General features: G+C 33.7%; 8 protein-coding genes across 10 annotated transcripts; 3 read left to right on the top strand and 5 right to left on the bottom strand.

Annotated features, from left to right (window-relative positions):
• Positions 1-6652: 6652 nt before the first annotated feature.
• Positions 6653-23944, bottom strand: LOC108204602 (5'-3' exoribonuclease 4). The gene is made up of 22 exons (XM_017374125.2): positions 23571-23944; positions 23303-23405; positions 23145-23221; positions 22859-23050; positions 22595-22714; positions 21971-22033; positions 21755-21886; positions 21467-21631; positions 20477-20554; positions 17097-17183; positions 16523-16603; positions 15692-15787; positions 13747-13817; positions 13151-13279; positions 12939-13015; positions 12775-12815; positions 12586-12660; positions 8547-8698; positions 8340-8444; positions 8188-8263; positions 7973-8055; positions 6653-7902 (listed from the first exon to the last, which is right to left on the bottom strand). The coding sequence occupies exons 1-22, from the start codon at positions 23775-23777 to the stop codon at positions 7290-7292; spliced, it is 2823 nt and encodes a 940-aa protein (XP_017229614.1). The 5' UTR covers positions 23778-23944; the 3' UTR covers positions 6653-7289.
• Positions 23945-28707: 4763 nt separating this feature from the next.
• LOC108204438 (serine/threonine-protein kinase EDR1) lies at positions 28708-45557 on the top strand. 2 transcript variants are annotated; one of them, XM_017373867.2, is made up of 13 exons: positions 28708-29214; positions 29467-29886; positions 33005-33108; positions 34424-35520; positions 35983-36023; positions 36619-36687; positions 39978-40078; positions 41241-41319; positions 41403-41501; positions 42617-42685; positions 42896-42945; positions 44843-45019; positions 45109-45557. In XM_017373867.2, exons 1-13 carry the CDS (start codon positions 28831-28833, stop codon positions 45242-45244), a joined length of 2826 nt encoding a protein of 941 aa, XP_017229356.1. In that variant the 5' UTR covers positions 28708-28830; the 3' UTR covers positions 45245-45557. The 2 variants fall into 2 exon arrangements, with proteins under 2 accessions (XP_017229356.1, XP_017229357.1); XM_017373868.2 differs by having other exon boundaries at positions 34427-35520.
• A 7944-nt stretch (positions 45558-53501) lies between these two features.
• On the top strand, positions 53502-58359 carry LOC108204511 (DEAD-box ATP-dependent RNA helicase 21). Of its 2 annotated transcripts, none has more exons than XM_017373994.2 (2): positions 53502-55758; positions 58084-58359. In XM_017373994.2, the coding sequence occupies exon 1, from the start codon at positions 53604-53606 to the stop codon at positions 55677-55679; it is 2076 nt and encodes a 691-aa protein (XP_017229483.1). In that variant the 5' UTR covers positions 53502-53603; the 3' UTR covers positions 55680-55758; positions 58084-58359. The 2 variants fall into 2 exon arrangements, with proteins under 2 accessions (XP_017229483.1, XP_017229482.1); XM_017373993.2 differs by having other exon boundaries at positions 53502-55736.
• Positions 58360-59116: 757 nt separating this feature from the next.
• On the top strand, positions 59117-67103 carry LOC108198733 (coiled-coil domain-containing protein SCD2). The gene is made up of 16 exons (XM_017366515.2): positions 59117-59484; positions 60006-60655; positions 60895-60973; positions 61047-61088; positions 61307-61369; positions 61712-61761; positions 61835-61862; positions 62226-62306; positions 62398-62508; positions 62637-62697; positions 63542-63879; positions 64728-64797; positions 65404-65445; positions 66242-66282; positions 66602-66731; positions 66819-67103. The coding sequence occupies exons 1-16, from the start codon at positions 59227-59229 to the stop codon at positions 66935-66937; spliced, it is 2163 nt and encodes a 720-aa protein (XP_017222004.1). The 5' UTR covers positions 59117-59226; the 3' UTR covers positions 66938-67103.
• Positions 67104-67428: 325 nt separating this feature from the next.
• Positions 67429-73023, bottom strand: LOC108206235 (probable protein S-acyltransferase 17). The gene is made up of 10 exons (XM_017376468.2): positions 72751-73023; positions 72514-72607; positions 72189-72283; positions 71931-72098; positions 71771-71843; positions 71566-71618; positions 71032-71123; positions 70676-70728; positions 69218-69343; positions 67429-67856 (listed from the first exon to the last, which is right to left on the bottom strand). The coding sequence occupies exons 1-10, from the start codon at positions 72897-72899 to the stop codon at positions 67584-67586; spliced, it is 1176 nt and encodes a 391-aa protein (XP_017231957.1). The 5' UTR covers positions 72900-73023; the 3' UTR covers positions 67429-67583.
• Positions 73024-77984: 4961 nt separating this feature from the next.
• On the bottom strand, positions 77985-82501 carry LOC108207121 (origin of replication complex subunit 4). The gene is made up of 17 exons (XM_017377584.2): positions 82253-82501; positions 82076-82166; positions 81935-81991; positions 81574-81621; positions 81266-81316; positions 81133-81176; positions 80960-81023; positions 80678-80764; positions 80364-80455; positions 80184-80265; positions 79777-79862; positions 79561-79670; positions 79261-79353; positions 79107-79171; positions 78866-79009; positions 78526-78571; positions 77985-78346 (listed from the first exon to the last, which is right to left on the bottom strand). The coding sequence occupies exons 1-16, from the start codon at positions 82360-82362 to the stop codon at positions 78539-78541; spliced, it is 1257 nt and encodes a 418-aa protein (XP_017233073.1). The 5' UTR covers positions 82363-82501; the 3' UTR covers positions 77985-78346; positions 78526-78538.
• Positions 82502-85458: 2957 nt separating this feature from the next.
• On the bottom strand, positions 85459-92087 carry LOC108206321 (bifunctional 3-dehydroquinate dehydratase/shikimate dehydrogenase, chloroplastic). Its single transcript, XM_017376581.2, has 10 exons — positions 91744-92087; positions 90086-90191; positions 89357-89575; positions 88712-89052; positions 88177-88240; positions 87907-88015; positions 87327-87476; positions 86909-87057; positions 86672-86834; positions 85459-85710 (listed from the first exon to the last, which is right to left on the bottom strand). The coding sequence occupies exons 1-10, from the start codon at positions 91956-91958 to the stop codon at positions 85667-85669; spliced, it is 1560 nt and encodes a 519-aa protein (XP_017232070.1). The 5' UTR covers positions 91959-92087; the 3' UTR covers positions 85459-85666.
• Positions 92088-94639: 2552 nt separating this feature from the next.
• On the bottom strand, positions 94640-106180 carry LOC108205106 (autophagy-related protein 18h). The gene is made up of 9 exons (XM_017374902.2): positions 105808-106180; positions 103065-103520; positions 101336-101779; positions 100822-101067; positions 99937-100725; positions 99662-99840; positions 98629-98738; positions 97995-98540; positions 94640-95171 (listed from the first exon to the last, which is right to left on the bottom strand). Exons 1-9 carry the CDS (start codon positions 105964-105966, stop codon positions 95167-95169), a joined length of 2934 nt encoding a protein of 977 aa, XP_017230391.1. The 5' UTR covers positions 105967-106180; the 3' UTR covers positions 94640-95166.
• Between the last annotated feature and the right edge of the window lie 3464 nt (positions 106181-109644).

Here is a 109644-nt window from a genome sequence, read left to right on the forward strand (position 1 = left end):
CATCATGTTTCAACCTACCTAGGATTTTCTCTTTTTAGTAGCCTCTCTTTTTGTAGTCTAGATCTAGTTTTAATTTGTAATGCTCTCTTCTCATTTTGTAAACACTTTAATATATTAATGCAAGATTTTATCTTCTTACATTCTTGTTCTTTACTTTTCATTTGGCTATGAAATCTTCCTCTAACCACCATGAAATTCAAGATTAGTTGTGGATTGGAAGGAGCCTTTAGTTTAATTAATTAAGCTCTTGTTTTAGATTTAGTTTCTTTAGATTTGAATTAAGTTCTCGCACATAAATAATTTGTGTTGGGGGCTTAGTTTCTCCTTACTCCGATTAAGTTTTATTAACAAAAATACAACTCCCCTGTTTCGTTTGTTAAACATAAAACCCAGTTGCCCTTTTCTTTAGTCTGTTTATACTTTTCGGATAAGACCTGCAGATTCATTTTGCTTTCTGTTTTACTGAGTTTGTCTTCTTGTTTCTGATTTCCGAGTCAAGCTCTGTTTTCTTATATCATTGAGTCGCCATTTCCCTGAGTATTGTGCTTTCTTTAGTTCGAATTCTTTTTTTTGTGCTGGGTTTTGTCGAGATTGTAACTACAGAATCGAGTTATTGTCTTGAGCGTTGGCTATGTTTGGTTCTTCAGTATATGTTGCCGATTCTGGGTTTTGTTTTGATAGTTTAGGATTGATTAGTTTTGAGTTTGAGTTCTTTGCTGAATCTTGTTCTGTTGCTTCGAGTTGCTGCATCTGTATTTAAAGTTTCTGATTCGTTTTTGGTACTAAGTTGTGTATGTTTGAGTTCGTTTCTGCTGAGTAGTTAGTTCTGGGTTTGTTTAGTCTGATGGGGTTTGTCTCTGTTTTCTTTTCCGAGTTTTGACGAGTCATGTATCGAGGCACTAGTCGAGTAAATGAGTCTGTTTGTCTGAGTTCGTATTTTCCGAGTTCAAAGTCTGTGTTTATGGCTGAGTCAAGTGTTTAAGTTTCGCTGGTTACTGGGTTTTCCTGCTGTTTTCAATCAAGTATTTTAGTCGTGTTGTAGCTTCGTTTTTGCTTCAATCTTCACTGAGTTGTTTTGTCGAGTCAGTATTCTGAGTTCTCGTTCGCTGGTTTCCGAGTCGTCATCTGAGCCACGCTCGAGTTCTGCAGATGTGTTCTGAGTTTCAGTCCTGTTTCTGCCGAGTTCAGGGTTTTAGTTTTTGTCCGATTTGGTGAGTCAGCAGAGGTGTTAGTTTCTTTAGATGTTAAATTAATTTGCTGGGTAGCCGATATATAGTCCAATTGATTTTCTTGTCTTCTTTTCGGTTGTTTTCTTTTGTAAAGTCGAGTGGTTGTTTTTTCTGGAATTTAAGTTTCTTTTCTTTTTGTCATTTTGTTCGTGTGGTGCAAGCTATTGTTTTAGGTTGTATATACACTTTGGTTTCCTTTACCTGGGGTGATATATTATTTAGTCGAATGGACTTGATTCTGCTTAACAAATCAGTTAGAGTTATTAGTTATGTTTAAATTGATTAAGGGACGCTTAATTTAGTTTAAATTAATTTGAGTTTTATTAGAAATTTTAGACTTAATTTTAAAAACCCCACTCCACTAATTAATTGTTCTAATTCGCCTAAGTTAAGAATTAAGGTTTTGCGAAAAATAATTTTAATCTCTGTGGACGAATCATAAATATTAAAACAGTGATCGTGCGCTTGCGATTTAAATGTATTATTTCTAGCACATCAGTATATGTTGTAAATATGTGAATCACAGTTAGCAGATAGGGGCTACTAGGGGTGAGCATCGGGCGGTTTGGAGGGTCTAAACCAAACCAAACCGAAATAATTGGTTTTTCAAAATCTCAATCCAAAACCAAACCATTATGTTTAAAATTCAAACCAAACCAATCCGTTTAAAACGGTTCGGTTCGGTTTGGTTTCGGTTTAAACCGTTTTTTATATGTAAAACAAAGTTAGCAACAAAATTAAATTTTAACATGAAAAATAAGGAATGAAAAATTCAATTATATTTTCTATTTAATCATATTTAAAGAGGATACAAGAATATATTAGCTTGACAAATAAAAAGAGACGGAAGAAAATAAAAAAAATATGATTCGTATACTTTTATATAAAATATAAATAAAAATAATGGAAACATAATACATACATCAAAATTAATATCATAAAATAGAATAAATAATATTTTTAAAAAAAATCTTTACTAGGATACCTTTTATATGTTTAAGATTTTACATTTTTCTGTAGATTATAATTTTATTTTTAATAATACATTATTTGTACATGTATATTAATGTTTAAATCTACACATTCGGTTCGGTTCGGATTTATCGGTTGGTTTGGAGGTAAAAACCGAAACCAAACCGAAATAATTCAGTTTTTATAATTTGAAACCATAACCAAACCAAACCGTTAAATTCGGTTTGAACGGATTGGATCGGCCGGTTTCGGTCGGTTTGGAGAATTTTTGCTCACCCTTAGGGGCTACCGTCACTGGAAAATATAGTAAAACGACTGTGTTTATGGACTGAACTTGCAAGCCGAGATAACACCTTGCCTCGCTAGTGCTCAGAAAATAATTACAGAAGTTACGCGTGCCTCTCTTTAGAGTGTCGAAATAGTGAATCTGAATCCTTTTGCAAGGTGCTTACATACCCTATTCAAGGCCAATATAGTTCTTGAAATAAGTATTGCCATGTGATAAGCTTTTATCCCATCTGATTAGGGATAAGCCAGCCACTGATTGAGATAAATCAGTCTTCCTCCATGATTATCCAAGGAATCCCACTCCAAGTAGACCACTTGAAGCCTCCCAATTTAATATACATTCGATTATATACATGAGATATGTATATATATATATGAATTATCTTCAAAATGAAGATATTTATCCTCCAATTCGTGGATAAAAGATAGCTAGAATACTCCAAGTCCATCTCCAATTCGTCCACCTGAAAAAAAGGGAGAAAAGTCTCAGTAGGATTCCGTCAGGCTTCTGACCAGGCGGAGGAAGCCCTACCAGCTGCAGCCCCGTCTGCCATCCCTAACAGTTGAAGCCCTGGATGAAGCCATGTCAAGTGTAACCCTGGATCGACACCATGGAATCCTGAGCTGGGGGTAACCCCTAACAGGCATCCTCATGCAACCCCTTTTACATAGCAGCCCATTTTCTACTCCCTTCGTCCCGTCCATTTCTTTACAAATGTGTTGTGCGCGGAGGTTAAGAAATGTGTGTAAAGTAGTGGGAAAAAAGGAAGAAAGTGGGTAAAGTGATGGGACCCATTAATTTCTAATGTATAAAATGGAGATAGTAGAGGAAAGTAGTGGGTTCCTTCCATTTTCTAACCACTCCGACCTTTTTTTAGACCAAATTGAGTGCCCTAAATGTTTTTGGACAATTCAGGGCACCCAAAATAGGGAGTCGGGTGAAGACAACTAGTTGGCAATTGTGAAAAACATGGGGGGTCATCGCCCTAGTAAAGAACGAAGACAGAAGAAAATTAAAAATCGCCCCGTGCGAGGGCGATGAGTGTTGTTAACAACTCAATCCATAACAGTCCGTTTTCTACAACTCACGTGGTAAACTTTGTAAAATTTTAAAAGAGGCGAAAAAACTAAGCACAAGAAAAATAATTCAACTCATATAGTGTTAGCCCTTGTGAGGGGCGAAAACCATTGCTAGGAAAAATAATTCATAGTTTCATTTGGACAAACTCACACATTTGCTGTTAGCCCTTGTGATGAGCGAAAAGCCATTACTTAAAAAAATAATTCAACTAATTTCACTTGTACAAACCCGCACTTAAAAAAGAAAACTAGTATAATAAATGAATATATAGTATAGTTAATAACATAAATTATAATCAATAATATAATACCATATTATATTTATGTGACGAAATATTTTATATAAATATTTTAATTTGAACTAATTAAATATATTATTTTCATTATTTTAATTTATATAAATATATTATTTTATATATTTATGTTGGATGGTGTGAGTCACAAGACCAACACTGTTTCTGTGTGAGGCATCTTGCTACAGATTTTGCTTCTAAACACAAGAAAGCTTGTTGAGTTGGATTTGTAGGTGCATCCCAAGAAACTCTATCTATTATGGGAGGAGTTTTTGACACGAGAGCCGAGGGCAACTAAACTGTTTGAGAATAAGCCTCTACTGAAGTGGTCATTAGTATATGATGAGTATAGACGTTTTGCTATCATGATTACAAACCATGCAGAAAGTTGGAACAAAGCAATTTTTCATCCTAAGAAGCTTCTGGTTACTTCTCCAACTAAAGTGCTTTTTCATAAGACGGTTGAATATTTTGATGCGTGTTGAGATTGCATCACAAACTTTCAAAGGTCAAATCTTCACCACATATGCCAACAATATTTTGAGCTGGGTTATAAAACAAGCAAGTGGACATAGTGTGATGTTGTTTGATCGAGGCACTCGGTTGTGTCAAGCAGTTACAAGAAAGGTTGGACTAAAAGGAGATAATACACAGACTATCGATCTTTAAGAGTCCACTTGTATATGTTGAAAGTTGCAAAACTTTCACATCCTTTTGCTTCTATTTGATTAAATGTTGTTCTCATGTCAAAATGAAGTATGATTTGTCTGTTGGCGAGAGTTATAAGTTGAAAAATGTGTCCAAGGTTTATGATTAGATATTCGAGCTCATAGAAACAAAGAACGTGGGACGTCGCCCCGTTTTGTGATCCGGATACTTCGTGTCATATTGGTGTCATATTGTCGTTTAGAAGAATTGTTATGATTTTTATTATTTGACGAATATTCTATAAAGACTTGTGATATTTTGGCAACTGTAATATAAGACGATTATTATTTTGAGATTCATTTATTTACTAGGTTTTTATATTTTATGACTTTTTAGTTGTTGATATTTTAATTTTTGTTATTGATATTGGTCATTTTTGTTTGTACCTTTTTGTTTGTTAGTTTGTTGGTACTTAGTTTTTTTAATTGTAGATATCTTTAGATAGCTACTATGTTTGGGGCGGGGTTGTGGAACATCATGCGAAACATGACTTCGTGTCACATGTAGAGCCAAATGGTGGATAAAGCATCATTTGGTGTAATAGATGAAACTTAGAGTGTGTTTAAAGGATAAAATGCTATATTATGGAGCATTTTGATTTCGAATGCTAAATCATTTTATATTAAAGAAATTTTGGGCCAGCTAATGTTTCTAACGTCACGTGACGTTGCGTTTTGAGTCCAAAACGGAACACAATATACGTTCCAAGCCTTAAACGTGTCATGATGTTGTATTTTGCTTGATTTTTAAAAATAAAATGTGTCATATGAGGAACGATGTAATGTTTTGGCTAAACTATTAAAACATTTGCCGATGTGGAGTTAATGATTGATATTTTGAACTTTTGTTTTTAAGATATGATATTCGAGACATTCAATTTCGTAAAAGTGGTATATTAGACCAACACCCTAATTTCATGGTCTAAACGGGTGATTGGTAGTTCACGGTGACGACTTATTTCAAAAATTAGATATAATATGTGCCGGTAACAAATGATCATTTCTTAATTGTTGACACTTGAGAGTTAAAACTAACGCGTAACTATTCTTTTTCAGACATCGACATTTGTTGTTAAACTATAGCTACTAACCTTTAATTTCTTGTAAGTTAATATATTCAACTATGATATTCTCTAACCACCGCTGGAGATTTCATCGATTTTCAACGATGAAAAGCTCTGAATTAGTTGATTTCTTTTGATTTGTTCTTATTTTTTCAATAATACTCCCGACCCGAATCTGTTCACAGATGTTAGACCTACTCGATTTTCAAGATTTTGATTCGGTGACAAAATTATTTGGGATGAGTCAATGACGAGTTAGGCGACTGCGATTCAATTTTAGACATACCCGGTGTGTACATATATTTATATTGTAAGGATCGTATAAATTGACCCCACAATGGTATGAGTTCGAAACCTTTTGTCTTAGTGCTTTTAAATGTATTTGTCATATATTTCCTTCGTTATTGGTTATATATTTCATAATCGAATTTTGTGATTCGTTTATAACTAGATATATGTAAGACTTTATATTGCTAGTTGTGTTTTAGACTTGTTAAATCTGTAGTTTTGGTTGTTGTGTTCCTTTCGAGGGAGTGCTATAGTTGATGATTTTTTAATCGTATATCGCGATTTTGTTTTGTCGTTTATTGACAATTGTTTCATTTTGATGACTTTATTTCGGTGCCGGACATAATCTTTTGTGTCTAATTATTTTTTTTCTTTCCTCTTTTTTTCTCTCCTTTATTTTCTTCTTTCCTGCCGATTTTCTGAGTTTATCTAAGTTTTCTTATCAGTTATTAAAGTTTTATTCACTACATTTCCAGAGATGGCATGACCTTTGATTAGTCGATAGACTTTTTTGATTAAAAGTTTTCTTTCTTCTTAGTTCCGTAAATTTTGTTTTTCTTTCAAGTGTTTTTTTTCAGGACATCAAAATTTTTATCTAATTTATTGTGGGCATTTCGACATATGCCCTCCAGTTAGATTAGATTAAAGATTTTCATGTATGAAAGAATCTCTTCCGATACTTTCGATATTGTATTTCACTAGAATACACTAACGTGAAAGTCTTATGACAATAAAAATAAAAATATTGCCATGCTCATTTCATGCAGTAATAGGATACACATTTGATAACTGTATATTCAATTTTTCTAAAAAGAAACGCATATAAAGTAACACACTCATGCTAGATATGACACAGAGCTTATCAAAAGGAAACCCTAAACACGATAATTAAAAAGCCATCAAAATCTCAGTACACCAGCCATCTCTTATACGCAATCTGCCAAGGGATGCTGACTGGAAAGGCTCAGATTTGACAGTCTGTTGGATATGTTATTATGTAAGATGGCCTGTTCGGAGATCATGTTTCTCATTGTACTTCATTGATCATCAATAAAATTATAATCTTTGGGATGACAGCGAGATACAGGGAAGAAGACTAGTACCACATTTGCATCATCACTTTCAGAAGCTTTTAAAATGAATAAATCTACTGAAAGGTAGAGAAAAAACCTTACCCATATATTCCTACAAATTTCTGAAACTAAATGTACAACAGGTACTCTAAGGGGTGTCTACTCAACAGAGGACCACTCTCTCACTAGTATTGACTTGGCACCAGATGACAATTGTTGGCACCATCAGGAAGACATCACAACTTACAAATTAGGAGGGGGTACCAAGGATCAAACACCCTTCCAAATCCGAATATTACTGCTGCAATCCTGAATCTGACATGTTCTGAGATGTCCGACTCTTTATCTGATAGACCTGCTTTATCTGCTTATCTTGTTTCATACTAGTAGTTCCAACTGTTGATCGAGCAATCCACCTACTTGGTGGGGATGGAGGTGGTCCAACATTTTGCATAAATTGTTGTCGCACATTTGGTGATTGACCTGGATTAGGCATTCGCATTGGCATCACTGCATTTTGTTGACTTCTAGCACCACCATCTATCGTCAAATTAGACATTCCATTTCCGATGTTCAAGTACTGTTCTTGATATGAGAACCTCTCTTGTGCCTTGAAATTCTGCTTGTTCCCTTGGTACCCATTTGAGGCATAGCTGGGCTTGGGGCTTCTAACTATTCCTTCAGGTGTATGATAGTAGACAGGATCCTTTGAAAATCTTGGGTCATATCCCAATGGACCAACTGCTCTTGGTCTGTATGTTGCATTATTATTTGGGTGATTTCTATGCAACATTTGTCCAGAATATCCAGATGATGTTGGACTAGATTTGATATTCAGTGAATTTTTTAGCAGGCGATGGGCTGCTTCTCCCAGCTGAGGGCCAGATATGGACCCCGGCACTTGTGGCCTGTAATAAGATGGCTACATGTAAGGAAGTTATGTATAGAGAGAGTTCAAAAGCCACTGTCGGTAATTACCTATCTCGATTTTGTTGGCGCCGACCACTATTATCATCATGCCATAGCACAGGCAACGGCTTTATGTCGAATGATTTCAGAATCTGCAGAAAATAATTTATAGGATAATCATGAACTCATGAGAAGTTCCCACATAAAAGTACAAATTATCGAATACGTCACTTAATTTACAAAGATCACCAAATATAAATCTTGGAAAGATGTGTTTCACATACCCTTCCAGGCATAGCTACCCCTTTAGGAGGAAATGGAAGGTGTTGATGAGGTACTGGGTTCAAAAACGACACATTTCTGCCAAGGAAAAATATAATAGTCAGAAACAAGAAAACTTAGTCTTTGTTCCAGTAACCACAATCCTGGAACTTACAGAACATGGTTATCATTAATGTCCGGCAGTCCACGAACAGGAGAAGTAACTACAATTCTAAATCCATTCCTCTCACACAAAAACATAAATCCATTCATTCCGCCACTACAATATTGCCACAAATAAAAGTTCAGTTAATTTATAAGTATAACAAATTTTCAAGTTTTTTCGCCAGGAAAACCATCACACAAAAAGTAGGACACTAACCTTGCATTTGGATCAATTGGCCAGGGAACTCTTTGGTTAACGGGCATCTGGTTAACGAAGTTATAGTATGAGACTATATAGGGAGACAATGCATGATAAGGATTAACGTACAGCAGATCATACATAACCCTGTTTCGCATATGCTCCTCCTCCTGCATTAAAATTTTAAGTTAAGCAGTTTAGAGTAACCACAGCAGTTAACTGACTCGGGATGATCAGTAATGATTTATAATTAACAAAATGCAACTCAAACAGTTAAAGCACTGGAGTACAAACTTGAAGAGGACAGTATTTTTTCTCTTTTGCTTTATTGCTATCATTAAAATGGCATATAATTAAAAAATTTGCAATACTTTCATCAAACAATACATCGCAGAACATTGATCCAAATCTAATTTCAAAGAACGGAGATGTGTACTCCTTGGAAATTTTATATTCACAAATTGACAAGAAACTATCTAGGCAAAGTCAAAAACAAAGAATTTCAATATGACAAACTATATAAAATCTGAAAACAGTATAAGGTCTACTACATTTAAAATTCAAACTAATCCATCAATTTCATATTACAAGATCTCTGGAATCACTGTTAAGTGTTAACAGTCCACAGAAATTGGTTTAACATATCAGTCTTGAGTGATTAGTAATCAAGAAAGATATTCGAAACAGGAAGAAAAGTTTAACTGTTAGCATCGTGCATTTCAGTATGTGATAGAGTATATATTTATATATTTTAGATGATATTTATTCTCATATTAGTTATGATTTGCACTTAATTGGATATTCATTAATTAGATTTTAATGTTTTATTTTAGGAGGCGAGGAATTCTAAATTGGAAATGATTTGATGCAAATTGGAAGAAAATTCGGATTTATTGGCCACCCTCGCAAGAATTATTGTTTGGGCCATATCTGGAGACTGGAGTTCTAGAAGTCAAATTTGGAAGATTTAATATCCCACGCGAAGATAATTAAATTTTCTCTTATTCTAGATGGGTCTGGATATAAAAAGCCAACTGAAACAGCCCACGAACAGGGGATAAAGTCAACTGCGAATTTTGACTTTTTGAAAACCTGTTCATTTTTGGAATTTCCTTGTATATTCCTATCAGAAATAATATACTCTTGTATTAGGTAATGCTAGAAAGAGAATATTAGATATGTATTATTGGGGAGAGAGCCACCACGAAGAGAAGCCAAGCAGAGGAGAAGGAACTTGTGCTTGGAGATTGCAAGATCAACAACATAGGGTAACTTTTCTACCTCTACACTTTGTATTGTATCTTCATCTCTTGATGATTCTTATTTGTTCTTTTATAACTATGGTGCGCTAAACCTCTATTGTTGGAGGGTTGTTTTAAAGCCCTAAACCTTATGACAACTATACAATTTTGAGTTACGAGGATGTGTTTTGATTGTGCTTATATATAAGTCAATGCTTGAATTAACTAAGGTATGAGGTCATCCCAATATGTCATGTGATTGTTATCTCGGCAAAGTCGATTAATCTTTCTATGCAGTCGATGAGATTAATACTATTAGCGTGTAATTCGTGTTAACCTTTATATGCGGTCCTTGGGGTTATGCGAATAGCAGAGCTTGTTTTTTCTATGATGTCCATGAAAAGTTCTCTATAAGTATCCTTCTTGACATCAAAAAAATTCAGAGTTGTGTCATAGATTTAGTGGTGGATCTTCATGCTTTCCAACACATGTAATCCATTGTTTTGAAAATAATCTATTAGATTAGTATATAAATTAGTTATAATATAGAAAAAAAAATCAAAATCAAACCACTTTCTTATCTTCTTATATCAGCTAAATTAAAGAAAAGTGAGCCCTTGATCCTCGGCGTAGAACGATATCCTACTTACTTTAGATTACAAACAACACAAAAGGGTTTAAATTGAGTCACACCAGTATGCGGCTAGATAACATACAAGAGGATGACTATCTGCGTGACATATGAAAAGTTCAAGAGTCAACTATTTCATAGACGCCACTTCAGATTAGAAGCATAAATCTCTCTTACATGACTATGCATCTATGTGCAAAAGAAAAAAAAAAGTTGGTACCATTTTATGCCTGGCTAACTTAAAAATCAGACGCAAATCATAGTAAGACTGAATAACATGAAGCAGAAAAGCTTGGTCACTATACGTAAATGGATGGTTTAAATAATGAAAACGCTTTTCAACGTAAATAAATCTTACCGCCAAGTGAATTATTTAAACCACATAGTTGGCCAGTGTCTAGCTGGTAATGATCAGATATCTCTCATCCTCGCTCTCATAACAGTAACTAGAAAAACAATTTATCTAGAATTTATTCAACTACATAACAGTTAAGAAATATTATTTATCTCCTTACTCTAGCAAGTGCAGAATGTGAGTCCTACACATTGCAATATTCTAAAATGTGCACCGCTGGAATGCTATTTTATCAAAAATTATAGCCAGGTTATAATAAGAACAGGAGAATTCTTATCCAAAAAAAATAGCATGTTTTCCATACTAGCAAAGATTCAAGGGATACATTAACAAAATAATGATAGGTGCATAATTTATATATATATATAAATACCTATTATTTGTTTGTTTCGTAATGTTTATTTGTTTTCTAAAATATTAGCAGGGATCCGAAGAAGTAGGAAACAGAAAGAAACAAGTCAAAGGAAGTGCAAAGTCAAGGAGTTGGAGAATACTTAAAGGTAAAGAGATAAAATCCTAGATCTAAGAAAACAAATCCTTTTACTATTCTAGTACTGTACTTGTATATTCCTAAGCCCTAAAACTCGAAAATCAGAAAATTCCTAGATAAGAGAAAATAAATAAATTTATTATTACTACTAGAATGTTAACATATTCCTAATAATCTTATTAAAACATTTAACTATATAACTAAAATATATGATCAATCACAGTTAATTAAACCTTCCAAAAATATAGCATATATTAATCATTTTATCAATGAGGACACCAGTTAGTTGTTTAAGTTTGATTGCCTTTATAAGCGCATAAAATAAAACCAATACACATCGGCCTCTGCCCACTGGTAGTTGTTGAACAGTTTAACACACATTGGATTTTTAGCTTGGGCTAAGGGTATTTTAAAAACTTCACAAGGAATGTGAAAAGAACCGAGATAGATGGTCGGTTCTGCTTAGGGTTATTTTACTTATCAACTCATCCAGCTTCACTCGAGGTTCAATTGTTGAAAAAATCAAATAACAAACAAAAAACAAAAAACCAACAAGCATACTTGAACCAAAACCATACTTAAACTACGAGTGAAGGTTTTTATTTTGGGTTTTTACACATATATATCATATGTTTTTCCTAAATCTCAAGATCTGACAATGCAGTGGCTAATTTAACTGTTAAAAGTTACTTTAAGTGTGCCAGATTAACTACATAACCATCATATGAAACATCCTGTGCATAAAGAAATCAGATGAGTAGGAAAAAAAAGAATACAAATTTACCTGATAAAAAAATAGAAGAACACGCATTATAGGTAGAATAGATAATTACTCTTTGAATATTACCTTTATGAGATAAATGAATAAACATAAAGCTATCTAAAAATGATACCCTTGAACTTAAAAATATCCTTGAGATATAAATCCAGCAGAAAGTAGAAACAATGTAAACATATTCTGGTAGGGTCATGTTCAAGAGAGAACCATTAGAGAGAGAACCATAGAATCCTTACCTTATAAGGCCAGGGTTCTGCAGCAGAACTTAAGTATTAGTTAGGGTTCTGCAGCAGAACTTCACATGCAAAAAATGTCAATATCTATTATTATATTTTAAAATTATTTTTGAACACACACAACGATGAAAAAATATGAAAAAAACATGTATTTAGATTTAGATCCTAAAAATCTATTTAAAATTTAGGGTTCTGCAGTAGAACTTTAGTGGTTCTATGGTTCTATTTTAAGGACTGGTTCTCTCTTGAGCGCGACCCTATTCTGGTAATGTTCAGAAAATACATATTGCAAAATATATATAAGACAAAAATAAGCTCATCCATACCGTTAAAGTGTCCTCAAGCTTCCTTGTTTCGGCAATCAGTTTCTTCTCATCAATAAATGGCAATTTGGCAATACCCTGAATTCACAGGACAGTTTCAAGGCAACTTCAAATTAAGGAAAGAAATAAATAAATGCATTATACCATCCATGCAAAATAGTATTAGTATGTGTCTGATTATAGAGTAAAAACCTGCCAAGCAAACCGCTTCCCATTCATGTCAATTGCAAAATCTAACAAAAGTAAAAAAACCAGAATACATTTCAGTTGTATATATTAATAGGTTGCCTAGATACAGAATATCAAAAGTTTAGGAGGGGTTAAAAAAAGCTTAAACATTGTAAATGAACTATTACCAGAAGGATAAAACTCGTGAATAGGCGATGATGGATCTGTCATTAAATTCCTGAATTTTTCAGGTAGAGCACCAGAACTGTAGAATAGAAAGCTTAATAGTATAAGTACATATAGCTACGAATATTACAAGGCGACTTTAAAAATATCACCCATATGGAAAAGTATAAATATAATGACTATAATATTTATGTTTCGGGAAAGTATAATTGACCTTGCAGCTGGTAAGGTTCCCATGAGTTGATCGAAAGGTTTAAAAGGCTCTCCAGGAAAGAACAAAATCTCCAAATCAGCTAGATCTTTAAGATCGGAAGCAAAAGGAGCATAATGATACGGATAAAACCTGATCAAACCAGAAGAGAGATCTGAAATCTTCGTTTAAGCAAATATAAAATGAAAAATGTATATGGAAGTACATGAGCAATATAGTATCCCCCCCCCCTCCCCCCCTTTCTTTCCACTTACCAACAGGCCTTCTCTATTAAATTAGAACTTGGGTGACTGGGTCTAAAACAAATGTTAGAACCAACGCCAGTCCTTGAATGTTTGTTTAGAAAACCCATATCTAATAATATATCATTTTCCAGCACAACGCAATGTTTGTTCTTACAAGAAAAAAGAAAAAAAATACACACACACCCACATATAATATAGGTATAGGTATATATAGGTATTTTATTAGATACGAATCTTGTTTATGAGCAACATAATTTTATTAAATTAATATTTCTTATAAGGCGGCAAAACATAGACACTATGTATTTTGCTAAAACGAACAATTAAAATTTCAAGCTAGTAAACAATACCTACCATTGCCACGAGCAGACACCCTGGTAGTAATACCGGCAAACCCAGCACAAACCTTCCACATAATGCAAAACCTGCATCAACATTACACATAATTTGAGCAGTCACCTCAATATTCATTAAGTTTGTGCACCCACTACACAATTGATGGTCCATTCGCAAAGATGATTGCAAAGAACTAAAAAAATCAAAAAAAAGATGGTGAACAAGTAAGAAACTAAAGTCAAAAAATCTACCAACAGTTTTGACTAAATGTACTTCATGAAAATCCTAGAGTGAGATGCACATCTGGCAGGACCAGTGTCAAAGAAGGTGTGGCTTACAGTTGCATATCTCCATTGATGAGAAAGCTTAAAGACAACATGCAATGCAAGTAAACCAAGCATACCTTGTAGGGCTAGTTACATAACATACATTGTGTCTAAGAGGTCCCACTGTAGGCCTACTAAGACTGTGTTCACTTGGATAGAATGTAATGAGGGGAGAATGGAATGAAAAACTATATAGAAGTTTCATGGAGAAAGAAGAAAGGATGAGATAATAGTGACTAAATATGAATGAGTTTAAATTTCTTGTGATAAAGATTGTAAGGAAACATGATGTAGAAATGGAATGAGCATTACTTCCAAAACATGTGGGTTATAATTCTTGGTAAAATAGTAGCAATGGAATAATCGAAGGAATGAAAGTTATAGACATTTTCTCTAACCAACACCATGTTAGAGTATAAAATTCATTCCAATCTCCCTCCATTCCATTCCATCCAAGTGAACACAACCTAAGTGCTTTAATACCAGAAATTGGACTTGTAAAAAACACATTCTGAAAGAAAATACATGCAACTCCATGTATATTACAGAACTAGAGAATATATATAATATCAACTCTAAATATTGGATGTTTTACTAGCAAGTCTATAGCATGTAGCAACATTCTCATAGTACTTTTTGACAAAAGTACTGGCTGTAAAATTCTTTAGTGGAAGATAGCTTCGGAAGAAAAAGTCATAATTAACTTGGTGTACCTTTTGCATTGGGAGAAAAAGGAAGCTGTTTGGGTTTATCTTAATAGGTTCACAGTTCACACTGCATGTTCTTTTTGAAGCCAGAGTAGAAAATGTAATTCTGGTAGAGGTAAGATCTCTTTGGGAAGTGCTTTGCCATTCAAAATCTGGATTTAAATCATGTATTTGAGACTCAAAGATGAAAACAGATGGTTGTGGCAGTTTTCTCAAGGCTTTACTAAGGGAATTTTGCAATAGAGAAGATGGCAAACTTGCTGGCAATGTTTGAAGAGTGTGGTTAGCACTTAGCACTGATACTAGATCAAGTGCATAGGAGAAAGAATTACTGTAGCCATCTTTTAATTTGAATAATATTTGCATCCAATTTAATGGGGAAGTTTGGATCAGCCTAAAAAAAATTGAGTTCAGATTCCTTTGGCAATGTCTAGTACACTTTGCAAAACAATGCAGGTCTGAGGGGGGTGAAGTATTAATGAATAAAAGACAAAACAAAATTAGAGCTGCATCTCTTTGGTGGACCTTTTAATCACTTAAAAGAAGATTAATAAAAGATAATCCGAAGGATTTCCAGTCAATGTGTCCATATTTGGTTCCTATTGGACATTATTTTCATCTTGCAATACGAGGCAAACCTAATTCTACATATATGGATTTCGGTAACACGTATCCAGGTCAGAAGCCTAATGCACACAATTCTCTTGAGGCCCAGTAAACAGACTGTCTTCATTTTACACCAAACACAGATGTTCATTCAAATATATATATATAACTAAATTTGCAAATACTTGAGCTCACCCCATTTTGCGATAACAGTGCGTCACTTACATCAAGACAATAGATAAATCAATATCCAAGGCCTCAGAAAAAATATAAAGGCAATCTTAACATGAAATATCATGTAAATCAAGATTTGGCAGGACTTACAACATCTCTTTTGATTTCATCAATTTGGTTCATATCTGATAACTCAAATTTCTCGCAGTAATACCTCTCTTTATAACCAGGTTCCCCTAATTTCACCTGAAAGGCAGATATTAAAAATCAAGACAAAACCACAAATTACATTCATTAATAGAACATTTCGATTGTTGCAAGACTTTTTTGAATATTATGAGTCATTAAGCAATCAACACTCCCAAATATTTTGGGTGGTAGGAGCAGGCTTTATTTTATTCAGATGTTATATTCACACTCCCCCTCACTGGTACGAGTGAACAATCAGAAAATAGACAATAACAGATTAGACGAACAATTTACTTTGAACAGTATGAACCCAAGACCTCTCACCAAACTGAGCTATGATAACATGTCAAGTAACCAACTTCCCCTAACCTTAGAGGTGCCAGGAGGAGGCCTTAAATGGATAATATATTATATTCAGCACAATATACCTTGTAAGAATAATAGAAGATACATTTTCTATTTTAACGACTCATAACAGTATGAACATTGTATACACATAGGGACATAAACCTATATATTCTGCCAATCACAAGGTCACCGCCTCCTAATTTGTTACCTTGGAAGCAGGAACACAAAAACAACAGAAGTGTTTGAAGCCTTCGATCATAAACATAATATACCAAAGGAAACCAAGGCCACAACTGATATCTAGTAGAATAAGAAATTTAGTGGACGAAAAAATCCACATAAAAAACCGGTATCTCAAAATTCTAAGAAAGCTAAAAAATCCACAATAAAACTGTTGTCTCAAAATTCTAACAAAACTTTGAAACAGAATATAAAAAGACAAACCTTGTCAACAGCAACAGCTTGTGTTACATCTTTAACCTCTTTCCTTGCTTTATTTCGCATCTCTTCGTTGTTCTCTTGTGCCTGAATACACAATAACAATATCAGGAGAAAGAAATTCATCTCATGCAACCATATTCACATTCACATCATACATACTATTAAAACTGAAAAAACTACATATATTTAGGCGATTTTGTGATTATGACAAATTTAGTAACAGGAAATATTTCAGTTCCTAATGGACTGTAAAAGCCATAAAAAGTACACAAGCTTTCACAAATTAAGGCACATGCTGATTATTGGTAATGGACTTGCACTCCCGGGCTTTATACAAAGACATCAAAGTGAAGGATTTCAGTTTGTTGAAGTTATCATATGTTCATCATAAAAATGAAGCAGCAGAAACATGTTTAGCAAATTGAACAATAATGATGAAGGTGCAGAAACTTTGTATAGAGCAGTCCAAACATTTAGAATATAGTTTCTTGAATTGTAACAAATGATTGCACATCGTAAGTAACTAGATCAATATAAATATACGAATATATATACTATTGGGTGTTTGCAGAAATACCTTCTGCAGACGAGCCCGCTTTTGAAAGATTTGATCTTCGTAAACGGCAACTGCCTGAATGAAGTGTTCAACTCTATCAAGCAAAACCTGAAATAATTGCTAGATATTAAAGTTGGCTTAAAGCATCTCAGTGAGGACAGGACAACTATGAACCGAACATAGTCTATATCACTAGCTGAACATGTAGAAAAACCTTTTATGATGGTCAAAAAGTTTGAAATGCCAAGCTTTCACTTCTTATTGTATTTGTTATGTAACAAAAACATCAACAAACTATCTCACTTAAGAAAGTTGTGACTAAACTGATGTGAGACTAAAGTTCGACAATATTATCGCAATCAGGAACACCTGGTAATTACCAACACATCTGAGAAACTCAGATATGGAGCTTACAAATATTCATATATTATGCATGATTCCAAAAACAAACAAGTACTTATAAGCTTAAAATAAATGATGAAAATTTTAATGTGAATGTAAGACTAAATATCGAAAACTTTAAAACTAATTACATTACAAATTCTAGAGTTCGGACCCAAAACTCCACGATCAATGATACTCTAGAACATGAGGTCCTACGTCAATTCCTTTTTTAAGTACCTTGCACCAATCCTATATTGCTAACTATGCCAAGCAAAAACAGTGTGCGTTGGATTAATGAACAATCTCCACAAGTTTCTAAAAGCCTTTAAGTTTGAGTCAATTATAATAATCCCAAATATTTTCTTATAGTATATTGCTTCGAGGTAGAGACAAACTTATGTTTTGGCTCTCTCTTAGGAGGTTTGTGATGGGCCCATGACAAAAACATTAGACCGACCTTTGTTGTTCCACATATAGCCATTGTTCCATACAAAGCATTCGTTGTACCACAAGAGATATATTACCAATACAAGTCTTTAAATCAATGGTGGCATCTTTTCCTATCTTTTTTTATACATCCTAATTTCTCATATGTTGTTTTTCAACAAGTGAATGCTCAATTTTCGGTTGATGGATCCATTCAACATTTTTGAGTGTAAGGTTCCTCCCAGCGTAAGGTAGCCAAAACCGATTCCCATGTCTCAAGGTGGATCTCGGATTTTGAGGAAGTTCAGGGACATTTTGTTTGATATTTTTTTCAAGCAACTGAATGTAATATTACAAAAGGTCATCCTACCCAAACCACAAGATTGATCACAGTTCTTACAACATAACTCAATCGGGATTGGGGATCTCAGGTGAACATCGACTTCGATTTTTCTCCCATCAATCTCTTTTAAAAGACTATGATCCCAACATCTTGGTATCAAGCACATATGGATGCTCTAATGAAACCGACTCGTACATTTCTCTTATGGGCACTGGGCTGTACTTGCTTGTCAGCTGATTAAGGGACTTTGGAACAGTTGATTTTACTTCTGTGAAAGGATTTGTGTTGTTGTACTTCATAAGTTTCAAGAAAGTGAATGTATCCATCTACTAGAAAAATGTGAATGATCTAGGGTTCATTAGAAAATGAATGAGTTCACTGAATTGACCACGTTTAGAAGGGAAAAACTTTTTTCAATAATTTCCACAAAAATCTCCCTCTCTCTCTCCCACACACACACACATACACACTGTGTTTTTCAGAATTTTGATTGATACCAATACCATGATGTGATAACTATTTTTTAATCTTTCAACAATACTATTTTTAAGCCTTTTATAACAATTTTACGGTATATCTAGTTACAACCACCACCTAATCTAATCGTGTAAGACAATAATAAGCTAAAATAAACAACAATTTTCATAATCCATTATAGTGCCTCTTGGGCTTACACCTTAAGGTTTTAGATGAACTGGTTCTTAACACCACGCCAATACAAAAGACTCCTTAACATCGACTAGAGTGTAAACTTAACCATCAAAATCAACAAAAGAAACACAAACCCGGGAATGCTTCGTCCTCTAAAAAGTGGTAGTAACAATACTTAAATACATGAAAGCAGACTTTTCTTCTATTCTCGGTTCTCTCTACCCCCAAAGGTAAAACTGCTTTTAATCACTTGCCAGCTAACTTTCGGGCATTTTCACTTTTGTCCAAGAGCACAAAACCTCAACCACCATATTACGAGGAGCCCGTTTGGCAGAGCCTATGACTTATGACTTAATATGAGTATATGACTAACGTGACTCGTGTAATAAGCTCGGAGCATAAGATATCTATTTGGGTAATTTTAACTTATTAATGACTTATGAGTTATTAAAAATATATAATAGAAATAAATGTGATTTATAGGTAATTTATGATTTATGAGTAATTTTATCAAAAAAAATTAATTCGCTGAAAAAAGTACCTCAAACTAACTTTTGGCTTTAAGTCAGTTTCTGGCTTAATCTGACTTTAAGTCGGCTTCTGACTTATTACACAAACAAACATTTTTCAGCTTAAAGTTGGAAACAACTTTAAGTCCCGGCTAGCCGGAACAAACAGGCTCTAAGCATAAACCATAACCCACTTGATAGCAAAAAATTGATAAATCATCAACCATCAAATAAGCAAAATCATTACTCCCTCCGTCCCCCTCAATTGTTTACATTGAAGACGGGGGCTCCGCACGCATTCTAATGCTCTCATAAAATATAGTTTGATAAATTATTTTGAATTTTTTTTTCTTCTGAATAGATATTTACTATCTAAATTTTTATACAAAAAATAAGTTATGAGACTATGTTTTATATGCGTCTTAAAATGCGTGTCGAGCAATGTAAAAAAAGTGTAAAGAAATGAGAGGGACATAAAGAGTATAATTTAAGCTTATATTGCCAGTTGGTTGATCTCCATCTACACAAACATCTAGAGAATACAATCACTAGCAGCTCCTACATTTAAAGAATCAAAAATTCATTATCTGCTTTTTCTTGGAACACAAGACTTTCCGCAAGACATTAATCCCATCCTAGTAACAACTTCTCAAATAAATTTCGGAGCACAAACATTACTACTGCATCTCCCCTGAATTATATTAAACAATAGAAGGGAATATAATGATATTTAATATCTTAATCACGGAACTAATAATCTTGTAATCTTATGTTCATGATTGTAGCCTAAAGAAAATCTCGGGTTTTAAGCGACAACCTGTAAATCTACTTTACAACAATATATTAACATGTCTATGAAGCTTTTTACGGTTAAAAAAAATCCATTAGTGTAACTATTTTAATATTGGAGAACACACATCTGATGGACAGGAATCAGGACATCATGCAATTACAGCTATATTTAAATCATTCACCAGAATACCATCCATCGAGCTTGGTCACTTAACGATGAGAATAGCAAATCATGAAATCAGAATTGGTGCATCAATGGAACAGAAGATAAGAACACTAAAAAATTGGAAATATACCTCACCGGCATCAGTGAGATAACCACCCATTGCTGTAAATTCCCTTCTATAGACAAACATAAGCAGATTTATAGCACCCTGGAATCAATAAAACATTTGTGTATGGACTATGAGCAAAGGTTAAAATGAAAAAATGTTACAGTTAATTAAATAAAATGTCTCAAGGCAATCAGCAGCATTATCACAATCACTATATAAAGAGGTCACTAATTTATATGGTCCTCAATATTAACAATTACTAAATCACAAAAAAAAAAAAAAAAATCATATATACAGGGCATGTGGATGAACAGTGCCAGAACAGATTTAAGAGAGTTTCCAGTTGATTGTTTGTCTCTGGTTCAGGTAATACAGCAGAAATACACTAAGACTGCAATAAGGGCAATATAGGATATCTATTGACTATTGCCCTGCCACAGTTTGTTCATTCACGGAAAGACATCCATATATTTTAAATCACCATTTAGATCTTCATGATTCAAATTTAAATTTACTGCAGAAACCTGATATACCAATTATAAACTCAAAAGTAGTTTTAATTCTGTCACACCTGTCTCCATTCTCTTATTTTGTTTTAATCATCAATATTATCAATGATTAAAAGACTGCATGTACAAAACTATATTTAACACAGAAATAAATATGATATTTTATGCTTACTGCAGTTTCCCACTTAATGAGTTTGCAAGCCAAACCTACTCAAGAGCTTAATTTCAACTAATATCAAAAAATCACCAAGTTATCCGACTACATATGGGTGGTATAGACTTATAGATGGATTAACATATATGCACAAAGAATTGAAGGGAGGCTCTAGACAGATAGCCGGGTATCTCACATTCTCGTAGGAAAAAAAGGGTTTATTGCTCTAACTATGAAATAAAGATATTAATATAATATTACTTGCAGCTTTAAATTTTAATGTCAACAGTGAAAGAGAGAGGGTTGTATTCTTGCTCAGTATCATATATTCTCTAGAAGATCACATACCTCTCGTATTTCAAGTGTAGGCATGTGAGGAAGGAAGTCGTTGCCAACAAAAAAACAAAGAAACACGAAATCATCAATCAATCTTTCAAAATCAATTTCAGATGGATGGTTGGAAATCTGGAGATCATATTGCAAATACTCTCGCAAAGTCCATATGTTCAAGAACTGCAAAGAAAGATTATAAATTGCAATATGGGATCATGCCATGTATATATGAAACAAGATGGATAAGGTATAATCAACAAATAATCTCAAGCATTACGTATCATAATGACAATCATATCCAACCTGATATTTCTTCTTGTGGATAGGAATACTGTCTAGAAGGTACTTATTAGGAGCACCACGGCAGTCAGCAGCAAGATGACCAACTTGACTGCATAAAAAACACTTCTCCTGTTGCCCAGGAAGAGTAATCACCTGTACACACAGAACAAATACTTTATATGTTAAGCTACTTGTCTGTATGTGCATCAATACTATCAGAAATTCTTATTTACTGACCTCCCTTAGAATTGAAAAGTGAACTTCATGTGTGGCTAGAGATAACATGATTAGGTCCGCGTCCTGATCACAACACCAATGAAGTGTGGGTCTCAAAAATCAAAACATTGAGAGTTGGGTTCTATGGAATCCACACTTAAGCTGGAGTCTTGGAGTACCAGTCATAAAATTTTAATTTATTCATAAATAATATCTTTGATTACCAAAATTTATATATAATTTAACACATTTTGTAAGTAATTTTTAACATCATTATCAATTAATCATTAACAGTCTTCAACTTTAACAATCATTAAGATCATTGATATGCCTATTAATTAGAACACAGTGTCCTACGATTTATAAAAGTAATTGTTCTACTTGTTAATTACAACAATTATGTTGGTTGTCGGATATTTAAAAATATTGTAGAATAAAAGAAAATTTTAAATTGAAACCATCAGATTATATTTTATCCAATTCTGAAGAATGGAACTCCAAGACTTCAACTTAAAGACTCCATATAACTTATACACACACACACACACACACAAACACATATATAGACACTAAGACACACACTAACACACATATAGAGAGAGAGATACTAATGAAAAAACTTAATAGTTGACAAAAATTGCATACCAATCCATACAGACAATGGCGAGTGTTGGGATTAAAACCAGGCTGATTCCGCTGTAACCGAATGTAGGACATTATCTTGTGCTCTCCCTCCCCGGGGACATTTGAATCAGAAAGAATAACCTTCAATAATCGGGGCCCGTAAATATATTAAGAGAGACAAAGTTCCTGAAATATATTTATTGACGAGAAAGAAAGACCCAGCAAGAATTACTCCCCAATGAAGGAATGTCAATCCATCAGGAACTATGGCCAAAGAATTTTCACCTTTGTATATTGCCAGCCAGGATTATGGTTTAATCTAGACTGTATATAATACTGAAGTGCTACGGAAAGAACAGCCATGAACTGAGTTCCAGGTGTGATGACATTGGTATCTGATGTTTCAAACTTTTGTTTAGGAGTAAGATTAGCCCCCTCAGCCTCAAATTCGTTTCTCAACCTCTCCTCCTCGGCTTCCTAGAAATTACAAAATGAAACAAAAAAAAGATGCTTCATAGTTTCTCTTATGTGCCGACTGGCCAAACAAGGGAAGGAGAAATGATATACTTACTGCCTCAGCAGCATCTTTAGAAGCTCTGAAACGTCGAGACCTTTGCTGATTCATTTTAGCCCTCGGAGCCACCCCATCTATAATTGTGTGATCATTATACAATTGTGAAAGCTGAGTTGTGCTAACTTACTCTTAGGAATAAAAATACTTAAACTTACCAATTGCCATATAAAGAAGTTGTCTAGGGCGAACCAATGAGAATAAGTGGTCAATATAATCAAATATTGACTTGAATACATCATCATAAGTTGCAGGAGCAGTCTACAAATTTTATATACAACACATCATTATAATGTAGCAGAATTCAATTATAAAGCTAAAACTTACTGAAATTAAATACATCTCTATCATTCCTAGAGAGAGGGGGGAGGGAGTGGGAAAGAGAGGGGTGGAAGGGAGGGGGAGAGAGAGAGAGAGAGATCATACCTTCCCCTCGGGATGAAAGCAAGGATGAATAATCCCGTTCATATCCAAGTAGAGGTTATCAAATTCCATGTTGTTTGGATTAGGTTTACACGAATCAACAGGTATAAGCACGCCATTCTCGTCCTCTCTGGCCTCTTCTTCAACAACATCAACAATTGAAAGTGGATATCGATCCGCAAGCCACCTATAAAACGCTGGAACTCCCATCTAATCCAATCTCCAATTGAAGGCTTGTAAATCAGGCTAGGGTTTACAAATTGAAGATATTTATTCTCGCTCGTATTTGCTATACTTTTTAGGGAAATTCTTCACAACAGAGATTTTCAAGAGCTGACCCAGATTTAAACGCAGTTGAACAAATATACTGTTTGTATATTCAGTTAAAATATAGTCTCTGCAGATACAATTAATACATGCACCTTGCTCCGGTTAATCTGGTTTAAAAAATTGATTAGCTTGCCCTTTTCAACACAGTTTTAAGTTTTACCTAACTTGAGAGAAATCGAGAATCGAATCTAATCGGTTGAGTTATCGATTTATCGATTTAGGGATTAATCAGAAATTGGGAATTTATCGGAAGGATTGATCGGAGTGAAAATCCGATTCATTTTAATATTAAAATATGATCTAATATTTAGTTATTACTATTAGCTATTTAGTAACTAATATATTTACTATATTCATAAACTCTATAATTATTCATATTTAAAGTAATATATTATTTTAATTTTAATAATTTATCATATATATTTCGATTAAGTATATATATATAAGGATTAATCGAATTTCAAGGCCTTGCTCCAGAGTTTTTTTAGGAGAGAAAGCAAGTGAATGCAAGTGAAAGCAAGTGTGCTTTCACTTTCATCCCACTTTTGGAGTGAAAGTTTTGGAGTGAAACTATGCTATATTTGCACTCACTTTCACTCACTTTCATCTCTTTAAAAAACTCGGGAGCACACAAAGGAGTGAAAGTTAGATAACTTTACTTCCTCTTCACTTGCTTTCCTCCCATTTTAAAACTCGGGAGCAGGGTGCAAAAATCGAATCGATGGCCGACCTTGCAGGAGATTAATCGGTTAGATCAGGGATTTTTAGAACACTAGTTTCAACATATAATGCAAAAAACATCAGATTCCGTAAAAATTAACTTCAATATCTTTTAAAAACATAATTTAAATTGTGTTTATTACCTGTTTGTGTGAAAAATAAATTTATTTATTAAAGTTAAAATGTTGCTTAAAGTGAAATTTATGTTTAAAATGTTTTTTTAATTGTATTTTGAATAAAAACACTACTTTATTTTAGATTACGGGTGTTGACTCTTATTATCATTATTTCAAATTTCAATATCCCTAATAACATGACTATATTTCCCCGAATACTATTTATTAATGCTAAACCGTGTAGCGTTTTGTTTTAAAAAACAAAACGTTACACGAATTAGCGTTGGAAAACCCTAATTTCATCTAACGCTACATCATGTAGCGTTCATAAAAGATAAAACTTTACACGAAGTAGTGTTGGGTTGTCAAAGCCCAGTTTCACCTTGTTCATCAAACTTTGCAGGACAAGGTTTGTGCACATAGATTTCTAAGTTCACGAACTAAGAAGTAGTTACTTACTCGCGTTGACAAACACCATCTATTTGAATGATGCTAAGAAGAGCTAGTTGTTGAGATTTAACTGTAGACATCAAGGGGAGTCCAAATTGAATTATCAAAGAACGATTAGTAAGCCAAAGGCCAACCATGGCAAGAAATCAAAGGAGTTGAAAGGGGATAATTGATGGTAAAATTTAGGGAAGGCGTTAAAATATTACCCAAAGTAGCGTTAGGTTGATTTTTAAAAATTACAACGCTACATGATGTAGCGTTCTATATTTTAAAACAAAACGCTACTTCATCTACATTACTAAATAGTATTTGGGGTAATTTCTCTCAACTTTGTTGTTTTGGACATCCCATATAGGTTTTGTGACATCTTGGGCCTTTTGTCATAGAGTATTCTATTTTTTTAAGGTCGAAACACTACTTAAATTGATGTTTTGGGTACAAAAAGCTGTTTTAAGTTGTGTTTTAGGTACATAATGCAACTTTATCATGTTGCTACTGACTTGGTCATATATCCCAAGTTTACAAAATTAACTAGAATACAAGTTTGCGCTCTGAACTAAACTTTGTTGCACCACATTTGTCTTATGCATGACTTCTGAAATTGTCATTATCTTTGACTGATCTTCTTCAAATAATCCAGGTTGCATTGCATAAAACAGATGTGTTTTTGTTTATTCTTTATTGTCCCAAATAGGCTACCATGTCCAAATTAGTGCAATCAACCCATGTGATCTGTCAGAATTGACCTCTAGTCACTTTCAACGGCTGTTTGCTTCATCCGTTGAAAGTTGCTTCATCCATCGATTGATTTACAAGCTTTATCGATCGAACACTGTACTGGCTTTGGCAGTTGAAGACTTGATCTTCATCCATCGAAAGTAGTACAACCTCCATGAATTGAATTACTATGATTCATCCGTTGAACATCCTTCACTTAGACAAAATTACATGACATTGGATATTTACAATTAGCCATCCTATTCTATCTATCCGTTGATGATTCTCAAGATAAACAATATAACAATTACAACTGATGAAATGATAAAGATTCTAATTGAACAAGTTACAAGGTGTTTATGTTATCATCAAACTTATTGATTCCTAACATATACACAAAATGACAAGAATAAAAATATATCATTTTTAGAATCTGTGTAATAATATTTATCTATTTTTATTAATTTTATTTGAAATAGTGAGTTTGATTGCAATCTCAATTTTTGTTCACCACGTCCGATCGATTCTTACCCTAATATTTAACATGATCAATTTGAAAACACATTTTTTACTTTATTTTTGTTTAAATCAAAAATTAAATTGGTCTTCATACGTATACACAATTTGGTGTTGGCCCCATTATCACAATATCAAACATAAATGTCCAAAATATCACAACCTGAAAAAATGAACCTGGATATCATTTATTAACACTGCATCGTGTAGCGTTTTGGATATTGACAAAAAACGCTACATCATCAAACAGTTATAACGCTACATAGTGGTTAAAACATTACATCAAACAAGTTCCCTCACACAATGCAATTATCCATTTTAAACAAACACAATATACAAATACATATTACATACATCTTTTTGATTGAAATGGTTTGCATGCAACGCGTCTACAATCTTCCTCTGAAAACTCTCTCTTCGGTTTTTAAGTGCTTTAAAAATCTAAAACGCTACTTCGTGTAGCGTTCTGCTCATACATATAAGCTATAATATTTTTCTGTCCTAAACAGATATATCTCGTACAGCGTTTTGCTGAGTTTAAAAGAACGAATCACTAGTTCGTTTACTGTTCTTATGATATAACGCTATTCCAGATACATTTATAAATGATATTAGGGCCTTTTTATAAAAAATAATATTTGGACATTTCTTGTGTTATTTGTGATGATGGAAACCATTTCTCTAACGATTTTAAGAACATTGGATTTTAATTTAGTTTAGTTTCGTGAGCATATGAATTATTTTTCTTACAATAAGAAAGTGTGCTATCAGTTCTACCAATTATTCCGAATCAGTCGACTTATATGTAAACTATGACATAGGTGTGTTCGCGGTGCGGGTGGTGCGGTTTTTTCCTAAAACCGCGAACTAACCCATGCACGCGGTTGGAGAAAATTCGTAAACCGCAATCGCACCGCATAATATAAAAACCACGTAAACCGCACCACAAAATTGTGGTGCGGTTCGTGCTGTTTGTGTGGTTTATACTTTTGAATGACATTTTAAATATAATTTTAAACTATATGTATTTATATATATATATATATATAGAGTTGGGCTCAATGAAGACCAAAAATTTTGGAGTCATTAGAGACTACAAGATCTACCGTTAAATAATATGGCAATTAATGGACATGATTAAATATTCTTTGTCCTGCATTTCTTGTCCTGCATTTCTAGTTTTGTAATATTAATAATTTACACTATTCTTGTCCTGCATTTCTAATAATTTATTATTAATATTCTTGTCCTGCATTTCTTGTTTTTAGTTTTAATTCAAAACTATGTTTGTAATTTACACTATTCTTGTCCTGCATTTCTAGTAATGTAATATTAATAATTTGTCCCGCATATTTGTGATATATCTAAGTGTTATTTTGTCTTGCAACAAATTCAATTCGTTGCAGGACAATGACAATGAGTTCAGTGTCAATCATAGCAGTGTCCAACTACATCTTTGTTTTGTATGCAATTATTATTTTTATTTGTTAGGATTTCGGTGATTGAACACCAATATTATTGAATTATTATTTTATGTTATGCAAGATTTAGAAGTACTGCTTGTTGTTCATCGATTTAAAAGTGTAGGACAGGATAGGGAGAGAAAACAAACGTGCAGGACAAAATATATGCAGCCGTTGGATGTTTAATGATTGGATGGCCAGGATTAGGTCTCTACAGTCTCCAAATAATTCAGTCTCCATAGAACTTTCTTCTATATATATATATATATATATATATATATATATATACAAATTTAGAGTTACGAGACTCATCAAAATAAATGTAAACTAAAATATATAAGTATGATAATGTTGAAATGAAAATATTTTAATACTAACAAATTATTTTATAGAAAACAGATAATTATATAAATAATTTGTTGTCTTAGAACTAAACTTAGTTTATATTGTAAATTATTAAAATTTAGTTGAGTAACTTGAACATACACACGATAATCTATCTATATCTATATAATATAAATCTTTGTAATTATATGTGACATTTTTTTTATATATTACAAAATAGCGGTGCAGTGCGATTTGAACCGCGCTTGTATAATGTCAAATCGCAACCCGCACCGCACCGCGCGATTTGTTAAAAGTTCAACCCGCAATCGCATAACGAAAAATAAAACCCACATTTTGCGGTGTGATGCGGAGCGGTTTGATGAACAACCCTGCTATGACCGATAAAAATTACATTTATGACTCGGAAAAATAATAATTTAATATCTTTCGGAAAAAAGACTTTGCTTTTTTTTTTTTTAGGAAAAAAGACTTTGCTGGTAGCATTTCCGTCCATCGATTAAAAAGAAACGCGCAGAAAGGAGAAAATCTAGAGAGAGAAGGGAGAAAGGGGAGAACACATATATACATACGTTTACCGGAGGTGACCGACCGTCGGAGCTGAAGATGAAGAACATATTTAAGAAGCTACATATTGGTGGCAGCAATCACGAACCTTCTAGTACTAATTCTAATCCTAATCGATCGAATGAGACCAATAATACGACTAATATTACTGGTGCTCATCGATCGAATGAGACTAGTAATACTAGTATTAACAATACTAGTATTACTAGTACAACGACGGGTAGTACTCCTACTCCGCCGTCGATCGTTTCGAGTATCTCCGATCATCATCATAATCAGGATTACTATACTTCGGAAGAGGAGTATCAAGTTCAATTAGCCTTGGCGTTGAGTGTTTCCGGTCGGGATTCTCCTGATATTCAACAGATTCATGCTCCTATTCTGCGTGATTCTCCTGCCGATTTGCTCTCTCGCCAGTATTGGGTGGGTTCCTGCGCCTTTTGTTTTCGTGAATTTATTTGTATTTAGGTGTTGTAATTACGTGTGATGTGTTCAATTTGTTTGTTTTGATTGATAATTGAGTACTGTCCTTGGGAGGTAAAACCCTAGAAGGTTCGGAGCCACAATTAAAACAGTAACAACAGTGTTAATGTGTATGTTCAGGTTGCCTATGTCTTATGAGTCGTAATGTTGATTATCTGTGCCAACATAATGTGCTTCTTATTTTTCCTCTAGGATTATGGTGTGCTTGACTATGAGGAGAAAGTGGTGGACGGTTTCTATGTTGTGTATGGACTTGCGACAGATTCAACCAAACATAATAAAATGCCATCCCTTGCAGAACTTCAGACAAGTAATGATAATTCTGGGTTTGAGGTAGTAGTTGTTAACCAAAAGGTCGACCCTGTCCTGGAAGAGTTGATGCAAATAGCACGTTGTATTGCTGACACTACAACTGCCGAGGTCGGCCTTTTAGTACATAGGATTGCTGAACTTGTTACTGAACATATGGGTGGCCCAGTACGGGATGCCAATACTATTTTACAAAAATGGACTGAAAGTAGTACAAAGTTGAGAACATCTCTTCACACCAGTGTGTTGCCTGTGGGATCATTGAAGGTTGGTCTGTCACGTCATCGTGCTTTGCTTTTTAAGGTAAACTCCTAATTTTTTCAGCTATAATTGAAACCATTTGCCACAATATTCTGTCAACCCAGCTGGAGTTATCATTCCTCTCAACTATTTCCTTTAATTCAAATGCACAGAATGATGACTGAAATATAGTGTTTAGACAAATAATAATAAACCCTACTTTATCTCAAACTGCCCCCATGTTTAGCACAGAAGTCTTTCAGCTCCATATCTCTTATTACAATCTCCAACAGTCTTGTCACTGAACGTTATTGATTGATACTTATCTAGTGATATTTTTATTATGTTTCAGACTTTCAGCCATTCTTATTATGTTAAGACTAGTGCAAGTACTATTCTGTTGTATATAGCTCTCATTTTCACAGCAGTGATAAGTTTATAAGTGTCTAATTAAACTGAAAGTAAAAAACAATTCCAAATGACGGACTTGTCTGTATTCATATGTAGTACGTGTGAATATCGGGTCTCAATTTTCATTTATCTTTTAGAATTACATACAGTTTATGAATCTTGTAACTGCTATTTATGCCGTTGCTTGAATCATGCAGAAGCTATGGTTCCACTGTATTTTATCGAAAATTATTTTAAAGTAATAGTAACAGGTTACAGATGTCCAATATGTCATAGTGGTTCCCAGCAACTGTGGTGAAAGGTTTTATTAGTGATAGTACAATCTCAAATTTCCGGTTTGAGATTCGTCAAGCTTTAATGTTAGGTTTTCTTTAATTAAGTTACAGGTTAATATTTTTACATCTAAAACAAGCAGTATCAACTTCTCTTACGATTTGTGAAAGTTGCTTTTACAATAGCTACCAATTTTAGAAGCTTACAAGGAGAGCAATTGGGTTATAACCAAATGCTGCTTTAGGCTAGAAAAGCTGGAAAAACTCTTTTGGGATCTTGGAAAGCAATCCCAAATGGGTGTGCAAGAGTTTTATCATAGTGAAATCTATTTACTTATTATTTAATTATTTTTGAAGTGTGAAATCATGCAATCATCCATGTTTAAGTATTATATACTACACGAGCTGGTTCTTTTAATGTTTACTTCTTGCGTAGTTGAGTAGTATCGCGCACCAAAAATATGTATTGTTCCTTGTCTTATCTGCAACTTGAGTAAAAGGCTAGTATGTTTAGTAGCAGGGTTATATTGCACCATCATGGTGTAATTAGTCACCACACAGTTTTTTGTGTATGTGGATTGTGGAACTCTATGCGAGGTCGTAATTTATATTGATTTTTTAAAGCATTAAAAGCACTGGTATGTATTCATGATCAGAAAATGTCATCCGTTCGTTTAGAATTTTGAGTGGAAGGAGCTCTTATGTTATGCTCTTATTTTGAGTTGAAACTACACAATCACACAAATAAATATATAATAAAGTGAAGAGTGTGTGGCCGTGGACCGTCAGTACTTTCCTTGAACCAAATGACCTCTTATTGTCAATTACTAATAAGTTTTAATTTTAAACTTTTGGTTTTTATTCTCTTAATTTTAAAATTTTTATTTTTATTATTTCTTAAGTCTGTAGACATAGTAAAAGTCTCAAAATGGAAAAAAGCAAAAAAAAAAATTATCGATCGACTCGGTTCCGACTCGACTCGGTAAGAACTCGAACTTGACTCGGTTGTTAATGAACTCTAGTTCGAACCAAGAAAAAAGATTGATAAGGTAATCGAGTTTGGCTCCACTCGGCAAAAAGAAACTCGAACTTGTTAAAAATCGACTCGGTTCGTTTACAGCCCTATATATAGACGAAAAGGCCAGTAACTTGAAAGTAAGAATATTATGATTTATGACATATTACTTAATATTAAGGTGACGGTCTGGAAACCAAATTGGTTACCGAGTTCAAAGGTCTCTAGTTCTAAAATATAAATTTTCAAAATTGACTGGCCTAACACCAACTACACCAAGATTATTGAGATTAGTTACCGACTGCAAAAATTCTCTAGGTTGGCTTAATAGTATAGTATGTTATAGATTTATTTGGTGGTTAAGTTAGGGATTTACTCCTATTAAGAAGATGTTATATTTTAATATCTGAAGACTTTGATTGATTAATTGAAAGACAAATGTTCTTTGCATTGTTATGGGTTGTGTTCCATGCCGATTCTTTTCTTTTGCAGTTGAGAAATTTTAGGGGCAATAAGTTCTTCTGCAGTTTGATTACCTGGATCACTAGTAGATTCTCTGCTTAATTCATTAGTTCTATCTGTTACTTCTTGTTGTAGCTTGTTAACGTCCTTGACTGATGGACTAGCCAAGTGTCAGTTAGTTAAACTGTACTTACTCAGGGATGCAATTTGCCACCATGAATGCCAATGTTGAATCAATTGGGTCCTTTAATAACTTTTGCCAGAAAAAATTATGTTCTAAAATGTCGTTTCTTCAAACTTTTTCCAAATGTGATAATCAGTGGCAACTGGCATGTCTCATCTTTTATCAAATATATCAAACACATATAAGAGTTTTTACAGTAACAAGTCCATTCTTTAATTGCACTCAACATTGGTTCAATGATATTCACCTACTGGCCACTAGTACTAGCAACTTTGATCAAACATATAAGATATTTTAAAGTCTCAAGTCTAGTTTTGATTTTTGTATAAGAAGCAACATCAATAATGTTTTACTTACTAGTACTAGCTCATATCCCACTAAAGTATACTCCCAACGTCCCATTTGTGTTGGCTTTTTTTAAATTTGTTGGTCAAAATGACCAAAATTTGACCTCAAATAAAGACTTATTCTTTGATGTTTTTCTAATTTGAAAATTGAATTTTATAATACATTGAATATAGTTTATCATTATAACTTTTAAAATGATTATTACTACAATATGCAGTAATTTTCATTATAAAATTGGTCAATTTGACCACAATTTGGTCAGAGTGACAAAATAAATGGTACGGAAAGAGTATATCATTATTTACTCTCATTAAAATTTTCCTGCAAGTTGCGTCATACCTCTAGTAAACATTTTTATGACATTCTTATTATTATAACATTGCTCCTGTGATTAGTGTATTTTTATATGTGCAGTTTGCTGCATTAATTTTTGAATCGTCTGCCCATCCACACAGGATTAACCTTATGTTCTAATTTTCCAATTTGCAGGTACTAGCTGATTATGTTGGGATAACTTGTAGACTTGTTAAGGGTAGTCATTACACTGGCGTGGAAGATGATGCTATCAACATTATAAAATTGGAAGATGAAAGGTAAACCAATGATACATAACAGTATTTGCGTTAGTGAAACTCTGATATTATGTTTTTTTCTTATGTTTCTGTGGATAAATAGTTGAGGATATATTTTTTTTCGAGGCACCCTGCTAAGTTTTTACATAGGTTGGTTTTATTATTAAAGTAAACAGATTAAACTGATAATAGTTGTCACCCATGGTTGTCTTGGTGGTAAATGTGACATATACCATGTGGTTGTAACAATTAACAACGTGAACAAGCGAATATATAGGTTCAGTAGTTGAAAATTGAATCTATATTTTGCGAGTGTTATAAAATAAATTAATAAAGTAACAAATAATAGGATTCGAGCTCAGCAAGTCTGTTTGACAATTAAGTAACTAACAAAGTGTGAAGAGATGGGTTAGTTGTTGAAGTCCAATTCTTATGAGTTACATATACACATTTACTATTCTGGAAACTTGGTTCTTTAAGCCCACTACCCCTTATGTGTTGTGCATCATTTACTCTACAGATGTGATTTTTGATTATGTGTTTTTTTAGTTATACTCTCTTTTGACTATGTGTTTTTTTTAGTTTTACTCTCTCTCCCTCCCTCCCCCTCCAGCTCGTTTTCCCCTTCCCCTCCAGCTCGTTCCCTACTCCCCCTCCCCCCTCCCATCCATATATAATTAGAGCAGGTTTTAAAATAATCATATAGATTTTTATAATAAGTAGGACATGAGGCCCGTAATATTGGTCAAGTACTAAAATAGTGTTTCAGACAAGAAGGCAACATGGTAGAGATATACTAAATTAAATATACAATTATTATAATATTATGAAAACAAAAGTCAAATAATGAACAACCGAACTTTTAATGTTTTGGCTTTAATAGCGTACTATAGATGCCACATATGCACATAGACTCCAAAGAATTTTCATATCTAGGAACTACAAAACACTTCATCTACTTAAGTTTACTTTCTAGTTACCAGCTTCTTCTCACTTTTTTATCGAAGTTGTTTAAATGGTTAATGCTTGCAGTTGTTAGGGACTAACATGCATATGTGAAAACTTTTTGTAGATCAATGTTACCGAGACCTTTTTCATTCTTTACCAGGCAATTTTTGTCTATAATATTTGGGTTTTTTGCATCTAACAATTATTTACTGAAAAGCAGTGAGTTCTTGTTTAAATGGTTAATGCTTGCAGTTGTTATAGGGACTAACATGCTTATGTGAAATCTTCCTTTTGATCAATGTTACCGAGACCTTTTTCATTCTTTACCAGGCAATTTTTGTCTATAATATTTGGTTTTTTTGCATCTAACAATTTTTTACTGAAATAGCAGTGAGTTCTTGGTGGATCTTATGGGAGCCCCTGGGACGCTTATACCAATGGATATCTTTAGTACTAAGGATACCTCTCTCAAGCCATACATTCCAAACTTGAGCAAAATTCCCAATCTTCCGATAAAAAATGACTCTAAAGATGTTAGTTCTAGCTCAAGTGCTCAATATAAAACCAGTAGTGAAAGGGTTGCTGGTAACGGTTTACCTGTTGGTGGAAAATCAGGCTTGGATAAAACAGATGTTCCTTCAGTGTCAAGAGCAAATGGAGATGCTGAAGCAGGTTCTTCTGTATATAAAAAGAAAGGGAGTAACAATAATCAGTTGGATCATATCCCATCTTTAGCAATTGGATCGTCTCTGTACAAAGGTGGTCGCGGGCTAAATGCAGTTGGTGATGGCTCGAGAATGAATGTTAATGTAGTTCCATATGCCCAAACTGGCAATGATGAAGCTAAAAATCTCTTTGCAGACTTAAACCCTTTTCAGATTAAAGGACCTGGAAAAATGTCGATGCAAAATAAACCCAATGAAAACAAAGTAAATGACTTTCAAAAGGTTACGAACAATGTTGCTTCAGGTAGACCACCAGTACCACTAAAATGGAAGAACACTTACGCTTACAATGATACCTCAAGGGAAAAGAGATATGGAGGTGCCTTCAGTAAAGAAAACCGTGAAGCTAATAGCTACGAAGCGCCATTTGCTTCAACAAGCTCTTCTGCAAATGCAAATTATACCGACAATACAAAGGTACATGTTGATATGGGTTCTACCCCAACTGGATATGCTGAAAAAGATTCCTCAACTGAAAGTTGCGTGCCCAATCAATTGTTGGAAACATACAATGTTCCAAGAACTAGCTACACGGAACAGGATCAGTGGCGGAGTGATGATTTAGACACAGCGAAAGAGCAATCAGAGATGGTCTATAACCAGAGTGAGAATAGACTTGCGAAATATGATTTGAACTTGAACAACCCTGAAATTCCTAGTAAAGCAATTGATTTCAGTAGAACCAAGGTTGAGATAGATGATGTATGGGAGTGTGAAATTCCATGGGAAGATCTGGTACTTGGTGACAGGATTGGATTAGGTAGGACAGTCTGTCTTTATGTATATTTGGTTTTTATTTAGTTACTTCTTTCTGAATCCAATAATTTTAGTATATAGTTGCAGTTGGACGACTATTTATTCTGATCTATTACTGCACCAGTGAGGAGTGTCTACTGCTCTGTCAGAACTTCAAATTACTTTACCGATTCTATCACAAGCATTACAGACCAGATGCAGACTTTTGATTCAAATAATAAATGAGTTTCGTACACTCCATTTTTCCAAAAGTATTTGTTTATTGAAGTTTTTGTGTCAGAAGAAATTATGACTTTGTGTGGGTACTTGAATCGTGATGTGTGTGTTTTCGAGTTTGTCGTAGTTCATGTGACCCAAGTTTTTTAAGTACTGGAATTGCTACTTTGGAGGTCTTACACTGTCTACTTGTTTAATATGTATTGATGCTAATCAATTTTTTTTTAACATCTACTTTTGGTGCATATAGGTTCATACGGAGAAGTGTACCACGCAGATTGGAAAGGCGTCGTGAGTTTTCCTTATTCCACATACAGAGTCCAATTCTTGTTGAGTATTGATATAATTACCTGAAAAAGATTGTCATGCATTATTTGTTACTTTACATCATCTCAACTAGTGGTTTGCATACAACAAAAGTAACTCTTCTACAATCCAGACATTTATAATTGGAAACTCCTGTAGATGACTAGTCTTACATGTACAACAATATGTTTTCCTCATTAATCCGCAATTTTGCAACTTTAGCACCTGAAATCTGAGCATCATCTCCATGTTTCTACAATTATTCAGTCAAAGAAGGGTACAGGACTGGATACTTAATTTGTAAAATTTATGAATCTGGAGTGAACTTGTATGAATTGTTTTCTGCACAATGATGTAAAATTAAATCAGAGTTCAGAAATTAAGTTATTTTATAGATAGTATCTTTGTTTTCTCAATGACTATGCAAGTGCTGGTGTACTTGTGTTCGTCTTCTTATCTAGTTCTTTAGTAAGTAGATACTAGATCCTGGACTTGAATTCTCGTGCTTATAGCTCTGCTGTAGCAGATCTACTTCTAAATGGAAGTCTAATATTTATAACATGGGATGTGGATTTTTCAGGAAGTTGCTGTGAAGAAGTTCCTTGACCAGGATTTTTCTGGCGCTGCTTTGGCCGAGTTTAAGAGAGAAGTAAGTATTGAAAATTTTCTCATGCACACACACACATAAACACACACATTTGTATATACTGGACTCTAAATGGAGGAAAAATAGAATTTTTATCAGTGAACTATTACCTCTTTTAGAAACTTACCATCAGACAATTATTTTACTCATTATTATCATTAACATTAAAGATCTTTGTTATTTTAGTCACTCGGTTAAGTTTTATAATGGGAAAGAGAATTTTATTGTCACCAACTATTTACACTTTTAGCAACCTACTACTCAACTAAATATTATTATTTTTTTTAAAATTTACTAACGTTATATTTGTATTTGATTACAAGTATTTCTTTAAATTATATTTGTTGTGGTAAAATGATGGGCGAACGTGTATTACGTTGATGATGGTATTGGTAGCTGATGTCTATTAGCCGTTAAATATCTCTTTCTCAACATTGCTCCTCCACAATAAACCAAAGTGTATTGGTTGTTTTACATCTTTATAGTTTCTCTGTAATGTTAGCTGGAGGAAAGACATAATTTTTTGAAAAAAATAATCATGTATTAGTTTCTTTTGACCTTGTGTGTTATGTTCAAGTAGAATGGGCATCTAGAGAGCGTTAGTCCTTTAATTTTAGTAATGCTTCAGCTTCACAATTATTATGTATAAGTTTATTATGCTTAGCTTGAAAATCGATTAAAGAAGAAGACATGCTATAAGCCACTAGCCACTAGCCACTAGCTTGGAGGTAGTTGAAACCCTATTAATTTCTCCCCAATTACAGTGACCCGAATGCATATATATAAAACCAAATATCATAGTCGGGTTATATGTGTATACCATGTAATGTACACATCAGCAAAATAGTCCACGCAGATATTTTTTAAAGACTGATTATAAAACTTAACGGATAACTAAAATCACAAAGGCCTATAACTTTATTGATAATATTGAGCAAAATAATTGTGTGGTAGTAAGTTTCTAAAATAGGTAATAGAAAAAGAATCTATTTTCTCTTAAAATTATGAAGAAAATTAGGCTATATTACTTGTCAACAAAGCATATACCTATAGCACCTCTGGTGTTTGCTGAGTGGCCTCTCTAGAACCCTTATGCATAGTCCTTTGTATCTCTAGGACCTTGTCTATCTCATCTATCAGGATCTGTACTCATCAGTTGCACATTTACCTCAAGAATCTTCTTCTGATCTGTAAATGATACTAAAAATCTTTCTAAAGATATGTATGTGGCACGTTGGAGAATTTTGGTGAATTCCAAGGCTTCTAGAGGTTAAAAAGACTCCATCCAAGATTAGATGTCTTGTTGACTTTTTGTACATATTTTAAGGTGAATAAAGGGACATCTAATTTGGGATGGAGGTAGTTGCTATTAGCTAATATCTAAGTGCTATAAACAAAACAAAACATTATGGTGCTACAGGTACAATTGATCATATATTCTAGGGCGCTTGAAGTATTTTAACCAGAAAACATTATAATATCACTCATTTAGAGGCCTCAGATAAAACCATGAATTTTTCTGGGAGAAACTGGGACTGCGCAGTGCTCTTTCCTGTCCATTGCAACTAGTACAATTTACCTAAAGTTTGCAGTGTGTGCTATTATAATTATTTTTGTTTTCATGGTCAATGCCTAGCATGTATATCTGATGTAGGAAGGCTTTGGTCTTGGTTATGGGCCTGTTTCCTTAAGTGTAAACTTTAAATGGTGACTGAAGCCCACTGATATCATCTGGTCCACTGATTATATGGTTTAGCTGCAGGACTTGGATTGTTCATGATACAACTGTGCATAGTGATTGCTCTAAGTATGTTGAAAGTTATACAATTTGGAAATCGTAACTCAAATTTATATTCAGCAAGGAATAAAGAAATATATAAATCATGTACAGTTTAAGTTAAAACCTGCTCAGTGATGCACAATTGGTAACGTTATGAAAGTGTATTTTAGTTTAATAGTTTATAGTTTAAAAGATTATTTTCAAGTTAATCATTATAAGAACTATCTGATCAGAGTTGCAATCCTATTTCAATATTATATTCTAAATGTATGGCGGTATCATATAATAAGTTAATTAAATTTCACAAAGCTGCTGATGTAGACGTGTAAACTTTTAATAAATTGGGTGGGGGGCAACATAAATGGCTTTGGATGTCCATTTAATTATGATATTACGTGTTTTATTGAACTTATCTTTTAGAGTTCAAGATTCATTAGAAGGTAGATTATTAAACAGGAGTATCTGACTGTATATCAGTAGAGTTCTCTGATGCGGAGAATAGAATTACTTGGGCATTGTTTTTTCTTGTGAGAGATCTTCTGTAATTACCTGAAACCACAAGTCACCATCTTCCTTCCCAATCTAGTGGTTGAGTTTTACAAAAAAAAGAAAAGAATTATTGAATAAAAACAATAAAAGATTAGAAATGATTGGATAACTGGAACCTCTAGAATTTCTCAACCACACAAGTGAAAAAAATGCATGTACAGGGAATTGGCAACCCATAACAAGTGACATTTTTTCAATTTCAATAATCAATCAAAGTCTTCCATATAACATGACATCTCCTAATAACCAACATGCACAATCCTAATAACAAGGAAGCTAGAATATTTTAACAAATTATTCCTTATAATAAAAAAAGTAAATCCAAATTTTTTTTTTGTACCTTGTTCCACATTAGGGGGTGTTATTGTCCTTCATCACTCTTATCATATCTTTATATATACTTGACCAGTTTGTTTCACCAATATTAGCAGTAGAAGAATGAAGGAATTGAACAAACAAAGTAAACCTACACACATGAAATCTGGTATGATATGAGTTACTCCCTCCGTCCCAAAATAAGTGTCACTTTGAATTTTTTTCACGTAATTTGAGGTGTAAAAAAAATCATACTTTTACATATTATTTTTCAAATTTTCTTTTTCTGAATAAAAGTTTAACATCTATATTTTTATTCAGAATTTTTTTTTTGAAAAATAATGTGTAGAAGTATGTTTTTCGTGCACCTTAAATTACGTGCAGAAAGTCAAAGCGACACTTATTTTGGGATGGAGGGAGTACTAACTATATCAGGGGACTACAGGAGGATTAGAAAGACTGTATTAGCGATACATATATAACTAGAAGAATTTATTTTACAATAGGGTAAGTTATAGGCTCTGTCGATGATGTTAGTATTATCCTTTGATCACTTTACTTTTGCTTTGGGTGAAAACACCAATACTGGGGAATTTCTTATGCCAAAGCACCAAACTCTGACAATGCATATAATGCTTTTATATTTCAGGTCCGCATAATGCGTGGATTACGACATCCAAATGTAGTTCTTTTTATGGGTGCTGTGACTCGCCCACCCAATCTTTCAATCATCACCGAGTATCTCCCAAGGTAAAATGGTTCTCATTCCTCAATATCCTAGTGGTGTGTATTTAGGCGAATTTCCTTAAATAATACACTACCTTCTATGCATATTGCAAGTTGTAAACGATTATGACACGTAGTTTATAATGTTTACCGTTGTTCAGTTTGGTTATGCTCCACATACTATATTGTAGTGAATATACTTTAGTTTCTTATAATTGTTTGTCACTCCATGAAATTTGAGTTGCGTTCTTTAAGTTTTATGAAGTGCCACATTCATCTTTCTACCGTTACATGGTCAAATTAGCAGGTACTTGTATTCTCTACTCTGAACTATTCCGGGTATAAAAAGGGGAGACGACAAGTAGGAAGGGAACATAGAAGAGTGACATATTAGAAATACTAGAACGAAATTAATAGGGGGGGGGGGGGGGGTATAATTAACAGTTCCTAAGAGTAATAAAAACTCCACCTTTTTAAAATGATTCAGGGTTTCTATCCTTGAGTCTCTATTCAGTTTTGTGCCTTTTTTCTTCTGGTTTCCCCACCTCCTGGTATTAATTTCTAGTTGTGGCTTCAACATTTTAGTTGGGACTACCCTCTTCATTGAAGTATCGGCCTCTTTAAGTTGTGTCGGACATAACAATTAAGGAAACTGTAATGTAGTGTTACGAGCAAGGATTATTTTGTTAATAAACAGGAGCATAAAGAGAGGCTCCAGCTTCACTTGAATTCCTCCTCATCAAATGAGAAAAATATGTGATGCCGATTGCTCTTATTGGATGATGTATATAGGTACAGTTTTCTGTTTGTGTTAAAAAATTGGGATGGAAGATTGGTGGATATTAAGGTCTATATACCAAGTACTGGTGGGTGAAACTGAAGAAAATAGATAAAAGACTTGAAGTCAAGTGAAGAGGGGGATGTAACCTATCTTCACATTTTAGAACTGTTAAAAGATCAGTATATTGGCCGCAACTCCATATCGCGTGTGTAGCCAAGTCAGCTGAAAAACTAATAAGTATAAGCGAACTTCTACTTCTAATAATGATTCACGATCATGCATAATTCATTTACAAAATAATTTTAGAAATCTTAATATAAGCTACCTAGTTGAGGAGTATATCATTCTTATTCCTAAATAAGAATTTGTAGTATTCTATGTTTAACATCTGTTTATGGTTTGTAGAGGAAGCTTATATCGACTTATTCATCGTCCTCATTCTCAAATCGATGAGAAGAGAAGAATCAAAATGGCTCTTGATGTGGTTAGAAACTATCGATTCTGTACAGTACCTTTGTTTTACGATTAGTGCTAGTCTGCTACTTGTCTAATTGCACTGTTATGCAGGCAAAAGGTATGCATTGCTTGCATGCCAGCAGACCAACTATTGTTCACCGTGACCTGAAGTCTCCGAATTTGCTGGTTGATAAGAACTGGAATGTCAAGGTGCTGTTTTTATTTTCATTTGCTGTCTGATCTCCCCCACCCCACCCCCTCTCTTATGCATTCCCAGACATTCTCTAGATGGTTGACTAAGTGGTCTTAATGGTTCCATAGCCTTAGAAAAGAAATGTGAGGGAAGTGTAAAAGAGGTGTTTAAATAGGCTTCATATGCTTGAATTTTAATGTTTTATTGTATATTTATTTTTTCCCAAGTGAGCAGGGACACCTTAATTAGAGGCGCGACACCCTCATATAGGCTCTACTAGAGAGAGGGTAACTGAACTCATTAGGAGTCAAAACCAGTACAAACAGCATGGACTGGCACGAATTGGCACCCGCCTATGAGTGAACTAGGGCTCTAAGCTACTGCATCATCCACAGTCCTGCATAAGCTGAGAAAAGCAGCCGATTCTACAAATGGATTGATTTAATTATACATATTTCTGGGAGAGAGTTTTAAGATCCTTAACCACTATCCAGTATACCTACCACCATACCAGTAGATCAAGAAGCCACCTATGACCTATTACGTATCTCTAAAAAATATCAAATCCGAAAGTTTTAAGTTTATAGGAATACTTCATTTCTTTGCCCCCCAAATGGTCAACTTGCGATTGTATAGGCCACTAAGAATCCTGTGACCTTAATTTAGAAAAATAATGATTTTTTTTGCTAAATGGAAAATAATGAATATTTCAGTGACTGGATACTAGTTGTATGTTGATTATTAAAAAATGCATTTAAGACAGCATTCAATTACTGTCATATCATTTCATGAGAGTACCAAACTACTCTTTACCACTGTATGAATAAATTGATTAACATATAAAGATCCTACAAAACCTAAACTTGTTTCATCTTAAGCTTATAGGAATATATTAAATTCAATAAATTACAGTATTTGATTTCTTTAAGTATTACTTTTGATCATCTCCGACCCTAGTCTCTCGTTGACATCCTCAATGAACATGCTTTTACTTCGAGCTGGAGGAATACATAGACTTGAGATAGAAAGATGACATTAAATAACTTAAATAAGATGGTAATTGTATATGTTATCACAATATATCATCTTTTTACAGTTGCATATATGCAAATTCACAGATCATTTGTTGCAGGTCGGCGATTTTGGTTTATCACGTTTAAAGCATAACACATTTTTGTCATCAAAATCGACTGCTGGAACGGTGAGAATTTAATTTATATCTAAGCTATAATTTTTTAATGCTGAAACGGAGTGTCAATTCTTTGTGGACAAATTTCCTCTTTTGGGATTTGTGGGATAAACAAGAAAAGATTTTGTCTCAAGAGTTCAGTTAAATGATAGTACTCAATATTATCTGATTGCAATTTAAAAATAAAGCTTTTTCCTAATCCAGCTCTTTTCTGTGACTTAGCCCGAGTGGATGGCACCTGAAGTCCTCCGCAACGAAAACTCAAATGAAAAGTAAGTAATGAATTCAACAACTGCTGTTTACTTTTGTTCTCCTTTAAGATTATTAGTGTAGGATTGTCACTTTGTAGTCCTGTTGCTTCACTTGCACTTCTAGCCTATTCCGGAAGGTGAATGGAGCTAATTAACATGATCCCTTTTAGGTAAATCATTTCCTATACAGAATAATTAAATAAATAGGAAAATATGAGGCTTTCAGATGTCCACAACTCATAGCTGTTCAGTTTTCAGCCTGAGATACAATAGTAGAAGATAATGCATATCTTACATGCAAGAAATATTGATAAAATAGACAGAGGGCTGTGTGAAAGTAGTACTTATGTCCGAATGTGAGAGAACAGAAAAACTAAATAGTAAAATTATCATAGTAAAGGAGATATATGAAAGAGAGTGGGAAAATGAGTGTCAACTGAAGTCAATAACTTGCAAACTGAAGTCAATAACTCGTAATAATGGACCTCTTACCATCATTACCAGCTGTTTCTATGACTTGCCACCATCATCTACCATTACCAACAGTCACAGTCTCACAGACCCTTGCCATCATAACTTACCAAAACTAGCGACTACTCACCACCATCATACACCTTCTCTTACATCTTGTTACCGTCAAGAACCATCCTAAGATTGAAATTGATCATCTATAATCGATCATCAATAGTTTAGGTAAGTAGATTTTCTCAATTTTGAATAATAAAATTCGCTGTTTATATACTGTATAAAATAGTGACTAGTGCAGTATAAATAAGTGATACCCGTATTATAAATAGTGACAAGGAAACTGGTTTTTAGTTTGTATTTAAGAGTTAGTTTGTATTTGATCACTTTTATATATATAAGCTAGTGATCAAATACAAACCAATCCTTAAATATAAACTAAAAACCTCTAATTTTACAGTATCTACCAACTCCTCCTTCATTTCTTTCAGCAACCCCACTTTCATCTCCCCGCTCCCTCAACTGACTATTGTTGCCACCATTATCCATTCATCTCACTGTCCCTGATTTCACCATCATCATCACCAGCTCTGCTCCTTCCTCTCCCATGCCACCACCTCCTTCCTGGTCATCACCACTTCCATCCTTTTTTCGCCATTATTACATACGTCCTTCCCTTCCCTTCCCCCGATCTTTTTGCAACGACCTCTCTCTCAATCTCTTGAATGACTAGAGCTCCTCTGTCGTGGATTTTAACTTCGTTAAAATTTTGATATAATTGTTGATATACTTGCAGGAATCGATGATTCCTGATGGAAAAATTAGTGATATTTGCTTTAGAAAATAGTGATTTTCGCCATAGAAAATAGTGGTTTGATGAAGTTAGTGATTCTAGTATAGATATTTAGTGATATATCTCTTCTGGTGGTTCAATCTCCATGTCTTCTTGTGTATCACTGTTTACTTCTTCATTTTCATTAGTGTCTTTATTCTCTGACTGTTGGAAACTTGTGATCGAATACAAACCACCCCTTAAATTTTAACTGTTTATGTTGCCTACGCTTGTTTATATAAGGTTTAGTTCCAGCTCATTAGTGAGAAGCTCAAAAATAATCTTTTCCAGTCTCTATTAAACCCTCTTAAATATTTAATCGGAAAAAGCTTGTTTTCTAGTAAATGTGCAGCTGAACTTGTGTAACGGTTTATCTATGGAGTAGCTGTAGCTCGATTAGAAATATTCCCACTAATGAGCCAAAATTACGGGCAAGATTATGTTCCTTTTGCATTTGTTCAGCTAAGCTTGGTTCGTTACATAACACTTAAGTTCATTCAATAAACATTTGGCTCGTCTGGGCTTGTTTACAGCTCTACTCAACATATGACAGCAAACTGCATATATTTTCACTTTTAGAATTCAGCTTATGAACTGCATGTGTTCTAAATGGCTACACAGGTGTGATGTATATAGTTTTGGTGTAATACTATGGGAGCTTGCAACTCTAAGATTGCCTTGGAGCGGAATGAACCCAATGCAAGTTGTTGGTGCAGTAGGCTTCCAAAACCGTCGCCTGGATATCCCTGCTAATCTTGATCCTTTAGTTGCAAGAATAATCTGGGAATGTTGGCAGACGTAAGCTATTTATAAATTGTCTTTTTCCAAAGTTGCTGCATCAAAAAAAAAACTATTTTGCTTTAAATATATATTTTTGTTTTCAACAGCGATCCAAACTTGCGACCTTCATTTGCACAGCTCGCAGTTACTCTAAAGCCACTGCAGCGGCTGGCCATGCCTTCACATGATGGGCAGGAGAACTCGCTTTTGCAGCAAGAGATCCCAGTGAATTTCATGCCTTAAACATGTTTTCCTTGATATGCATGACTGGACGTGTTGGTACCATTGGTATATGGGCTCCAGAAGCGAGTAGAATGTATATAATAGAAAAAGAAGGCATGCGTGTGCAGCAACAGTGCTAAGATGTTTGAAGTTAAATGTACAGTGATCTCCAATGTCCATAAAAGGTTGAAGTGGACAATTTTTGTTGTATATATTGATTCTTAGTTGAATGCGTAGTTGACGTGTGGTTGAATAGTAAATAAGTTTCTTAATCTAATAAGTGATATTGTATTAGTAAAAATATTAGTGATCATACGAGTCAATTTAGATTTCAGGGGCATGTTCATAGTTGATAAGCGTAGCGAGAACCGGTGGTCTGTCCCTTTTGTATGGGCTATGTGCTAGTAGATGTGAGATTTACTGGGTTCTATGGCCAACCTTACACTACTTCCAGATTCCTATTCTGAACTCTCTTCGCAGGCTGGCGTCACATTTCAATTGTGTGATGAATATTCGAATGTGATTTTGCAATTTCGGAAAAATGGAGGTCTTTGACGAGATAGATACCTGATGAATAATTTTCGACACATTCTTGCAGATTTTGGTCTTCAGGATCTGAGATTTACATGATAAACGCCAGATGAGTTCTTTGTGCGTGCTATCAGAAAAATCAAATAAAATACATCATTGGGGGTTGCAGTAATTGGTTTTTAGGTTCCTAGATTCACTTGAACTAATAAACACCGAATTGAGCCCTTTGTGCATGCCATCAAAAACAAAAAATAAAATAAATTAAAATACATCATTATTATTTGATCATAAATAAAATACGGTCATTCGGGGAGAGTGTCTGTTAGATGTTTTAACGGTTATCTTATCCCATTTCCAAAAGGGGTCTTCAATAAACAATTTAAAATAATAATGCACCAAATATCATGTATCTGAAATATGACCCAAATACCATCACGCTATGTCCGGCTTCATTTAAGGTTAAAACACGACACCAAATTTCATTTTAAACGTAAAACACTACACAATGTTTTGTTGATATTGATAAATGTAGAACGATTTAACACCTCATAAAATTTTGTTAACTTAGAACGATTTAACGTTCTACTTCAAAACGAAATATAAACTTGCATTCTGCAGTAAAAGCGTAATATAAAATTACATTTTACATGATAAACATGATTTTGAAGCTCCGTTTTGCGCTAAACGTGACTACACGTGACATGAAGTAACGTTTCGTTGTAATTTCACACTTACAAGCGGCAGTTGCCGGTGACCATCCTTAAGGAAAAAAAAACTAAGGTCAATCTCAACAACAAAAATGAATTACAAATGAATACAAACCCAAGAAATATTTTTAATAAACAAACAAATAACAAAATAAAGACCATCTCATATTACAGTCACCAAAATATCTTAAATTCTGGACAATTATAAAAATGCAATATTTTTTAAATAATAAAACCATAACAATTTTATTACTGAACAATACGACAACAATGGTCTCAAAATCAATATCTTGTAAGAAATCAATTATGATTGGACAAAGAAGTGCCTCGTTGCTTCCCACGAAACAAACTTTGAAAATTTATCTCATTTTTATATCTTGTTGATTTCTTCGTCCCTTTTTATTCGCAACATCTTTGTCATGAACAACTCTTGAAAAGTCAATTTCTATTGGCTAGCGAGGATTGCTTTCGTTAAATAAATTAAATAAAAAATATTGGCTCAATATCCCATCATAAATCTTGGACACATTCTCTTCTTGTCTATAAAATTCGCCAACAAACATATCATACTTCATTTTAATATGAGAACATACAAAATTAAAATTTGGAGCTTGCATCGACGATTAGTGAATAGGATGAAAAACGGACAAGACAATGACAATGCACACTTCGTGCAACATACATGTGCTAATTCGACCTAATGACAATCGCTGCACTAAATTTCTGATTTGCTTATTTGAGCAACTTTTTACAAGAGCATGTGCTGGTCTATATAGGCCTGTCAATGGATCAGGTTTGGATCGGATCGACCTAAATCCATATCCATATCCATTTAATTTAGCGGATTCGGATTCAAATCGGATCGGGACCGGATTTTTTTTACGCCGATCCATATCCATATCCATTCGGATCACGGACCTCGGATCGGATATCCAATCCATTTACTTACTACTTATATATATTTTTTATAAACCTTTGACATTACCTAAAATACAAATAAAACTAGTAAATAACAATGTTAAAATTTAAATTACAAAGTCAAATATTACATCTCAAGTCTCAAAACAAATTACAAACTAAACTGTTCTTAAATAAAATGTAAAAGGATCCGTAAGCTTTCAAACCACTGACACTCCAGGACTCTGGTCAACAAACATACTAGATGACTAGCAGAGACAGAGACTGGCCTGTGAATTTGTAGTTGGTTTATATTCAAATAATCAGTTTGTAATGTATGTTGTAATTTGTAAATACTTATCAGGAATAAAATATATTATTATATAATATACGAGTGGGGATCTATGGAGTACTAGAATACTGGAGTCTTTGGAGTCCCTAAGCATAACCATTGGATCAAATCAGATCCTGCGGCTGAGATTAAATGTTGGGTAATGCAATTTATTAGTTTTTAAAATAAAAAACTGTCAACCACTATTATTGGGCGCGTGAATTAGGAGTACAGTATGTCCATATGTATCGGTAGGATCATATCCTGCATTCAACTCTAGTAAACTAAACAACGGTTACAAGAAGTGCAAGATTGACGCTAGCAACAAATCGGACTTTTCAAATATTGAATCTCGGTAAATTGAAAGGGGAAAAGGAGCGAGGGACACTAGGGGTTCAATTGAAGATGAGTTCAGGTACGTATGTATGTAATTTGTCTAATTAGAGATCGTAATTAAATTGCATGTGATAGTAGCGTGGAAAAGAGGGTCTGAATGAGATGTTTATGAATGATTTGTTGTAAAACATGTCCTGCAATGTTTTGTGCTTTAGTCGTGCTCCCTATTTTGATGTTTGAAGATTATGCATGATCATATGAACAATGTGATTTGGATATGTTCTGTAGAAAAATGAAAGCTTGTATATATTTTGAATTTTAACCATGTCTGTTATTGATTTTCGCCGCTGAAAAGGGGTTTTTTCCGGGTATTGGGTGTTCTTCTAGTGGCTGAATATAGTGTTGTCATTTGGTGATTGTGTTCTGCTGTGTGTTTGCCCTTGTTAAGGCAATATATCGACTATTTTGTGAATCTAAAGCAACCGTGCAGGGCTTGGGTTATTTAAATTATGCATTTAATTTGTTCTGCACTTTAAGTAAATCAAGCATCCCTGTATGCATTTAATTTGTACTGCACTTTTAGCAAATCAAGCATCCCTATTAAATTCTGCAATTGATTTGCATGTCATATGAGTGAGTGATAGATGATTGGAATTTGTGTTTTTAGGACGTTTTGGTTGAATGTGTGTCCTGCAATTGTTTTGAGTTGATGGGTGGTTATATACTCTTTTCTGGGTTTTTTAAATTAAGCATCCATATATGAACATTGTGTTATGCACTTGACTTGTAGAACAACGAAATTATAATATTTTTTTACTATATGTAAAGCCTATTATTTTAATTTGGGTATCGTTTGTTATGTTTATGACTACATGTGCTAATTGCATTTGGGGTTTTGTTCAGCAATTGATTTCGGGTTGTTTATAAAGACATAGATTCAGTAATAGGCTATTTGATTTGGGTGTTATGCAGTGAAGGGTTTTAAAAGTGATAGATGATTGGAAATTATGTTTATAGGGCGTTTTGGTTGAATGTGTGTCCTGCAAGTGTTTTTGAGTTGATGGGTCGTTATCTCCTCTATTATGGGATTTGTAAATCAAGCATTCTTGTATGATATTATGTTGTATGATATTATGTTTTAAGTTACGTTTCTGTGATTTTAAGTTTGGTTAATCTATCCTTTTAATTCTGAATGATTCATGTGCAGCTGTGTAGGATTAGTTTTACAAAAATTGTTGGAAGTTCTTGTAGCGGCACTGACAAAGTACACCACACTAGTTGCATTAAATTGTTGTTGTTTTTGTGTCCTCGTGACCTGGTTAATGGCATAGCAATGGCTATTAGTGTCACGCACGGAATGGAAAATGGTTGTGATCTATGCACTTCACTAGAATACTGAGCAGTTGCGTCAAGAAAATTATGCAAACAAGTTTGAGCCTATGTTTTCGGGCCATCTAATCAAGTTCTAGCACCAATTAGATTATACTCTTCGAAGAAGACATGCATCACTCGAAGATTTGCATTTCATAACTCCAAGCAGGCAAACATCGAGGCAATGGTTGCTAAGCAGGGACTTGTGGAAAATCATACTAGAGACGCATTATATGAAGATTGTGTCCTGCCCTTGATTTGTAGAACAACAAATTCATAGTGTTTTTTTTTTTCCTATATGCAAAGCGTATTTGTTTTAATTTTGGTATTTGGAGTTCTGTTTGTGACTACATGTGCTAATTATATTTGGTGGATTTGTTCTTCAATTGATTTACTAATGGAACAAAATACAAACACTTTCATACATGTAGTACACACATTAATTTACTGTAGGAACATCTTCAGATTTTTTTTAAATGTAATTGAAACAATAATTAAATATGCAGAACTTATATGAATCTTCATTCTGATTATACATTAAACACTTGTTAGGAAGAAAAAAGCAATGTGCTTCAGGATGAATATATTATCGTTGTTCCAGATCAAAAAAACAAAAAGATGAAAAGAAAATAAAAAGTGATGAATAGATTGCAGGACATAATAGCTTCATTGCAGGACATAATAACTTCCTACATTCCTGAAAACCCTCAAGTGGTTGTAACTGCCGCATGATTGAAATACCACGCACAGACTTGGCCAACTGTTTGTATAAAATATTAAATAAATTATATTTTTTTAATACACTATCAGTCGTTAGATCAACTTCAAATGGAGGGTTAGGATTGGGACTCCAAGACTCCAACATATTATGGGACTCCAAATAACTTTCCTATATACTCTATATAATATATAATATATAATATATCTATATATATTATATATATATATTAACCGGATCGGATCACACTAAATCCATATCCGGTCCATTTATTATCGGATTTTTTTTAATCGGATCGAATTTCGGATTGGATTTTTTTTACCGAATCCATATCCGCTAAAATGACCTCGGGTCGGATTTTCGCTCCATTGACAGGCCTAGGTCTATATAGTCAAATTCTCATTTTCATTCGGCATATGTAAAAGTATTCCGAATTTAAATAGTATTCTCGCTAAGTTTCAAGATAATAATTGGGATCTTCATCACGAATAACCTACATCATAGTACAATTCAGAAACTAATGATACATTAATTTAAAGTAAACTATATTTGCTTCTGTCTTCTAAAAGCTCATCATATCCTGAATGTTTGTGTTTTCGACTGATTTAACAAATATTTAAAATCCTTGATAAACACACATTCACCGTCTTTGTATATAATCAAATCTAATAAAGTCTCTAATTTATAAATTAATTGTTGGAAGGTATCTCAACTCCCTAGGAAGTATAACAACAATTAATCTCTTATTTATTTTAAAAATTTTAAGATTTATATTTAATCACAACAAATATAAACTATTACTTAAAATTGGTGTAAATCTTTTTGTTGTATACAGTAGAAACTCTTTAAATTAATATTCGGTAAATTAATAAACTCTCTAAAATAATAAATTTGTCCGGTCCCGACTTGGGCCAATGTAAAAATTTGAAAAACTCGATAAAATAATAAGATAATAATTTTTTGGGAGATCCCTTTATAATTTTCGGTCCCAAGAAAATCATAAATTAATAATTCATAGAAACTTGCTTAAGAATACTGTACATTGAACACATTTATTCCTCTTATTTATATTTACTGTACGGGACTTCAAAAGTCATTATTGATTTCCAATATATATGAACATGGTAATTACTAATTACGTTGAGACTCGGGGTTCGCTCCAATGTAATTAGCCATAGACTAATTTGTCTTTTTGTTTGGTATGTATAGTATAATCGGTTAAAAACTCTTTAAATTAATAATTATTAATTTATCGATAAATTAATAACTCTCTAAATTAATAAATTTCTCCGGTCCCGACATTATTAATTTATAGAGTTTTTACTGTAATATGTTTTACTCCCTATTTTCATTGCATATGTATTTTTAATTTTTTACATGCAACCAAAACTATATTTAGAAAATGTTTTTGCTATTAGTTTTTGAACTTTATGAAAAATTTATCATATTAAAATGATATATTTTTTATATGCAATTAATACTATGACTAATAAGTAAAAAAACATGCATATCATAAATGGAGTATAACTTCTGTATAATGTAAGGTTAATAGTTGTTATAATATTAGTATTTATCTATTAAGATATTAGTAAAAGCAAAATATTTTTTTTTATCAAACTCAAAATATTTAATTTTTAGATCGGTTAATATTCAGATTGTAATTATATTAGCAAGAGTTGGTTCTATGAAGACCCCAATTTTTTGAAATCCTTAAAGATCACAATATCCACTATTAAAATTAATTAACAACTAATGGTCAAGATTAAGGGATAATGGGTCCGTTTGGGCAAGCTTAAAAGAAGTGACTTCTTACTTAAACTAGAGAAGTGGAGCAGAAGTGAGAAGTAAATAAGTTAATAAAGTGTTTGGAAAAGAAGCAGAAGCTGTGAGAGAGAAGCTAAGAATCTCAGCTTCTTAAAAGTGCTTCTACTTCTTTACACAAACGGGTCAAAAGAAGCAGAATCCAGAAGCAGAAGCTGCTCCTCGGAAACAAACAGGCCCAATATAACTGTATTACACAATTCAAAAACTATCCTGTACATACAAGAAACACTTATACATACAGAAACACGTTGTTTTTGCTACCCCGCATTTCTTCTAAACTACCAATGCTGAACATTATAACTTCCAAGAATAATGGTTTGGTGGAGGATTTTAATTTTGCAGGACCGTTAACATGAGTTCAGTAATTCAAATATATATATTTTAATAACTACTCTTCTTGTTCTGCATATGATATATTTTATAAATAAAATTTAAGTGATTGTTCTGTACATTTGTAATCTGTCCAAAATATCTTAGTTACCAATATGAATTGCATATGATGATATAAAAAAAACAATGAAGGACAATAAATTATAAACAACGGAAATTGCAGCTTACGGAACAAGCAAGTTCCAAAAACACGTAATCAACAACAGGGTACAAAGTAAATCAAGTGCTCAAATGTTGTTGACAATATAACTGTCAAGTAGTTTTTTAAAAACATAAAAAAAATTGTTTCAAAAAAAAAATGTAAAAGAGATAAAGCAAAATCACCGGTAGATACACGTTAGTATATTACATGTATAAAACATAAAGATAACTACTAGAGGTGGCAATCGTTTCGTTTCGTATACTTTCGTTTCGTGTATTTTCGTGTTTCGTGTACTCGAAGGTGAAACCCGTATCCGCCCGTTATTAATTTCGTGTACCTAATTTGAAACCCGTATCCGTTTCGAATCGTTTCGTGTATATTTCGTGTACTTTTCGTGTATATTATATATATAAATATTAATATATTTTTTAATCAAAAAATGGATTTAATATATATTTTCCTTTATAAATTTATTAAATGTGAATAATATATATTATACTTATATACAATTCTTTATCAATTTGTTAATGTATCTACAATATATATCCACACATACATATAAATATATACTTTATACTCAATTATATATTTAATATATCATTACATATATATAATATATATAATCTACAAATATTTCGTGTACTTTCGTGTATTTCGTGTACCCCAAATGAAAACCCATATCCGACACGAAATCTATCGTGTAATTTCGTGTTCGTGTACTTTCGTGTTTCGTGTATCGAAAATCAAAACCCGTATCCATTTTTTTCGTGTCGTTTCGTTTCGTGTTAGCGTGTTACGTGTCAAATTGCCAGGCCTAATAACTACCAAGAAACTAAAGACCGTTGGATGAAAATCGTATTGACGATGGTGATGTTGGTCTCTAATACTCTGAGTATTATGTGGTCTACATAAAACTCGAATCATATTAGCAAATGTAATTTTTTTTTGTGAAATCAAACAAATTTAATTATTAAAATAGATTTAAAAGACACATTTTTCTAAAATAAATAACATTATCAAGGCATGTTGTAAAAGAGTGTACATAAAGGAAAGTGCGCAACAAATACAAACCCTAGGTAGCTCTGTTATCCCCAAAACAAAACAAAAATTTTGTGTTATCCATCTCACTTGTAATGGCGAATCTGAACGGCGATGATGATCTCAAAAACGTGAAGAAGCCCGTGTTTCTCACTAAAGCTCAACGCGAGCAGTTGGCTCTTCAACGCCGCCAAGACGAAGTCGCTGACCAGAAGCGTCAATTGCCTCCTCCACCTCAGCAACAACACTCTGATCGAGATTACAACAACAGCGGCAACAACTCCTCTTCCAGGCATCACCGTTACGACAGAGATCGGGAGAGAGATCGAGATAGGGAGAGGGATAGGGAGAGAGATAGAGATCGCGAGAGAGAGAGAGATAGGGAGCATAAGGAGAGGGAGAGATTGAGAGAGGCTAAGTTAGCGGAGAGAGAGAAGGAGAAGGAGTTGGAGGCGATTAAGGAGCAGTATTTGGGGTCTAAGAAGCCGAAGAAGAGAGTGATTAAGCCGAGTGAGAAGTTTAGGTTTTCGTTTGATTGGGAGAATACGGAGGATACGTCGAGAGATATGAATTCGTTGTATCAGAATCCGCATGAGGCAAGGCTTTTGTTTGGGAGGGGGTTTAGGGCTGGGATGGATAGAAGGGAGCAGAAGAAGCTTGCGGCGAAAAATGAGAAGGAGTTGAGGGATGAGATTAGGAAGAAGGAAGGTGTTGAGGAGAATGCGGATGAGATTGAGGCGCGGAGGTTAAAGGATCAGGCTGCCGAGTTGTATGACACATTTGATATGAGAGTCGATAGGCATTGGTCCGATAAGTTGCTTGATGAAATGACCGAGAGGGATTGGAGGATTTTTAGGGAGGATTTTAATATTTCGTATAAGGGTTCAAGGATTCCCAGGCCTATGAGGAGTTGGGTGGAAAGTAAGTTGAGTTCGGAGTTGTTGAAGGCTGTGGATAGAGCTGGGTATAAGACGCCCTCGCCTATTCAGATGGCAGCCATTCCTCTTGGTTTACAACAGCGGGATGTTATTGGTGTTGCTGAGACTGGTTCGGGGAAGACTGCTGCTTTTGTTCTTCCTATGCTTACTTATATAACTAGGTTGCCTCCAATCACTGAAGAGAATGAGGCTGAGGGTCCATATGCGGTTGTGATGGCTCCCACTCGAGAACTTGCTCAGCAGATTGAGGATGAAACTGTTAAATTTGCTCATTATCTGGGGATTAAAGTTGTTTCCATTGTCGGTGGTCAGTCTATTGAGGAACAAGGGTTTAAGATTAGGCAAGGTTGTGAGGTTGTCATTGCTACTCCTGGGCGTCTTATTGATTGTTTGGAAAGGCGATATGCTGTTTTAAATCAGTGCAATTATGTTGTTCTTGATGAGGCTGATCGGATGATTGATATGGGTTTCGAACCTCAAGTTGTAGGAGTTTTGGATGCAATGCCTTCCAGCAATTTTAAACCAGAGAACGAAGATGAGGAGCTTGATGATAAGAAGATTTACCGCACAACTTACATGTTTAGTGCTACCATGCCACCTGCTGTTGAGCGCCTTGCTAGGAAGTACCTGAGGAATCCTGTTGTTGTTACTATTGGTACTGCAGGAAAGGCAACTGACCTTATTACTCAGCATGTTATTATGGTTAAGGAATCCGAGAAAATGTATAGGTTGCAGAAACTACTTGACGAACTTGGTGACAAGACTGCTATTGTCTTTATAAACACTAAGAAGTCAGCTGATTCGCTTTCCAAGGGCTTGGATAAGGCCGGATATCGGGTAACGACTCTACATGGTGGAAAGTCCCAAGACCAGAGAGAAATTAGCTTAGATGGTTTTAGGGCCAAGAGATTCAATGTTTTAGTGGCCACTGATGTAGCAGGACGAGGTATTGATATACCTGATGTGGCACACGTGATTAACTACGATATGCCTGGTAATATTGAAATGTATACACATCGTATCGGACGTACTGGGCGTGCAGGGAAGACGGGTATAGCCACAACGTTCTTGACTTTGCATGACACTGAGGTCTTTTATGACCTCAAGCAGATGCTTATTCAGAGTAACAGTCCCGTGCCACCGGAGTTGTCTAGACATGAGGCTTCGAAATTCAAGCCTGGTTCCGTTCCCGACAGACCTCCTAGACGCAATGATACGGTTTTTGCTCATTGAGACAGTGCTGTACTTTGTGTTGAAATTCCAAAAGCTCAAGAATATCTGTGGCAACAGGCAAGTAGCTATCAAAGTTAAGGTTAAATATTTTGATGTACTAAAATCATAACTGACTATGAAAATGTCCTTTATTTAGAAGTTTTTGCTTATTTAATATTTGTCTGAAAAAAAGTGGAATTTTACTATTTACTGTGAGAATTAGTTGCTTTCTTACTTCGATAAATTTCTTGCGACTGTCTTTATTTTTCCTTATAATGTGGAACAAGTCATTAATGAATTAGTATGTGTTTTTTTTTTAATTATTATCAAGATATATCTTTAATTGTAAATTTTATGTAGGTTAATTATATCAGATAATTTGGTTATGAGAAATATTTTAGGTTAAGGTAGCAGAAAGACCCAAGCCCTTTTTCTTGTTTTTGACCACTATTTTATTATGCTTGACCGTCATTTTATGGGTAGGATGAAAAGATTTATTTCATCACCTGTTTAGTAAAGTAAATTTATTACAAGGTCACTAAAGCTGAGCAACTGTAGTTTGGGTGAGGTTTTCTTTATATAAATTATAAAGTCATCTGGCAAGATATTTTATTTAAAGCCATCAGGCAAATGCTCTGGTCCTGGGGGAGAAACAATATTTGGTTCATGAATGACATATTGGCATAAATAATATCTTTCATCTTTACCAGGTCTTTAGATTGAACCTTTGGAAGTAATCATATTGGTGTAGATGATGATTTTGTGAATATTTATGACGACGAAGAAGAAGAATATGCTAACTAATGCAATTCTTTGTTACTTTGACTTTAAATTGTTCTGGATCTATATGATTGATGAATTTGGTTGCTTTAAATGTCTATTTATTTATAAATTAGCAATGTTCGACATCATATTTTATTTATATATATGTATATATATTTGTCTTCGATGAATCCTCGCATTGCGCGATGCGCTTATGCTCCAGGGGCCTTTGCGCTTCTGTGCGGATATTGCATTTAATAACACTGGTTATGACATTATTGCATTACCTTTGAAAAAAATTGATGCAGTACAATTCTGTTTAGATTTTCTTGGGGTGTTAATTATTATGTAGGTTAAGTATTTACTTTTTGGATTAGAAAATTGGTGAGTTTCTGAGTATATTTCGAAGCTCTTTTTGTTTTTTCCTAGATATATAAGCAAAGATAACAAGTAGAACAGAGATAGAGAGACAGAATGAGAGATTAGAAGGAAATCATATAGAAATGAGAGATATTGATACAGATAGAGATTAGAATCAGAAAGATAGAAACCCTAGAGAAGAAAAAACAGAATTTAGTTGTAGGGAGAGAGAAGAGTTTGGTGGACATGATTCCATTTTCATATCATAAATTGGAATGTACACATCGGTTGCTATTTATAGGCTTACAATTAAAACACACTGCCCTGGGTAGTACTCAAATACTATATACACAGTTTACATTACTACACAGTGTAACATATAATACTACTGATATACTATCCCTGACAGAAAATCAGCAACAAATTGTGATGTGATTGGGAGCCTTTGAAACTAATATGATATGATGTGGGACAAGCAGTGTTGCTAATTCTGACTCAATAGGTTCAACACGAGGTAACGAGAGATCCTATACAATATGCGGAGATCAGTAATTACGGTCTTAGGAATTAGGAAACACTCTTACTCTATGGTCTTGGGAAGCAATTATATATTATTTCACATTGTGATCTAAATTTCGGCATACAATTATATAATCTTTGAAAGCCTTTGACATACTGCTGATCATAATTGCGGTTCACCTCTATTAGTTATGGTCCCATCTTTATCTCTCTGTGTTAAGCTTATGTTCTGTTCAATCATTTTGTCCAGTATGTTTCTCTAGAGTTTTGTTGGGCAACAATATGGGATTGTCTGGTTTGTCTCAATTAGAGTGGCAAACGTGGGTAAAACATTCTACCCACACTGGAGTCCACCTGCACCAGGTGCTAATGGAGTATGCTTTACATAAATCTTATTATGTATTATTCTATATTTCTCTGGGGTAAGGTGGCCATCAATATCTTATTATCTTTACATATGCAGTTGATAGATTCTAGGGGTTTTAGAGACCCAGCGTAACCAGAATTGGTTAAAAATGCCTTGCAATCATTATTTGTTTCTTCGAAAAATAAAATATAACTGGTTTTGGGGTCTGCATCATAGCTACCACTGTAAATGTTAAAATGAGGGGGGAAAATATAGTATTTCTTTTGTGTAACAGGTTCTAGAATCTAGATCACATTGTTCTGCTACTTATTCTTTTTTCTTACCACTATATTATTTTGTTCCTCTGTTGTATTATTACCACATGGATTGTAGTTAATAATACTGAAATCAGCTTCTCATTTACGTATGAAATGGCAGATGTGGTCAAATTTCTGCTGAGTTATGTTCGAAGAAGATGTTATCTGTCGAGAGACTTGCCAGAGTTGGGTTTGAAGCTAAGGGGCCAGCATATAACAGTTCAGCGGAGGTATTATGGTGGATTGAGTTAGATTTTGAGTACCTGAGGGCAGGGATTTGGGTTTGAAGTAGAGTATGTTTAACATTTTTATCCCAAACAATTTTTGAACCCTGATTTTTATTAGAGAAAAGTATTGAAAACCCAATGTTGGAAATGGAAAAAGTTAATTACCGCAATTAATTTTATTTATCCAAATGCATAATCTCAGAAACTCTCTGTCCCGATCAAATTTAATACATTTATTGAAAACTTTCAAACATGTAGAATATTTTTCGAAATTATCGTTTAATAAAATCATTACCTAAATTTAGAATAATTAGAATTATAGTAGTATAAGAAGAAAAAGATTGGTGTACTCGTGGGCACACAATAAACATTTGTGCTAAATCCACCGATTAGAATCCACCACCGATCAGAATCCACCAAATTCAATCAAATTTGTCCTTGGACACACACAAGGAAAAACTTTATAAAATTGATGCATCTCCTTTCTGCTGAATGATCCACTATATTCAGACTTCTAAAATTCAATAACTTTATGGTTTCAGGATTAATAATGAAAGTCCTGCTAAATGATGATCCAATATGTATTCAAACTACTAAAAATTAATAACAGGAAATAACTCCATCCATTTTGTCTTCAAGTTTGAAGAAAAATATATTACCCCAATCAACTTATCTATTTCTAGTGATTTCCGGTCATATTTTATACTCGATAGTTAAAGAAAAATATATTTCACTCTGTATATTAAATGCTAATACAGTTCTTTTTTAGATTTACATATTTTTCTAAAATTTGGAAAGAAAAAAATCACAATTTCAAAATAAAATTTTAAAATAAAAGTACGTTAAATTTACATTTCTTTACTTTCCTGTTTATCAAAAACACTGAGAATCCCAAATTATACCCACTTTACTTCCTCTGGCTTTCCTTGTCTTGTTTTGGAAACTCAGGCATTACACTCAAGTCCAATAAACACAGAACGAGGTATCGCAATCGCATGCAAACAATTGACGTGAGATCCCCATAATTTCATCCCAAAATGGCGTCCCCAATGCATCGCCATGCACGTTCCAGCTCCCTGGTCAGGAAGCCCAACACGAAGGAAGCGGCGCAGCGCCTGGCTATGTTCATGTCTAATAAGTCTGGTGGTGGTGGGAGTGGTGATGAAAGCAGCGAAGACGATGATCTTGATCTCTTGGATTATGACCCATCCAATGCTTCTAGCTTCCGCCTTGGTGCCGGAGGCAGGGCAGCTCGCCCTAGCTCGCCTATGGCCGTTCGCCCTAGCTCACCTCTCGTATGTCATCACCTTTTCTCCATTCATATTCGTTGTTATGTTTGACATTGTTCATAATTTAGTGGATGATGTTTTATAAGTCCTGATTTTCACGTTTAGTGACATAACCCAAATGTTAAGTTATCAGTTCTCCCGAAACCAAGCTCTGATAGTGGAGTAACCAGTTCGTCTAAAACGTTGAGGCATTAAGAAAAGGGCTCAACAGTGGTATCCGCGATGCTAAATCCTTATATATAAGTTCACTATACTTTACAATACACATACATAGATAAGGAATATTTGGTAGAATTATATATGATTCTGGTAAGCCCTCATTCTAGCACCTTAAGATTTTGGGAGAATCGGTCACAATGTTCAATGAAAATTTAATTTTCCGCATAACCTTTTGTAGCGAAGTTAAGTTGTGCGTGGTTATGGCTGCAATATTGCTCCCTGAAATTATTTTTTTGTTTCTGCACAATTTTTTGTTTCAAAGTTAAACATTGTGGTAACAATTGAAAATGAAATGTTGTTTCTATTAGTCAGTTCGTGCATCCTCAACAGAACATGCTCCTCTGCGATCATTGGCTCACCGGATATCTAAACCTGTCAATTTTGAAGAACAACAATCTTCATCCTCAGAAAGCAGTCGAGCATCTAAACCTGTCAGTACTAAAGTTGATCAACGGCCTGCATCTGCTCGTTCATTAAGGGGGCATTTACCTCAATCGGCTAACTTGGTCGAACAACAAAATTCAGCAGGCAACATGGAAACAGAGTCTGTTGACTACAGTGAAGAAGAAGCTTCTCCCCTGGGAAGCAGCCAAGTGCCTCAGGATTTTAAGAAACAAAATTCATCTGCTCGTTTACATTCACCTTCAAGATCATCTCGCGCTCATTCCATAGATCAACCTCAATCAACTCGTTCTTCAATCTCTTCTCGGACAAGTCAAGCACCTACTACTGGGGAACAAAATCATCCACTCTCTGCTCGTTCTGGATCAGGTGGTCGCGCATTTCCTTTTTCAGCGTCTTTGGAGCAACTCTCATCTGATCATTCTGCCCTATCTACCCGTCCCAGTTCAGGAGTTAAGAATGCTCATATTATACCTTCAAGTGTATCGGTATCACTAGGGCCAACCCATTCTGGGATAACCGGTGAACACCGGTCTATATCAAGAAAAGCTAATAGGTACTCCTATAAAGAGAAGATGCGCATATTACTATTAATGAGTAGCACTCTTTCACACTGAAATAAAACTTAATTGTAATTTTTACCTTTTAAAATACTTTTACTAGATTTTACACATGCTTTAGTGAAGATTCAAGTAACTTATAAAGTGAATTGAGTGTTTCCCTCCAGTTTGTCATATGTATCCTTGCTAGTTTGGTATAATATTAATGCCATAATATTTTATGAATCATAAGCAGATTTTCTATCGATATGGGTAGCATGAACTTTAAAGAACCTGGTAACGACCAACGCGCAGCTTCTGATCTACAACAAGAGGTAACGAAAGTTTCTAGATCACAACATTCTTCTTCGAAGAACTTACCATTAATGAGATGTGAATCTGTTGCAGCTAGACAACCTACAAGAAGAAAATGAAAGTTTACTTCAAAAGGTGATGCCAAAGAATTTTTTTTTAGTTCTGAATATATATGTAAGGTGTATTCTTAGTTGAACTGTCACGTTTTAAGTTCCAATCTTCAGCATTTAAATTAGTCTGTGTGGTGGTTCTGGATTACATTTTAAGTGGTTGGTAAGTTCCTGATATAAGCAAGTAGTCAAGTATGATGTTTTCAATATTTATTTTTTCCTCTTGTCAATTCTGCTTTTCAGCTTCGTTCTGCAGAAGAGAAAATTGATGAATCGGAAAAAAGGGCCAGACAACTTGAGAAACAGGCAAGTTTGTCTTTCTGGTGGTGATTTTTCCGTTAAGGATTTCTCTGAAGCGTCAATATTACCTAGTATAAAGTGTTAGTTGTATAATTCTATGTTTGAGGATTAAGCTAACAATTTGGCCGCCTGGCAAGAACTTAATAGTTACAGAAGAATAATTATTGTGATTTTAATTTCTCAATTTACGTAAGGGATTCTGGTGCTGTCCTTTGTATAGTGGAGTGTAACAGCACAAACTTACTGTAAAAATATCATTTTCTATGCTTCATCAGTATTCCAGTTATCAGCTGTCCTAATTTAGGTTCTGTCAAATATTATTATAGAATTTAACACTGAATTTCATAGGTTGCGGGTCTAGGAGATGGTGTATCTATGGAAGCACGCCTTTTGAGCAGGCAAGAGCTATCTTTTGTATATGTTATGATGTTGTACTTCAGAATTGTTTTTTAAGAATAATTTTGCTTACAGGAAAGAAGCAGCTCTGCAACAAAGGGAGGTCAGTATTAAGTTCGTCATTATATTGATATTCCGTGCATGTGTACATAGAGGGGTGTTCAACCCAAGTCCCAAATCGAGAAGATAAAGAAGAATTGTCTCTTGTCTCCTCAATGTGGGACTTGGGTTGACCCACTCTTTTAATATTGGATGTCTGGGGACATAATTTTCGGCATTGAGGCATTCCACCTCCGGTATGCTTTGGAATCTGCAAATTCTAATCTTTTCTGTAATGTCATTGATGATTTTTATCTATTGCTTGATCTTAGACAATAGATCACTGTATCTTTTATCTTTATCTTAGCCTATTAGGTGTATGATTATAATAGTTTATAAATTTATTAGAAAAATATTAATAATCCAGGAAGCTCTTAAAGCTGTACAACAAACTTTTGGTCCAGAAGGTAATGGTAATGAAGTTGAATTGCTTCGAATGGAAGCTGAGGTATGCCAACATTCCCAACATTCATGTCCTATCTTTTGATTATGTTTCAGCTACTAGTCTAGTTTAATTCAATGTTCTGTGTGCTGAAAAGAGTGCTAGGGAGGCAGCAACATCGGCATTTCAACAACTGAAAGATGTTGCCTCTGAACTTAGTTCACTTAAAACAATGACACAAAGAAGTATGCTAACTCAAGAAGAGATGGTATGTGTATGAGTCAATATGATTGAGGCATATATAACGTTCTCTATACCTATGCTAATATATTGTGGTAATGGTTACTTGGATATGTTCTACTTAAATTCTTCTGGAAATATATTGCATAATCTTAGGAAGAGGTTGTTCTGAAGAGGTGCTGGCTAGCTCACTATTGGGGTTTATGCATTAAACTTGGTAAACGTCTGCTCTATACAATCCTGTTTGTATTTTATGTGCCTTTGTACGCGAACTGTGTTCTATATACATGCAAAACAGGTTTATCCGAAGATTTCTAGTGGTGACAGAGATAAATAAGTATTCCTTATTTTTTTTATGTATAAACACAAATATATTCTTCTATGCTATAGGTAGAACTCATTCACCTAAAAACTAAAGAAGTATGTGCTTCACGGATAATGATCTCTTACTAACCTTAATATTAGATAAACCTGTAACAGAAATGATGCCATACTTTAACTCTTCGATGCATGACAGATATTACACAGCCTTTCAATTTTAAATATCTTATGGTAATTCAGAAACAAAAATTAATAGAAGTATATAATTGTATACTCAAACGAGATGCATGTCTGTTAAAACAGAATGTCCGCACAAAGTTACAAGCAGCAACAGCAGCTTAATTTTAGGTTTAGTTACCAACTCACTATAACATCACTCTGTTTCTTGTTTAACGAAAGTACCATCACACTTCTGATTAAGTCAAAATACTGCAGATTATGAGTGTGACTACATTTTTTGCATATGCATAGAATTTATACTGAAATAGTTAGCCAGTAAACAAAACAAGAAAAAGGATATCGAACTAGTAATATTTTGGGGGATCCCTTCCTTGAAAAATGCATGTTTTGGAGAAATTTATTCAGGTTTTGGTAGATATTAGGTGCAATCCTGTAAAGGAAACCTTTTACAAAGTGAAATCAGTTACCATCGAAGTGTAGTAAATTGACATTCAGTAATATGGGCTTAAGATTTCTGCACACGGAATTTTAATACTAATTTAAATTAAAATGTCTTACAGGTGTTCGTTCAGAGATAGCTGCAGCGAGACATGAATACTGGTCATCACTTGCCCCTCTTCCGGATGAAGTTGTATTAGCTGCTGGACAGATGGCAAAAGATGAAGATTCACTAGGTTTATTGCAGTGGCAATCATCTAAATCAATCTGCACTCTTTTGTTAGCAAAAGCAGGTGCTCATTTGTCTTCATCTCACTTGTTATATAAACACTCTGCAGAGAACAATGATTTAAAGGAAAGGTCAGAAATTTCACAAGACGTGAATGAATTTTTGGGCGATGCAAATATCGAGAACATGCTGTTAGTGGAGAAAGGTCTTCGGGAACTGACTTCCCTTCAGGTTTTTGTCATCTTTTCTGTTTTTAACATCTATACGAGTGCTTATCAATTTGTACGAGTATATACTGCGATGAGCTGAATGTGAGCGAAATGAGTTTCGTAAGGACAGAATGGTTGGTAAAGCTGGTCTCAATTGTTTGACGTCATAGTTTTCCCTTTTTTTTGGTGCTCTATCAGAAGTATGCTAAGTTAAACAACTACCATAATCCTCCAGGGCTCTTTTGGCCATCTAAATTTTAACCTATCATTTATACGAAAACCCTAGGAAAATAATAATGCAGAATATTTAGTCCTTAAAATGCTATATTATGATAGGAACATACTTGTTCTATCCGTGCCTTCTATTGAGATGCTTAAAGCCTTAAAGCATAAGATCCGTGACATATAGGTAATTAGTTACTTGTTCAGGAGCTCTTTCATGTTGATTGACTAGTATGTTACTTGCTGAGTTATTTGATTAATTTGAGGATTTTATTGAAATTTTAGTGAATAAGTTATTTCAATTATAAACAAATAGGACAAGTTATTGGAACACCCCAAGAGGTAAATAAAAAATTAGGATTAGTTGGAAGGGAGTATTATAGATTCAAAGGAAGTCTTTGGCATTAACAACTCACAGAAATCTCTTGTTCGTTTCTGCATTCCTCTGTTAAATTTGAAGAAAGGTAATTCAGTATTAAAGCATAATTAGATTTGGTTGAGTAGGCAGATATTGCTGTATTAACATTTTTTAACAGAAATTATGTTCTTCTTGTTGTGAGCTACTAACTTCCTGAATCTACTCATTTTATCCATCTGTCCAAATTAGATACTAACCTTCTTCCCCACCCCCTCTCCGAAATACAATAGATAGAGAATTCTCTAGCACTTGCAATGGCTCATCAAAGACCTCGAGATTCACTAAAATCATGTTTAACAGGTGAGCAATAAATTCTGCTTATTCGCAGAGTATGCCTTCGGTCACTTTTTAGTCTCTCTTCTTTCTTTTTTTTTTTGCTAAATTTTTTAGTCTCTTTTTCTTTGCATTTTTACATCTGCAACTTCATTTTATGCTATTATTTCCTACATCATGTCTTCTAATTAATACTAATGAAAGTTTTTGATCCAACTTATATGCATCTGGGACCAATTGAAAGCTATGGATATGATGTAAATTCAGTACCTTTGAAATGTGGGGACTAAAGTTCAATTAGAAGTCTGAAATAGTGCATAAACCATTTCACTACTTCAGCTTTTTGAAGTAATTTTGGTACAAAAAAAATCATGCCCGTTTCCCTTTCTGCAAGATTCAATTATTAATTTTCCAGAAGTCTTCTACTCCTAAATTTTCAGTAAAAACTTCCTACAAGCATCAAGTACTGATCCTTTTATATCATCTAAATTGTGCTACTTCATATCTCTCTCACAACTACAAGTAATTTTGACCTTTTAACATATAGTAGTAAATAGTAATGCAACTAAAAATGCAAGATAGTTATACTGGTTCTTGTTTATGCTCTAAAACTTTTAGTTTCTTTTGCTTTAGATGAAGTTGAGCTACCGGAAGAAGGCAAGAAGGAAACAATAGGTAAGCTTATATTATTTGTACTTGATATTTCAATTCCTGTTTGATGTGCTAAACGTGGAACTAAATGGGTTAATCTTTTTTAGAAAGAAAAGTAATTCAGCAAAAGAAATGGGTTAATCTAAGTAAAGGCCTAGATAAGAACATACTAGCAATAAAACAATCTACGAATATTGAGGATTATGAATCAACGATATCTAAGAAGCATCACTTGAAATCTTGAGGGAATTTCGACCTGAGTGTCTACTCTGCTTTGGAACCACATAAGCAATGCATGCCTGGGACATCAAAATTTTTCGAAGCTGAAGAATGCCAGTCTTGACCGGGATGGTCTACTTTTCTCAATAAAATGTCAGATATGAGAAGCTTTCACTTCATACTTTGAGATCCCTTCCATCCTATTTAACCTTGTAGTCTGAGATTAGAATTCCCTTTCTAGGTTAAATATGCAAGCCATATTAGCAAACGCTCAAAATCAGAGACCTTAATATAATGAGAAGAGTACTTTCTTGTAGTTTCTCAGACAGAATGTGCTAAGAATAGCAAAAGTATTTAAAAGAAGCTACTAGTTTCACAGTAGATTACAACATATTGTAGTGTTGCATATGTTCTTTACGGATAGATATAATCTCTCGACTTTATGACTATTGGATACTCCACCCCTCTTGGTAATAGCATTCTCAAGGTTCGAGTCTCGTGGAGGCATAGGTGTATGAGTATCTGAATTTTAAAAAATGACCATCCGTGTTATATATAAGCGATAATTTCTGAAACAAATTGACGTTCTTCTCTCTGTCAGACCTGGGCGAGGAAGAGCTGGATGATGTGCTTTTTAAGCAGGTAATTCTAATGGTAATTTTGACGTCTCAATATCTCTAGCTACAACAGAATCCAGTTTGAAATTTACTTTTTAATTCTATATATAGGTAATATATTAAATTTTAGATAATGCTTCTCACGGGTTTTCTTCGATGCTGGAAGATTTAAGAGTCATCAGTTAAATGTCGGGGTTCTTATATATGTATATACATGAGAAGCTACAGAGTGTTCTCAAGCTTAACTAGTTTGTGAAGCTCAGAATACGGTTCCCTGTGCGATATTTCAACTCAAAATCTAGCATCTGTAAAAAGATGAAGTGGCTGATTACCGGATTTTGCAGGCTTGGCTTGCTTATTTCTGGAGAAGAGCGAAAAATCATGGGTTAGAACCGGACATTGCAGATGAGCGCCTGATATATTGGATCAACCAAGACACAGAAGTACCTGCAACCTCCCAAGATGCAGTCGATGGTACTAATTTTAGTGGCAATTCCTCCTGAAAATATTTTTGCCAAGGGTGTCGCGATTGATTCTGCTAATGTATTTGTTCCATGTCAGCTGAACGCGGTCTTATGGAGCTATGGAAGCTGGGGATTGAAACTCAACTATGGGAAGAGTCTCGGAAAATCATCGACCACGATCCTAAAGTGAAACTGCAGATGGACTCGAGTTTCTGAGAATCAATAGATGTTTTCTTCTATATTTCCACAACTGCAATGCATTCTTCCTGTGTAGAGTCTGTAGAGTGCCTAAATGAAGAAATACTCCGAAACAACCAGCCATCTACTGCCTTTCATTTATTTTCTTATAAAAGTTACATACAAAAAGTACATATTTGCATGAGGGTATCTTTTCATGGTTGCCTGTGATCATTTTTCCGGGTTCGATTAGTTTGCAAATCATGGCTATCTGGTATATCAAACACCCTATTTATCGAAACTCTCCTTGTCAGTTCCCACAACAAAGAAGTGTTTGTACTGAAAGGGAGAAAATCCACAGCATCCCCTCTCATGAACTGGATGCCGTTGTGGTGTATAAATATATGATACCACATATGCAAGGGAAATTATGTTACAATCACACATCCGTGGACAACCATGTTTCTTTCGTTTAGATATAAGTTTACTTTACAACAATCTAAACCAGAACTAATATACATATATATATATAAACCAGAACTAATATACGTATATATCATAATACAGCAAAAAAGGGTATAATTTTAATGTTGGACTATGTTACAGCTAAGCCCAAAATTGTTAATTCATTGTAGCATTGTCCTGTCTAGTGGATGCAGAGAAAAGAGTGATTGACAACCTACACCTAGCCTGATTTTGATTTATATTGTTTGAATAACTGTCTTGATGACAAAGGAAATATGATCTCACTTACATTGCGGATATAACCTCTGTCATAGATATTATTCTTAACAGGTTCTGTATCCTTCAGTGGAGATCTTTGAAAGAAAGTCTTCCACTTGCTCTGAGGAGGCTTCTCTTGGCTCAGCTCAGCTAAACTTGATTTAAGTGCTTCTGCACTTGCTCTTGCCTCGTTGACCTTCCTCTTCCAGCTCAAATACTCGTGCCACTTAAAAGTCTGTGAATCCAAGTGAGAATTTTTTTTAAAAAAAAACCGTGAATTTCAGTTAAATTGCATATAATGTCATACAACTGATTCGTTACTTCTATAGAAGTTGGAGCTGCACTAGCATGTTCAAAGAATCTTGTAAACAAATTACAAATTCCTTAACCATCTCCGCAACCCCTAAATTTAGGCACTTAAACTAACAAAATACGATACATGTTGGAAAAGAATAAACTGTCATATGTGCCAAATACAACTTGCTAACAACAGAATTTCAACCACTAGTTAGTTTAGTTGGTAGCCCACTAAACATAGCAATAATCAACTTTTAATACTGACTCTTTAAAAGGTCCTATATAACCAATATGCCTGGGATAGTAGGATGATTTTCTTGCCTAAGAGACTGATTGTATGCATGACATGGACGTCAAATCATGGCACTGAAAATTTAAGGTACTCCAGTAACTATCCAAAATTCCGAACGTTTTCCTCTACCTCATCCGAGACAAACAGAAATTAGTTGTAGCAACATATAATAGAACCATATCACATGTAATAAAAATCTTATAAGGGCTCAATAAAAACAAGGACTTTTTATATTTCAGTATGGTGCCACATTTTATAGAAGAATATTCTAGAGTATAGGAAGACACATGTCATTGTTGAGGGTAGGTTCCTTTGGTGTAGTAAGAGCAGGGATATACCTCATATACTTATGAAGCATCCTGTGCTCTGCAAGGAGTAGGAAACAAAATTCTTGTCTATAGAAAACGTGATTTACAATAACGTTAAACCAAAAACTTATTGTAAATTGATATCATATCCTAACCATAATACTTAAGAACACTGTTATAATTAATAGGTACCACTAGTGTACTGTATGTCTGTATCAGTGTAATCATCTTCATGTTTTCAGGGTGATCAATGATGTTTCTTTAAAATTGGATAACTGAATCACCAGAGCTATTAGCTATAATTGTTACTCATATATCTGGTACATCATCTCTCCCTCCTTTGACTTAAAAACACCCACTAGATAAGTTCTTAAATATCAAAAAAACAATGTTCGTAGTTCATACCTGTTATTTCCTGAATAGTTTAGACAATGAAAATAGATGGTTTTAATGCTATATAAAGCAATGAATCTTTAAAGGTGAGTTGGTCAAGAAAGGTCAATGAGCCGATTCATATTTTATTTATTTGTTTGATTCATAAGAAGCTTTATATTTGTTACGATCTCAACACCAACGTAATTCTTTGTTCTTAGTTACTTAATTACTTAAGATTATTTTCTTCTGTCGTAGTATTTCGAGGGAAGATAAAGAGTGCACAGAGTCCAGAGCTAAACAAATTTGTAAGCAAGATGAACAAACCTCATTTGTTGTGGTGTTCGTAAGACAGAGATTTGCATGATATCCAAAGAAACCGGCAAGTAGAAGAGACACTATGGCCAAAAAGACCATAATCAGTATCTGAGTATTATATGATCCCAAGAACCACTGTTACAAAATAAACTATTAGAATACAAATCATGATTAGCACAAAAACATCAATATAGTTTATTGGGTATTACAAGAGAATAAGAAATACATAAGCAACTACAATGAAAACAAATAAAGCTTATAGTCGGAATTCTTACTATAGTAAAACCAGAGTTAGAAATAAAAGAAAAAGAAAAAAGAAGTTAATTAACACAGCTAATTACTATCCAGGACATCAACATAATGGTGGCCTTGTTAAGCGGCTAGAAAAAGTGAGGAGACATCGAATGTGGATAAATTACGAATATGCATGTCAAGTGGGTATTGAGAGCTCTTTTCTGTTGTTTTTGTTAAAAAATCTTTTGGTGCTTCTATTAATAAAATGTAGAAGGGTGGCAACATATGCACATCTAAATTGGTAGTTGCACTTGCGCACCTTTATTTATTTACTAAAATACCCTTATCTTGTTTTTGAAACTAATTTGTTTTGATTTTCAAGTATTTTATATAGGCAAGCACACACAGAGAATTTTTTTATTATAATTTAGATGCGACAGAGTTATAACATGCATTGTTTACTGTTTTAATACATTATATATGAATATACACCATATATAATATTATATTATATTACTTTCATAATATATAAGCACGTGCTCGGATAAGATCACTATTAGAATGAGAACTTTTCCTACATTTTGGTTCTATAGATACATATTCTATTTTTTTAATATTGACCAGGGTGAAATATAAAGGAAAATTAGTTTTCATTTATATTTCATATAACACAGCTTTGGTTTACATGAGAACCAGCTTATCCGGAGAACAAGATATTTAGTTATTTACTCCTGAAAACTGAAAATCAGTTCTTGTCCATCAAAACCAATGTGGACATGATAATATTCTAAACATCAATCAGCACAGATTAAAAGTTCTCAGGTTGTCATTCTGATAGATCCTTGATTGAACCTCTATGTAATACAGTGACTTTGAATAACTACTTTGAAGCAAATAAATCTCTCCTTGAATATTGTCGTAATCAGGACACTATGCAACATTACGTAAATACATTTTTATGATTCAATCATTAAGGACCACACCAATTTTTTATTTTTTTTTCCATTGTACAGCTTCTAGTCTCATTGCATGCTCTTTGCTCAATAATCGGAAACACAACACAACTATCAACTGTTCTTTTCTAAAGTTATACTATAAAGTATTTACGTAGCAAATTCTTATACAACTAAAGTTTGATACAAATAATAGAATGAAAAGAGACCAATCAAATATAGAAGTTAAGAGAGAAAATGGAAAAATCAAATTGTAAGAAGGTTAAGGGAAAGTACTTACTTGAACAACATGTGGAGCCAAACTGCCAAATGAATTATCAATTCCATAAAATTCTGTACCATGATATGGAGAAAAAAACCTAGTTAAGAATCATATCAAACGAGGGGAAAATGAAAACTACACTCTCAGTGTTTTTTACCATTGAAACGACTAAGGTTATAAAACACATGGATAAAATTGGGAAAATTGCTGAGCTATTGTTTTAGTTTTCCTTTGAATGTTATATCTGTAGATGGGTGTCTAAACAAACTTAGTCACTCGAACCTCAAAAATATGTGCGAGTTAAAACAAGATTTTAGAAATTTATGTGAACAAGAGAAGCACATCTTACTCAGTAAGAAAATACATGACTTTACCAGTAAGAATATATATGACTTGTGATTCCTTCAGTTGCCCGGCAAGAATCAACGCAATGGCTACTGCTCCATAAACGCATAGAATGAAGTGCCTACAGTATACTGAACGAAACATTATCTATAAAGTAAAAAGGATGTGGCCTAGGTACTTCTACACATACTTAAAGCATTTTAGCTCTTAGTAGAAAATGAAACTGCTGAATCAAGTAATCGTGTGAAGATGCCATTTTAATGTATAGGACGAAACATTAAGTTTGCCACAAATATACGTATATAATTTAGGCAATTACACAATGGTCACATATATTCGTTCATAATTGAACTACAAAACAGGATAAGGGAATTTTCAGACATGACAGCCTTGATTCCTATCCATAAGAACAATAGGAAATTAGGTGTTTTCCGATATGAGGTCAATATGCTCTCACTAAAATTATGCTGTGCATATAGGGCAAAAATATGCTGAACACAAAGCTTAACAATCATACATAAATTTTGGGTTATGAGCTGACAACTGTTTGTCAAATAACTAACCAGATAAGAAAAGCCACAAAATATCGAGTGTTCCTCTCTCCAATGCAATTGTTCTGCAAAAATAAGAGACATGACACATAAAAATTAAAGAAACTAGCAAAAAATTGGGCGATGCTAAGTAGAAATATTCAGAGAAACAAAATAAAGAGATATAACAAGGCCATCAGTTGCCAAATTAAAATTAACTAAAAGATAAAGAGCCAACCATCCATCCACAATGATGATCAAATCGAGCAACACAACGATCACATATACTGCAGTGCTTGGACCTAGCAGGTCTACATAAGCAAGTATATAAACCTATCAGCATTTGGTAAAAAGAATATATTCTTTAGCGAACACCACACCAAATTAATGATACTCACTTCGTAAACTTGCAAGTTGAGCATTCTTTCTCTATATAAATGGCGTTGTCATATGGATACACAGACACATAACGAGAAAAATTCTCATTATTTACAATTCCAGGATCAGAGAAACTAGTTAACAGAAAGAGTAGAACACCCACACCAACCGCAACCACACTTAGGTACCTGCAACCATAATTAACGGCCGAGAGTACCTGTAATGTACATATATCGGAAAATAACACATTAAAAGAAGCTAATTAAATGATTTGGTACCTGTGGATTCCACCTATGTAATGGCCGGGAATATAGTTAAAGGATGATGTCACAATAAAGTAATAAGTAGCTCCGATAATTGCCAAATATATGGCCTGCATCACAAATTGGAGGGGAGAAATCTTAGTTCCATTTGCTGACTATATCTAATAGATACATGTACCAATACATGAAATTTAGGAGACTTAAATTGCTAAGCTCGATCGTAGTTACAGCATTACGCGTTGCAAGTGCATAATCAGTTGGGCATACAAACAGAAGATAGGATAGGATTAACAATGAGCAAGATATAATATAATAAAATCAAAAATCAAGAGAGAGAAACCTGTAAGATAGGATTAGGTCGATCACAGCAATAGTACTCGATAGAAAGGATGGCATTGGTGCCTTTTGTACCGAATATATAATTAACAAATCTCCTGCAACAAAAACACAGTAGTATTCAATTTAGAGGGGGAAGAGAAAGAGAGAGGGAGGGGGAGAGAGAGAGAGGGGGGGGGGGAGGGAGGAAGAGAGAGCGGGAGAGGGAGAGAGAGAGAGGGAGAGGGAGAGAGAGATGTACTGGAAATAGTCGTAAGCGCCGAAAGTGAGGAAGATGTGGATGCGTTGAATGAAAGTGCCATCGAAAATAGGCCAGCGGCCGCAGAGAAAAGAGACAACCACCAAAAGAGTGACTAATCCATGGCAGACGAGAAGCCACTGCACGCCCATTTCAACTCCAACAAAATGAAGAAGCTCTTGAAGATTTGCAAGTCTAACCTCTTCTTCTTTTCAATGAGGAGAGGGTTGACCAGCTAGTTTCTTCGTTGAAAATTCAAACTCACACACACTAAACAAAATTAAAACTTTCAGAAGAATTGATATTATACCTAAAATTGTACTCCGTCCCTCTCATTTCTTATGTTGGACACCGTAGTTAAGAAATATGTATAAAGCATTGGAAAAAAGGAAGAAAAGTGGGTGAAGTGCTGGGATCCATTGATTTTTAATGTATAAAAAGACCGTAGTTAAGAAATATGTATAAAGCAGTGGAAAAAAGTGGAGAAGTGGTGGGATCCATTAACTATTTTTGGTAAGTTTTGAAATGCACCCAAAAAGGAGAAGGTAAAGAAATGGGAGGGACGGATACTCCGTCTGCCTTTTTAACTGTGACCTTTGGTTTTAGTTTGACTGAAATTTATTAATATTTTATTAATTATAAAAATAGAAAAATATATCAGCAGAAATAATTTTTAATCTACTTTAAGATGTAATTAAAATAATGAAAACGTGACTTATAATCTATGGTTAAAAGTTAGTCAATTTGACCAACAAAAATAGAAATGTGACAACTAAAAAGGGACGGAGGGAGTAATTTCTATGCTCAAGAATATTAATCTCCTTCCGGTGAAGATAAAATTATCTCTTTTTATCATATTTCTCATAATAATATTATAATAAAAAATTAATTAAAAATATCATTCTAATGTATTATGAAAGTGGGCATGGCATGGCCACTCCATTCTTCAAACGAGATGAGGATCACGTATAATTTGTCTATTTCCTATTTTAAAGGGGTTCATTTTTTTATTGGGCATACTGCAATACTCATTTTCAAAATGGTTATCATTAACAAAATTGTTTCAATTCTCTCGACTTGTAAGATGTGTCGGATTTTTTACCAGATGGATATTTATTCTATTTATACAAAAATCAAGTCAACACAGTTTGTTATGATTAAATTTTTATCTTCATATTTGTTTAGGAAGATATTTGATGATAATTTATTTTATTTTTCAATCATATTCAAGTTATAATACCTGCTCGATTTGATCCAAGTCACGAACTAGAATTAGTAAGATTTATTTTCATAACAAAATAATGAACAAAATAAAACAGGTCGAGTTTTTTTGTGAAATGATCAAACTCAAAAAAAAAACGTTCGATGGCAAGTTAATTGGTTTATTCAAATTAAACAAGAAATGAGAACCTCCAACTGAATCCAATTCAATAATGAAACTAACTGTTTACTTATCCAATTAGTGAATTTTTAAGCTCAAACTGCTCGTTTTCAAAATATCAAGTATTAGAATCTTGAAAAAATCTTTTTATCTGTCTATCATTATAGACCAATCCCGTTTAGATCATTTTAGGACTCGAACCCGAACTTCATTTATAATTTATATCTCATCAGCCTTTCCTTTTTCCTATTTGATAATATTGATTTATGTTTAGCCTCTTCTTTTCATATTTTATTTTTTTTCCTATAAAATTTTCATATTTTTTTATGTCTATGATTTACACATATAACATGGACCGATTTAAAGAGGGAATTTCTAATTATTCAAGTTCTATTTAAGTGGTTCAATTCATAAAACATATGAGTTGGGTTGCGTCATATATATATGAAAGTGTATACATTAATGATGTATTCGACGAATTAAATACCATGGTTTCATAATAAAATATTTTGATTGGTTGATAATATTAATATTTGTTGAGAGTCTTTTAGAAGATTCTTGTAAAAAGTTTCATTAATGCCTATTCATGTTAAGTAAACTTTGTTGTTGTTAGACTTTTTTTTTTTTTTTTTGACAATGCAGGCTTATATGCCTTATAAATTAGTATCTGTTCCAATACTTTTTGAGATGAGCCAGAGTCGAACCCGGGTCTCCCGGGACAACAGATTGTTGGGAGAGATTTGTGTCACCACAAACAAATACTAAAGTAGGTGCTAGATTCAAAATTCGGGTTAAAGATTACAATGAAACCTAAGATACCGATATCTTGGCGGCATTCTGAGTAAATCCTCAACTTGGAATTTCACTTGAAGAAGCGGGAGCCGTGGTAACTGCCGAATCTTCTACTATATATGTACCACTGTGTGGACCGGTAGAGAAATATAATAATTAGAAAATATTAATATCATAGAAAAGTATTGTATTTTCCGTATACTAGTCATGATTTCATTCGTACCGCGGGCTTTACGCAATAGATTATTTCTATAATTATCTCTTCAACACAAAATAGGTCATCGAAAGAATCTCGAAAGCCCTCCAAAGCACAATAGCGGAAATGGATTACTAGTGCATAACCGCATGGATAAGCTCACACTAATTTGTCAATTTGAGATCCAATTCGAGATCAATAATTACAATATTGATTCGAGAACTAATACCTTATCAAGCATGTTATCCCATTTTGAAATTGGTTTATTCCGCAACATCAAATGCTAATTACAATATGGATTCCGATAAATCCAGTTTGGTTATTAATAAAGATGAAGTCAGTGGGATATTATAACGAAAAAAATTAAAACCTCAAATTCGATGATGTAGTTTTAAAAATAAAAACCTACTTGTCATATAGCTATTGTAGTGAAAGATATATCATTAGATGAATATCAAAATCATGATACACATTATAAACTCTTTCACATGCTAAAAAAATTAAATCGAAAAATAAGTATACAACCATGTCATATATGATATGTACTAATGGGGGGATATGGGACAAAAAATAGTTCCACTTGATTTCAGACTTGTGCAACCCAAAGTCATCATCCTTTAGCTTAAACAACCAAAAAGTTATTCCCAAGGTCTACAAGAAGATAAAAAGAAAAAAAAAGAGATTTTATAAAAAAAGTTATGTAAAACAAAATGAAAATTTCTTCTTACGTCGAGGAAATTGCACGTATAGAAATTCAAAACAAATTAATGTGATCCAGGTTATTATCTATATGGGATTAACAAAGTTATTAGAAAATTGATCAAAGGAATCAAAAATTTGCAGTTGAATTACAAAAAAAAAAAAAAAAAAAAAATTGTGTCAACTGAAAACTTAACATTACTATCCCAATTTGTAAAACCTTACGAAAGCCCTAATATTCTTGCAGAATTTATAGCCGGCCAATTAAAGACTAGAGTTTCTTTTCAAAAAGCAATGCAAAAGGCTATTAAATTAACTGAACAAGTAGATACAAAAGGAATTCAAATACAAATTTCAAGAAGTATCAATAAAAAAGAAATTGCACGTGTCGATTGGATCAGAAAGGACAGGGTTCCTCTTCAAAACAATCGAGCTAAAATAGATTATTGTTCTTATACAGTTCGAACTATACATGGAGACTGGAGTTTTACGCATTAATATATGGATATCTGTAGACAGGGAACAATTAAACTTTACTTGTCTTTCCCTTCCCTTCGATCTAGTATTAGAATAAAAAAATAGTTACCTTTTTATGTTCAATCAAAACAAAACCAAAATGAACTATTCTACTTCTATAAGGTTGAATGAAAACTCGATTGACCTTTTGAAATAATCGCTATGCTTAGTGTGCGACTCGTTAGCTTTTTAGGATTAAGATTAAAGGAAAAAAAGACCAACTTTTTTTATAAACAAATAACTATAACTATAGAAATAATAACCAACTCATCACTTGACATTCCAATACAACAGTCAAGAAATGATATATCAGTTATATATCACTGTAGCAACTGAAATCTATTTTGCATAAACAAAAGAAAAAGTTGTAAAGAGAGGAAAGATGTTGATAAACGGGAGGGTAAAGGAAGGGAGAGAAACAAAGATATAGAATTTCATCCAATTTGTAAGGTTTATGAGTCGCCTCATAATAAAGCATCAATCAATATGGATTTATAAAAACAAAACGAATCCGTTCATTGAACAAAAAAAAATATAAAAAATAACAGCTTCAAGTCAATAAAGACTAAGAAAATCGACTCAAGAAAAGAAATATTATGAACTCCATCGTAGAAATAAGACCTAACCATCAAGCAAGAAGTGATGAGAACGATGGAACTTGTGAATTCAAATCTATTGAAATCAAACTCATTGATCCCGATTGATCGGGATGGCTAAAAAAATCAAAGACTAGTTCTTCATCTATTGGGAAAGAGTTAACCCTACAACTAAAATAGTGACGAAAAGAGTCAATATTCCCCGTGAAAACTTTATCTTCATCGATTGATAATTTTTGCTCAATCCAATAAGATAAAAGAAAAAAAAAAGAATAATAATACAATATTTAAAAATATAAAAATTAATATGTTTAGTTAGCTAGACAGCAATATATATAAATGATAATAAACATTTTGAAAAATGATAATAGATATTTTGAAAATGTTATTTTTCACGAGTAGCTGGATGAGAAGAAAGAAACTCTCATGTCCTGTTATGTAGTAGAGATGGAAATCAGTACCAACCATCAACTATAACCCCAAAAGAGTCAGATTTTGTAAATAATATAGAGGAAGAATAAAGGGAATGTCTTATCGAGGTAATCATATTTCTTTCGGTAAATATGCTCTTCAAGCACTTGAACCCGCTTGGATCAGGTCTAGACAAATAAAAGCAAGTCGATGAGCAATGACAAGAAAAGGCCCACAATATCACAAATTAGAGTTAAAATGCCCCAAATATCAGCCCAAAAAAAATGACCCTGAACACCATGATCGTCTTGCATCAACTGAAAACTATCAAACACAATTTCATATTTTTTTTCTTTTTTAAAAATAATTTTCAAAACACCACTTTAACTAGCGTTTTGAACCTTAAAATAAAAATATAGATTGGTAACCCAAGATGAAATAGCGTTTTGCACACAAAACACAACTTGAAGTAGTGTTTGAATTCAAAACACCACTTTAAGTAGCATTTTTAACTTCAAAAAAAAAAAAAAAAAAATCCTCCAAACGCTACACGTGTCATTTTGTATAAACACAACTTAAAGTTAAAGTTGCGTTTTGAAGTGATATTTGAGGTCATGTTCTATAAAACGTGATATTTTGGGCACTATTTATTAAAACAGAGAGGGCCAATCCACCATTTTAGATACCTTTAAAAAAAACCAACTCTAACAGGTACTATTGAGAATTTACCTTACATATTTAAGAACACCGCTAATTCCAAAGATTAACCAAGATTCGGATTTTAAAGGTGAATCACTGGGCACTAGCACATGTCAAAAACAAGAAAAGGCCATCCTTATAGGTGGAGGATGCGTCGGGAGAAGTTCATCCTCTGAAATTTTAGCCCCAGAAATTGGGGATCTCAATTGTATAGAGTCCATGATAGCAGAGTTCATTCAGCCTGCCAGGCTGCCACAATAATGGAATGCCTTCGTAATCATAGAGGAACAACTTGAAGCAAACTCCAACCTTGGCATCATGATCCAATGAAAAGGCGTGTTAGTTAAAGGAACGAATTTGATTTGCATAAGGTAACATACAACTGAGTCGTTTCGTAGACATTTTTTTTTCTTGCAAGTACCAGGGAAAAAGTGAGAGCTGCTGAATTCTGGCTAATAACATAATCTTTTAACATCGAAATAAGTTACCTTTTCTTAGTTTTTACCCTCGATCAACAATTTTCTGGAGAATTGCCTGCAAAAGAGAGCAGAAATTAGGCCTCTACACGCAACACAAGTAATCGTCAAAACAAAGTTTCAATTGTAACTGTATGCTTCAAAGTTTACTTATGAGCTGTAATATGACAATTTGCACATTTAAAGCATATATCCTGATTTTTTTTTCTTTATATAGACTAAACTCCGCAATGCAAGCAAATATCCATTTATTTGTAAGCGGTTTCTGATATTAAACAGCAAGCAAATGTAACATTATTATTCAAGAGCATCTTAGCCTAGATATATACGTATATTCTTTCAGCCAACTTACTGGACAGCAACGGTACGATTTTAAACCTAGATGCAACTCATGGGCTGAAATTAGTAGCTTGACTGGATGATATTCAACTGACTGAGTGTGTCCTCGACTGTCCACAAGAGAAATTAATTCACGCTGTAGAAGGTGCTCAAAGGCCTGCAAGGGTAATAAGAATTGCAGATTACAGAATTACTGAGGAAGTAAAAGGAATGATGCATTTTATGAAAAGATACAAGGACTGCACTTCACGCACCCGTAAGCAAACATTGCGTGCAAAATAGTCGGAAGTCTGAAACGTATCATGTATGCTACTGTATTCTGACATATGTAATAAGAAATTCTAATTAGTCAAACTGACATTAGGCAATTTAGGAAATTAAATAAACACAGAGATGCTTGAGGCAGACCTTTCATTATGGTATTGAAGTTGTAGGATTCTTGCTCTCTGAGTTCCAACCTCATCATGCAAACCAGAACATAGAGTTCAAGAACAGAGCAATCTGCTTTTATGGTGTGAATATTCTCAATTTGGTTACATCTTTAAAACGGACAGATAAAAAAGTGAAAAAGAAAAAAGGCAGTAGTGCATATTTCATAACATAGTGCTAAAATTTATACCAAAAACTCTAAACTAGTGTGTGTGGATGTTGTCGGAAACAATGATCCTTCTTTAAATGGATGCTAAGCAAAATTTTCAAAACTTGTACCTTTCAAGCATTCTAGCTTTGGCTGCCTTTGAACACCTGCAAGTGCAGCTTTAAAGTTCTCCAAAGTCAAGAAACCTAGTTTCATATCCATATGACAAACAGCAATAAACCTGGTGTATGCATAAATAGAAATAAAGTTTTGGGATTAAATAAGAAAAAATCAGCATCATATATGTACAGCACTATTTATCCTCAACAATCAAATGCATAACTTACAGGAACCTAATCAAATGGTTGAAGGTGGAATCTGAAGTTGACAATGTATCAATAATGTCTCTGCATCTTCCATCTTCTAGTAATTTCTGTAGCATGTCAAGGACTTCATGCCATATGTAAGAGAACTTATAATTGCAAAGCCCAAATATCAGTCCAATTTCACTGCTTTTTCACACTTGAAGTTTTGAAAATTAATTCAAATAATTTTTTTTTTCTCATTTAAGTTTATAACTTATTGAGCATAATGAGACAGATTCAAGTTATTTTTATATTAGACTTCTTACAGGATACAATAAGACAAAAAAAATAAGTTATCTCTTTATGTTTTTTTCTTTTTGGTACGTTATGCTCACACATTGAAAACACTGATTTATTTTAAACTTATCCATGCTGTATACATAGGATACCAGAAGCCTTGCATTAAATTCAGTTGTGTAATCTTCAGGAATGTTTGAATCTGTAGGCAATAGCAACATGTGCTTTATCAACCTGCGTGGACAAAAAAAAAAAGAGAAGATTATTGTACTCATGCATGTTTAATCCTGAGAGATAAAGTTGTTCTGCTTAGTCTGAAAGTGGGAAATTACCCTTGTAGATCTTCTTTTGAGGGAGGGAGGAACAACAATTTTCTGTGTGAAAACCGCGACCGTACTCTTTTCTCCAGAAGTTGATCAGCATCCTGTATTTCATTTATGTATATTAGGATTCTATAGAAATCTATCCACAATTATTGCAACACTTGAGCACACACAACAAACTTTTCAGCCAAAAGATGCAGCATTATTTATAATTATGTGTTAAGTTCTTTAATTACCGAATACATGGGTAGGTGTTGTAAGATAATCCCGAGTAACAGAATGAAAGTGCATCCCCAATTCAAATTAAAGTTTGATCAACTTACCAAGCGACAACTAATGCCAACGACCACGGCTTGTGACGACACAGACTGCATTGCATCTAGCAAGCTATATAGTAATCGTTGTTTTCCCTGAAATGTTTAATGTTGACAAGAAGCAAAATAATTGTCTGAAAAAAAAATTAACACATAGTACAAAAAAAGCCTATCTATACTAATTTCTACTTCTGAAATATCTGATCATCTATGTCTATTCAATGAAACAAAAATGTACATACAAATGCATACCAATTAGGTGTTGTGACGTAAAAAAAAGTACCATGTTACCTGCGCAAAGAGGTCGAACTCATCCAATACAAAAATGACTGTTTTATGTGCTAATCCACACTCCCTGGAAACCATACAACAAAACGAATATAAAACAATTACAATATAATGAATTTGGTGAACCACTGCAGTTGTGATGATCAAAAAATCTGTTTGCCAAACACTATACTCACCGCAATATGTCTATCATGAATTGGTTATTATCATCAAATGATGCCTGAAAGGTAATCCCGATTTATTAAACACCTTTGTCCAATAGCATTCAAATATAGTTCCGCGTGATCAATTTGAGAGCATGCATCTTACCAACTTGGAGAATGATAACTGATGCTCTGCACACAGTTGTCTAGCAATTTCCTGCAAACTCAACAGTGTTGTTTCTGAGATAAAAGGTACAAAAAAAAAAAGTCCTAATACAATTATGTACTGTAAACTATCTGTGTTCTTTCTGTTATTACTTAGCAGAACTAAAGATCTTTCACTTAATTATCAGAAAAATAGTTTACTAATTAATACAAACCTAGCAACAGAAATCAAATTCTAAACTGAAAGAATTGACCCGAACGGCCAATGAGAGGTATTAGGAAACCAGAGTAAGGACTAGGAAGTCAAACCTTAAGCGCACATTTGTCATCACTATGCAAAAGACCATTCAGTTTTATCTGAAAACAAAAGAATCTAGTCACAAAAACAAATCACATACGTACCAAACACTAGAAGTTCGAGCTAATCGAAATTTCCACACAATTGTTTCTATATATCAACAAATGATTCCCCTATAAGAGTAACACACATGCTTGTACTAAAGCAAAAAACGATTTTACGGAACAACCCCATATCAAGCCAGTCTAATGCACAACTCATCATTGCTTCTCTAAACAATTTCCCAATTATAACTATAATTCCATACATTACCCACTTTCCCAATCTTTTATCACGGGGCACAACAAATTGCCAAAAGGGTAGTACACATACCGTTGTAATCATATCGGGATACTCTTTGAGCAAATCATCGAGAACAAGCTCCAACACCTAAACCCATTTCCCAAACAATAACAAAACATCACACAACCACGAATAAACATCAATAGAATGAAATTAAACAGAGTTACTCACAGCAAGCTTGCCGCAACCACGAGGACCAAGAAGCAGAACAGAATTGTTACAAGCCTCAGTTACAGAACTTGCTATAATAAACTTCAACTTGCTAAAAAACACAAGACCCGTCAAATAAAATCAATAAAGATTCAAACTTTAACGTAAAGAAATGAAATGACAGTGAAAAAGAGGCACCTGTAATTGGTGTCTGGTGAGTGTGAGAAGTGAGCGAAGATGAAATTGGGGTCACTAAGTCTGGCTCGGTGGAGAATCAGGGCTTTTTCTGCTGGATTATCGCCACCCATCTTCGCACAAAGATGTTGATTTGATGATTATATTTGTACCCTTTGGATTGGCACTGCTTCAAGCAAGTGAAAAAGTACAGGTTAATTGGGGTTTAAAAAGAAAAGACTGAAGTATTGTTGTACCTTCTCAACATTAGATTCAAGAATTTAAAATGTACCCTCCGTACTCTCTAAATTCTTGACCCGGCAGACGGGCAAAGACTTTAATGTTCTTATCAAGTATCTCTGCATCCCAAATTACATGAACTCGTTCATTTTGGATACACAGTTTAAAATGCATTGACCGCATAATTACATTACTCATTTTTAAATTTTTATTTTTGCAAATAAAAATTTAAATATGAAATTTTAGTTTACAAAAAAAAAATTCGGAACTAGACGGTCAATGCACTTTAAGTTACGTGTCCAAAGTCAACAAACTCATCTAATTTGGGATGGAGGTAGTATATTTCAATAAAATTTTTTAAAATTTTTAATTTTTCGAATAAAAGTTGATGTTTAAATTTTTATTCAAGAAAACTTTAAAAAAATTATAGACTATGTTGTAGTGATGCATTAAAATGCGTGTCGAGTAGTTAAAAAGAAATGAAAGGTACAGAGAGAGTAATTATTTATAGATTATTATGAGTTTAAACAAAATTATTTTGAATATACAGTATAGTAGAATATAATATATATATTGTGAATTATTTTTAAAGAAATTATATAAATATTTGAAGTCAAGTTATATATATTAAAGTATAGGTTAAGATGATATTTTCACATTTTTTTTGTTTTCATCAAAAAGGCTCTAATACATGATTATAATTAATAAATTTATGTTGTTGAAAATTCATATCATTTTCAAAGAAGACTAACAAAATTATCATATAATTTATTATAATTATTTAATGTTGACAACTATTTTAAAACGAAAATTATAAAAATGAACTAAAAGAAAAGTTAGCTGTTATGGGATTAAATCAGATGTTTTGATTAAATGATTGAAGTAGATGTTTTGACTAGCGGATTGAATTTGTTGTTTCCCATGTAAAACTGTTTGGTAAATAACTAATTAATTAGTTTTTTCTGACACAAACCAAAACCTCTAACTCAGTAAACTTCTCAAAGTAGTTATTCTAAAATTAGCTTTTTAGATCCAAACTTATGTTTCAATTCACTAACTACCAATTACTAATTGAAACGGATTTTAAGGATCAAACCTCTAAAATACCTCGAACATCTAATTTTATCTCAAACATCTACCTTTCAAACAGGATCTTAGATTTGAATATGATAATAGATTCATGCATGTTCTTAGATGTTAAACAAATATAACTCACATCAAAGTTTGCCTTAAATTTTAGTCAAAAACAAACATATTTTTTTACTAATTCCTACACCTTCAATTATAACATATGAAATGTTTAGCTAAAAGATCTTTTATGCTCATTATTATTTTTAGCGGAATCTATTCTTATTTTTACAAAAACGGCAGTAAAGCAAATTAGTCGTTGGTAAAATAATTTATATAAGTAACAGCAAAACAATCTCACAAATTTATTGCCCTTGTGATGCATTTTGTATTTTGTAAATGTATATAATTATACAAATAGGTAAGTTACTTTTTTGTAATTAGTGTTTAAAAAACATCGAACAAAAAGTGACATCATTAAAACATTTTCAATAGGGTTGTGTATAGTAGTTGACTATAAAATTTGCAGAAAATATAAGACATTTGATATTCGTAATATTGGTTGATTATAATTTAAAATAGTATACTATTAATAGTTTAGATTATTATAAATATAATATATCAGTTCAATATAATAATAAATGATTTGTACAACGGATGTGTCAAGAGAGAGTATGATTCCACTTATCTGAAAGAGAGAGTGTGATTGGAGTACGAATTTTTGAAGAAACTATAAGTATTTTTTATTTTTGTACTGTAACTCACTTTTTAGTATAAGTATTTTTTTTTTGGGATCTTTTTAAAAATACCCATCTGTAAAATCATTTTTTTAAAAATACTACCATCTTTTTCATTGTTTTTAAAAATACCTTTTCATAAATTTTTTTTTTCAAAAATACGATTTGCAACTTTTGCAACCTCATTTGCAACCTTGGGCGGCGCAGCCGTAAAAGTTGCAAATGAGGTTGCAAAAGTTGCAAATAAAAATGAAAAGTTGCAACGGTTGCAACTGCAATTGCAACTAGTTCAATTGAAAACAGTAAGTTGCAAATGAGGTTGCAAAAGTTGCAACTGCAGTTGCAACTTTTGCAACTGCAGTTGCAACTTCAGTTGCAACTTAATGCAACTGAAAACTATATATAGTTGTAAATGAGGTTGCAAAAGTTGCAAATGAGGTTGCAACTGCAGTTGCAACTTTTGCAACTTCATTTGCAACCTCAGTTGCAACTAAATGCAACTGAAAACTGTAAGTAACAACAGATGTATGGTGTGCCCCTGGCGGGGCCATTAGAATACAATAGAATCAACTGAATGCAACCATATGCAACTGAATACAACCATATGCAACCATATATGCAATTACAAATACTGATTTCAAGTTCCAGTTTTCAAATGTCATTTTCGACCTCATTTTCGGAATATATATATATATATATATATATTCCGAAAATGAGGTCGAAAATGACATTTGAAAACTGGAACTTGAAATCAGAAATTCAGTTGCAGATGAAGTTGCAAAAGAGGTTGCAACACGGCTGGCTAGTTGCAAATGAGGTTGCAAAAGTTGCAAACAGTATTTTTGAAAAAACAATTTTATGAAAAGGTATTTTTAAAAATAATTCTGGAAGGTAGTATTTTTGTAAATAATTAAAGAAAAGGTAGGTAGTTTTGTAGATTTCCCTTTTTATTTTTGTACTGTAACTCACTTTTTAGCTAAAAAAAAATTTGTCATTACGTTTCTCTTTCTTCTCTTTCTTGTGATACAAAGAAACATTTTTCTTAAATAGTGATATTGTTCTTTATTTTAATTTAGGGCTGCGGCAAATAAGGCCTTTTCTCGGACACAATCGAAATCTAAACCATGTTTAGCCACCAATTTCCTAAAAATTATTGTTTAAGAATTGATCACTCTAAACTCAAAATTTCAGAACAAATTCACGTAAGATATCTCTATGATTGTCCTTTACAACAGGTGCTCATACAAAGTCAGAAATGGTCCCTTGGGGACTGCAATACAAGACTTTCAAGCTGCAAATTACGTGTATAATATAGTTTAAATATCAGAACTTTTCAATCAATGAAATGAATGATAACACAATATAATGGTTGCTAGCTGCTACAATGTTGCCGTCAGAATTTTTCCATCACAATTGCGCGCATGAAATCTTCTGGTGCTGCAATCAAAAGTCCAAAAACAAATGTTAGATATGCGTCTCAGGTCCAGGTCCGTCGAACAAATGCAGCAACAGATAACCTTTTCGTAAAATACAAGATTAGGTGTGCGAGTGTGATTAATCATCAAAAAAATAAATGCAGCAGAAATATTAGTGCCTCACTGGTATATCTGTGTAACTGCGTTGTATTTGGACTAAATATGAAACATAAAATTGTACACCTATACTTAAATGCTTGTTGCGAGTGTAGTTGCGACATTCAAAAATGGAGCGTTTTTAGTTAACTTTTGGTTTCTAAACTTAAAAAGACACTTGACCTGCTCTAAGTTTCTTATCAATCTTTCAGTCAACCTTCTTTTACTCTTTCTTGGTGAACACTGTAATGAACAATGTGGGTTGCTTTCTCATTTTTTAATCTCAGCAACTCCGCCAATATTTCCTACCGCGCACCCCTACTATATTATTTCTCACCAAAATCAACTACTCTAGTCCTACACCTTAACGAACTTCTATCTATCTGAGGCAACATCCCCCCTTCACACCATACTCCCAATTATAGTATCCCTCGTCAGGAGGAATTATTCTTATCTTATATCTTAACGAACTTCTATCTATATGATGACACGTCCTCGACGATATTTAAGGCCTTCAATTCTAGTCAACTGCTCATCCTATGGCTTACATTCCTTGCTTCACTGGAATTAGTGCAATTCCTGACTCTTTTTGGAAGATTACTTGGTACTCTGTCTAATAGTGTGACCACAAGTCCACATTATCATTTCCATCACTTCTAAGTTCTAACTTCCTCCCTTGCGCCTGACTTGAAGCCCAAGCGACAAACACTCAAACCAATATATAATGAGTCTAATGGCAACTCTGTAGAATTACCCTTCAGTGGATCAAGATGACATTATAGCATCCCATAATAGTTGTGTAGCTTATAATGATGAAAAAAATGTACCTTTGCTCCCTGTGAAAAGATTAAATTGGCCAATGGCTTGCCTAAGGAACATTTCAACTCCACTGACAATAAGAGCTCCAGCATTCTCTGCATCTCTTAAAAGCGTGGTCTTTCTAGGCGTGTAAACAGCATCAAAGACTAACCTATAATCCTTTAAAGTTTCCTGAAAATAAAAAGAGGTTATATGCTTCTGTAACAAAATTTAATCTATAGTAGTAAGTCAAATGATAGAGAAACCTGAGCCACCGGAATTCGATCTGTGCTTGGATGCATTCCTATGGGCGTTGCATTTGCAAGGATTGCTCCTTTTTCTGGTTGAAAGTTGGCCAAATCCTTAAAAGGCCGAGCTTCTCCACATACTGCATGTGCAAGGGACTTCGCCCTATCTATTCAGATAAAAGTTTAAAGGTCAGAAATAATATGTTGATGGCTTTTGTCCCCTGTATCATGAACTAAGTGGAAGTATGTGATGATTGACTAATCATTGAGATACTTTTTTATAAGAGGGGCATTTCAATGGTCTACTGGCCAACTATATGCTCACATGATTTTTACTTATAAACCGGAATAAATCCATTACTGAAGGAGCAGAGAGAGAATAACTAATGTATTAAAATTTTCTCACATTTTTAAAGCAGGCAGTCTGTATACGTACCAAAATCAATATCAAAAATGATGACCCTTGCTCCCCTGGTTTTGGCACCGAAAGCCAGTGCTCTTCCAGCACCTCCAGCACCAACCAAAACAAATTGTTTCGCAGTAATTGGAGATGGAAGCAAAGCTTCTCCATTAATGCATCCTAAAACTGTAAGATTAAAGATATTGAAAAGTGTTATCATTGATATGTCACGAGAAATCAGGTAAGAAACTAGAACAAGTTGCAAAAGATGACGTAAGTTATTTACATTGAAGTGTTCCATTTTACAGTCTAATCTAGCACAAAAAGGTTGGAAGAGGTTATGAAAGGCCGGAAATTATAATAAATAGGATACGGCCTTCAGGGGTTTAATCTCTGAAATAGGATTTTAAGTTTTTAATATGTTATTGTTCGCCACCCACAATATATACGGGGATTGTGGTACATTGCACTCTTAATGAACGGATCAGAGATATAAACTCCCAAAGGTTTGTATACAGGGCTTGTGATAGATGGCACTCTTTATATCAGATAAACATATACTGGACAACAAAATATGCAACTTTAGCTAGAGAAACTTTATTGTCAGCCTCAGCACCTTTAATACTATCCTCAATTGCAGTTATAGAAGCTTCACAATCTGTATTGTAACCAATAAGCTTCCCGTCACTAGATCTTCGTACAATTGTATTGACAGCACCTATAGACTGATATGTAATGCAAGAAGTAGGGTTACAACTATGACTTTGTGCAAGGAAAAGCCATTAAAGTTATGGACATGAAACAAATTGCAGGGGAAAATACATAACAATGGAAAAACAGAAGTCTATAGACATGAACTATAAAATCCAGTAAACATAAGGCTAACCTTAGCAAGTGGATGAACTTCATCACAACACTCCATGACTGCTTCCTTGTATGGAATTCCAACACTGTCAGCCAAGTAAAGCAGTCTCATGAACAAACTTTAATACATTAAAAAGCAAATAGATAAAAGTTACAAAGATATAGAGTTCATTTTACTACAAGTTACAAAGAGATGTAAGATGAACAGAAGATCGTCATGCTATTTCATGGATCAGACAAAAAAACTGGAAGCCAGTATATGACTGCAAGGGGCTCAGGTTGAGGCTTGCTTTCTATAGAGTTGTTTTTTTTAGGTGTAGACAAGGGTAACACATCTTATAATATATTTACATCTGTGGAGGATCGATAGATATTGAGCAGCTAAAACTACTGGTTGTATAAAAACTGTAGGAACAGAGTAGAATACAGCCTGAAGATTCAGATCTTCCATTAAATATATCGATACCTGACAGTCTTTGGGACTCTAGTTTAGTAATTTGGAGAAGAAACACCAGTATTAAGAAAAAATATATAAGGCAGTTAAAGAGAGAACATACCTGTAACCAGCAAAGTCAGGACTCGAATAGACTGAAAAAAAATCTTTGAGATCATCCACGAGCATTGGGACATACACCCCGTTGTAGCCAACATATCTGAAGGTAGGGTTATGTAATATAGGGCCTTTGCTATGGCTTACTGGTTTTGAGATAAGCCCAAAAATTTTGGTGTCTGCATCAATATGCTCAACTCCGTAAGCTTGTCTGAGGCTGTGTAGAGTAGGCAGCCCCTGAACTGGATATCCATCAATAGATCCGTAGACAAAAAGACCACCAAATTTTGGTCCCAGTAACTGACTTATGAGACCCCTCTCCCCTGCTGAGTACGCAATTAATGGTACCTACAAGTTGGACATGACAAATTAACACATCACAATCCTATGATGCTAACAGCCAGATTAGTATATACGTATATAGGCTGATGTCATAAATATGAAGATAATTATTTCTTATTGTTTCCTTAGTGCTGAATACAATCACATAATCTGAGTATATTCAAATATTATCATGTATGCATATCATATAAATATTTGTTGGCATATCTCCATGTGTAATATGTAATGCATGCCATGATTTTGCGCTTCTGGCAGTGTATGTCACATGCAAAATTTACAAGGCAACACCATTTTTAAACATTTTACATACCTGAGAATGTGAAAGCAAATGAAAGATCCTTGTTAACTCTGTAATACTACTTGTGTTGGAAACAACTTTAATGATATCTGCACCAGTAGACTGGATGTGTGCAACAAGCTGGCTCAAATCTTCTTTTGCAGAAGTCAACGTATCCAAGAAACAAGATACAATTATTTTGCTACTACCACGCTGATTGAATTTTTGTTCCTCCATAAGATCAAAAGCTACCTGAATCATGATATATACAGGTAATTATGTACAGGTTCATAGTGACTTAACAGAGTTATTAAGCCAAATACAAGATTCAAGTGCGCAAACACCATCAAGTCAGATTTCATTGCATAACAACTATGGCTGAGTGAGTTTGATGCATCAAAGCCATTTCAAGTGTCATCAATCATATACACCAGCAGTTCCTGTAGACAATTGCTATCCAGCAAACAGAAGCCGAGACCTCCGTCCTGTTGCTACTGCACTATGGCTTCTACTTCAACCATATCTCTTTATATTTTTCAAAAAGTAGGCATCTATTTTGGGTCCATAATAGTTGATGAGCGATAGCAGTATTACAAATAGGCCTTTTCCTTTATATTTCTACGTGTGCAGATTGAGTCAAAGCAGAAATGCAGACTCTGGTTAAGTTCTTTAGATCAATTCTCTGTGTTCAAAATTAGTATATTGCATATGCTCTATAAAGCAGGAAAAATCGTAAGCCTTATCACTTATGCGACTTATTACCTTGAGCTCAATATCAATATAATCCGCTCCCATATCTTTAGCTGCACGAAGGACTTCCAACCGCATGTTTTCATCACCTTCATATTCACCGCCTTCAGATTTTGGCCTGAAGTCAAAAACATAATTTATGCTAAGATAACCAAATTCTGCATTAATCACCTTATTACCAACTTAAAAACAGACATTATATGATAATGCAAAACTCAAACAACCTCAAGAAAGAGTTCCAGAATGAAACTCTTGCTTTGCAATGTTTTTTGTTACACTAATTACAGACACTCATCAAGTAAGCAGCAACTATGCTTCTTATTACTTAAAAGTTAAAATATTAGTCAATAGGCTTTTTCTGAATAAATCTCCATTATTATCATCTGGTGAAGTCATTTATTATATTTTGTCAAATTATATCCTTCACATATAATTAGGGAAGAAGGACCTTTGGTATACTATCGTCTCTTCTAGGTGCACATGCTTGGGATTCTGTAAAAGGTTTTGAGTTTGATGCCCTACAACATAAAATATTCCAAGTGTTCAGTCACATCCACCAATTAATTTGCTAAACACGCAAAACAGGATTAACATATAAACTAAAGATTTCAAAGACTACCACCCACCAGCACAAGAACACAAGATTAGGTCTCAGTACTTTGATTAAATAATTATGCACCAGGTAATTTACTAATAGGAGCTAATAAGTTAATATATAACAACAAAAACTCCCAAAGACTGTGTGCACTGCTATTTGTCATTTTTTAGTAATTGCTAAAACAACGAATATTTCCATCCCAGAAAACACAAAGATACAACAAAAAAATCATAGACAACTACACATATAAAACCCAAAAATTAAAGAAAAGATCATGCATTGCAGACGTATAAGCCAGTATGCCATGAAGATGCACCTTAAATAATAGCGTTTTCCTAAACTCAGTTTTATTACCAGCAACTGGAAATGCAGATTAAGAACAGGTAATCTTATATTCAAGCAACCACCTTAAATTTGTCAAAATGTTTAAAAATTTAACCGTAGACAGAATTATAAAATTTCTGAACCAGTAACCAGAGCTCAGCCTTCCTCCAGGTTCCACCTCTGGCCAGAATACTTACCAAAAATATTCAAAAAAATTTACAGATTTTGTAACCTCCATAATGAAAAACATTTCAATGTTAAAGAATCGGGAGCTATAAAAATCTAGCCAGAGTCAGAATTATAAATGTACCAAACCAGTAACCAACATCAGCCTCCTCCGGTTCCACCTCCGCCCCAAATACTTCCCAAAAATATTCAAAAATATAGAAAAATAATAAATTCACCGAATAACTCCAAACCGCAGTAATAAAAAAGACATTTCCACGTTAAAAAATCGGAAGCTCTAAAAATTTCACCCTAACGCAGAATTAAAAATTTCCCCAACCGCTAACCGTGTTTAGCCTCCCCTAGTTCCGCCCCAGCCTAAAATCCATCCCAAAAACACAAAAAAACCACGAATTCTCAGAATTCAAAACCCAACAATAAAATGGTCAAGAGCTTATCTCTGTCGTCCCGGGTCCTAGATTCAACCCTGGCTCACCCCGAGAATTTATGAGAACAGATATTCATTTGTAAGGCTATAAGCCATATTTGTCGAAAAAAACATTTGACCCCAACATGAACATACCTGTAAACAACAATAACAGGCAATGGCCTGTCATTGAGCAGCAACCCAAGATCACGCGGAAACCTAAAGCCTTTCAAACAATCCAACCTCAGCTCCACCACGTCAGCCCCCTGAGCCTTAGCCTTGAACATATCACTCACCATCTCCTCCACGCTCCGGCTCATCAATTGCCCACAAACTGTGGTGGTGTTCTTGAGCACCCCGAGACTCCCCATTGCCAACAATGTCAGGACTCAAACTCAGAGAAATGTTTGTCTGAATTCTTTGTGGTGGTGTAGGTTTGAAATGTGGCTACTTATATTGTTTTGTAAGAGGTGGGGGATTGACATGGGTGATTTGGGTAGTTGGTGAGCCTGTTGGTTGGTGAGTCCTAGTTGGAGTCTACACAACAATTGTGAATATTTTCTTGAATATTTTTTATTCTGCAAATTACAACATGTTTATTATTTATGCTTTTATGTGCGAAACGGCGAAAGTCGATTTGTAAAATATTCGAATTCAAGCTGAATTAACCGGATTTAATCGGGATAAGGTTAGTGAGGAATAAAAAGAATCGAGAGGAGCACATCAGGTTATCCTGGCGCATATGTTACCGTATCAATGCTATCCAAGAAGGAAAAAAACGTTTAGGCTACAAATGTCTGCCATAGTTTACTGGTCAACCAGGTATTACGTGCACCAGCTATACCTATACAATTATGGGTCTAGGTCACTAAACATGGACGCTGGACTGTGGGTTCCGGGTTTCTTGACCGTAGGATGAATATCTAACGGTCATGATTAAAACAAAATTTTAATATGACGTTTTATAAGTGTTGTACGAGAAATATTTACTTTTAATACAAGCTTTTTAAATGTTTTTTTTGTCAGGAAGCTTTTTAAATGTTATATGTATTAAAATTTCATTTCAATCAAACACGGATATTCATCTGTATATTTTTTAACATGTCCTCGACATATACATATATTAGGACCTAAACCCTCCAATTATATATGAATTACATATTCTTATCTCAAGTATTTTACTATTATACTATAATATCTATAATCTTTTCGAATATTTATAAATTTAAGTCACTTGAACATCTGAGAAAATTTATCAAGGTACATCTCATATTCTTTATTCTGTTTCGGAATATGTTTAGAGACTATATGAAAGTAATGACACGTGTGTTGTTATACAATTTTTTTCAATAACATTTTGTAGAAAATTTAAAATCTAAATAAAATATATAGAGATATCATATATATTATCTTTTTAATTTATATTATATTATTAAAATCAAAATATTACAAAATTTGTTTTGCATACTTAGATCCATTTACGGGATTTTGTTTTGTAACATTGACCGAGCAGTCGATGTTTCCGCTGATTTACGATCTCTTTATTTTTATAAAGAACGGATGAAACAGTAAGTATTACGTATGACATTATTTTGTTATATATTTTGAATAAAAATCTAAAAATGATCATGTAAAAGAAATGAAATTGTTTATTCAAGGAAGACGGTAAAAATAAGTACTTAATGCGATGTTATTACTTTCATTTTATGATTTTGAACCAAAATTTATATACTACAAGAATAAAACTGAAATTATTTATGTAATATGGATGGAAAGGGTTAAGTGTTTGGTATGGTGTTGTTTTCGATTTTATATTTTCTGAAATTTAAATATTATAGTATAAAAGAATTGAAGATGTCAACATGCATATACGTCTTCCACCAGCTGTGCCCAAGAAACTTGGCTAAATAAATGCATACCAGATCGGATCGTCATTTGGATAAAACAATTGACACAAGTAACCGGAAGTGTTACATTAAAATCCAAGTAAGAGGTAGGTGAAAGATTCGATTTCCTTTAGTTTCCCTTCGATAAATATTATAGATATTACTTTTAATTTCATGTCTTATTCGAGAGTCAAGTTCAACTTTCATATTCAAATCCTTATCCGGGTTTAATAAAACGTCTCAATTATTAATATTCATATTGGTTTGATTTTTTTAAAAAATATATTTCACTCTACTGTATTTGAGAAGAAATTTGATATGAATCGAGATAATGATGTATACTGATATACTTCCCGCTCTTGTCTTCCAATTTAATTGAAATTTTTTATCGTGAATTATTAAATATCTGTAATTTCTATAGCTTACAGTTTAAATATAGTGAAAAACAAATTGAAATCAAACGAAATTATTATTGTCTCTCAAGAGAATAAATCTGAATCAAGATGACGTCCGAGACGAATCAAGATGAAGATATATTAACATATTTTCATGCTGTGATTGTCTGAAATTTTGGTAAATTTATTGTTTATGGTTTCGTACACGCAGATTCTCTAAATTTAAATTTTGAACAGAGTAAACATCAGATTAAGATCGAAGTTAAGTGACAAAAATGGATAATCGGGGGCGGTAGGCAATGTACCTAAATGGAAGGGTGAACTAATCCTATCCCATATCAACGAACACTATAGCATTACCCGTCCTTTCCAGCTTCCACAAGTCCTACCAACCCCAACTTCGAACTCTTATCCATTAACCATTTAGGTCACTTGTGTAATGACTTGAATCAATTTATTTTGCCAATATTAAAATCAATAATTTTAAATGAAAATATAAAAATAATTATAAGACATGGCGTGTTTCCTAAAAAATTGTGATGTGTACAAAGATAATATTTTAATACATAACAATCGGGTGAATTTCTCGGGTTCTCATGGAGTAGTGCTTTAAATTTATTCTTGTAAAATCAATAAAAGAGTAAATTGATTATATTTAGCCATGTTTATAATTTGTGTAAGTACAAAAACATGAAATTTACAATTGAACATGAGTGCCCCATGTACTAAAGTGTTGTCATATGGGGCCAAATGGGTGCAACAAAACGGTGGTGAAACAAAACCATGTGCTGTATATTAATGTTTCATTCCTCCAACAAAACATAAGGAGACACCAATGCAAGTTAAGGTACATATATAAGACAGTTTTGTAAAAAGAATGTGCAAGCAGGCTGTACAACTGATGAACTGAGTAGCTTGTAGGCTGTAGCTCCTTATATTCATTTTGTTTTTTCTCTGTTTTTTCTTCTGTTACTGAGAATGATGAACAGTAAATATTGTTACACGGCATTGACAGAGAACCTGTCCAGACCAAATCAAATGTTGAAGAATTTTCAATATATACACTATGTACACGGGAATTAGAAGGGTAGAAACCGGACAACTTTGTTTTCTTTTCCTCTGGCTGAGTGTTTATACAAAGAACGTGTCACTGGACACTGCATCTGTTAGTTGTTGAATATAGTCTTCCAAAAAGCAATAGCCGGGCATTTTCATTATATAGATTACCTTTATATGCTGAGCAAAAGCACAAGATAAAGGACAGCAACACAGGTGCAGCTTAGAGAAGCCAGTATATGTCAACCTGCCAAGAAGTAAAGTTCGTTACACAGCAGAAAATTAAGAACTGCAAAATGGAGCCTCAGATTGCTATATGCCATACTGACATGATTTATAGGGGTGCAATTGACCAGAGCCAAGTTGAGTAACGGACTTGACTGAAAATTTCAGGCTCAAGCAGGACCAAGCCATAAAACTAAAGCTCAAGAAGCGGCTCAGAAATTCGAACTTCTAATAATAAACTAAAGTTCGGTAAACGGCTCAGAAATTCGAACTTCGGTAAACAGCTCAGAAATTCGAACTAAAGCCATAAAACTAAAGCCTCGACAAAAGTTCGGTAAACGGCTCAGAAATTCGAAATTCTAATAATAAACCGATAGAAACTCGAATTTGAGCAGTTGGACTAGAGCTTGAATGTCAATAAAAATTTAGTTTTCTATATTGATGTAAGGATATATATATTACATTTTATCCAACTTTGTACTCCAATACTCCAATATATTGTGTACTCCATTGAACTTTACTCTCTCTCTCTCTCTCTCTCTCTATATATATATATATATATATATATATATATATATATATATTATGTTCCACTTAGAACCATTAGCCTAAGAACCCTTAGAACCTTTTAGCATTAATAAGGGTTCTACAGCAGAACTGCACGTGCAAAAAGTGTCGTGTTTATGTATTATATTTTAAAATTATTTTTGATTACACACAACGATGCAAAAAAACATGTATTTAGATTTAGATTCTGAAAATCTATTTAAAATTTAGGGTTCTACAGCAGAACCCTAGTGGTTCTATGGTTCTATTTTAAGGACTGGTTTTCCCTTGAGCGCGACCCTAAATATATATACATTCTTCTTTTAGGGTCGCGCTCAAGAGGAAACCAGTCCTTAAAATAGATACATAGAACCACTAAGGTTCTGCTGCAGAACCTTAAATTTTAAATAGATTTTTAGGATCTAAATCTAAATACATGTTTTTTTCATGTTGTTCATCGTTTTGTGTGTTCAAAAATAATTTTAAAATATAATACATAGATATTGACATTTTTTGCATGTGAAGTTTTGTTGCAGAATCCTAACTAATACTTAAGTTCTGCTGCAGAACCCTAACTAATATTAGAAATAAGGTAAGGGTTCTATGGGTTCTCTCTCTAATGATTCTCTCTTGAACATGACCCTCTTCTTTTAAGGGTGTTCTTATTTGAGTAATGGCAACATATTTCAGTCGTTTATACATCACAAATCACTATTTTATATAGAGCTTATTGCACTTTGTAACCCCAAACTTTGGTTTATTAATTATTAGCAAATCAAACGCCACATATTGAAACGTGATCGTTTGTAACCTTAAGTTTCAATTAGCTTTCAGTTTGTAAACCTAGCTCACACATCCGTTAAACACAGCCGTAAACTTTAACAGCTTGAGAGGTAACAGTGTGTATATTAGTTTCTAACAGCTATTTTGCATCCTGTGACCTCTCAAAGTTTATGTATTATATTTTAAAATTATTTCTAAATACACAAAACGATGTAAAAAAAATTAAAATAAATTTTAAAATATGTATTTAGATTTAGAATCTGAAAATTTATTTATTTTAAAATAAACGATGTAACTTATTTTAAAATTTTAAAATAAATACATATTTTAAAATTTATTTTAATTTTTTTTACATCATTGCATGTGTTCAAAAATAATTTTAAAATATACTCCCTCCGTCCCTCTTTAGTTGTCACATTTCTATTTTTGTTGGTCAAATTGACTAAGTTTTGACCAATGATTATAAGTCATTCTTTCATCATTTTAAAAAGCTGAAAATTACATCTTAAAGTAGATTAAAAGTTATTTCCAGTGACATTTTTTTTATTTTTTCAATTGATAAAATATTAATAAATTTTAGTCAAACTTTGGTCAATTTGACCGGCACAAAACCAAATGTAAAAACTAAAATGGGACGGAGGGAGTAATACATAAACTTTGAGGGGTCACCGGGTGTAAAGTAGCTGTTAGAAACTATACACACACTGTTATCTCTCAAACAGTTAAAATTAACGGCTGTTTTTAACTGATATGTGGGCCAGGGTTACAAACCGAAAGCTAAATGAAACTTAGGGTTACAAACTACCACGTTTCAAAGTGTGGGGTCTGATTTGCTAATGAGCCAAAGTCTGGGGCTACAAAATGCAATATACTCTTTTATATATAATATTTCTTAAAATAAATATATACATACATATATATACACAACATATATGATAATCATCTTGACCCATACTGCAATAATGGACCTCTTGTCACCATTACTAGCACCTTTTATAAATAGTCACCATCACCGACTATCACTAATAGCCACCGCCACTTGCCATCATAACTTACCACAACTCGCAACTACTTATCACAATCACGCACCTCCTCACATCACTAACTACCATGACCTCCTGGCTCTTACAACTACAATTGATCGTTAATAATAGACCACCAATAGTTAACATAAGTACATTTTCTCAATCATGAAAAATAAAAATTGCTGATATTATTGTATAAAACAGTGATTAATGAAGTATAAACGTGTGATTCCAGTAGTTACAAACAGTGATTGTGGAACTGGTTTTTAGTTTGTATTTAAAAATTGGTTTGTATCTGATCACTAGCCTATATATAAGGACAAGCTCTGAAATAGCTGGAGGCCTGGAGCTTGGATCGATTATTGTCCAATCAGATTCGAGTAAATTACTAGCCAAGCTCAAATAGCTCATGAGTAGATCAACTAATTAACACTAGTACTCAAAACAAATAAGACTATGCAAGGAGTAGCAAGTTACTAGAAATTACACACCTTCCTTGGAGAAAGCAAATACACCCCCAAGAATGTCATCACTATCTGCATCTTCCTCAAAATCCGCCTTGTTGCAATGACTAGTACTTCTGTCAACCTCAGTTGTATGTTTATTAAATTGATTAAATTTATCAAGGCTTGTTGATTCAAAGTATCCCTCTTGAAAATAGTGTATATCTTCATGCCCTAGTTCTTCAGGAAGGTTCATAGTTGAATCAGTACATTTGGAACTTGTATTTGAAACATCACCCGTCACAACACTGCTTGAAGAAAGAACCTCTTCAGAAATATTTCCTCCAGACGGTGAAGGCTTGCTGGAAATGCTAGAATAGTTATTGACATAACACTCCTCAAATGCAGATATCATACTTGGAGATGGCTCAGGAGAAAGTGAAGTAGCAGCTCTGCCAATTGAGTTCTGTGTTGGCAGAAAATTAGACCCTTTAACCCCTTTATTCTCATTATCAATTGGTCTAAAGGGAGGATAAGAATTCATTGTAGCATGGTACTCTTGTTTTGACAGATCCGTTGCTGAACTTCGTATCCCTGAAAGAAGATCCATCAAGTATAAAACTTCATAAAAAGCAGACAAGATTATAATTTGCATATCACTATATACAGGTGGATTGCATACCAGTTATTAAGTTATCAACTGAACTAGGTATCAGCGCTTGTTCATCATCGGAGTACTTATTACCCTCATCACTCAAAGAAGAGGAAGGCGAATATCTTACATTAATGCCCCTGCAGAAAATTCATTATAATAAATCAACCAAGCACATGTAAAGATTTTCTTTTAGGAAATCTTAAGATTTGAGTTATCAAGGTTGATGGGCGGAAATCATGTAACTGGTTAACTCTGCAAAATCAACTCTTGCTCCAACAAGAATCAGCACGAGAATGATAATTTGCTAACTGCAATCTCGATTTCATGCAAAAGAAAAACAAATACATGCAGAAGTTGTAGGCCTAATTGCCCACATAAATTACATATTTGAAAAAAAACATATTAAACAGATTTTAAATCTGATTTACCATCCACACAAGATACATGGGGGGGGGGGGGGGGGGGGGGGGAATTGTAATAAAAAACTTTGTTTCGGGCGATATCCTGTAAAATTGCTTAACAAACATATAGAAAGATGAAAAACAAGAAGAAACACAAAGTTTCCAAAACCACATATTTCACCGGGATTACATATATACGGATAGGACAACAATGAGTAGATACGGCTAGTCTTGCACAAGAATTTTATCTCTTGAGACCTGGTCCATACAAATTACACGAGTTTTTCATGTTTATTTCTGAAAAATCTTAATTATCTACAACTTACATATACAAAATAGAATTGATTGCTCCATTTCATATCGACTTACTTCTGTGGGAAGTATATTAACTATCACTATGGATAATTTTTGTTTATTTAAGCCCGTGTACGACGCAGATATCAATGTATAGAATTGATTTGTAAATTAAGTCCAGAATTTGACCACTTTTATAGCCCCTCCCTGTTTCATTAGAAATTGAGTACATTGCAACTTGGGGACACAGAAATTTGTCCAATGCACATCCTATCCTTCAAATGTTAGCACAGAATTCAAATCATGAAAGTCTTTTGAATTCCAGTAAAAAACCAAAATTGCAAAAAATATTTTTGCATCCTAACCTGTTATTAGCCCATTTATGATGGAGTTGGTGAAAATGGTCAGAGACGGGAAGCAGATCCTTCCTCCTTATTTCAATTTCCCGGGCATGCAACTTCTCAATTTCAATTTCTCCACCACTAGAATATAGATTTGGTCTCCCGCCTTCTACTGAGACAGAACTCATTGCATACGAATAAACCTACATTGACAGTAAAAGGGCCATGACAATTATACGTAGAAACAATTTAAGAAAACAAATAACTTATAGCATCATGTATTTAAGTTAATAATATACCTTAGACTTTTGCCAAACTGGTGTCCTGCCGGATCTTATCTGCACTTCTGCTTTTGAAAGATACCAATGGTATTGATCATGGTGTTTCACCGTATCCTTTTCCTTAGTACCATCATCTTCATACTCATAAGGGCAAATAACTGTCTCTGCAGAATCTTGCCTACCAAGAACATTTCCCTGGATGAACTCCTCTCTTTCAGGCCAATCAGCTCTTCGGCAGACATCCCACCATTGAACAGGGGAAGCTTTCACCTTTAACTCCTCGTCTTGTACCTGCTCCAGCGAACTTGTCCCATTTCTCAGAAAAGATTCACCTTGATCGCCTCCAACAGAATGCAGCAGTTCATATTGAACCACATTGCCAGAAGGAGTATAAACCATCAAGTGCTCCAATGCATTTACAGTTAAGTTAGTGGGCTGTAAATTGCCAACAGAACTATGGAAGATGGCAGAAACAACACCAGGTGGAGGTGGGAGTTTCCCTGCAGCTGAAGATGCGGCATTTCTCACAGTACTAAGCCAAGTTGAATTCTTAATCCTGCTTACTACAGATAAGGTAATAAGAGGGGGTGGAGGTGGAGAGTAGGACTGCTTCAGCATGTACGAAGAAGTAGACCACCACGGCACAGATCGAAGAGGAAGTAAAGTAGGTCCATTAAGATTAGAATTTTGCATTTGAAGACCAGTCTCACCACCAAAAGGAGATAGAACAAAAATATGACCAGTGTGATTGGATGAAACAATCGCTATCCAATGACTAGATGGACTAAAACAAATGTCTTGAATAACCTGTCGCAGGAATATAGGTTATAAATCTACAACATTTATATATGAATCAACATTATAATTACATAGGTACATAATTCAGAAACGAAAGAATATTACTGCCGAAGTGATGCCACGATGGAGCTTGTAAAGGTGCACATGAGAAGAACTCCAATCGTAGCTATGACTTCCTGATCCATTTTGTAAGTAGGTAGGCACGATTCGAAAAATATTAATGTTGTTACCCTTGACGGATGCAGTAACCAAAAGAGTCCCACTCGGGTCAAAGCAAAGGGCAGCTATGGGACAGGTATGTGCCCTGAACTGTGATACAACAGCCCTGGACACAAAATCTTTAATGACGACCTGCATATAACAATTCAGTTTAGCTACAATATTAAAATCCTGGTAGTCAGAAAGAGAATAGCTGATACATCATTAAAGATTCAATGTACCGCTGAACCTAAATAGAACCTCGTCAATTAACTGGACAACCCAGTACATATACTAGACAATAAATAAGTGTGGGCGTCTGAGATGAAAAGAATTCTTGAATTTCTTGATTAGTTGAGCATTTCAACAATTACAATTTTGCAAAACTAAGATGAATCGCTAAATTAAGAGCAAGACTTACAGTTCCAGCAGTATCTACGTCACTTAAGTGAGCTGTAGTCCGGCCCACTTTGCCGCTTGCAATGGAGGACACCGGAGAGCTAGAACCATCAGGAAGAAGCTCATGACAGTATTTTGAGAATGTTTTGATTCCCATGTCTCCAAGATTAATTATTCCTGTGGCTAATTGCTTACTAGATTCCATCGCATATCGAGCCATCAGATTCCCGTTGCTTGGTGAGGTAGAAGGGCTAACACCTGGAGATGGACTCAAACTCTGTGGACTTAAACGTCCCGTGTTTGGTAACAAGGGGTTATTAGAAGCATATGCTAACCACCTAGGGCCAACAGCCATGGGACCATAGCCAATATTGACACCACTGAGAGCTTGGCCTCCCAAACGAGGGACATGATAAGTAAGCACACTGAACTTACTCTCGAGAGTGAGAGCATCAAAACAATAAATCTGCAGCACATAGATAGATAATAGTCAGGGTAAGAGTTCTAACCTATGCATTCATACAGAGATGTACAAGCTCTGAACACATGCAGATTAGATATGAAAGATAATTAAAGTGTGGGCCTCGAATCAGGAACACAGTAAATCCATTTTCAGTAAGAGAGAGAACAAAACCAAGCGTCTCTGTTATGAAACCAAACGTTCTCCATATAGAAAATTCATCTAATTAGCAGCACTCTAGCAAGCCATATTCCAGCTTCCTAAATTGTTAACAAATCATAGTTGACATTATTAACATCTCACACACACACACACACACATAGAAATATATAGATTTATAATATAATAAGAGCAAGAGGAATATTAGCCCCACCACCGAATGGGATTAGATACTAAAACATATAGACCCATTAGATCTACTTTTGAAAAGATTCTCTAAAGATGCACTACATTAAAAAAATTAAGATACCAAGGTTCAATTCCTAGCAACTCTAAGCTATGACATGACATTAATCTATTATTAAAAAGAGGATATTATGGGTTCGATTTTGCAACAATAACAAAAAGATATAATACTCCCTCCATCCGCCCATTTGTTTATATAGGGTGGGGGTAAAATAGTGGAAAGAGTAAGGAAAGAGAGGGAAGTGTTGGACCCATCAATATTTAATTAGTAGATTACTGTTTTTAGAAAGTTTTGAAATGTAAAGAATTGAGAGGGACATGCACAAAAGAAAACCATAAAGGAGTATAATATTTCTAAATTTCTAAGAACTGGATTTTTTACAAATAACATAAATAATTGAATGTAGTAACATAGATTATCGAAAGAAACAAATAAAATCTAATAAGCATAACTATAGTTGTATAATTTAGTAATCTGGTATCAAAAAAATATATGCTAGTTTAATATATATTCTTTAAATAACATAATTTATATACCAAAATTACGCCTGATTATTTACAAGAAGTTGATAAACATATATAAATTTTTAAGAATAGCACAGAAATTTACTACATAAAACATTCTTACAATAATTTGTATATTAAAAAATAATATATATAATGTCCGTGGATCACACCAGATATAAGTGTGTAATAGTGTATTTTCAAGAACTAAAAAATCTCCAGACATTAAAAAGAAATGTCCAGATATGCGATCTTCTGGGTAAATTAGGTTAGTAGCATGGTAGAAGCATTCTTTATCCTTATAAGAGTTGCATCTACTACTTGTACAGTATAAAACCATAAAATAGACAGAACCATACAACAATAAAATCTACAGGCTTACTTGTGCAGCAAGACCAACAGCCACTATTTTTGAGCTACATCTGACCATATACACAGCTGATCGGAATCTCAAAACATGAACATAACTGTGAGATCTTAATGAGTAGAAACGGACAGCTGTAGGAGTATGAATAACAGTTCCAACACGAGGCTCATATTTATCCCTTACTGAACTATCCCTACCATTCTGCATTGGACCTGAACAACTTGTCTCTTCACTTGCCACAACCAAGAGCAAAGGAAGCGAATCCATAAATCCCTCACGATCATCACACTTTGCAGGGATTGGCTGCATTTGCAAGAAAGTGACTGCATCATCTCGGCGTGAGACCAGTTCAGTGACATTTGAAGCATCTTCAACATCAAGTACTTGAAATCCATTCGAGTACCCTAGAAGCAGGAGAGATTTCACTACAGAAGCACCAAGTTCTAATCGATCAAAGCCAGCCCATAAAACCTGCGTACAGGTGAATACACACAACACTCTACTAAGTATTTGTGGCAGACTATTAGCAGTTTCAAATGAAAGAGAAAGTACAATAACCCAAACAAAGCAGAAAATGGAGAGAAACAGGCGAAGATCTAAAATAGAACATCATATAAGTTCCAGGCAACCAAGAATGTCAACATGCTTAACAAATAAATCATAAATTTGATTATGTACACTTTAGCATCATGGCTTGTTGTAATTAACTCTATGCATGCATGTAACTTGACAAAAATACCAACCAACTAAAGGTTGTGTGTATAACACAACATATCACCTAAATCTGTATACATAACTGTTGGTGAGTACACAAGTGATTGGTAAGACAAACACGTGCACACACATAGAGACTTCAATGTAGTAGAAACTCAACTGACAAATTAAACACAGCTTCATTAGCTGCACTGAAATTTATAATTGCATCGAATTAATATCTAGGAATGCATATAAACCAAACATTACTGATTTGGAGAATCGGGTGAGGTAAAAAATCCACAATCTTTAGAATATATTGTTTATTAAGAGGTCATTCATGAAGCAATATCAGACTGCTTTGTTTTGTTTTTTTTCTTTGGGGGGGAGGGGGGGGGTGGTTAAAACTGATATTGATCTATGTTCAGTCATCTATTTCCTCAGTTCTCAGGGGTGATATTATCAATGCAGTCCATAATAACACTACTTATTGACTTATTATCTAGCACCATGTTTCTATTTATAAATACAACTTATATGTCTTCTTGAGGTTTAAAAGTGAAACCATTAACCTTACATGCACTTTTAAATATCATAGTCTATACAGTACATTATAATATTTTCAACCCTTATCTGTCAATTAAGGTGTCTATCTTATGGTTTATACCTGAGCAGCGAATCCTTTTTTCTATAGTAAAGAGTATATGTATATACCCTATACAACCATACGTACAAAGAGATATATGGCATACACTGTTTGAATAAAACATCCAGGCATAGTGAAAGTTGAGTATTCTATATAATAGAGTAAAAAAGCCAGAAAATGGATGCACGGACCAACCTTATATCAAATATAAGTTGTACCAACAGCAACATGGAGTGAACAAGGCACAAATTAATTAAATGAATCAAAGCATCCATTTCCACTAAATCATCGCAATGTTGACAAATACGCAGAATTACAGAATCTTTGTTTGAAGATTTGAGATTTTACAAACGCGAGAAAGACTAAGTGCATCTCCAACTAGCATACCATGTAGCTAAAATATCCATATGGTGCACAAAAATTAGAAATTATACATAGTCTGTTAAATTTGCATGTCTCGGAACAGGGCACTCCATTACGTATAACTTCAGTTTTAGTCAATCTAATTATGTCCACTGTATATGTTGAACCTCCGATACCTGTAGAATATTTATAGTATTTTTAAGCTATAGCCAATCATTATAATCAATCCAATTGGAGTACAACACCTTCCAGATTCGGAAAATTTTAAAGTATCCTTAATTTTTATATTATTTTCATTATAATCAATCCAATTGGAGTACAAAACCTTCCTGATTCAAAAAATATTAGCTAATCGTTATTTTATATTATTTTGGAGATACTCTGATACAGAGTCTCAAAGATTTTAGAAATTATATTTAAAGAGGGAAAGGCAAATTCAAACAACAAATACTTTCAGATTATTACAATGTAATCATGTTGAAGATGTTCCGCGCTAGTGTTAGTTTCGTAAGATGCAGAGACAGTTTTAACCTTACCTAATAAAACAATAAAAAAATGTATACAAGATACTCCTACTCCTACAAACTAAGTAATAAGTATGGTCTGTTTTGGCTTAGCAAGCCGTATACCAATTTAACTATATAATTACTAGGCAGACAATTAGGTTACTAGATTCTCGAAATTGAAATAGTTTTATAGAGGTCGTGACTCGTGATAGAGCATTAATAGAGTTGTAATCACAAATCATAATTGTCTGAGGTCATGAAATATAAAATTACCAACAATGCCGCTGAAATAGAGAGGTACATCGATCTACATCAGGTGCGCTGAAGCAAACAAGAGACAAATGCGCATATCATTGGAATTCAGATGCATACAAGATACAACATGATCTCATTAACTTAAATGACTCCTTATACTAGATCAATTTCCTATTCACTTCAAAAACACAAACTAACTGAAAATTCATATCATCTAGTGCTATATATACAAACAAACGAACATATATATATATAGCACTAGATGTTGTTATAATAAAGAAGAATAAAAAAGGACCTGGTCCTTGTGAAAATGATCATCGGCGGCAACAGAAGCGCGAACAGCGGACGACACCGTTTTGATACAAGAGGAGATAAGTTTAGGTAAGAAGCCATTAGTAGCAGTCGTATTAGTTTTGTTAGAGTTGTTAATATAGTTGTTTTGGTTTCTCCTCATAATAATCAAAAACAAACCGCCAGTTGGAGACGATAGTTACTCAAACAGAGGAATCCAATCTTGCATTTATACAGAGAGAGAGAGAAAGAGAGAGAGAGAGAGGGAGAGAGATGTATTATGTATAGGTGGTGGTGGTGTTGTGGTTGTATTGGGTTTGACCTCTAACTACACGGACGCTTCCTATTTCTTCTGTATCTATATATCCATATCCTGTATCTATATTCCTGGAGTTGCTTGTGTTTTTATTTTGCGCTGCAATCGAGTCTTGTCTGCTCTAAATTTCAAATTTTTATTTTTATTCCTATTACGTTATTTTGGTATATTCCATATTCTTCATTACCCCCATCGCTTTTTCATTACTTTAGTTATTCTAGCTAATAAATCTTTTTAAATTGGTATGATGAGCTTATCAAATATAAAAATTGGATTTGACCGATATAAACATCAGGAGATTTGTCGGACAGAACATCTTATAATAGTTAATCGAATAATTAATTTATTGAAAAAATAAATTTTGCAATAACGACATATACTTGATTTTACTTAAATCAAATTATATCAATTTAAAAATTTCATGAAGTCGGTTATTGATTTACAAACTAATAAACTATTTAGATGGGAATTATAATTTAATTTTTTAGAGCTCAGAAACTAAAACTCCTTTTAATATATAGTCTGAATTTCAAGTCCAAATATAAAATATATTTTTTTATGCTTGTATGTGATCTCGAGCCTCACAAAAGAAGCATAGCTACACGATGATATACTAATGCATCCAAAATAGATTTTTATCTCGAAGAATATATTTATGTATGACATGAACTTTCATCAGAACAATATTTTTTTTTTTGGCAGAAAATTAGCGTTATCCTAAAATATATTATCTTGAAAAAGAAAAATTATTCACTAAAATAATAATTTAATTTATGAAATCTTTTATAATAATTAGGAAAATTTGTAGCATTGACTAGACTTTAGAAATCAAATCGATGAAATATCTCTGATAATTAATTAGTTAAATCATCAATTTTTAATAACTTTTAAAATTATGATGATTACTTAATCATATAAAATTTGGGACGCGTAGAAAATTTGTAATTGTATCTTCGTAAATACTAATTTCTATTGTTAGACTAGCAACCACATTATTAGTAGATTTTAACTTGAATTACAAATATTAGGTGAAATCTAAATTCCTCCTAATTGAATTTTTGCAGTGTCCGGATGATAATTGCCGATTAGTTTGCACTAAATTTATTGAACAAAACTACCCAACTAGCCAAAAAAATGTGTCACCAGGATTCCAGAATATTCTCATACTCATTCAAATAATTGTTCTCGATAAATGATATGATATGCATATCTCATATTTACCAAATGCCACCCTGTATTTATAATAAGATACAATTGTTTATAATTGGACTTATGACTTGCATACATATTTATGTGTAGATAAATGGTCATCATATTATTGATTTTAGTTGTTAATGATCATCCAAATATGAATTTTATTAGAGTCTCAACTACGGGTGTAAACAAACCAAACTATTCGTGAGCTACTCGAGTTCGGCTCGGAAAATATTCGAATTTGATTCGGTAATAATCGAGCCGAGCTCGAGCTCGAGCGATTCGAATGTTTTACCGAGCCGAGCTCGAGCTTCAATTTACTCGGCTCGTAAGGTTCGCGAGCCTTATCGAGCCTCTATTATTTTTTTATTTTTTATTATAAATATTTTTTTAGAAATATATTCAATATTTTATTTATAATTTATATATTTAATCGAATCGAACTCGAGTCGAACCGATCATATTTCGAGTTTTTGTCAATATTTGGTTACTCGATTCGAGCTTTCGAGCCGAACTCGAGCTTATCGAACTATTTACGAGCTGAGTTTCGAACTTGAAATTAAAGGCTCGGTCGAACTCGAACTCGAGCTCGAGCTCCGAACTTTTCAGTCGAGCTCGAGCAGAGCCTGACAGTGTTCGACTCGGCTCGTTTACACCCCTAGTCTCAACCGATCATGGTTTTGAACTTATAAATTCGATGAATCTGCACATGTATATGAGTTGGATTCTAAAAAAAACTCTTTAATTAAAGCATTCCGAATAACTTTTCTTATTTTGAACATTTTTTTTGTATTTTTGTTAAATTATATGGCAAAATTAAAACACCATAACGAAAAAAAACATGTATTTATTATATATCAAATTATTTATGGAACACGCGAATATTATGTATAAAATATAGTAATTCCATGATCCGTGTCTTATTAACTCATGACATGATTCATCAATGTTTTATGTGTTGTGCAAACAAAAGATTATTATGAGAATGTTTTATGCAAATGGAAAAAAAATAGTGAAAAATGTCTATAGAATACATAAATGGGTGTATCGTCGAAAATATTTTACATTCGAGTCTCCCCTTGTATGTATCTAAAATCTAGTCATATTTATTTCTTTAAAATTTATATATTTGGTTGTCGTACTCCTAAAGTTAAAGTAGTGATCCATTTTTATTAGTGCAATTTGCCATCTAAAAATGAACCTTACAGTTATAGTCTAAAAACACATATGAACCTCTACAAACTTCTAGTACATGAACTTCTATGATCATTGAACATCTAAATTATAAAGATTTGTGTTAATCAATAAGTACTACTTCTTGAAGCAGGGGATGTTGAATATAAATACAATAAAGTATGTCTCTTTTTTGACTTGTCAAACAATATATAAGCAATCGTACATCGAATAACAAACGATGAAAACTGTTTGTATTATATATTAACGCATACAAACCTTTCTTGTCAATGTGTACATGACTGTTGCGGCCGCAAATCTTTTGAAGTTATAAACTTTGTACAGATGCTTTTCCGTAAAAATCTTACGTCTATAAATTTTTATGCGCGTCTCTCTCCATATAACAATGACAACAGATAATTTATATTTTATATACTAAGCTAATACATAAACAATAATCACTTACATTAATTTAGGAGCTATATCCTTTTTAATAGATGATAGTTTTCAATAATGTTGATTTTTCCAATTTTCAACATATCTTCACTTCTAAATAGCTAAATCGATATTATTTCTAAGGCTTTCGATTATTAGATTCAACTTTTCAGTTGTGCAGTATTATAGACTCTTCTAGCATGCAGACCCCGGGAGTCTTGGTCAATAGACTTTGACTATTCATTCTAGTAGACTCTGATCACCTTCTTCCGCTAATTCAGCTAAGTGGAAAGCTTTCAATGCTAAACTTTGTTCTAATACTTCGAACAGTCATCACCTTTATAACTAACAATAAAGTATTTCTAAGCCCCACATACAAGCTACAGAATACTAATAAGAACAAATATTCTTCAAAGCAAGTATGGTATGATCTTTATGAATTAACTAACTTCTAACCAGTTATTGTATGATCAAAAACTATTTGAGTTTAGAGATATTGGGGCCGTTTGGCTATACTTAAAAGAAGTGACTTATTGCTTAAAGCAAAGAAGTGGATTAGAAGTGAGAAGTTGGTTTGTACTTATAAGTTATCACAAGTGTTTAGATACCGAGACTTATAAGTTTTTAAGTTTTGGATAACTTAACTTATAAGTTTGTATAGTTTCGTAGTTTTGTAATATAGTTATTTGATATTTACGAAATAAATTGAGAAAAGTTGATGAA

This window comes from Daucus carota, chromosome 1 (genome assembly GCF_001625215.2).
Source record: "Daucus carota subsp. sativus chromosome 1, DH1 v3.0, whole genome shotgun sequence".
Taxonomy (NCBI): Eukaryota; Viridiplantae; Streptophyta; class Magnoliopsida; order Apiales; family Apiaceae; genus Daucus; species Daucus carota.

Coding starts and splice junctions, on each gene's coding strand:
- LOC108204602 (XM_017374125.2), bottom strand. CDS start 23,777: ATGGGAGTTCCAGCGTTTTATAGGTGGCTTGCGGATCGATATCCACTT. Junction 23,222..23,302: donor ACTTCTTTATATGGCAATTG/GTAAGTTTAAGT, acceptor ACACAATTATAG/ATGGGGTGGCTCCGAGGGCT. Junction 17,184..20,476: donor ATCTCACTGATGCCGGTGAG/GTATATTTCCAA, acceptor CAATTATTTCAG/GTTTTGCTTGATAGAGTTGA.
- LOC108204438 (XM_017373867.2), top strand. CDS start 28,831: ATGAAGAACATATTTAAGAAGCTACATATTGGTGGCAGCAATCACGAA. Junction 36,688..39,977: donor TGGCCGAGTTTAAGAGAGAA/GTAAGTATTGAA, acceptor TTTATATTTCAG/GTCCGCATAATGCGTGGATT. Junction 40,079..41,240: donor ATCACCGAGTATCTCCCAAG/GTAAAATGGTTC, acceptor TATGGTTTGTAG/AGGAAGCTTATATCGACTTA.
- LOC108204511 (XM_017373994.2), top strand. CDS start 53,604: ATGGCGAATCTGAACGGCGATGATGATCTCAAAAACGTGAAGAAGCCC.
- LOC108198733 (XM_017366515.2), top strand. CDS start 59,227: ATGGCGTCCCCAATGCATCGCCATGCACGTTCCAGCTCCCTGGTCAGG. Junction 60,656..60,894: donor ATATCAAGAAAAGCTAATAG/GTACTCCTATAA, acceptor AATCATAAGCAG/ATTTTCTATCGATATGGGTA. Junction 62,509..62,636: donor TGCTAACTCAAGAAGAGATG/GTATGTGTATGA, acceptor GCATAATCTTAG/GAAGAGGTTGTTCTGAAGAG.
- LOC108206235 (XM_017376468.2), bottom strand. CDS start 72,899: ATGGGCGTGCAGTGGCTTCTCGTCTGCCATGGATTAGTCACTCTTTTG. Junction 69,344..70,675: donor TGGCTCCACATGTTGTTCAA/GTAAGTACTTTC, acceptor ATTTTGTAACAG/TGGTTCTTGGGATCATATAA. Junction 67,857..69,217: donor CGAACACCACAACAAATGAG/GTTTGTTCATCT, acceptor TTGGATTCACAG/ACTTTTAAGTGGCACGAGTA.
- LOC108207121 (XM_017377584.2), bottom strand. CDS start 82,362: ATGGGTGGCGATAATCCAGCAGAAAAAGCCCTGATTCTCCACCGAGCC. Junction 81,622..81,934: donor ATCCCGATATGATTACAACG/GTATGTGTACTA, acceptor TTTTGTTTTCAG/ATAAAACTGAATGGTCTTTT. Junction 80,266..80,363: donor TCAAAAGAAGATCTACAAGG/GTAATTTCCCAC, acceptor TTGTCCACGCAG/GTTGATAAAGCACATGTTGC.
- LOC108206321 (XM_017376581.2), bottom strand. CDS start 91,958: ATGGGGAGTCTCGGGGTGCTCAAGAACACCACCACAGTTTGTGGGCAA. Junction 90,192..91,743: donor CCTGTTATTGTTGTTTACAG/GTATGTTCATGT, acceptor TTTTGACTTCAG/GCCAAAATCTGAAGGCGGTG. Junction 87,477..87,906: donor AATTGAGGATAGTATTAAAG/GTGCTGAGGCTG, acceptor TTAATCTTACAG/TTTTAGGATGCATTAATGGA.
- LOC108205106 (XM_017374902.2), bottom strand. CDS start 105,966: ATGAGGAGAAACCAAAACAACTATATTAACAACTCTAACAAAACTAAT. Junction 101,780..103,064: donor CTGTTGGTCTTGCTGCACAA/GTAAGCCTGTAG, acceptor TATGTGCTGCAG/ATTTATTGTTTTGATGCTCT. Junction 98,739..99,661: donor CATAAATGGGCTAATAACAG/GTTAGGATGCAA, acceptor AATTTTCTGCAG/GGGCATTAATGTAAGATATT.